A 101,654-nucleotide genomic window follows, 5' to 3' on the forward strand; every position below is an offset into this window, starting at 1 on the left:
GAGCTCAACCACACCAACATTGCCCTTGTCAAAAATGAGAACCCAAACACTGAACAACAATTCAGGCCCATCAATCTAGCCAATGTGTGCTACAAAATCATAGCAAAGATCCTAGCAAACATGCTTAAAAATGTCCTTTAAAACATATCTCACCACATCAAACAGCTTTTCTACTTGGAAGACTTATTTAAGAGAACACAACCCTAGCCCAAGAAGTCTTCCACCATCTCAAAAAAAAAAAAAAAAAAAAAGAGGAAAAACTAGTCTCATGACCATAAATATTGACATGGAGAAGACTTTTGACTACGAGGAGCGGCCATTTATTCTTAATATTTTTCAATCCCTTGGGTTCAACCAAACTTGGACAAATTGGATAAAGGAGCAAATTACCACAGTTACTTTCTCCATCATCATTAATGAAACTCTCACTGATTTGATTCAACTCTCTCGTGGAATTAGACAAGGGGATTCACTATCCCCATTTCTTTTCATAATGGGGAGTGAGGTTCTATCCAGGTTAATTACCAGAGAGGAATTGAACAATAACATTGAAGAGATTAAGATAAACCAAGAGGTCCTTCCCTAACTCACATTCTCTTGCAGATGCTCATTTTTTTTTGGAAAGGCTACCTCTAAGAATGCTTAATCCTTTGCCCGAAGCCTTGAAACATACACAACTTGGTCTGGCCAAAAAATCAACTTAAAAAAATCCTCCATGCATTTCAGCAAAAAATCTCTAACAGTACTAGGGGTGGGCAGCGGGGCCCCGCCCCCGCTGCCCCGCCCGGCTTCCGCCCCGCCCCCGCATGGGCGGGCGGGCTAACCCGCTTCGCCCATGCGGGGGCGGGGTCCCCCACCCCGCATAGAGAGAGCATAGCGGGGGCAGGGGGCGGGATGACCCCAGCGGGGCCCTGCCCCGCCCCCGCCCCCGCCCCACATTAAAAAAAAAAATTTTTATTTATATATATTAAATAAATATATTGTATATAAATATACACAATTTATAAAAGACTTAAAATTATATTCAAGTCATTGGATTGCTTTGGCCTCCTAGGCCAATCTTTATATAGGAGGCCAAGGCAATACAATAGTCATCTTTAAGCAATGTGGGACTTACTACTAAGTCCCACATTGCTTAAAGATGACTATTGTATTGCCTTGGTCTCCTATATAAAGATTGGCCTAGGAGGCCAAATCAATCCAAAATCTAACTCTAATGAGTTTAAATTTTTTTTATATTTATAAATTTTAATTTATTATTTAAATTATATTATAATTTTGGTCTAAAAAAATATTTTTAGACCCCCATCACCCCCTCCCCGCCTCCCCGCCTCCCGGGGGCGGGGTGCGGGGGAAAAACCCCCATCACCCGCATGGTGCGGGGCGGGGGGCGGGGAGGGGGGGCCCCCGCCCCGCACCATGCGGGTAGCACCCCTAAACAGTACAATTAGAGAGAGTAATAACACCTGAACTTCAAAGATAACATCTTTAAATTGAGATATCTTGATTTGCCTCTCTATATAGGTGCTGATAAGAAATCTCTTTGCAAAGAAGTCATGGAAAAATTTGAAAACATATTACAAGGATGGAAAACAAAAATCCTTTCACAAGCTGGCAGAACAACCCTCATTAGAAGTGTAGCCAGCACATTCCCTTCCTATATCATGTCAACATGTGCCATTCCAAGCTCTGCAACAAAACAAATAGACAAATTCTTTTGAAAATTCTGGTGGGGTATTGATGCGCAAAACATTTACAAATTCACTCCAAAATCTTGTCACTCAATCTGCACACCAAAATCCCTAGGGGGTCTAGGCATTAAAAAAAATTGCTGGTTTAACAAAACTCTCATCTCCAAATTCGCATGACACATCATAAATGACACAAACAATCTCTGGAAAAACATTCTCACCACAAAATACCTCAGAAACACTACTTTTTTTTAAGTTAGAGCAAGACCCTCGGATTCATGGTTCTAGAAAAATATTTTGAAACAAAGAGACTTCATCAAAAGCAGTATTTGTGTCCAAATCAACAATGGTGTCTCAACTAGAGCTTGGTCAGATCTTTGGATCTATACTTTGCCCTCTCTTCAACCACAACCAAATCCAACCAACCTCAATATGATCAAAACATGAGGTTCTGAACGCATTTTAGAAGAACCAAGAAGATGGAACTCATTATTATTTCAGACCCTCTTCAACACATAAACTGTTAGTGGCATCCTCAAAATTCCACTCTCAACACATGATTACATTAACAAAGAAGATAAGATCAAATAGGCACATCATAACAGTGGCAAATTCTCAGTCAAATCAACCTATGCCAACCTAACAAATACCCAAAATCCCTTAACAGAAAACCAAAACTCTAAAATTTGGAAAAAAATTTGAAAACTCAAAATGCAAGATAAACTAAAACTCTGGCTCTGAAAAATAATGCATAATATTCTTCCGACCAAATCACTCATCTAAAGAGTAATACCCACCATTCAAGGAGATCAAACCCTTTGCCCCTTTGCAAGACTGAAGAAGAAAATCTCACCCACCTCTTCCTTAACCATTCCTTCTCAAGAATCTTATGGAGACAATCCCAATGACTAATCAACATCTCCACCTTTGCCAATCAACCAATCTCAAATTGAATCAAAATTGTCCTCAATCTTGCCCACCTCATAAAAATCCTAGCAAAGGAAATTCAACCATTCCAACTCTTTGTTACTCTGGCCATGGAAAATCTCTGGTTTCTTAGAAACCAAGCTCTCCATAATAAACAATGCCCAACTCCTGAGTGGTTTGTTTTTAGAGTAAAAAAGCTTCATAAAGAACATAGAAGCCCTAGATCATCAAAGAACACCAAGAGGAATTGAAATGGCAGACTCCCTCAGAAGGTTACCATTCATTAACTTTTGATGTAGTAGTCCGAGATCAAGGCAACATCATAGCTTCAATATGCAGATCAGAAAGTGGAATCCCAATCTTTGTTCAGATAGATTACATTTGCAGCACCAACCCAAACATAGGAGAAGCATCAACAACACTTATGGCTATCCAGCAAGCACTAATCAAGGGTATTAAAAAAATTGTAATAGAAGGAGACTCAAAACAGGTTATACAAGCTATATTAGATCCAAAGGCAGCCACAAATTGGACAATACAAGTCATAATAAGAGAAATTCACTATAGCCTGCACAGATTTGAAGACTAGAAGGTGAAAAAAATATATCGATCTCAGAATCATTGCGCACATAACTTGGCGCAATGGGCAGCTTCCAAACTCAAATTTGGAAGTATACCTCTCATTTCAATCTCGCAATGTCTCCTGGACTTTCATAATGGAAATGACCCTTCCTATTTATTTGTATAATTATTTATTTGTGTAATTATTATTAGACTTTGTATTAGCTTCTATTTCATTAATGAAATTTGCATACAAAAATAAATAAATAAATAAATCTATTTGTAAAGTGGCACCAAACGCAATCAATATGCAAACCCATACTACTTAAGGGCGAGTTCTCTTAATGGATAAGCCAAAGTCAAACTCCACTTATAGTAATATGAGATGATTTTGATTTTGACTATTTCATTCACATCAAATTCCCATATTGGAATAACCATTTTTTCATTATATAATAATAAAATAACATGTGATAAATTTGACTTTTGATTATTTCATTCACATTAAATCTCCACATTGGATATTTCATTTATTCATTATATAGTAATAAAATAATATTTATTTAAAAAATATTTATTTTTTTTATAGCTAAAAAGAAGTTTTATTGATCCACGTAAAGAGACAAAGCCCGAGTATACAGGAAAATGCCTAATTACAAACTACATGCTACTGATACTAGCGTACAAAACATTAAGGCTCGTTCCATCCCATACAATAGAAGAGGCCCAAAGCAACAAAGTATGAAAGAAGAAATCCCTAAAACTGTCTGGATAACGTTCCTTATCCTCAAAGCAGCAACCATTTCTTTCGTTCCACGTGCACCACATTAAACATAAAGGTACCATACTCCATACAGCAGCAATTTGGCGATTGCCACTAATCCCTCACCAACAAGACAAAAGATCTATCACCCTCTTAGGTATGACCCATGCGATACTGAGTCTCAAGAAGATTATATCCCACAATACCTTAACTGCTTTGCACTGAAGAAGAAGGTGATCCACTGATTCACCATTGCGTTTGCACATGTAGCACCGATCTATTCTGCAAAGTCCACGCTTTCTTAATTTGTTGATTGTTAAGATTTTACCATGGGAGGCCAACCAAGCAAAGAAAGTAACCTTGAGAGGAGCATTACTCTTCCAAATGCTCTTCCACGGGAAAGCATTAGGGGAATGGTTCACCAAGGCCTTGTAGTATGAATGAACAAAAAATTTCTTATTCCCTGTGCATGACCAAAGTAAGCTATCCTCCCTCCTGCCCTATTATTCAGCGCATATAAGATTCTGTAGAAATCAGTGATGGCTCCCACCTCCCAATCCTGGACAGCTTTGGTGAATCTCATAGACCAATGAATGGAATCGACGGTTCTGCACATATTATCAGCCACTGAGGAGCCCTGATCAGACGCAATCCTATACAGAGAGGGGAAATTAGTTTTCAAAGCAACATCTCTGCACCATATATCGTGCCAAAACCTGATTCGTGTGCCCCTTACCATCAAGAACCTGTAGTTGACTAGAAAATCATCCCAACTATTCTGGATCAGTTTCCAAACTCCCACTCTATATGCCCCTCTGACTTCCTTAGAGCACCACCCTCCCCAAATGCTCCCATATTTAACATCTAAAATATTCTTCCAAAGAGTGTCCCCCTCATGATGGTAACGCCATAAACATTTCCCGAGAAGTGCCTTGTTAAAAGTTCTCAAATTTCTTAAACCCAGCTCACCGCAATATTAATTTTTATCATATTTTACCATTCTACCTATTTTACCATTCTAATTAAACTCATCTAAAGTTCTATGTAAATGTCTTAATTACAAATCAAATTTCTTCAAAAAGGACTACTGAACTACTAAATTGCACTACTAAACTACACTTGCATAAATCTACACTTAAAAAAAAAAGTCTACTAAACTACTAAATTGCACTTGCATAAATCTTCACTTACATATATTGCACAACACATCCAAGTGAAACCAAAATAAGTGGAAGAGCGAAACCAGAAACAAGAGTAATAGTAAACAAGCCTAATCCAATATAGCGTATTTTCATATCCTATTAGCCATTTGAGTAATTTTATTGGATTTGGCCAAACAGCAGTAACCTACGCCAAAGTCTTGCAAGGAAGCCTCCATCAAATCACCAGAGTGGCAGTATAATCGGAACCCTATGAACCGACCAAACTCAAAACTCAGGTGAGCTCAAGCTCAATCCAACCAAATAACTAATATATAGCAAGACTTTCTCTCTATTGGTAAAGGCACGTACACATGGAATGGGACCTGAACCCCCATGAGTCAGCCTCTAACTTTTTCAAGTGTCCTACTTGGGTGAGATACTGTTGGAGCCAGGACTCATGGAACCAGATAGTAGAAAGAAAACCTATGTGTACGTGCCTTTATCTGAGGTAGGACATTCGAAGCTCAGTTGGCTCGACTCCTACATATACGACCCGGAAAGCACGATGATATGGAAACAATGCCTGAGACTAAAAACAACGAAACACAGAGGCTAGAGTATCAAAGACAACAAATATAAATCGGAAATAACCAAATTGTGCATTCAGGTTACGAGATACAACTCGAATTCCTCATCACTATAACCTTAGTTTAAAAGTATTAAAATCTCATTAAGTAGTACAGAATTCCAAAGTTTTCAGAGCTTTAGTACAAACATAAAAAACGGAGAACACAACGAATCTCTAATCACCAACCATTAGACAGAAAACGACAATTTATTGATAATAGAACTACTTGGATCGCTGCCTCATCTTTCGGCGCTTCCGCTTCAACCTCCTCATGCGCTTCTTCTTCCACTGAAAAGACAAAAAGCAAATCCACAAACGAAATCACAAACAAAAATCGTTTATATATTCGGAAGGAACAAACATTTAAGATCAAGAAACAGCGTATATTGAATGTGATCAAGATCGATCTAACCTTGGCTCTCATGGTGATTGGGTGGCTATGTTTGTTCGCTTCCTTGCTTCCAGAACCCTTGAGTAGTCCGAATAACGCTGCGCAGAGAGCAAATTGTCCTGAGATAGGGCCTTTGAGAGTATTTATATCCCTTAGAGAAACCCTAGTAAATAAGTCGGCGACATTCGGTCTCAGGAGAAGATTGGGCTTATTTTTTATCCGACGAGTAGTCTTAAACATGTGCTGTAATATTGGGCTTCACATCCTTGATATAGCGCGGCCCAATACTTGGGCCGGTGACTATTTCCTCAAACTCAAGGCAACTGACGAATTACTGTATTTTGCATCACACTTTCATCGAATTATACATAATAGTATACTTTCATTTATTTCTTAAAAGAAAAAGTCAAAGATTGATGGGAATTTCATCTCATTGTAGTGATATGTAAGATTTTCATTTCCTGAATCGGGAGCTTCTATGCATATATATATATATATATATTTATTTATATATATTTCTTCAGATATTTCCTTAAAAAAATGCTTACATTTCTTTAACTAGTTTACGGTATAACGTATTTTACTTATAATTACTTGTAAACACGATCAAATATTAATTATTTTTTTCTTTAGTTCGTAATCCACAGTAACATTAATTAGAAAACTAGAAAAAACTGCAACAAAGAAGGATTTTAAACGGAATAGTATTAACAAGGGCACACCAATGTTTCCTTTTCTTTGACTTAGAATAAAACTACACAAAACAACTGCATACTACACAAAAAAAGAGTTATTTTTCTAAGGGACGTATAAGCTGCCTATATATTGACTATTAAGTATTCATGGGAGGAGTTCAAATTTCAATATTCCACTACAATTTGATGGATCACCGAGTCAATTGGAGAGTCAACTCACTAAAGTGTCAGTGGGAATGGCTAAGCATGCATACGGGGATGATATATAGTGCCATCACGAGCGGCCCAAATCCCTCCCATGGCTATGTCATATGTGTTTAATAATGGGTGCTGGCGGAGATCAAGAGCTGGCAAATGTGCAAACACAGCTGATAATTCGGTAGTAATAAATTGAAAACTTTGGAAAGTATAAATATAAGAGCATATATAGTTCTATGATTTTTCTTTATAATCCATAAATATTGTGTTCTTCAATCAGTCAAATGGGTTCCTCCTTCCTTGGATTGGGTTAAACTTAATGTTGATGGCTGTTCGATAGGGAACTAGCCAGGTTCTTCTAGTGCGGGTGGCATAATCCATGATCATAGATGGGAGTTGATCTCTGGTTTTTCTATCTTGACTGCATTCGGTTGAATAGTGTTGCTGAGTTTATGGGTCTTCTTCAAGGTCTTCGACTGGTGAGTTTTTTGGGTTTTAAAAATGTGAAGATTGAGATGGATTCTATGTTGGTGATTAATTGGTTGAGTAAGAAGAGATGTGGCCTCTGGTACTTGGAAGATTCCTAGGGTTTGGGAGGAAGCTTTGAATCTATTGGAGCGTCTTTGTTTTTGGGTTCGACATATTTTCTGGGAAATTAATTCCTTTGCTAATGGTCTTGCTCGTCTTGGTGCTTCAGGGTATGCAAGGTTTGGAATCAACATTCAGAGTTGTCGAGACATCTTCGTGGTCTGTTTTGGTTGGATAAGGGGGGTTGTGCTTTTCTTCGTTTCTAAGATTTAGAGCTAGAGGTCTTTAATTGGTTGTTATTTCTTGAGATGTTTTTTTGTGAAGTTCATAATGTTTTTTATTTGTTACCACGGTTTTTCCTCAGCCTTTATGAGGATGAATAATAATGAGGCCTGACCTCCATCTTTTGAAAAAAATAATTATTGTGTTCTTAAATATTGGTAAAATTTAAAACTTCTATTCTAACAATTTTACAACAAGACCTAATCTGCATGTGACTGACTCTTGTTTGAAAAAAGATGGTGGTTGAGAAAATGATAATTATAATTTCTCTGTGGAGAAGAGAAACCATGCATGGCCAGTATTGACTATAGTCTAACAGTAATTAAACCATTTGAAGTTAATGTATGGTTATTTGTGAAATTTTCACTTGTTCCAAAAACTTAAAATATTGGAAACATGTATATTTTATTATTTAATTTATATCTTCAACACTCCCTTCACATGTAGGCTCAGCACGTAAAATATTTAATTAAATGAAATAGAGTATAGAGTTAATTAGTGTTCAACTCATTATTTTTGCTCTAATACCATATGAAGTTACAACGTGTCCCATCAGCTTAAGCTTAATTAAATATTCTATGTGTTGGACCCACTTATTGAGGGAAAGTCTAGCTGGCCCACATGATGTGAGAATGAGTGTCAAAAATACTATATAAATAATTAAATCTACTTCTTCCTATCAATTTAAACTTTTGAAAGAAGTGAAGATTTTACGTTATCCAAACCCAATTACATACATGAAGGATTTGAATGCATATATATATATATATATATATATATATATATATCAGAGTCAACGAAATGATAACTACACTTTGTATATATTTATCAGCACTGATCCCTCGATCGTACTGTAATAGACAACTTCAAACATGCATTTACTATAAACTGCAATGCATGTTCAAGAAAGATCCAAGTTTTCAAACCTGGAAACTTCAGATAATACTAAATAAGCCTGATTTGGATTAGAAGATCCACACATGTATGGTGCATGTTTCTATACATGTACTTTCATTGGCGACCAAATGCAATAATTGATCATGTTTAATAAAATTAATTCCCTAGCCAAAGTCCTTCATGCTGCATATATAAGCATAAAATGGAGTGCGGATAATATATATAGAAGAGGTGGTTCTAACGAGATCAAGCACACGTACGTTTGTGATCTATCGTTAAAATATAGCTAGATTATAGAGGCGATGAGTTTCATCACCAAAATCGTCCACTCAATGATTCAACACTATATCATGTCACAGACGCATCAATTAAGGTGAACATAACAAATAAAACACGATAAAGTCATCAGATCGAAAAAACAAAAAACAAAAAACAAAACAAAACATGATGAAAAAACAAATCGAGGAACTTGATGCTTATTAATTATGGTCAGATGCATCAGATCAGCAATCTGTTTATTATTATATATATGCACGACGAGTTCTTAGTACTAGCCATCAAAACATCCTATATATCCTAAAATCGCTGCTCAATTAATTGTAGAACAAAGCGCAAGCTAGGACCAGTACTACAATATCTAAAATGCTCACTCAGCTGCTTACAGCATATATGTTGAACAATTTGAAAAATCTTCCCTAGGGCATTTTGAAGCACATGATCATCAGCGCCATCCTTTCCCTAGCAAACCCTCCCAACCCAAGGAACGAAAGTACTCGAAAACCTAACTGTATTTATGGAACCATGAGGAGCAGTACTTGGAAAACAAAAGCTAGGCCTGTCATCATTGTATATCTTAGTTTCCTAAACATCAGTACTTTTCGATGTCTACATATATAGGAAATGCATTTGTAAGGTTTACTTTGAAATTGGTTCCTCTATCTTTAAGCCCTTAATTAACAAACAGTGGTACGTAAGAGGTTCCTTGAAAGTTTCTTACAAACTGATCACGTGAGTAAAGTCGATCGATTGCTTGCGAAACTGTACATGTATCAAATACACCTCACCGAGCAGTGAATTTCATTTCGTGAACAGTTCTAAGAAACAGAATTTCAAGGTGCATGCAGCTCAATGATGCCTTAGAATATGAACTTTTTTTCTTTCCATTTTTCTTTCCATCTAAATTATACAAAAGCATATATAATTAAAGTGTTTAGTTTTATAGGGAGATTAATTGAATTTTGTTTCAAAATAAGCATTCAGAATAAAGAGCTGCAAAAGTAGGGCAAAACCCAAAGGCCTCCAGAAAAATCAACGACGTGCGAGCTTAGAAATAGGATCTAATATGAGTTTCGCAAAAGACTAAAACTAAATAAAAAATAGACTTACAAAAAAATATAATTTTACTGAATAATATGCTCTCTTTAAATGCCAATTAAAGTACATACCCAGCAGCCCTTTAAACTTAGCTAGAACGAAAAATATTCCTATCTGAAAACCTCCATAACTAAAATTTCATTACATCATACAAGCAATCATACATACCTGTGGATCTCTTCCACCCTTATGGAGATCAACGAAACAAGCTAGCCACAGATAGTAAGATAGTTGGCTCTTGATCGCTTGCGGCCCATGGCTTTTTACCGTAGTTAGTTCTCACCCCGCATGCACTTCAATCCCTTGGGCAGTCCTACCATATTCATCTTCAACATCGACATCAATCTCAAATCGAAAGGGGTACTATTATATCCCATCGCCAATAAAACGCAGTTTCAACAAGTACTGTTGCAGAATATTAGTTCCACTAAACTATTAATTTAAAGAGATCCATACTGAATTATAGGAGAAAGTGCAGGAGCAATAACGCCTCGATCGAAAACTAATTGCATGCAAGCCAGTGTGTCTAAACGTTTAATGAAACCGAGCAAAAATATGCAGACCCACCATCGATCAGGACTTAAAAATTATCAAACAAGAAAGGATTATCGTACTCAGGATCACCATAGTCCCAAAGGTTGGGTGCATACACTTCGTCATTCGTCAGCGGCCACACAGATGGAGATCCAGGTCCGACTGCCCCAACCGGATCTGGAGCCACCGGTGCAACCACGGGCTGCTTAGAAAGAGACAAGCTTGAATCCACCGAGCCCACAAGCGAGTTAATATCATTGTACAAATAATTCTGATGTTGCTGCTGATAGCTGTGTTGATGACAAGGGTTTTGATACGAGGTTGTTGTTGCCGCACGGTCAACTCCATCACCAACAGTCCCATCACAAGACTGATGATACTGATACTGTTGGACCATTTGTTGAGGATTTTGTACCATATTGTTAAGGCTCAGTATCGACGGACTACCACTAGGGTAGATCCCATAGGGTACAATACCCGACGAAGACATCGTTGGAAGTGTTGAAGGCGTAGAAGAGAAGGTGAAGCCAAATCCAGAGGGGCGAGGAAGCAGAGGGCGGAGGGTTTGAGTCGAGGACGAAGAAGAACCGCCACGGGTGGATGCGGACGACTGGGATGTGGAGCCCCCCGACGGCTGGAGGTTGAGCTGAGCCCTAGAGCCGTAGAGAATAATGGCGGCGCGATCATAGGCGCGCGCGGCGTCCTCCGCGGTGGCGAAGGTTCCCAGCCACTTGCGGCTTCGCTTGCGTGGCTCTCGGATCTCGGCCACCCATTTTCCCCAACTCCGCTGCCTCACTCCGCGGTACCTGAACTTGTTGTTGTCGGGCCCTCCTTTACCCTTGCACCTCCGACTGGTACTGCTTGAGCTGTTTGTGCAGTTACTGTTATCAGCACTGGTGGTGGTGGTTCCATCACTGCTTTTGGTGTTGTCTGTGATGGATGAAAAGGGGGGGATAGGAGAGTCGGTGTCTTGGGGAAGGTGCAGAGTGGGGGCGGAGTCGTCCATAGGTTGGGCGAGCTTTAAAGGTTAAAACTGTGGTAAACGATGGAGACCGCCTCGTTCAGTGTTCTTGACTAGTCGAAATAGAGGAGTCTGGAGCTTAATTTGAATGTCATCTCTATAAATGGTGGATGAGGGCGGTGCGGTTCTTTTGCGTATTTACGATTTTTGAGAGAGAGAGAGAGAGAAATGAGGATTGCTGCGCAGTGAAGAAACTTTAACAAGACTCCTGCATATGGGTTTGGAATTTGGAATCATTACCCAGTCTATTATGTTCATACATGCATGCATACAGATATACAGATTTTGATAGTTGCAATATTTTTGGCAAAATCCTAGCGAAATTTTAATTGAGCAATGATTCCAAGGATTACAGTCTCCCTTGGATTTATCGCTATCTAGCTGCCTTAATTTAGGGTTTGGACTTAAGATGAGCCATACTATCGTTATTCGTTGCACCATTATAAATTAGAACTTCGCTAACCTTGTGTATCAATCCCAGTATCCTAGCTTAATTGATTAAAAGTGATCATCAGTACAATACGTGTTGACCTAAGCAATATATAATCGGTTGGGATTGATCGAAGTTTTAGTACGTAGTAGTTATAACTTAGATTTGTAATATATATATAGTACTTCGACCGTATTTTAGAATCTAGTAATTAAGTCGATCGTCTTAATCACCATCGATATTTATGTGATCAGTCTGGTCTTAATTTCCCAATGCTTATAATAAACTCATGTACGCAATTTAATTTTATAGTTTTTCTCTCCCCTTCTATGAGTTTAATTAGCTGTTTTTTATATTGAAATTTTCTAAATGGCGAAAATACATCATCCAACTTATTATAAATGGTCCTTTTGACTTTTATTCTTATCAATTTAATTAAGTTTAGATTCATCATAATTAGCATGTCCGTACGCATTAATTCCTAATTTTTTTTTCCATTAATTTATTAGCAGATAACAATTAATATATCTCTCAAGTTTTAAGATATTGATTATAAAAATCGAAATACCATGGTTTTTTTGTATAAAGATATAGAAAAAGTCTATTTGCAACCGGCCACGGGGACCGCATCCCACGTGGCCGGTTGCAAATAGACTTTAACAAGGTAAAAAAAAAACTTAGGAAAATCGGCATGTTACGTCAGGCCATAAAAATAAAAAATAAAAGAGAGGGAGAGGGGGAGAGAGGGAGAGAGAGAGAGAGAAGACGACATAACATAGACGAAACGGGAAGGAAGAAGAATTCAGATTTCAGAAGCCAAAGAAAATCAAAAGAAAAGGAAAACCGTAAATCTCTACGTCATTAATGTGGATTCCAAAACTAGGTAGCCTTAACCTTTTCCATTATATGGACTCGAATCTTGAGAGTAAAGTACACCATTTGGAGAAAGAACACATTGAAGAGAGAGGAAAAAAGGAGCCTGAATCCCATATCATTTGCCCCCAAGCTTGAACTCGTAAAGATGAAGGCTTTCCTCCCTCTCTGTGTAACCGATTGTGCTCTACCTTTCCTCTCTCTCTCTCAAGAATTTCTTCTTCGTCTTATCTGCTGTAAAGACTGGTCCTTGACTCCATCGGTGTGCCTAGTGTGATTGGCTCATTTTTGTTTTGGTGGGTGGTTTTGGGTTCCCTCTTCATATTCTTCTACTTCTTTTCTCTTCATACTAGGCACACCCAGGGAGTAAAAGACTAGTCTTCACAATAGACAAGATGAAGAAGAAATTCTTGAGAGAGAGAGAGAGAGAGAGAAAAGGTAGAGCTCAATCGGTTACACAGAGAGGGAGGAAAACCTTCATTTTTACTAGTTCAAGCTTGGGGGCAAATGATCTGGGATTCAGGCTCCTTTTTTCCTCTCTCTTCGGTGTGTTCTTTCTCCAAATGGTGTACTTTACTCTCAAGATTTGAGTTCATGTAATGAAAAAACTTAAGGTTGTCTAGTTTTGGAATCCACATTTACGACGCAGGGATTTACGGTTTTCCTTTTCTTTTGATTTTCTTTGGCTTTTGAAATCTGAATACTTCTTCCTTTCCCTTTCATCTGTTACCTTTTTTTTTTTTTTTTTTTTTTTTGGGCTGACATTGCATGCCGATTTTCCCACGATTTTGCGGGCCGGTTGCCTATAGGAGAATTGAAAGATATATATAGCTAGTCATTAGGCCGTAGATTTAAATAAATAATCTAATCAGTCTGATATATATTAATTAAGTAAACTAAAATATAGAATCAGGCTCATGGCTTGCTTTGGAAAATCGAATCAGATTATCATGATAAGTACGTACGTGGCTTTAAATTTTCAGCAACAAGGTAAGCAATTCGATCTGGCTCGAGGCGGCAACTACTGTCCATTCCAATTTCCAGCAAGGTTTTAACGTACAGCCTAAGGTACCTGGCCTGTGCATGTATGAAACTTCCCTGCGTGGTAATGTATATATCTTGGGTCTGCGACAACTAGTCGTGAGTAGGATGGATTAATTAGGCCGGCAGATCATAATGGCCCAATAAAGTAACAATGATCGGAAGAATTAAGTTTAGGCTTTCTCAGTTCCTGTCCGCGCAATTAATAATATTGCCCAAGTACCCAGAGGAAAATCACTTCGAACGTTCGCAAAAAGATCATCATGGATCGAGTTGCCTCCGAAGAAAAGAAGGAAACAAGGGGCTCGATTTTTTCTTCGTATATAGTTTTATATTATAGCAATTTATTGGATGCTTGCATGTTGGAAATAAATAAGCAAATCTTCTACTATATATGCATTGGACTCGAACAAGTATCGATCGTTTTCCAACTGAAAATTTTTTCTTTAGTATATTGTCATCGTTAATTATGCTGCCTCGCTCCCATCGATCCTTCTACCTACTTTGATTATAAGACCGAAAAGTCAAAATTAGTTTTCACAACGTACGTATATACATTTATAATGCGAATTTATACGTCTAGAGAGCCTTACTAATTTGGATCATTTAACTGGCATTCACGGCCAAGAGGGGAAGCCACCCCATATATATATAGTTACTCTTTCCCGGTGCACGAAAAGCCAGCTTGTCATATCACGACACGGTAGAGTACCCTAGTATTCATCAAGACGACCATGTGATGAAAGATTAATTACGTGCGTCTTTGAATTTAGATAGTGGAAACTTTGTTAATTCAACTATAACCAACCACGAACATTCGACGTAGATGGTTGTATTATTACCCGTAAAAGAGGGAAGAATATGATCAATGTTGGATTATGGAGATTGGGATTAATTGGGTGTATTAATATATTGCATATATATTCTTTTTGTACATGAGTGTTGTTGTGTTAATACACGCAGTAGTCGTCATCTGGTGAAAGACTACTCTTGGCAATATTAAATTTTTGTTTGTTCTTTACTTGGATATTATTTGACATCCGATTCTATATATAGAACGAGATTCCACTTGAAATTCAACTAGTATGCTGTTATAATTTTACCTTTTCAATATTAATGGACATAGACATTGAGCCACTTTTTTTGACTTGACTAGTATTCGGGCCTATTTTATTGGGATATATGAACTAAAATTAGACCAAATCATGACTAGAATTTGACATCTCTAGCTAATTATGATCACGAAGTCCGTTCGAATCTTTTTTTAACTCCAATTCAAAATACTGTTTTTTTTTTAGGCAAGAACTTCATGTCAAAAAGCAGCTTTTTTATGAGAAAAATTATATTCTCACAAAATTTCATTGTGAGAAGCTCGTGGCGTATAACTCGTTGTAAAAAGTATTATAACTCACGAAAAGTTTAATTTATGGCCAATACTTATATTTTCTCACAACACATCTCGCGGCCAAAGCCGACGAAGCTCGTCTCAAAAGCACATTCATTTTTGTTTATGCTCGTGGAAATATGAGCAATTACCACGGGAGATGTTGGTGGGATTTAGTATTACCCACTAGAACATTTGGTGGAAAAAATTTATTCAAGCAAAAAAAGATATTTGCCGCAAGTTGTCTTCGCAGCAAATGCTAAAAAAATTCAGAAAAAAATAATTGTAAAAGCCAAAAAATATGAGACTAAGCCAAAAATGATTATAAAAAAAAAGGTCTAATATAAGCTAAAAAGTTATATGCTAACCAACACAACCATGAAATGAAATAAACCACCATCCATTAAAATTCAATACATAACAACCAAGAAATGAAATAAAACCACTTTCAACATAGTCTGTCCAACTATTAATATCAATCTACAAATGTTCTTTCAAGCTTTATACACACTAACAACAATCCCAACCAACATATCACTTCAATATTTAGTACCAATTCACACCATTCACACTCCCATATATGTAACTCAAAGAGTTAAATTGTAAGACATATCAACATGTTTGCTGCCCATGTAATCCAATCCAATACAAATGTAGATATGTTATCTATCTAACACTTGAGTTCAACACAATAAATAACATAACTGTATAATCATAAACCAAATTCACATATCACTGGTTTGGTCTGCTAAATAACTAGAGATCTTCCTTTAATCCACAAGACCCAGTTCAAGCCAGCCAGTTCAAGTCAAATGAGTTAGGCCATCAAGCAGACAGGAAAACAAAGTATAGTCTTTTAAAAGGTAAAAACAAAAAAGAAAAGAAAGAGACCAATTTCCATGCATCTAGTCTGGAATTCCTTGTCAGTCTACTAATGCACGCGACAAAACTTGAAGCCATTCCTCCCTACCAAGTCCACGGGGCATTGCACCCAACACATGATTCAACAAATGCTCCCGTGTAAAAATGGCAGCGGCATTTCCATTTTGCCCATCAAAGATCTGAATATCAGAAGAAAGAATATTCAAACTACAGCAAAAACTATAACAGAACCCAAATTGCCTAAATCAAAACAGAACATAATTTTATTCTACATCATCAAGTAGTAGGTTGAACTAATTTCTCTTGTTTCTACCTTTTTAAATACTTTTCTCAAACTCATAAGTCCCTTGAGCATACTCATGATTTTATAAGTCCAAACCATTAGATTCCTCTATGTGATACTCATGCTCATGCTCAGTAATAGTTCCCACTTTAGATGTGATATACACATTGCTTTAGGAGGTTAAAACTACGTCAAGGAGATGGAAATAGTAGTGCAAACAATATAGTGAAAATCATTGAACAGGCAATTTAGTAATGTTTTTAAGAAAAAGTCTACCAGGTTCATAAAGATGGAAAAAATAATTTCATTCCAAGGAGCTAAATCAACTGTACCTAGTTACTTGTTTTGCCTTAATACCTGATAGAATAAGGAGTCCCGTGGAAAAAATTGTTTCTAGATAAATGCTATTGATTACCAAACTCAGAGTAAATTGACTATTACACAACACAACAATAAAGCTCAGAAGAATTGAATGACCGAACATCTTAAAGTGGCATACCAAGTAAGCAAGAATGTACTCCAGTATGACCAGCTCCAAAAGAAAGAAATTCTTCCATTTTGGCTATAAATGCCTCAATCGATACTCCTGAAAATTGCAAACTCAAACAAAACATGCCTAGCTTCCCCAAGATTAACTGCACATCATCGAATCTAGTATAAGCAAAAATTGAACCCTAAATCACAGAAAGTTAGATCATAACTAAAATAAACCCTAATTACAGAAAAAATAAGGAAAAAAAACAAAAAACAAAAGCCATAACAAACCAACCACAATATTTGATCAAAATAATACAGACAAAGGAATTTCGTTTCCTCTACGTCTAATCACGGTATCTATTTGACAAGTGCAGAGTGAAATGAACAAAAAATAAAAAGAGAGGATGGAACAAATGTACCGTCCAGATGTCCGCATGGACGAGGACGATAACAAAGAGGGAGCAAAACAAGGAGTATCCGACGGTGAGCAGCACATAACGAGGGACATCAGGGCCGGCAAGTTCTCGGCTTTTAGGGGGGATGACAGCGCCTAGAGGGAGGGGGAGAGAAGAGACGAAATAAGGGAGTAAATTAGGGTTTTATGTAAGTGATCTTAGCCTTACATTCTAATTTTAATCAAGGGTGGAGATTAGGAATAAGCGGGAAAACGGGATTTTTATTTTATTAACTTTTTGTGACAGGTTGTGATCGCCATTAAAGCTCATAACGTCGCCGCTACAATAAGATAGTGAAAAAAATTCAGATAAGTAAAAATTCATATAAGTTTATTTGTGGCGACTTTATATCGTTGTAAAAAACTAAATATCCTATTGCAAAAACTAATAACTCATGAATTAACTATATTTTTGGCCAAACTATTTGTGACGATAAAAAGTCGCCACAAAAGAAGTTTTCTCGCCGCCAAAAAAGCTTTTATCCCACGAAGTTGTACTTGTCGACCCTATGTTCAGTTTTGGTGTGATTAGGTAATTATTTTCTATGAGTTTATAGCTTGGAAAAAAAATTCATGGTAAAAGATCATATTTCTTGTAATCTCTTTTGAATGTGGTTCGAATCATGCGATTCCTTTAAGAAAAATACTAGTTTGACACTTAAATTTGACACCTCATAATTTTGATACTTTTTAATTTAAATTTAAATTTTTATTTAATAGTTAAGAAAGTAATTATTAATGTATTGATATTTTTTTTATATTTTTTAAAAATATTTTAAAATAATAAAAAAATATAAATAAAAAAATTTAAAAAAAAAAACTAATTTCAACTAACAGTCACTTTAAGCGGTGGAATAAATTAAAAAATTAAAAAAAAAAACTAATTTCAACTAACAGTCACTTTAAGCGGTGGAATAAATTAAAAAATTAAAAAAAAAAAAACAAATTTCAACTAACAGTCACTTTAAGCGGTGGAGTAGCACCGCTCTTCTTTCAAACCCCCTTACGTCTTGATTGCAACACTAATTGGAAGGTTAGTTTGAACACAACGTCTACTCTATGAATAATTTATGTTTAAAACCTGAGTCTAATTTGTTGATCAAGTCTAGTACTTGATGAATATACATGTCGATTGTCAGTTCGGAATATTTATATATTTTTTTAAAATAATTTTACTAATTTATAGTTTTGTAATTTTCCGTAAAGTAATCATTGGAGCATATGGGCGCATGATGAAAATTTAATAACTTTACGATCTGACAATTTATAAAATCAATTTGTAGTTACAATATTTATCTAAACTTTTACCTTGCATAATTAATTTTATTGGTTTATATATATAGTTGTGTCTTTTAACGCATTTATGTTAAGAGCTTTGCTACACAACCTCCACCACACTCCACACTTCACATTTTTTTAAATTTTTTAAATTTTTAATATTTTTAAAAATTTTTTTTTTTGAGTTTATTCTTTTTAAATTATTTTATTCATTATTTATATAATAAATATTTAATAAAAGAAAAAAATAATAAAAATTAAAAATAATGTGGAGTGTGGAGGTTGTATGAATAGTAGGAGGTTGAATAGATTTTTTGTTACGTTAATTCGTTGATTTTCAACAATTTATTGTGCCTGGCTGTAGCACGCTCCCAACAAATGCGAGGAGTTAAATTCAGTTATATACAATGGTTTTCTTTTTGTCTAACACATTAAAAATTATTTATGGCCGAAGAATTCATGACAATAAAAAATAATTAAAAATAATTTATTATATTTTATTTATTAATTTATTATTTAATATCAAATTATAAAATGATGAGAGAATAATATAAAAATAGATGGTGAATAAATTTATTCCGGAAGGGATGGTGTAAAAAGAAATTAAAAGAGGACAACGCAAAGAATAAAGTAAAAAAGGTAAAAAAATAAAAAGAAAAACTGTAGATCTTACGTACGTGGCGTTTGCATGCAAACGCAGAATCTGCCACGTGCAATATGAACATAAGAGTACAAGAACTGTAGGACAAGGATCCGTCGCCTCAACTTAACAGGTAAGAAGCGTGATACACTGATACTTCCTTGTCGGAAGAACGCACCAAGGCCATGTTATTTTCCACCTCATTGTTTCTCTCTCCTATCACAATTTAATGTTTTTTATTTTCTTTAATAACCAAAACGAAGAGGCCAGCAGGCCACTGCGTGTTTATATTCATGATGAAAAACTCTTTATGCATGCCAGTCAGTCATTCATATATAGAGCGCGTCTGAGATGCATTATTTCATGAGAAATTGCATATAAACGAGCCGCGCGTAGCCAGGCAATACTTATGGTCAGCTTGTTCCAGTTCTACCACGGTTATAATGAAGTGTTATACCTACTGCACGTATAGTGACTCCACACCCAATATTATTGTAGGTCCGTGAGGAATTCATTCTTTTGTTTAGCCGATTGCATGAGGAGCTGACGTGTCTGTGTTTAAAAGGAAGTATGAAGCTGCTAGCTAGCATGTGGTGACCAGACAGTGCCTCGGAACTCACAAAGGGTATACGTAGCCAGTAAAAGGCACAAGTTGGAGAGAATTTCTGATACGATGCTCCCTCCATCGTGCGGTATTCGGTGACTTTTGCCCTTCTTTGTCGTTCCTTTTATAATACAAAGCATTGGTTTGGAACTGTAAGGCTGGAGGGGAGCTGTTCCAATCACAGCCACATACTTCTCCATTGTAATGTATTTCAATTTATTTCGCCGACACATATCCAAACAGGGTGAGTAGTACTGCCACCTCCGACGACCCTCGATCTTGTGATCAGATCTCCCCAAGTCCAAATCATTGAACAAATTTTATATCATTATGTTCATTATAAGCATTAAGACACATCATATATCATTGGGTTGATCTGAAAATAAGCACAAACAAAGATCCGTGCCTGCTATGAAAACCAATCTCCAATGGTGGAAAAAATTGCGATCTTAATTGGAATGCCTTGTCAACAAGTTCTTATTTGAAGGACCAGAAATATGTTGCAACTTTTTAAAGGAGAATTCCTTAGAGGTCATCGATCGAAGATGTCCGTACGTCCTGACCAGTAACCTGATCTGTGCGTTCGCCCAAAATTAAATAGAAAAGGTTGTCTTGTTTTTGTGGTCACAGAAAATCACAATGCGAACTGCGAGTCACCATTCCATATTTATTATAGTAACTCAACTCAGACAACAAGTTCACCATGCCCCTTAAAAAAAATAAAAATTGTTCACCATGCCGTATGTATTAATGGCAAAACAAGAGAGGCCACCCGCAGGGATATGCACGATGGCAATTAAGTGGTTCAAACCATATTGTAAACTGGATCTTAGCTTTGGACATTCTGCATTCGGTCCAGTATTATGAGCTAGCTGTAAAACTGAAAATGAAGCCCGAACGGCCTTTCTCAGAAAGGATAAGCCCATACAAATGTGCAAACCATTTAGCTAGATAAATGTACGACGTGGTGTCTTCCGACAGATGGGCCCAACCTAAAATCGAGTGTCTGGGCCATCTGCCCCCTGACCTTAGGCATATCGCTGCCTGTTTAACCGATCTTTTTACTTGCTTAACATGTTGGTACTGCTCACAGAGGTCCAAATTCTGTGGGTGCAAGTAAAGGCATATAGTGGTTTTCTTGTGAAGTAATAGCTTTAAAATTGGAACAGAGGGAGAATATTAAGACGTCAGAAAGAGAAGGACAGAAAGGGAGAGATGCATGCTATGCCAATTCAGTTTGAAAAATGATAAATACACAACACTTTATATAACACTTTGGACAACAATATTTTAAAAGGAGGAGTATTTTTGTAAAATATCATATAAAACTAATATAATTTTATAAAAATACTCTTATTTTATAATATGTGTTGTAAAAAGTGTTGTGTAAAGTGTTATATATTTACCACTATTCGTTCAGTTTTCAATGATGTCATAGGGCTTGAATTGAAAACAGAAAAGCAAGATACGGAATGGATTTTATTGACCAAAGTTGATGATTAAGTAGAGCATTTTTCCATCCCGAGTACTGCTACGGGTCCCGATTCGGGACTCAAAAAATATTTTGAATGGAGTAAATTTTTTATTTTATTATTATGTATTTTTTTAATTATTATAAATATTTAAAAAAAATAAAAAATTCACAATATGATTAAAAAATATTTTTTTAACCATTCTGTAAAAAAAACAAATTCATTTGGGACAATTTTTTAGATCCAATTCGAGACACAAAGCATATCTCATCCCATAATTTTTGAGTCTTGGAGCGTACGAATTGATCATGTTGTTCGCTGCTTGATTTCTAGGCAATAATCTATTATCTGACAATGCTTTTGGGCATCAATTAAAAAAACTGGAGATGCTCTTGAACATTGTACTTGGACAGAGGCAGTTTAATCATAAGAACATGTTGTTGGAGGACAATAACAAAGTAAGTAATATATCAAATTAAACAAGCTGCAATAGGGTTCTTCACAACACTGAAAGGTCAGCCAAAAGGCGCAAATTTAGGATGACCACCACGTTCTTCGAAATGGAAAGAAAAAGTTCATGGAAATATGGAATGGAACTCTACTTCCTTGGACCAGACTTCGGAATCAATTTTATATTCATTTATTAATAAAAGTCAAACTAATCACAGAAGTCAATTGCTAGAAAAAAACAATCCAGTGCTCCTCAAGCGTATGGACTCCTGACCAAATAATTGTACTTGTCAACGGCACTTGTGGGGATTGCCACCATCACCTTCACAGCGTCCTTCTGATCAAGAACTGGCAAAAACAGGCAGTACCTATCACAGCAAATGGGTCCAATATGATGTGGGACTCCCATCCCAAAGTCAACCTTCTCTAACCCTAGCCTTGACCATTGTGAAACAATGAGTACACCCACTGAATCAGGACTCGCTGCAGACTCACTCACAGACGCCGCGACCCTTCTTACGTACTCCGTGTTTACTCTTTCTTTCGCGCTTTTAACCAGAGCGGAGGCATTGCCTAAGCCCTTTTCAATCAGATCTTTAACGCTCGCTTCCGCGCAACCGAGTACAAAAGCATTGCCGTAGTATCCACTGGGTATACTCGGCTTCACTCGCTCACGAACGTTAACACTGAAGAGGATTTTCAAAACTTGATTTGAAGGTAAGTTTAGTGATCTAGCCCAGCTCCGCCAAATATGTGCAGAAAGAACCTCGAATGACGTGTAAGATAACTCGGTGGGTAGACTCGCACAAGTAGCTAAGTTCTTGAGCTCGTTGAGATACCGTTCATTGAACGTGGTTGAAGTAGGGGCGAGCCTTTCGTTCGAGAAGCGAGTCAGGAACCCACAAAGGTCAGGAACTCGGGTGAACTCGAGATGGGTCACCGATATATCATGTGGAGATCTTACAGGCAGTGGGTCCAAGAGGTGGCGCTGCCAGACGGGCATAGGTTTTAATTCGGCAAGTCCGCGTTTCTCAGAAGCCAACTCTGCGAACGAGTTGAGGAACTCAGCGCTACCGATTCCATCACAGAGACAATGGTTGATTCCGACACCCACCGTCGCTGCTCCGTCCTTCAGCCACGTCAGCTGGACAACGAGAGGTGGGGCCCCTTTGAGAACGTCAGCCACGTGGAGGGACAGTAGCTTCCTCCATTGGTTGACAGACTTTGGAGCTCTTTCAAAGTCGCTAATTGTGTATCTATCAGATATGGCCTCAATGAATAACGCACCTTGGGCTCTACAAACCACCTCAAGGCTCGAACCATCGGGCTTAGCTCTGACTCTTCCGGCTAAAGGGTAGTATGGCACCAAGGCTTGTGCTAGCGCAGCCTTGAGACGAGCAGTGGCCAGATGTACATCATGGTCCAAACCGGGGCGAGCCGGCCTGTACACCAAGAGATACTCGATGGTGAAGCGAAGGAAGAGCTGGGAATCAATAGCTGAGAGAGTGAGGACACGAGCTGGAGTTGGCTCACAGGGGATGATCATGACAGCCTCCTTGACATGCACAGAGCTTCCCATTTTCATGTGCTTTTGGTTTGAGGTGCGGAGCTTTTGCGGCCTTTGTTTGGAGTCTTGAACGAAGTGGGCTATTGATTTGTGTGTGTGGATGGTTTTGGGATTCCTTATTAAGGCGCACATTTTTTTTTTTCTCAGAAAGAAAAAGAAAAGAAAAAAAAGAAGACAAAACAAAATGGGGAGTCATACAAGCAACCATTATTATTCTAAACGACCCCATGTGTATCTTTTCTCTGTCCAACTGTGAAAGATTTGTGCCAAGATTCTCCGGGCATTGCTTTATGGAAAAAAATGAATATCAAAACAAAATTTCAACAGCTTGGCAACGCTTTCTGTTTGTTCGGCGGAGTGACAGATCATGATCTCTCTCTCTCTCTCTCTCTCTCTCTCTCTCTCTAAAGAGCATATATATTTGCGTTACTCATGTGTATTATGTACGTCATGTCAAATTATCAAAGAAATTATAATGTGCAGCATCCCCTACCAAATTGTAAATTTTATCATGTTTAATTTTGTGGAAGGCCAGAAATAATATGAACCCGCACTTAATCTGTACGTACGTGTCTAATTCATCCATTCATGTCTGCAGTATCTTTTGCGAAAATGGTGATAAATTATATGTTATATACATGAGCTAGTTGATAATTGTGTGGATCAAGATGGTGAAACCTTTGGTGATCAGGGGTGATCTAGCTATAGCCTATACCTAGCTAGAAACTTGATCGCAATTTCGGGATTTTCTTGGGGACATTTGGTGGACCCAGATGCTGCAGTACTAGTACTGGTTACGTTGTTGATTTGAAACGCTATATGAGGAAGGTTCATATATATAGCTTCTTCATGTATAGATTAAATACCATGTGAAAATGAGCAAGCTGGTTGTCAACCCGTCATTCTAATATATATAATTTATATATTGATCTTTCTAATAATTGAAACTATTTAAATAATAAAAATAAATTATGATTTCAATTAAATTGGTTTCTACTCGAATATTACTGTTTTGCTCCGGTCGTTAATTCGAATTATTGTTGGTTTAAACAAACACGAGATGCCGAAAAACTGTAGTTTGCAATTAGCTACTAATTTAATATTGCTTTGTCATATTCACAACGTATATCTTTTGGGGTTATTGCTAAACGTCTCCACGATTGATTGAAGAGATCAGGATTGGGGGTATTGCTTGAGGGCCCTTGTATAATGGGCAGTTTCATGACCAACGACTTTAATGGCCAGTACTCTAGCTAGCATGATGCATGCAGCCTGCAGCTTGCCCTCATAATAAGCAACCCTAATGAATTGTTTGCATCCAATATAATTAGAGAAATACTCTAGTTATAAAAAAATTACATAAAAATAATTTTTACAAACTGACGTGATAATTAAATATTATTCGTTGGCTTGTAAAAGTTACTTTTTTATAAAATCCATCTAATGAATCACATGACTTGAAAACTTCCCGATTTCTTGAGGAAAGAAGAAAGAGATGTGATATATATAAAGTAATGAGGGGCAAAGGATAAAAGGGAAAGGACCAAATGATTTGGGGACTTCCAAACTTCAACTTCTATTTAAACTTCTTCAATCCCGCAACGTAAACTTTAAAGAGAAGATCTCCATAGAAAATAAATCTCTAATCTATATTGTACAGCGAAGATAAGAGACCATAAGAGCTTGTTAAACAATTAAATTATAGTGAATTCTTTTCTTCCCAAACTATATATAGACGTAAATATTATGTCAAATTACGTAAATTTAAATATCTATATCTCTTTATTTTTTTTTACATTTATTTCTTATTCACTATTATGAATATACCCACAAACACCTTACAGCAGCACTAGACTACGGCCGAAGGCTCCACGCTACACCAGTTGAGGCCATAATATCACAACGAGTCGAGTAGTCCGCTCATTTTGACAGTTAGTTATTTTTATAATTTTTTTATTCATATTTTTTTAATATACTTAAAAAAAAAAAAAAAAAAAATATACATCACTACAGTTAAAATTGCTTCCTTATAAATCAAGTAAAAAAAAAAAAAAATTCAAGCGATCAAGTATCTAGCAGTGCTATTTGAAAAGTAAAGTAGTTTTTTCCATTCCTGAATGACTATCATGGAGATGAGTAGGATTATACCGTACTTAATATCTAGGAGGCGCATCAACTAGCAGTGGTTGCTGAGTCACACTTGTTTCTGTCGGGACGGTGGACCCCATTGTATCAAATTAACGGAGATCAAAAGATCGCATTAAAGCAAGGCTCCCTACCACAAAGGCCCTTTGCCATTTGCTTAATTTCCACTGTCGGTGGTTCGGTATTCTAATCTTCTAACTTATAACCGTTGGGTTTCAACAATTTCAACGTATCCGATCATTTCTCTGACGTACTGCAAAAATGTTATTAAATTACATATAATTTAATTATTGATTTGTTAACCTAGCTAGGAGTCCACAAGAACATGCAATTTTAGTATTGCGTGGGTACTCACGACACCTTCGATAATTCTCTTGTTTGGTTGAAAGAACGTATTAATAATTTGGTTGTAAGATCATCTTCGTGTATATGGCCCTTCCCAGTTTTAACTCTCTCTTTTTTTTGTCGTTTTGTTCCTCACCCAACCTTTTTTTAATCAAATGCATGCATTAGCTTATAACAAGCCAGACGTGTAAAAAAAGTTTTATTTCGTTATTCTGGGAAAAGAGAACTAATTGAAAGTCGACCGGAAGCAGCTTAATTAGACCTTAGGCTAAATGAATCTAGGTACGTATGCTTTTGCATGTACCACTGTACGTTGCTTAGTCGGCTTTTGAGGAACGTATTGTTTTGATGGCTTGTGGCGTGAGTAAATAAAAGCGTTACTATCGGTGTGAGTAAATGAATCTAGGTACGTATGCTTTTGCATGTACTTTATGAATTTCGGCGTAGGCCTTTATGCAGGGAGCCTCCAGTACTATTGCTAACCCTTAAAAGGAGGGCACCCATCGACGGGCGGGCCAATTCCACAAGCTAGCTTCTCTTTTATTAAATCATCCCGAAGATATGGACTACATGTTACAAAAAGGTTTAGTGAAATTATTTTATGATTATTGGTCCACTTATGGTTGATGGGACTGCATTTTGTGCCGAATATGGATCAATTTTCTTCTCTTCCCTTTGCCATGCACCTTTATACCAACGGACTTTAGAGATCATGGTAATTGGAAGGGCACGAATTGAATGCCACCATTCTAGATCTATGTGTGCATGCATACGTACAATTTTAAAACCCGGCCATATAAACTTCAAAAAGTTTCAGAATAAAAACTAACATGGGAAATGATATAATATTATTTAGGATCAAATCCATAAATCTAAAGTTATGGGTTAAGTCGTCGCAATCATCCAATATATGCAAAGATCCCTCGTAGCATTCTCAATGGCTTATATATGTATAATACAAAAAATTTAAATTATTTGAAGAATTCTTCATAAAATGAGTTCTATCCGATTATATAAAAGAACATATAAAATACAAATCATTATAGTAACCCACTATATGTAACGGGTACTATTCATCCTTAAACAATTTTTTTTATTATAAATACTTTATTTACTCTCGCATTTCCTTTTACTTTTACATTTCAATGCAAATTCTTTTTTATTGTTCATCATTTAAAACACCTATATTTTATTTTTTTTCTAAAAAATATCTTAGAAATATTATTTATCCAATTTTTTCATATTTGATTTTATTTTTAATTTTTATTTGGTCAATATATTTTTATTTTGTGTGTATAGGCCGACTGAATTATATTTCGTTGTATATAATAATATGTTGCAAATATAAAAAAAAATATGGATATTACAAATTTATTAGTAGAAAGGAAATGTTTAAAAAGAATAAAAAATATTATTTAAATGATATGAAGGAAAAAAAGATTGATATATGATATATTGTACATAAAAGTCAATATATAAAATAGAAAAAATAAAATTTGATAATGTATTTCAAAAGAAAAGATAAAAATATGCAGTTTCTAGCTATTAATTGGTTACAATTTCAGCTTCATCATTTGCACTCAAAATATAAAGAAAAATGAAAAATATATAACTTCTTTCAATATTTTACATAACAATGTTTTAAAATGAAGGTTATTTTTATAAATTAATTTGTAAAAATAACATTATTATTTTACTAAAATATTCTTATTTTATAATATGTATTATAAAATATATTGTGAAATTTATTTAGTGGATACTTTACTCAAATATAAAAAGGTAAAAATAGAGAAAATGCGAACGTAAAGTTTGTCCACATCAGCATGAAAAATATTTGAATATCCTTTTTCTCGCCGTCTTTGTAAATCGAAAATGCTATACTTACCGATAAGGGCTCCCGCTGGAAATTTTTTTTTTGTTTAGTTTTTTATTTACTTCGTGATTAAATAAATATTTTTAATAATATTATGAATATTTTTTTAAAAAAAAATTAAAAAAAAAAAAAAAAAAAAACACCCAGCGGGAGCCGTGGGCGTAGACCCATCCGTAAAACTGTTGGGTAGACGGGTGTCTAAGATTTAAGTAGGCATCTATACGCAAGACAACGACTATGACAACCAGAGATGCTCTCGTCAAATCCTGACCTACCTCTGCCCTGTTATAGAGCTCCCAAAATATTAGGCAGCACACACGAGAAGCTAGCTTCTTTTGGAGGATAAAAAAAAAATTAGATCGGGATATTTACAATATACTTGTTAGTTTTTAATAAACTAACTTCCCTCGGAGCAGGTTAAAAAAAAAAAAAAAGGAACAGTATTGCCTACGTGGGACTGATCTTGTAATTAATAGGAGGGGGGGTTTAATCAGATGGATAGTGCACATGTCTTGAAAAAGTAAGAAAGATGGAACAAGAGGACAAAAAAAAGAAAAAAAAAAAAAAAAGAGATAAAACAAGTTAGGGATATGATGAGATAAGAACACGGACCATGTCAAAGTCTTGCTTTTGGCTTTGATGGATATGCATACAAGCTTACGCATCTTTTGCTTATTCCCTCTTTCATCCGACTCCTTTTGACAAGCTGGGTTCTGATTGAACTCATCACGTCTTTTCACATAGGAAAAATATCAGACAGGATATGTGCATTTACAAAGACTGAGATTTTGAGTATCTTATGATGAGAATTTTTGTGGAGTCTGATCCGGAATATTATCTGATCAACTTGCCGGTTAGGAAAGGCCACAGTACGTATTTTCCTATATGTATATAGTGCTGATGATGTAGGACAGAGGATAGATCGTGTCAGGGACATTACCTTTTTTATCACATAAGGTTGATAAACTGGCAAAATCTCGTCCGACACTATCACGTCAATCCTAAGAATAAAATATATATTTTTATAAAATAGTAAGAAAATAAGAGTACAATCATTCCCCTTCATTGGGCATTGCTTGAATTTGGTCACCACGGGAAGGGGTTAATTGGCGAGAGCCATGCAGCCCGTATCGGAAGTTACCAAACCAAAGCCACTCTTATTGATCAGCAGTCGTATACGAAGACCGTACGAGTGTGAATCGATCTACCCTTTGGTTGAAGTCCATTAATATACAGAGAAGAAGAAAGAAAGCTGGAAATCTTTTAATACTACATGTCCTCGAATGTTGTTTATAAGGATTGAAGCTTCAAGTCGTCTGGGTATTTTGAACTTTCTGGTCCATGAATGGGTCCAGAAAAGTACGTCAGGCCCGATGGGCATATATACATACGGGCACGGTCCAATATATAGAGCCCATCCGCAGAAAGAACCCATGCATTAATTGCTTGACCAATTACAAATCCCGCAATCCCCTCTCCATTCACACCACTCACGGCCAGTCACCACTACCATTACCGCAGGATTCCACTAGCTCAACAAGCTCGATCGCATCGCGTGGGACAATTGCTTCAACGCCTTCAAAACCTTCAAGTTCATCACTAACAACACGATCATCTAGATAACTTTTTACATATATACGTATGTGGAAATTATAATTGAACGAATTATTGCAATTAGGTTAATTTTGTAGTATCTCTAAATGGAAAAAGTCTATTTGCATCTGGTCAGGAACCGTGGGGGCACCGCGTCCCATGTGGCCAAATTAAAGTTCAGAAATGATTTATGCATTTGCCCTTTTTTCGTCTGCTCCTTCAATTCCATGACAAAGAAATTTTATTTTGTTTGCTCCTTCAGACCAAGATCTCGAGATTTGATTGCAATGAAAAGTATTGGTAAAAATTTTCATCTATTTTTTGTCAGAATATATCATTCTGGCTGCTGGACAATGAACAACGACAATACCACAATTGCTACTTCTTTTTCTTTACCAACCTCGAGATCTTGGTCTTTGTTTTCCCTGTCTTTTTTTTTTTCCCACCGGACCCATTTTCAGATTCTACCTTTGGATCATTTGTCTGCCAATTTTTGTTATAGCTATTCTTTTTTAGTTCTTGGTTTTACTTGTTCTTATTCTTGTTTTCCTTTTTTTTTTTCCTTCATAAAATTCATTCTTTTCTTGCATGAAAGATCCAAGAAATTAATCAAAGATCCAACTAATCTCTTTAACAACCATAACTCCATCAGTACTAATGGTGTATTTGGGTCTGGAAGAAGAGATCACACTGCCTATAGCAGACCAATGATACAGAGGCCGTGAAGAAAGACATGGTTGAAGAAAGACACAATGTTGTGTCATAAAAGACGATGACGACACAATCTTTGCGTCTGCATCTTTGTTTTTGCTATTTAACATGAATTCTTCCCTCCCGTCTGTGTCTTCTTCTTCTTCTTCTTCTTTTTTAATTTTTTTTATGGGCTGATGTGGCATGACGATTCCCCCACGGTTTCGCGGCTCGGTTGCCTCTAGTAGAACTGCTCTAAATGATCAATTAATTAGGGGCGGGATGCTGATATTTTTCTAATTACAAGATTGGGCAAGTAAGCGATTTAATTATGATCTGAATTATCAAAAAGTAAATTTTCAAGTACATCCTCGATCGATCGTTTGGCTGGATATATAGTGCATGCATGTCCTTTATTTCGAATCCATGGAGAAAATGCTTGGGGCTTGGCTAGTTATTGCGTATTGCAGAAAATTAACTTGATCCATCAAAGATTTAAAAAAAAAAAATACAATATACCAATAGTACCCGATCACGGCCTCCTGCTTTTTAACACAAAGTAATAATGGAGAAAATTCCAGTTTATTTTCAATTGTTTTTCTTTATCGAAGATTTCAAAAATAAATCATGTTTTGCATCATCAACAATATTTGATTGACCAGGGTCGTTCCTAAAGGACATGAAATCAGTAGATTGATTTCTATATATCATGATCAAAAGAGTACTGTGCGCAACAAGTAATTATATATGCATGGGGCCGGGCAATATCTAGAGTTTGGATCATACCCTATATATTACCGCACTTTCCAAAACATGATAAAAGAAATTATATATTGATCTTGGTTTGACATTTCACTCAGACTACTAGCTAGTCATGTCATGTGTTAATTAAGGGCCAATTGCGCGCATATATAATCTGAGATGATCAGATCATTTTGGGTTATAAGTACTTCATCTTGTAGCCATGCACCTCTAACCAGGCCGGCCAATATAAAACAATCTATGAAGGCTCTATTAAAGATAAATTAAAGTTATATATATCGGCCACTTGCATTGAACGGTGTGTGCGTACGTACGTAGTTTAATCAAGCAAACTCAACTTTTCATCATTTGATCTATTTATATACAATGCAGAGAGAAGACTCGCAACTCACATGATAATTGCAACGATGAGAGATGAATTACTCGTCAAAGCTAGCTATAAATTATTATTAGAACCATTAAAATCTGTTTAAGTTTATTAGGAATATATGTTGGAAATGACATTAATTACCACTCGTACGTATTTTCTAAACTCAAAAAGTTGAAACCAAATAATCGTACACTTTTTATACGATTATTAATTAGCTTCATATCTTTTTTTCCATCTTTGATTGTTTAGCGTGGTGGGGGTTGCCACTAAATATAGCAAGAGATAGCTTCCATGACAATATAGGAGCTGCCAACTTCTTTTACCTCGAACAAAATATATCTTTACCCCATGCATGTGCATATATATTTAAAAATGCTAAAATCCTCGATGTTCACCAATTGAAGATTACTAGCTACCCATATATATATATATATATATATCAACGTATCATGCGTAGTACAAGCAATGGAAACAACAAAAGAGGAACGAGTGATGACCATTACCTTGTATGCTGGTTCATGAGAATGATATAATACATTTGCTATGGGACAAGTACCTCAAGATCTCACTCAGAATTGTCTCATTCATAAAGTCAGATCCAGAGTACTCGTACCCCTCGAATGAAGTTTCCTACGACCAATATCTCCATCCTTCAACCTGCCAAACTGCTTTGAGGGTGGTGATGAAGACAGTGAAAGAGACAAACTACTAGCAACGTCCTCATCGCCATCCAAAGTACTCATGTTTTCAAATTCATCGTTGCTTGGTGATGCCTTAAGAGCCAAATTCAAATCTAGGCCGAAGTTTGAATCCAAAGCCTTCCTTTTCCAGCTGTTTTGCGCTTCTTCAAAATTTCTCCGGTCTTTATGGCCGGGAAGTTCAGCATTGTGCAAGTAATTGGCTTGGTATGTACACCTCTCTTGAAATTGAATTATGAGGTTTGATTCCACCGAGGTTTGCTTTAGTCGGATTTGCCTTGTTCCCTGTAATGGCTGGAACTCGTCCAGAGATTGATGCCTTGTCCACCAAGTAGCTTTTCCGTTGAAAGAAGAATCGCGAACCTGTAAATTACACTCTTCTGAATTGTACTTATCGTTGCTTCCAATTATTGATCTGCGAGTGTCGACCGAACCAAAGAGTCCAACATTACTAGCGCGACCAAGAGTCCATTTCCAGTACTGTGCCTGATTGTCGTGCCGTCTCAAGGAAGCATCATATCTTGAGTGAAAGACACAGCTGGTTATGATCTTATTGTTTTCGTAATATATAGAAAAAAAAAAACCCTAAATTTCGCACTCGAAAGTTAGTTAAGGATTCGCAAGATCATACCTTAAATTGCCAGAAGAAATCACAGGGCTTTGACTATTGAAACTTTGTAACATGGGAAGTCGGCTAACGTTGTAGATATGGTGATCTCCGCTTTCCATCATGAAAAGCCCTTGCTCTGTCGCAACTGACCACCCGTTAAACCGGGGAAAGGAAGGACACCCAAAATAAAACCCAAAAAAACCCTAGATTTTGCACCAATCGAAGATGCCGAAAAAGCTAACCTCGATTGCTGGAGTCCATCTTCTTGCTCCTATACATCTTACAAAACAAATTAAAACATTAAGTGTTTAAAAAAAATCTTGAATTTGTGAAATTCATCAGTTTACGAAGTTTCCAAATTAAGGGTATTTTTTTGTTATTGAAGTACCTGTAGATGGCTTTTCACATGAGCGATGCTAAGACCCTTGGTTTTCATTAATTGAAGTACCAACTTTGGTGTTGCTTCTGCACCATTGAAATTCCCAATATATTTTGGAACATACGTATATAGTTTTTAGCTATAATCATCAGTACTCAGTGTACTATATATGGCATATGCACGCTTCATTGATTTATTAAATAGAGACAATATCTAAATTAATGCTTACTCTCTGAACCTCCTAGAGTTTCAACTGCGTGAACGAAGCAAAGATGGAGATCAGGAGTCCACCGGAGTCTCGGCATCTTAGAACGTACGTATTGTCTTACAGATCCAGAAGCTTCCTTCTTTTCACTCTCGACTGTGCTATTGTTCGAGTTTCCACCGTTCTGCAGCTTGCCAATTTCATTAACAGTATCCTCAGCCTCTTCCTCATCATCACTGTTCTTGCTCGAAGAACATGTTTTGCAAAATTCAGTATCCTCACTTCCGTTCATTAGAATATTGCAGTTGAGCGCTCGCAGAAATAGGTACCCAACTGGTTGGAAATGGAAACTCTTTCCTTTGACATTTGGAGAAACAAAGGTACCCTCTCTCTCTCTCTTCGTTTTTATTTGTTTTTAAGATACGAGATGAAATGAATAGAAATTAAAATTAAAAAATTAAATAAAATATTGTTAAAATATAATTTTTAATATTATTTTTATTTTAAGATTTAAAAAAATTAAATTATTTATTTTATTTTATATTAAAAATTAAAAAAATTATAATAATGAAATAAAAACAAACTAACCGATTTTAAAACTTTTTTATTCGTGTGTATAACATAAGTTGCATAAGTATGATGCAACACGTACGTGGATGCCTTTATGTATATACATACATCAATATAATAATATTAATTCCTCTCCCACCACCAGCTTTCTCCCAAAAAGATAAATTAGTCCGTATATGGAGGTTATAAATTAGAGGGAAAATGCTAGCATGTCTAGTAATTTTGTCTTGACCAATTCAGTTAATTAATTAAGTGGGTATTAAAATAGAGAAATGATACTTACAGTTGTGAGTGTGTAAGTATCGTATAGTTATTTTAAAAAAAGTAAATAAATATAGAGCCCACATGAAAAGAAATTAATTTTTTATGAGTAGACCCTACTCTTTTTCAAAACGACTGTATAATATTTACGCATTCTACAATTATATATAGTATTATTCGTTAGAACGTATTTAGAAAAAATATTTAGAAAATAATTGAAAAATATATATAGAATTTGTATTAGAAGCACACCCAGCACACACTGAGCAAGCCTAGTAGCTAGCTAGCGGGATCCTATATGTTAAGAAAACAAGGTACGTATCTTCTACGTACTAATGATGCAATATTTGTAATCTAACGGAAATTAAATATTACATGTAATATGTATCGGAAATTGATGGTATAATATTCTTAATTGCCTAATTGATAATTAGGTGGTCGATCCGTACGTAATCTATAAATTCTTAATTTAATTCTGTTATTTATAATCAAGTTATGCTACACAAAATTTTCACATCCCTACATATCATTTACAAGTATATAATTTTACTTTTTTATCTTTATATTTCATATTCGAATTCAATATAAAATATAATTCGAATATGAAATATGAGGGTAAAAAAATAAAATCAAATATTTTTAAGTGGTGTGTAGGGTGTAAAGCTTATGTCTATAATTTTTCTTTATAATCTCACTTATCCCATAAATATTAAGAAAAATTATAGTTACAGTCGTGAGTGTACAAGTGCCGTGTAATTACTTTAAAAAAATAAATAAATATTAAACTTACATAAAAAAAATTAATTTTTTAATAATAGACCTTATTATTTTTTAAAACAACTACATGATATTTATATATTCTATGACTATATATAATCATGATATATATATATATATATATACACACAACAACTTAATAATAAGAATATAATCTAGAAAAAGGATGAGTTTGTCCGGTGCTAGCTGCAGGTGACGTGTGAATGGAAGAATACAAAATGCCATGCACCGGATGCAGGGAGAGAGAGAGAGAGGGAGAGAGAACTTTTTTCTTAGAAATTAAAAAAATAACTACTTCATTTCAAATCTCACATGAAATCCAGTGGGAGAGATACTTTTAGTTAGGATTTTCTGACTTTGGAGATCAGAGAGATCAGTACCAAGCCAAAAGCATGTGTTAAAGCCGAAGGATAATCAGTCACCAAATAGCTAGCTAGCTAGAGATTGGCTCTACCCAAAGATAGGATAATACTCTTTGCTTCTTAAACCTATCTAAATTCATATTAATTTATTATTATAATTTTTAAATAATATTAATATTAAAAAATAATATTTTAATAATATTTTATCATTTCAATTTAATTCAATTTAACATCTAAATGAAGTTATTCTTCATAGAAAAGTCGATTGATATTTTTTTTAATTTTACTTGATTATTAAAGAATTTTTTTTTAAAACGACGTTGAGAATAAGTACAAAAAAAATTTATGGGAAAAAAAAATCAAATGAAGGAGGAGTGGACAGTCTCCAGTCTCCACCCCTGTGGCTGTAGGCTGTAGCATTGTCTCCCGAATATATGCAGCCTGCCACTCACCAACTAATTATTTTATCAAAAATTCTACTTGTACAAGGGAGGGGTACCCTTGCATACACAGGAGTCCATGTGGGATTATTAAAACGGTGCGGTTTTAATAATCCCTTCCGCCTTTCTTCCGTTTGGCTTCTAGAAATATCACAGAAACGCCTTTTGAAATTAGACTTTGGAATCACGAAATAAGACTCCCAGTTCACTTGAACGCGAGTTTCACCTCAGCAAGAAGACCATGGAACCCCAACAAAGACGATTCACGCAGCTTAGCTGGATGAAAAACAGACGCTATGTGACGGAGGCTCACCGAGAGGAGTTGCGACGAGCTGGACGGATGCGGTAGTTACAACGGCAAGGTGAGTGGCTGAGCACTAGTAAGAGAGAGAGGGAGAGAGAGAGACTGAGAGAAAAGGGAGAGAACAGCTTGACGTGGCTTACCGGGAGGGACACGGCGGACCTGGAGCTGCGTGGAGTGACCGTCGAAGTTTTCTGTGCCGGTGGTAACAACGTGGAGGACCTAGCACCGAGAGGTGTCTCCGAACGAGGTGAACCCAGGGCTGTTGATGCTCTGTTTTCGGTGTGAAAAACAGGGTTCTTCACGTCCCAAGACTTATCGGTGGCTGGGCATGGAGGTGCAAGGCAACGTGGTGGCAGCTGTCGATGTTGCACGGTGGCTTTATGGCTAAGGAAAATGGCGACTCCGGTGCTACGCTTGCGCTCACTGGAGAGAACCCGGAAGCACTGGTTGTGAAACACGTGTTTCTCCATGGCATGGCCTCGGCTGAGCTGTAGCGGTAGTGGGATTGTCCAACGGTAGTGTAGCGACTTAGCTGTGGAGGAGCAGTTGTGTATGGTGGTTCAGGAGTTCATGGTGAAGATGGGCTGCGCTGGACTCATCAGGTGTTGTGGCGTGGGTCTTCGTAGGGTTGGGTTTCTTCGGGTGCGGTGGTGAGAAGCCATGCGACATGGGGGCCGATTGTCTATGTGCGGCGTTTTTTAAGGAGCACGAGGTGGCTCCAGTACTCTAAGTATTGTAGAACCGTCATTGGTGACAGGTACGTGTGCTGCTGGCTTGGGGTGTGTAACATTTCGGGTGGCCGGCTGGACGTGCATGTAGGCTAGTGTTTCGTGCAGTGGCTGGTGGCAGCAACATGCCTTGGGCAGTTTCTCTCTATGTGCGTGTATGGAGAGAAATCAATTTGGCGCTCTGAAATCTGAAATTTCTGGGTTTCAAGTGGGTTTCTAGTTTGTTTTTGTTCTGATTTCTGATTTCTGAAATCAGAAATCAATTTGGCGCTCTGAAATCGGCTCATTTTCCTTTTTTTTCTCTAATATAATATAAAACTGACGTGGCTAATGCCACGTCAGCGATTCCGCAACAGGCAGGTACCCAAGGACGGGTACCTGTAGCAGAATTGTTATTTTATATGCCACATTGCCAATACTATTTTTCCATTGAGAATCACAGCGCGAAGTACTCTTCTAGACTCTCCCTCCCACACTTTTACGATATTTTAACTCAATTAATCTGGTTTTATTTAATTATTATAATTTTTAAATTAACATATAAAATATAATAAATAATTTAATTTTTTTAAATTTTAAAATAAAATAATATTTTAATTATTTTTTAACTTTCATATCATCTCAACTTACTATCTAAATCTCCATCAGCCTACTTTCGAACCTCACCATATATGCGTACATACGATGCAAAAAAAATAATTAAAAAATACTAACTAGGTCTTGTTTGGATAGTGAGATGAGATGAGATGAGATGAGGTGAGTTGAATAAAATTGTTTATTATATTTTATATGAAGATTTGAAAAAATCGTAATAATAAGATGGGTTGAGAGTGTTTCTGCATCCAAACGAGTCTTAATTGATTAGTTCATACATGCATGGGAGTCATAATTAACTATATATATATAAATATATATATACTAATAATACCCACACAATATATTTCACAATACATGTTAAAAAATAAGGATATTTTAGTAAAATGATGTTAGTTTTATAAAATACTTTACAAAAATTGTTTTATAAAGTACTTTACAAAAATATTTCTCATTTTAAAACATTATTGTGTACAGTGTTGTAAAAAGTGATATGTATTTATCATTTATCATTCTTAATTAACCGAGAGTTTAGACACGGTGTCAGAAATACGCTATTGTTTGGATTCATAAATGAGTTGAGATAAGTTGAGATTGTTTGTGAATAACAGAATAAAAGTTGAATTGTTTATTATATTTTATGTAAAAATTTAAAAAATTTATAATGATGAAATAATAATAGTTGACTTGAGATTTGAATTCAAACGAAGTTATTCGAGGAAAATAAAATTTCAAAATGATTATTAAATGGGTAGACGTAATTCCCAACGCAATCTAAAAGAAAAATAAGGCACGAATAGGTCTTACTTAGGGATATGTAGTGCTCGTTTTATAGATAAAAAAACTTAAGGTAGAATATTATTGAATTGTTCTCCTTGGTTTTGATCTAACTAATCTATTCGTTTTTCTTTTTGTTTTGATCTGACTCATCAATCCAACTTTAACACTTTTTTATGATGGTTTTTTTTTTTTTTTTATAAATTTTTCAAAGATTTTTTTTTTTTTTTTTTTTTTTGGAAAGAAACCAAAATATTTGTGTGGTTTCACTTGGTGTAGATCATGCTGCTTATGGCTTGATCTGGGAGTTTTCATTTGCATCTTAAACTATTATATATACGGTATAAGGACCAAATGTAGGATGGACCAGTACAACTAGCATGCATGTTTAATTAGAAATTTAGAAAATTATCGTCTCCTGAGCATCTGAGATTAAAAAGACACTGACAAAGGCATGAATCCACGGGAATCAGTATAATAATTAAGCATGCTATCACGTCTCCCAGTTGGTTGAAATGTCATGGTCCATGAAAAATAAAACGCATACTCGGCCTTAAAAAAGAATACAGCCACTTTCAGTTTTTCCCGAGTGTCAAAGCCAAAAATAAAGTTGGTTTACAGGTAAATTCAAGGAAGCTAATTTAAGTATATTAATTAGAATTAAGTACTTCCTGATTGTTTTTATTTAGTGCTCCAAAACGAGAGAGAAGATCGAAGATCATCATGATCCAGTAGTACTTCATGAGCGTCAGTGGCGACAGCTAGCTGACATGCATGCCAATTGGTGAATTCACATTAATCTCATCCCTAAATTAGGCGCAAGAATGATCAGAAAGGTATCAGAAATTCAGTCAGCGAAGCCCTTGTACTACGTACCTTTCTCGCATCATCACCATATATAGCTAGCCCTATATAACCAAGCATGCATGCAAGTCCTATGATCCCAAGCATACTAATATTATAGATCCACTGAAAAAGTTTCATTATTGCTTTAAGCCCCATGGCATCACGTGTATCATGATTATCGACCTTTGTGGTCTCTATCAAGCCGTTCTAAACATATATAGCATCATGAATCCCGTAGTCTACACGACAGTTGACATTTGATGGATTTTAGTAAATATTTTCGCCGGCCTGCATGCATGAATCTTAATTAATATTCCACCCACATCCATGTACTTCAGATGCAGTTATAGACTCCACGGCAACCTTGTTCGTGCGCCATGATGCATAACCACTAAAGGTAGGTTAATTAACTAAAAAGGCTCCAGCCCACAATGCATATATCACGAGCATCTTGAGAGTAATCACAGCCGTCCAAGAAATGCTATGTTTGGAAAGGTCTTCGTTGATAGATAGTATGCTGTATACCCCTGGAAAGGCTTGTGGAGAAAACAAATTAATGCTTATATCCCAAGGAGAAACATGCATACGGACAATATATACTCCATAAAGTTCTATATGTATATATATAATAATAATAATTAATCTCAAAATCTGTATCCTTTGGCCGCAATAACTTATCTCTTCAATCGGGTATTACCCTGTCCCTGAATGGCCAAAACCAGTATGAACGGTTGAATAAAGCATCGAAAACCCTAATTTCTAAATAGTTTCCGTTCTCCTTCTCATATATATTTAAGATAACAAGATGGCATAAGTCCCAATAAAAATGATAGATAACTAAGAGTGTTGGTGTGATTGATGGTTGTCAAAATCGAAGTATTTGTGGTAAAACAATGCGTGGCAGCAAGCATTTTTTAACGATGGCAAAGCTTGCTTTGCCTGTGAAGACTATTATAATACAGGATGGTCTGAAAGATTCGGCCTCAAGCTCCCCAAGAATCCCAACCTGAGAGATAAACTCCCAACAGTACCTGTGTTTTATCTTCTGTACGTGTTCTTATCTTATTTTTTATGTACATGAGAATTCGTGAGCCTATTAATGCGGATCTACATCCATTGATAACGAGGATGTCTGTCTTTTTCACACGTGTACCCCTAACTATTACTACTTCATCATTTATGCATGCAACCATGATATATATGATGGCATGGCATGCGTTGACGGCATCATGCATTTCCGTTGCTCACCCTCCATTGATTGATTTGCGGGCTGAATTATTTATAATTAAGCGAAATATATATATAGTTTGGATGAATTACAAGAGTCACAACTACTGCCATAAATTTTCAAATATGATGTACCAAAAGATCATGAGTTGTCTGATACAATACTCACGCGTTTTGAGACCAACCAAATTTCCGCAACTAACGACCCATGCAATAAGATCTTGAGTCGATCGAGGTGGATAGGTTATATAAATTTCCTCTCAGAAAATATATGGTTGAGTGCGTACTCAGGGAATTAGTATTGGTCTGATTAAATTTATTTTTAAATTTTGATAAAAAGTACATATTTTTTATATATCTAAAATTTTATATTAAATTAATTATTAAATTCATCAAAATAATAATATAATATAATTTTTTTAATAATAATATTTTATTTTTTTTATATTTTATAATTACATTAATTATATATTAATTAATAATTTAATTTGATTCTTACCTTATTATTACAAGATAGTTAGAAATTAAACGTGAATAAAAAATATCATTAGAGATTAAAAGTGAATAAAAAATAGATTTGATGAGTAAATAGTAACCCTTTAAATTTAAAGAAACCTATACATTTACTGTAACTCAAAATTTCACATTTATCTCTTTGATTAATCTAATACAGCTTTCTTTTTATAAAATTCATTATATTTTATATTTGACTAGACTTTTGACTAATGTCAATACTCTTATAAATTCATGAGCGTAAAGGTATATTGCCCATGCGTTTGATAAATATTATTTTAAATAACTATATATAGATCATGGAGTAGTACTATTCATTGATCAATTCAGCATAAATTACATACGAATTTGCATGCATCTGGTTACATGACGCAAAGCTGAATGCTGGGTGGGTGGTCTCGCTTGCTCCGAGCCTCTTCAATTTTCAAGCAATTTGGGTGCCCCGCAATAGTAACGTACGTGTTACCTGTCCCATCCATATATATCGATCGCCTCGATTTAAGAACGGGTCGAATTACACGAAGTTTCTGTTGCTGGCCTATTAAACAAAGACTATGGCCAGTTCTCAGAACACACGACCGGTGGGGACACAAGACTTTGCGTAACTCATGGTTGAATCATGAATTGAATGACGGTACTATAAGGACAAGAACAAAGGAAAACACGAAAATATACCCATGAATTTAATTAGCGTTTATTTAAATTCTTCTATTCCCTTTCCACTTCAATAATTGTTGTTGAGACAAATTTCAGGTCTGCCCTATTCTTCACCGATCAAGCTTGAATTTCGATGAGATTAGTAGTATTTGGTTTTCAATTTTCTGAAAAGTTTTGAAAAAAATTTGTCTACAATTCAAATATATATCTTTTAAATACTCTTGTTTTATTTTGCAAGAAATCTCTCCATCTATTTTTTTAATATTATTTTTATTTTAAAATTTAAAAAAATTGAATTTTTTATTTTATTTTGTATGAAATTTTGAAAAAGTTGTAATGATTGAATGAGATGAGATAACTGATGAGAGAAGTTGAGAGGAGTTGTGAAAACAAACGAGACAAGGGCAACAAATCTATGCCAATACTGAAACACATTTCCCTCAATTTCAGTAAACATCATGCTTACTAAACTTCCAGTCTGAATATCAGAGTGCAGATAACATTCCCTTGTCCATACTGACAGTGTTGAGAACAATCTAATTAATTTTTTAAAAAATACTCGTGTATAACCTGAACGCTTCCAAATATCAATCATCAGGGAAAAAAATTCAGACTCTATGATGGAGAAGAAAAGTTAAACCGAAAGCCAGTCTTGCCGCGGTCATGATCATCTTGCTTGAGCATGTAGTAGAAGTTGCCCTGACAACAACATCAAGCCTTGTTAGTTTAGAAATTATACGAACCATGCTTGCTAATATGAGCAGCCAAATAGAAGCGCAGGAACCAGAGAAAGAGAAAGTGGTGGAGGGACTGAGGAAGGGGGAATAAACCATTCCATCACACCCAATGGTATCACATCCCAGTTACAATTACAAAGGAACCAATGCCTGTTTCATAACCCATTAATATAAGTGATAAGAAATTTCCTGAAACAACTACAGAGTAGAGGAAGTGTATTGGGAAAACTTCAACGAATGATTACTACCACCACCTTTTATCTATTTTTTGGTAACATTTATGAACATGGCATGAAGGTTTAAAGGTGAGGGAGCATCAGGGAAAACTTCAAGGACACAGAAAGCACACAGGCGCAGACACACATACACAGATAAATCGTGTCATTTTAAAGAAAGCATTACTCTCTATCGAATGCTATTATGTTCCCTAATAAAATCAGCTTTTAAGCAATTCCAGATATTCACTTCATATAAGGGAAATGTTGTAAAACAGAAATCTTAAGAGACAATGTGCTTATTTCCTTCCTCATTCATACAACACAGACCATCACTCAGAGTGTGTACTCTAATATAAAGAAAACCAGGACATATAGCTTACCTCTAGGCGGAAAAGTTTAGTGGGAACAACAATCCCAACTCCTACAGAGCTTCGGAATGACTCTAAGAACTGGCGAAAAGAGAAATTTCGGAACTCATTCTCTGTTAGTTTAGCGAGGTTCCCAGCACCAGCAAAAATGTGTCCATAGACTCCACGTTCTCTTAACAACTTAATTGGAAGATCAAAAGAAAGGTCTGCAAAAGCAGTAACAGCAAGGTCTCCTCCAAGAAAATCCCTTCCAGGAAAACCAGAATTCTCATCATTACTTTTTTCTCTAATTTGTCTTAGTGGCTCTGCAGGTCTCAGTCCCCTTGTCTTAAATCCCCAAATGGTCGTTGGGCCACCCAAAGTGCAAATTGGAGAGAAATCAATCCCCAAGAAGAATCTCTCAGGCAAGGGAGAGGGCTTGTTCAAGAATCCACAGCCCCATGGAAATATAACACCACCGGAGATCCCAAAATTGAGTGCGGCATGATAAAAGCCAAAAGGGACTGCATACCGAAGATCTAACTCCTGATTAAGAGAGAAATTCCATAAGCAATGATATATATATATATATATATATATATATATAATATAGAACATGACTAAAGTGGAGTTATATCAACTTCCAGGTTAAAATCCATGAAGCTACCACAATAATAACTCCATAAATCGGAATCCCTTAGCATAGGTAAGACGCAACAAAAACCAATGATTAATAAAATATCCTCTGAGCAGGTAGGCAGCTTCAATATGGTATAGAGTAACAGAGTTTATGAAAAGTGGGAGTCAAAAACCAAGGCACGCCGATCATTTTGTACATTAAGGCCTCGTTTGTTTTCACAACTCCTCTCCATTTATTTCATCTCATCTAATCATTACAATTTTTTCAAATTTTCACACAAAATAAAATAAACAATTCAACTTTTTCAAATCTCAAAACAAAAATAATATTAAAAAAATATATTCTAAGAATATCTTATTTAACTTTTAAATTTAATCTCAACTCATCTTATCTCATCTGCAAAAACAAACGAGACCTAAGTCATTTTTATATCATAAGAGCACAACTGTGATACCCCATATGATAAAGATAATAGTAGGTGGTGTATGAGATCTGATATTGTTTGAGAAGGGGAATTTCTTGCTCTCTATAAGGTTCTAATGGGGCTCCAATTGTATCATTGACTAGTCATTTTGGAGTATAGGCCACGTGATTTGGGCCTTCCATTGGGGCGGTATAAATGGTATCAGAGCCTATGCCAACTAGAAATGTGGGACTTGAGTCATGCCACCTACGATTGACTAGCCTAATGAAGAAGTCGGGAATTTAAGAGGGGGAGATTGTGATATTTCATATGATATATGATAAGGATAAGAGTAAGTGATGTATAGGATCCACATTGCTTGGATAGGAGGAGTTCTTGTTTTTTATAAGGTTCTAATGGGGTTCCAATTGTATCATTAACTAATCATTTTGGAGTATAGGTCATATGGTTTGTACTTTCCATTGATGCGTTACAACAATCATGCATACAAATAGCATTGTTCATTAGGCCTGAAGCAAAGAATCTCTTTATACAAGGATTCACTTCACAATTTGACCTGTAGTTAATCATTTGAAAATTAAGGTGCCACCACCTTTGTGTGTGCATTATCACAGACACAGCTCTACACTTGATATACCAGTTACACACACGAGGAAATAAATAATTATTTCACACAACAATAGGCTTCGAGACAATTGAAAAGTTACGATGAAAACCAAAAGGAAAAGCAAATAACTAATAAACCTGGCGCAAAAATCTCAAGCTTCTGTGATCTGGTGAGAGGCCGCCTACTTGAGTAGTAGAAACAAAAGCATATCCTTTGATAGGCCTCGCGGGTGAATTCCTCCTGTCAATCTTAAATGTGTACTTCAAAGATGAAAGCAAACCATGTCCAAGCTGCCTCCTTACTGACCTGGATGACATTATTGATGGATCCATTAGGGTACGCCATCCAAGATTATATACTAAGTCATGGTGCCTGGTGGAAAACAAGCAAAGAGAAAGACCCAGCAATCCTTCTTTGTAAGAAGAGAACTCTTGCCAATCTTGGGAAAGCAGGGATGCTCGTAGCAGCACAGGAGTTAACAATCCTTTGAATCTGGGCAAAAACACACCAGCACTAACCTCTGATGTTTGGTTGGGAGCATAGCCCACCGACCCATCCCACACATCCCCGTAACCGAAGCAATTTTTATACTTGAGAGAACCGTCGAAGATGGCAGATCTAGCCTACGAAACCATTGTAAAATTTCAAAAATCAAGAGATGCAGCAATCATACACCCACTTGCTCCAAAAGTTAATAGCATAGCATATTGACCAGCTGAGATTATATATATTAGCCAGCATAAACATTACAATACTTTCCACCTTGATTGTGCCTACTACTTGACGCAGACATCAAAGTGTGAAACTGAAAATCCATCCCCTTACACATTTGGCCACATGAAAGTGTACATGCTAATAGAGGCCTCTGTAAATGAGGCATGAGAAATATACTGCATAAGCAGCAAAAGAGCATGCGTCAACCTTATTGGTCAAGGCCAAAGAAAAAAAGTAGTCACGCCCAATCCTGTTAAAACTATATAAACACAGGATATAAATGTAGCGCTCCCTCAACAGTCACCACCAATATAACACGTAAGCTTAGATCAATTGAGAAATGACGACTTAAGAAGATCCAGAAACGAAGTGAAGGGCTCACACCTAGACCATATTACAGAAAAATTTCACCCTCTTCCCATTTACAATCCTCGAGATGATAAATCAGTCAAAAGTATTTACCACTCCCTAATGCCCTTCTACGTTCTTAGCCCACAACTAACCTCTACCTTAGATGACCAACCCCCCCAACCCCAAATGCAGAGGAAGAGAAAGAGACAGACAGTAAAACAGATACATTTTTTTTTAATAGGTAAAACAGATACATTTTTCTCAATGGAACAACTACTTGCAGCATTCGAGTCCCTTTTTTTAATAGGTAATTCGATTCGTATAACTTCAAAGATATGGCATGTCTAGCCAGATTGCAGACATAAGGCCCAAGCTACCCCATAATTGGCCTGATTTGGCAACTTCAATACACATGACTATGATGTTCAAGTCTCCATAAATAGTCACAAGTGCCAACGAGTATGTGTAAGTTTTTAAATGCCAATGTAATTGTGTTATCGTTACATACATACATGCATACAAACTCAATTTTCCAGCAACCAAACACAAAAAAAGAGAAACGGTACCAATATCATAATCCCAAAAAGCAGAGAAAAAGACATCGTACCGCGGTATTCATGTACACGCCGCACTCTCCGGTGATAGGGCTGCTAGTCTCCACAACCTCGACTATGACACTTGCAGTCCCGGGTAGCTCCGGCGGGCCCAAATCGAGCGTGATTCTAACGGAATCGAAAATATCGAGCTGCTGAAGCCTCGCATTAGCAATCCCGGCCGCCTCGAGCAGCCCCTGTAACGTGGTGGCACTCTTCACGTCCTCCAGCTCGGCCTCGATGAGCCACTCCTTGGTCTTGGCGTTACCCTTGATCAACACGTCGTGGACTCGGAGATGGACCGTCTCGGTCTGCATTCGACGGAAGAGGTAGTCGATCTTCGACTTGTGCGCGCGTAGTTGTGCCTCTCGGGATAGGGGATTCGATGGCAATTCTTGCTCTTCATCTTCATCTTCATCTTCGTCCTCTTCGTCTTCATGGTCGGAGTTAGGTTTTGGTGGGGTTTGTGCTTGTTTTTCTTCGACTGAGTTTGACATCCCGGGCGATTAGAGAGGAGAGAGAAGAGAGAGTTGGGAGCGGCGGTGGTGACAGTTGGGGATGGTGCCATGGACACTAAAAAAGTGCGGTCTGCGATTGCCTTTTTCTTTTCGTTTTGCTTTGTGTATTTTAATTGTCTTTATCTGTAAAGGCGAAGTTTACCTATGTTACGTCACCTGTTCGCGTCAATAGATATAACTGCGTTAGAGCATTTACACTAAGTGTTCATAAAATTTTCTATAATTTAGTTAAAAATATATTTTTTTAAATTATACATATTTTTTTAAAAATCTTCTATATCTTATTTTCTATTCTTTTAAAATAATATTTTTATATTTTTTTTATTATTATTTTTTCTCATTTTCATTTACAAATTTAACTACTCAATATTTTTTATTATGTTTTGAACTATTACTCCAGTGAATATTTTAAATAAAAATGTAAATTATTTAAATTATTTTTAATTATTTTTATATTTTTATAGTTATTTAAATTATTTTTAAAACTATAACAAATATGAGTATGAGAGAAAATGTAGATGATTAGAAGAAGAATTAATTTAATTGAAATAAATAAAATATTGATAAAAATAATTTAGGGGATGAATAGTAATTCTTCAAATTCATCCCCTAAATATTTTTTTCTAAAATAAGGATTCGAATGGATGGAAGTTTTGAGAATATTTCTTAAATTTTTTCTCAAATTATAAAGAAAAAGAGTTTAGGAGAATCCAATAAGAATGTTCTTTACAATAAATATTTGGTTTATACATCTCTTTGAACTAATTGTGCTCTTGGAATATTATGCATCCCCGAAATTAAAACATATCCCGAGACGGAACATCCCTAGCTATATATCATTAATACATTGATTTGAGGGTCTTCCTTAGCGTATTGGGAGTGGAGGGATGCTAATCATCATATATTACACATTTTATATATTTTAAATTTTAAATTTTATTTTATTTTTATTAAACTAATTAATTTGTTTTACTTACTGTTGATACACTACATATTTATTATGATAAAAAAAATAGATATAATGTGTGATGTATTGAATGATGAATAAAATTTTTCTTATTTAAAATGGAGTTTGAAAGCATCTTCGTGAGTTCTGCAAGAATATGAGACGGAGAAATGACTTGTATGTGTTTAAAATAGACAAATTTTATACAAGACCTTGTAAAAAAATAATTTTTCCTTAAAAATGTAAAATAATAATAATAATTTTTTATTAGTGAAATTTATTATTTTTTATAAATAATTTGGATGAGATTTGTCTATTTAAGACTTATATCTAATAATTTTATAATAAATATATGTAAATTTATAAATTTATTTTTATAAAATGTTAGTGAGCACGGTTTAGTTTATTCAAGAAGCAGTAGTGTGATATGCTTCAGGCTCTTTGGCGTGCTATGCAGTTGTGTGCAGAGTTAAACTTATCGAAAGTGGTCTTTGAAGGGGATGCTCTGAGTGTGATTAAAGCAGTGAATGGTACTGAAGCAAGCTGGGAATAGCATAGTTAACTGGTTGAAGACACTAAAGGGGTTTTGAAGAATAGATCTAACTGGACAGCCATATATACATATAGGAAATGTAACTGTGTAGCTAACTTTTTAGCAAAAACTTCTTTACTTGTACATGAGGAAAGAATTTGGATAGAAGAAAGCCCTATAGGTATACAATACTATGTTTAAAAGGATAAAGATGTAACAGTTGAAGAAGAATGAATACAAGTTTCAATGTTTTTGATTAAAAAAAAGAAGCAGTACAAATGCCTTGTATTTTCACAAAGAAATACCATTAAATAATTAATCCATAAAACCACGAAGCAAAACGGCGAGCTCAAGAAGTACTTCAACTGAGAGTTGACCCCACGTACAGGCAGAAAAAGAAATAATCGGAAGAAAATAATAATTAATAAAGGTAATTGGTAATAAATAGAAATGATTTAGACGTGAGATGGGAGAGGGCAATGATCAGGCCAGAATGCCAAGGGCCCTGCAGCGTAGATGACGGCTTCATAGTTGCTTCCTAATAATTTCTTGGTCTCGTAACGAAGGGTGGAGCCATAGAGACCGTAGTTAACATTGGTGAGGTGGTTGCAGTTTTGAAGAGGGGAAGAGACGGGCTTAACATGGCAAGCTTGGAGTGGATGTTCCAATAGACATTGACTCATTTTGAAGCCTTTGAACTGTGCGTAGAAGTAGCCGTTCCCATCTGTTTCGAAGACCTTGTAATAACTGACTTGGTCCTGGTGGTTCTTGCAAACGACACTGACCTTGGCAGCAGGGATTGGCTTTGCCCCCAACAAAGACCATGTTCCAGCTTGCTCACAGCTCTGGCAGTACACCATGCCTTCCACCACCACATCGATCTTCTTCTCTTGCTCAGCAGCCGTAATGCTAGGGAAAGCCAACTGGAGGAGCATGAACAATGATAAGAGGATTAAGAGCTGGCTGCTTGCCATTTTCTTGAAATGGGTGATTTGGGTGGGGGAGTGGGGGGCTTGGAGAGTGATCTAGAAAGAAACTGGAAGGTGCTTTGGGGCGAATAGATATGGGATAGAGTAGGATTTATAATTCGTTAGCGTATGACAATTTGGGGTTTCTTGTTATGCTTTTTTTAATGTATGATCTATTTTATAATAAAAATATATTTATAACTTAAACGTATTACATCAAACTATTTCAATTTATAGATTTATTTTTATAAAATATTTTTGTGACTAAAATAATTTTTCTATAATAATAGAAAGAAAACCGTATCTTCAAATTTTTTTTTTTAATTTTATATAATGGATTGGAGGAAAGATGCTTCAAATTTTAGGACCCAAAACCCCACAAAGGTCAGGGACGTACACATGGACATGAAAGCTGCGGTTGGGCTCTATTAGACAGACCTCATCGTGGTATATTATAAGGCTATGTTTGGGTATCAAAAGTTTCTCAACACTTTCTAAATATTCTCGTACTTTTGAAAATATTTCACATGCCAAACAACTTAAAATACTTTCAATGGGTCTCACAAACCCACTTCAATCTCTACTCATAATTATTCACAAACATTCTATAATACTTATCACTATTACATATAAATAAAAAATAAAATCACTATAATATTTATCACTATTAAATATAAATAAAATAAAATCACTATAATATATAAATAAAAAATAAAATCATTATAATATTTATCACTATTAAATATAAATAAAAAATAAAATCATTATAATATATAAATAAAAATAAAATCACTATAATATATAAATAAAAAATAAAATCACTATTATATATAAATAAAAAATAAAATCACTAAAATATATAAATAAAAAATAAAATCACTAAAATATATAAATAAAAAATAAAATTACTATAATATATAAATAAAAAATATTTATCACAATTATATATAAATAAAAAATATTTATCACAATTATATATAAATAAAAAATAAAATCACTATAATATATAAATAAAAAATAAAATCACTATAATATATAATAAATAAAAAATAAAATTACTATAATATTTATCACTATTAAATATAAATAAAAACTAAAATCATTATAATATATAAATAAAAAATAAAATCACTATAATATATAAATAAAAAATAAAATCACTATAATATTTATCACTATTAAATATAAATAAAAAATAAAATCATTATAATATATAAATAAAAAATAAAATCACTATAATATATAAATAAAAAATAAAATCATTATAATATTTACTAATATATAAATAAAAAATAAAATCACTATAATATATAAATAAAAAATAAAATCACTATAATATTTATCACTATTATATAAATAAAAAATAAAATCACTATAATATATAAATAAAAAATATTTATCACTATTATATATAAATAAAAAATAAAATCACTATAATATATAAATAAAAAATAAAATCACTATAATATATAATAAATAAAAAATAAAATTACTATAATATTTATCACTATTAAATATAAATAAAAAATAAAATCATTATAATATATAAATAAAAAATAAAATCACTATAATATATAAATAAAAAATAAAATCATTATAATATTTATCTCTATTATATATAAATAAAAAATAAAAACACTAAAATATATAAATAAAAATAAAATCACTATTATATATAAATAAAAAATAAAATACTATAATATTTATCACTATTATATATAAATTAAAAATAGAATCACTATAATATATAAATAAAAAATAACATTACTATAATATTTATCACTATTATATATATATAAATAAAATCATTATAATATTTATCACTATTATATATAAATTAAAAATAAAATCATTATAATATTTATCATTATTATATATAAATTAAAAATAAAATCATTATAATATTTATCATTATTATATATAAAAGTAAAATAAAATCACTACAATATTTATTAATATTAAAAAATCACTATAATAAAATCATTATAATATTTATTATTAAAAATCAAATCACTATAATATTTATGGGACCCACACATTTTTCAACTACCTACTCAAAAGTCAACAACTCAACATACTTCACACATCCAAACAACTCAAAATACTCTCAATGGGACCCACAAACTCACTACAATCTCTACTCATAACTATTCACAAACATTCTCAACACTTCTTAACACTTTTCAACATCCAAACGTACCCTAAAGACAGCAACCTTCCTTTGTTTTGAGGTCTGTGTGCGTTCCATAAATTATGGCAATGCCTTGGTGCACAAAGATGTCTGAAAGATGTTCAAGGTTGGATTGACTCCTTTGATGACTGATATCAACCTTTTCTACTTTTGAATCATTTTTATTTATTTTCTTATTTTTTTTTGGGGGGTGGCTGCTGGTTCTATTATACATGCCAGGGAAATCTCTTGAAATAGCCATAAGAAAGGTTGACTACGGGAAAGAAAAAGAAAAAAAGAAAAACCAATTAGATGGTATTATGATAGAAAACTAAAATATAAAAAAGAAAAAGAGATGGAGAAGAGAGAAAGAAGGATAGAGAGGAAGAGATTTTGAAGACTACCTCTTTACTTCCTCAATTGTTACTTAATACAAAACATACATTTCTATTTATAACAAAATTACATTGAGATAAGATAAAATAAATATCTAAATCAAATCAAGATAATATTAAATCTAATTATTGATTTAATATTATTTTCAACATCCTCTCAAATTCAAGATAGAGAATTTTGAAATCTTGGATTTAAAAGTAACCTTCATATTTATTAATTGATCGCCGATGAGATGATAGTGTTGACGATAAAGTGGCTGGCAATTGGAACATCAAATCTGGAGTTGTGGTCATGAGCTATATATGGCTTTGGTCAACTATTGAGCCAAAATCAAAGGGCCAAAATTGGATTTGAGGTTTCAAACAGAAACAATACTCACTACAAATCAAAACTTAATAAAAAATGTCTCGTAGCTAATAGAGATACTCCAAATGCATTGATTTGAAACGATACAGAATTGAACGACGATGAAAATTTTGTGAGGTAAAGCTAGTGGAGAAGGGCTCTGATACCTAACTTTAAAAAGAAAAAAAAAAACTTTGAGTGCTACATCTTTACTTCCTCAATTATTACTGAATACAAGACATATATTTATATTTATAGAAAAATTACATTAATATAAGATAAAGTAAATATCCTAAATATTATGAAAATTAAATCAAGATAATATCAAATCAAAGTAATTTGATAATTATAAAAATCAAATTAATTATCTTCAACATATTCTCGGCATTGGCCTATGACATTTGCGAGGATAAAAATTTTGATGTCATTACTTATTTAACGATGTGCGAATTCTATTGCGCCATGAACAATTTCAAACAACTTGTATGGAAGCATCCACTGATAAAAATACCAGTGTTTGTTGGAGTTTCATATTGGAAAGGATCCACCAGTATAATATGTAATGAAGTTCAGACTTTAAGTATGTATTGCTGTCTTTTGTTTCAATGAAGAAGACCATTTGCCGTAGAGAGATAGATACGCGATTGTCACAACCGGAGCACAATTTGCAGGATTTGGATAGATACGCTTTCAACTTTAACTAAACAGAAATGCTTGGATCCCGAGAGTACCTACAACACCTTTCTTTCTTTCTTTTCTTTTCTCTCTCTTTTTTTTTTTTTCTTTTTTAGTGATCAAGTAAGTAATCTTTTTTATAAAAAAAAATGTTTAAAGATAAAAAAAAATATATATGAAAAAATCAAAAAGGCATTTGGGGGAGAATTTGTCGTGGCGACGCCCGACTCTTAACTAAAACATTACCAGGTCTTTTTTATGTCAGCCACTGGCTGGATATACACCAAAGACATGCAGGAGAGAAGGGCCAACCAGATTGGGGGTCAAGGGGACAGCAAAACATTGATTGGCTGCGGCAACTCTTTGAAAACAGAAGGTTTTAATCAGCTTGACTTGCATGCTTTTGTGTGCTTATTGCTTCCATAGTTTCACAACCAAATATAAACAAAAAACATCACAGTGAAAAAGATTTGCCAGATTTCCCTATACACGAGTTCTGTACAAGTAATTCCTACTACTCTGGGAGATACAAGCTATGTCAACGTACAAGCAACATTTCTTTAGCGCCTCACCTTCTATGAACTCCCAATTTGAAGTTCAATTTCAAGTTGTATACTTTAGCTAGCTTGCATCTGCAGACGCAATCTCAAGTTCTGCCCACCAAAGGGGAGAAAGTTTTGGATTCGCTGCTTCAGGCGTTATTCCAGTTATGGCGCTCAATCTTACACAGACTTCTCTCATTGACGGTCTGTGTTTAGAATCAGGGTGGACACAAGATTTTAGCACTTCACCTATTAGCTCCAGTTGCTCCTCTTGGAAGGATGTCAAAGTTGGGTCAACCATTTCTCTAAGCGGTTCCTCCCCACTTAAATAAGCAGATGCCCAGTCTTCAAGTGAGGCATTGTTCACGGAGTAAGGGAGCCTACCAGTAGCAATTTCAAACAATATCACACCAAAGCTATAAACATTACTTTCCGGGCATGCTGATGGTGTATGCAAATTGTTTAATCCAGATGATTCTATCTCAGCTGCAACTATCTCATTCGAGAAAGTAAACTCCGAGATCTTGGCCGCATAATCCTCAGTGAGACTGATAGCTGACGAGTTCAAGTTGTTGTGGGCTATAGGTGGGTTCAGCTGGTGCATATGCTCGAGACAGTAGGCCATTCCCATTGCAATTCTCAATCGCATTCCCCAGTCCAAGTGTTCGGCCTCTTTTACTGCAGGACCCATGAAAATTACATATGTTAAACAATAATATAAGTAGCTGAAAGACAAAAGCACCTCCAAATAACTGAGCAAATAAACTTTATACACACTAATTTTTTTATTAGTAACATTATAGACACTAATTTCAAAGATGGCGTATAATCTACCATTGCTTCACTAGAGTATAAATTTCCAACAGCCTAATGATGTAGCAGCCTTAGTCATTCATTTAATGGCCAGGACTAGATACAAAACAAACAACATCTCTTCTAAACATTTATCCTATTTTTCTGTTCTAATTTGAGAGGTTGCCTCATCATTGGCACAAGAAGATCACTTCATGGCAGTTTTTTTTCCCTGACTAAGATACAGAGAATTTATACACGAGTCTGTAAGAGTAATTGAGGACAAGGTCAAATGCACGACCCAACATTTGCCTCCAAGTTTATATGCAAAATAAGTATCTCTTCATTTCTTGTAAGAGAAGGTTCATATCAGCTTTAACAGAAATAAATTAGACTGCCAAAGTCACTTTGGGACTAATATGAATGGACCACTGTTACAATACTATGGCGCTCTAGGACATCTAAAGTTAATGATGTAGAAATAAATTTATTTGTTTTCTGTGATAAGTTGCATCAAGATAAATGTCTTATTAGTTAAAATATCTGTGATGACTCGGAGAGTGAGGCTGAAGCAACTGCTACTTAGAATATCATAATCAGTGAATTAAGAACCTTGCAACCACTACATTCTCTCTCTCTCTCTCTCTCAAGATCATAAATTATTTAATCAGTAACAAAAGTATCTTCTCAAGTCCACCTTGTGCTTCTTTGCAAAACATAAATTATTTATTCAGTAGCAAAAGTATCTTCTCAAGTCCACCTAGTACTTCTTTCCAAAAACATTAATTGGTGAACAACTCAAGGAAAAGTAGTTCACCATTACTTTAGATAATTCATCATGTATCTATGGTCTGTCCATAAGAATACCAATAATGAAAGCAAGGTACTCACTGTGTAAATGCTCAAAAAGTGTTCCATTTGGAGCATATTCGAATACCATCATTCTGGTGAAAGGTTTGTCTTCCTGACAATATCCAAGAAGGTTGACAAAATTTTTGTGGTTGACTTTTGATAATGTGTCAATCTGAAACCATAGCCACAGAAACAATTAGGGACTCTTGGACCACATAAAATTCACACACGGCCAAAGGCAATATGTTTTGTCAATCTAATGTAATTTGTTTCTGAAATACCTTCTTTCTAAACTGTGCTTCTAAACTGTTTAACCAACCCTTGGCAGATGGCGCTGCCACAGAGGCCACAGCAATTTCGACTCCGCTAGAGAGTGTCCCTTTGTACAATGTACCAATTGGCGAAGAACCTATTACGTTACTGAAATCTTCACAAGCTGCTTCAAGCTCTGATCTCTTGATCTTTGACACACCTGCAATACAAATTTCCAATCATACATCGGATAATCACAATCATCCAGGACAGATTTTGGATCATTTGAATTGAATGATTTGTTGCCAATGAAGGGTTTTTATAGCTTGTAACTTGTGCATTCATGTCTACTCTAAAATTAGCTTTGCACGGTCATGTTAACAATTACAATGAGATGGCAAACTAAATGACATAAAGATGTCTAAAAAAACTTTCTTTTGTTTGGTTTTTTCCCATTCTTCTCAGAGAGAGAGAGAGAGAGAGAGAGAGAGAGAGAGGATTTACCAGTTACAAATGCTTTCTGAAGCTGTCCGCTTAATCCTGGGGCCCAAGGTTTAACAGTAGCTACCTTATTGATTATACATAGATATACACCAATGACTAAAATTAGAATGGTGCCCCCTATTCCTCCAGCCAATATTGCAACTCTGCGACGATTTGAAGAGGAGCTTCTCGGCAATAACGGGGTGCTTTCTCTGGGCGGAGGCGCTAGCGAAGGGTAGGAAGATGGAGGTGGAGCACTTTTTTTAGAAGATGAACGTTGTCCAGCAGGAGGCTGCTTTTCTGGCCTTGGCGTAGGTGATGGGGATGGGGATGGTGAGGGGGGAGGTGGTGATTTGGTTTTGTTTTTGTTTTCCGACAGTCTCCTGCGAACTGTCCCTTCAGTTTGGTCTACATTCCTGGCAAAGATAAAAAAGCAAACTTTGGATAAATGAAGCAGAATAGATACCAGTTCTGGAACCCAGACTGAAATACATCGAAAAAAATAGAAGTTCCAAAAACATAAAATGCATGGAATGGACATGAAAGAGGTACTGTGGCAAAAGGGGGTAAATCCACAGTTTCTAGCATTAATAACTGCAATTTTTTTAAGTTTTTAAATATGTGGATGCAGAAATAAACCCAAACACTTTATATTCAAGTTTTATTGTAGAATTGGATTTCAAAAAAAAAAAAAAAAAGTTTTATTGTAGAATTAAAGTAATTCCATGTCAGAACCAGCAAAAGGTTACTTAAAACCAGGCACACCCTCCAACTTATGGGGGATTACCCATGGTCTACCAGGTTGATGTACGATATTAACCCAAACCTATAAACCACTACAAGAAATAGAACTATACCTCCACAAGGCAAGAAAATTCCTTTGCAGAGAGTCTATAAAACAATGAAGTTCTAACATGAACCAAAACCCTCATTTGATTGATTGACAAGAGAACCGAGGAAAAAAAAAACAGAGAATGGAACTTAAACTCATATTTCATTTTGTATTGTAAACTTGTGTGTAGAGACGTTTGGATTCGAAGATGATTTGAGATGAGCTGAGATGAGTTGAGATGGATTGTGAATAGTAATGAGATGAGTTGTGAATAGTAGTGAGATTTATGAGTTAAAGTTGCTGAATAGTAGTGAGATGAGTTGAGATGAGCTGAGATGAGTTGAGATGAGCTGAGGTCACTTACGAATCCAAACGAGTCCTAAATAAACCTTTTCTTTTCCTAGCTCTTCTCAGCAACCAAACGGAAGATAGAGTAATAAAATTCTTTAAAAAAAAAAAAAAGACTCACAAGACCACAACTTTTCCATCTGAGCATGCAACCCCAAACCACGAACATGGATCAACATCTACATCTTCCTCTTTCCAATTTGATAACGCGCCAAGCGGATCACTCACTACTCTCTCTCTAAACCTCAGCAGAGCCAAACCTGCGCAAAAAATATCCCATTCATCATTTCTTCCTTCCCTTTCCGAGGAGACCGAAAAATAAAAAGAACAAGAAAAACCCAGATCCTATATCCCGTACCTTCGTCGTTGAGACACCAACTCCAATGGAAACTCTGACACAAGAAGTACATCACCACGACAACTACGAAAAGGCCCAGTTTCCAGTTCTGCTCCATTCTTAAGTCTCATCCAATCACGAACACGACCTTTCCAAACGACTCTTTTGCACGAGTGATCATAAACCGAGTTTAATCGCATCAAAATGGAGCTCACAACTTGTTGAAGAGACCGTAACAAAAAATTGTGTAAAAAATACAATTTGAGAGGATATCTATCAGAACCAAAACCATGTTCGCGTGGTTGCAAGCTAATTTAGGCCCACTAAAAAGTTCGAAAACGCGTACACTGGAAGTGTGATTTCGTTATTTTTGTTTTCTTTTTATTTGACTACCTTTTTTTTTTTTTTTTATATAGTCTTTCTGGAAAAAAAGAAAACGCTGCAAGAAGTGTCTACACTACTGGTATGGTCATATGGTGTGGGATCGAAGTGGACTAGGTCCAACTTCTTCTAGGGACCAAAGCTTTGGGCAGAGAGCGTCACCTATCGAAAGTGACAACGTACGTTCTTCGTGGTTGGCGAATTAACGCAGATAAGTGAGTTAGATATTAATAAATTCGGGTCGAATTGATTTGTTAATACATAATTTATTAATGGGATAATTCATTTAATACAGAATTAATCTATTTTAATTCGATTAGATTTTATTTTAAAATTAAAATCTTATTATTGTTAAGTTATAATATTAATATTTATCAATATTTTTATGTTTTTATTATTGAGATTATAATTTTAAATCTATGTTCATATTTGTTATTACATGGTTTGTAATATTAGTTTTATTATATATATGTTAAAATTTGAAAAATATTAATATATATTTTTAAAGATATTATGGCTACTAATAAATATAAATTTTAATTTTTATGTAAAATTATATTAATTAGGTCAAATAAATTATGCGTAATAGTTCATCCATTTACATAAAACGAGTTTAAATTGATGGTGTAGTGTTAATTTATTTCTAATTAATTATTAAACGGGTTAAAACAAATAGCACGACACGACCAGTTATCTAATTATAAAACACGTTTAGTTAAAAAAATAGAATTCAGATTAATCTATATAATCGAATATTTATAATTTAACACGATACAAATACGATTTTAAAACACGATTCGTCACCCTTAATTTAGAGATATGGACGGTGGAGACCGACTTTTTGAAATGACACCCAACAGACAAAATTTTTGTTTCTTTGTTGTATGTGTGTTTGCTATCATTTTGAATTGTGGGCATATATTTTGTTTGCAATCAAAAGTTATCCTTGCGTTGTCCTCAATGTTCAGACGAAGACCCGGTAAAACGCATACCTTTATCATCGGACAAGTGAGGAGCTGAGCTTCCTGGAAGTTTACACTTTACGGTACCCGGAATCATTTACTTTTCTAAAACAAAAGACTACAGAGAATTTTAATTTTTAGCTATAAACATCATATCAAAATGGCCTTTACTCCCTTTCATTGATAGAAAATTCCTCTCCTTTCTTTATTTTTTGGCTGAGCAATAGAAAATTCCAACTTGGTATGGCTGGATGGTAAGAAACTGTCATGATTCTGAGTTGTGACTGATAAACATTCAAGTAGACTTGCAAGTCATCCCCAAAAATTAGAAAAAAAAAAAAAAAAAAAAAAGAAAAATTCAGACTTGCTAGTTTCGTGTCTTGCGCGAAACTTTCACGGGATGATCACAGGTATGCGACAGTTTTTCAGATTTCTCATGTTTATTGCGGCGATTTTAAGCAACCAACTAATTATAACATCATAGGAATTATAAAAATTATAAAAGAATGAGTAAAAGGTAGAAAGGTAACAATTAACATATCTCAATGCTTAAATTTTGTTTTTGATTAAGAAAGAATAATAGATGTCATGGAATATATGTTTTTGATTTGTACTTGTGTATATAGTTTTGTTTATTTAATTTATTGGATGGTGTGACTATTATTTATTGGTTATTTAAAAGTAATTTTCAATGCCACCAACATAATTAAATTCGGTGGTGGCCTGGGATCACTAATATCCCGACCAACATGATCATTTTTGTTTGGTTAGAAACTAATTAGAAGTTGATTTATGCACCTGTCGTTTTATTTACTTCAACTTCAAGAAGAAAAATCAATCAATTAATTCTGTCAAGTTGATTGCAGTTTAAAGCGACGGCGTAGAGTTTAGTCAGGATAATTTGCAGAGAAATTTAAGACATTTTTGAGATTTTAATCGAATTTTAACATTTTAAATAGAAGAAATTAGACATGTACATGGAAAAAAAATAGATATAAGTATACGAGTAAATTTTTAAAATAACATATATAAAATCATCAATATATATATATATATATAGATGAGATTCATTTTTTGCAATAAATCAAGGATTTGTATTAATTCTAAGGGGTCGAGGGCTCTCTAAGGACTGGTCGATCACAAGTTTAATTGGCCCCAGGATCTAAAAATTCCAAGTATCTGAAAATGATTGATTGCATAGTTTTTGAAGCTGTTCTTAGAATTTTCTCACGGGATTTTTAATTCATTTTAAGTGGCCAAAGTGCTCAACTGACACGTCACCCTTCCCTGTACATAGTACATACTGGCAAACTGCGCCTTTGCCTAATTGATACGGAAATTCTGTTTGATTGTTACTTAATTTGTGCTAATTTGATAAGAATAAAATTAGAAAATAAATAATAAACGTAATTCTATCTGTTTCTCCAGCTTGGAGGATTACGTCTTGTGCACGTGCCCGTCCTCTCTAATTTTATATCCTTGTCATCATAATAATGGGGGCTGGCGTTGTTTTGACAAAAAGGTCAATTATTACTTTTAGGATGCGTTTGGAACTTAAACCACTTTCAACTCATCTCAACTCATCATTACAATTTTTTCAAATCCCAACACAAAATATAATAAATAATTCAACTTTTTCAAATTTTAAAATAATAATAATATTAAAAAATAATATTCTAACAATATTTTATCATCTCAACTCAACTCAACTCAACTCACTTCAACATCCAAACACAACCTTAAACTACGTATAAAGACCCTTTTTTAGAGCTAAACTTGCCGGTTTTTAGGGGTGTAATCGGTCCGGTCCGGTCCGGTTTTGGATAAAATCTAAGACCGAACCGGTATGTACCGGTTTTATATTTTTCAAAACCGATTACGCACTGGTTACCCTCCTAAACCGGTACTTCCGGTTTTACCGGTTTCCGGTCCGGTTTTCTGATTTTTTAAAAATATAAATTTCACAATTTGTCATTAAAAATTTGTTTATAAAAAAAAAAAATTGATTTAAAAAAAATTGTTTTATACTTTTATTAATATATTAGACTATATAATAGTATTAATATTAGACTATTGGTATAGTTATAAGTTATATATTAGTATTAGTTATAAACTTTTAGTGATTTAGTATTAACATTTTATGTAATAATTTATAAATTATAATAAGAAATTATTTCATATATGAATATATATGTTATATATAAAATTTCACATAAAAATTTATAATTATACATTATATATAAAACTTATATATATTAATATTTAATATATATAAAATATTTTGTATAAAACTTATATATAAAAATATTATTTTTTATTTTTTTTAATCAACCGGTCCGGTCGGTCCGGTCCAAAAAATTCCGGAACCGGAACCGGCCGGTTTTTACGTTTTAAAAACCGGTTCCGGACCGGACCGGTTCAAAACCGGTAAAACCGGTCCGGTTCGGTCCGGTCCAGTTTTCCGGTTTGAGTTTACACCCCTACTGGTTTTTAAGAAAGAAAACTTAATTAATATTTATAAGATTTATGCCCCGTTTCAATATAAAAATAATTTTATCTCATCTTATCTAAATTTTATAATTTTTTTAAATTTTTATACAAAATATAATAAAATATTAAAACCATCTCATTTTATTCAATTTTTTATTTTTATTTAAAATTATTTCATTTCATTTTACTATCCAAACATGATCTTAGAGTTTTATGTTGCATAGTGTTTTTTTATTTATTATTGTTTTGAAAATATGGTAATCAAATGTTTTGAAGGATAATTCCAATGATACAGAATTTCTTAGATGGTCTTTTGGTGAGTCCCTTGCTCACATGGGTAACAATATTAATTCCACTGGTTTGCCCACCTTATCGGCTTGCCAGCCACACACGTTCATCCTGACTTAGTCATAATATATTATATATAATATATTGATTACCTTCACGATGGGGCATACTGATCACTTACTACTTTTGTTGACACATTCACGATACGGCATACCCACCAATTATTCATATCCGGCGCTTTAAATATCACTTTTGTTTGTTTGTTTTTAGAGCCAAGTCAAGTTCGTCTAGATGGAGTGTTTGTGACTCCCAATTGTCAGCAGAACCTTTTAACCCATGCAACACGATATTTTATATATATATATATATATATATATATATATAATAAGAAAAATGATTACTCGTGACTAGTTATTTATGACAAAAAGACTTATATGCAATGAAAATATACTAATTTTAATAAGGTTTTGGATCACCGACGGACCGATTCTCCAACTATTTCGACCAGTTCCGGTCGGTTCCGCCGGTTACTCTTCACCCCTAGTTTGAACCATTTGATTCAAATTGTGAAACGGGATTGCACATGGCATGGTTGTTACACTCGGTCGAGTACTTAAGTAGGCCCAATTTGGGCCCAAGGACCGCAGAAAACCCGTACACAATGCCTCCAACAAGATTACAAGTTCCCCCATTTTCTCTCTAAGCCTTTTTCTAGAGCCCTGATAGGATGTATTTTACGGAATTTGCACGCAGATTAGCAAAGTTTTTACTGTGTACGTTACCGTTAAGTACATCTATTTCCCTTTTTATTCCGTGGACTGACCGTCATTTATTACATTTGATTTGAAGAGAGATGTTTGTGCATTAAGTTTACGTAATTAATTTTCGCCTTATCCAGAGTGTGCTGCTCCTAAATTCCCAATGCGCACAAAAAGCAACTTCTTTAATATGGTAGTACAGTACTTGAACTATAGAGACGTTTATGCCAATCTCCCAAGATCATCCTGCTGTCCAAGCACAATCTTGGTTAAATAATATGGATCACACATTGACAGTTAATACTATATATATATATATGATTCTCAACAAAATATATACTACATATATAAATAAATATATATATATATTTTCTCTATTTGGTTGTACCATTCCGAATCCAAATTAAATCTTCTAATTCAATGAATTATGAATGAACCAGTTCTTATTAAAAAATCAATTCATCCAAATTAAATCTTCTAATTCAATGAATTATGAATGAACCAGTTCTTATTAAAAAATCAATTCGATTCCAGTTTTCCTACTCCAATAATAATGAATCTCTGTTGGTGGGTTAATAGGGATTCCTGGCGAAGAAGAACATGACAAGTACTACTTCCAACAGGACATACATACTATTACTAACACGTTGTGCCTGCACTTGCAATACGATAAGAGAGTCTTGATGTAAATAACATATTCAATGTGGCAAAAAGAGCGGTCCATTAATAACAATTTAGATACAGATAGCTCTCTCATGAACTGTACTCCTTAAAATGGACAAAAAGAAACCTTATTTTGAGGGGTTTTCCTACGTTATTATTTGGTGAGGCTGCGGTGGAGCACGAAAGAACAAGAACACCTGATCAGACCGTTCACATTGCAAACGGTGCAGCTTCTGAACCCGATTTTCTCCACGAACACTTTGTGGCTCCCATCACACAGATCACATAAAATGAATCTGAGCCCTCCGCAGAGATCACATGCGCCCGGGTCCACCACTGGCAACCCTGCGATCAATTTGTTTAATTCCCCACTCTCGTGGAGCCGTCCGATCTCCTCGGCCCCGCCAATATATCTCCCCCCAATGAAAACCATCGGTAGGCTCAATTTCGTACAACCTATGATCCCCTGCAGCTCGTCTAAAAACTGGGCGTCCATCGACACATCTCGTTCGTCGATCGAGACGCGGAAGCCTCGGAGAATCGACCTGACGACCCTGCAGTCATTGAAGGTCTTGCGCACGACGCGGAGGCTCGTGAAATAGAGCACGATGCGTTGATCGGCACCGGGGAATGTGATGCATGGTTGTGGTGCATTACGGTGAACCCAGGCACGGAGTAGTGAAGTGGAGATCCGGACACGGCGGAAAATGGAGGGAGACTTGGGGGATGCGGGTTGGGGGTTGGATTCTTCTCCACAGAGGCTTTGTATGTCTTTGAAGGATGAGCAAGAGAAGTTAGGTGAGGTTCGTTTTGATGTGGTGCGGACCCTGCTTGGTGATCTCAACCATGGTGCCCACATTGACTGTTTAGAGAGGGAGGTCCGGGGTTGGGTTTTTTAGGAGGCTGGAAGGTGAGAGGAAAGAGTTAAAGAGGGGGGTGCAGTTTTCAGTGGTTGGTGAGGCTATAACCTGTTTAAGTGGTGAGGCTACAACTTAAAAATGAAAAAGAGCTCATTATGGTAAGGGCTAGAAATAAAATAAATAAAAAAAAGCCTCAAATAATAAAAATAAAAATCATAAATGAAACCGTAATTAAGCAAGTGATGTCATCCAGTATTCACTATTCTTCTAGGCGGGAACAAAATGTGTTTAAAACAATATTAAATGAAAGCTAATCATTTTTTAAAGAAATGATAATTATTAGTCCAAGATGGGAATCTCTTTGTAAAAATTGATATTATCCTCTTGGCTTTTAAAAAGTTTTAGTATGTAATTGTGCGTAAGTAATGCCATACATATAAAGAAACAAAAATTTATAGGTATTTATTTTTATATTTTATTAATATGATTGATCGCATAAATTTTTAAAACTACCAAAAGTGTACTGCAAAAGTTCAAAACTTCTGGATTATCCCGTCCATATCCTTATGGTCAAAGCACGCACACGGCGCGCACACTTGAGGAATCATCATAACTAAAATATTAATTACATGTGGGATTATGAGTTGTTCTTCGCTACAAAACAAGGTGCCAGCCCAAACTTTTGTGCGCGTGGTGATTTCCAGCCGTTACTCCCGTGTTTTATGCGCCCGCGGTGATTTCCAGCCGTTGCTCGCGGTTTTGGTCCTTTGTAGTCCACTTCTGGCCACTTAAAAAAAAGAAAAACCCTTCGCCTAGAAACAATATACTCTTATAAAACGAAGAATCCTCTCGATTTGGTTTTTTTTTAATTAATTTTATCTACCATTTCTTTTTATTATTATCTTTCCACTGTATCATTATGTGATATTAAATAATAGAAGATTATTCGTCACATTCAGTTTGTGGGCTAATTATATAATGCCACCTCATAGAATGAAATATTAAAAAGAGGATGACGAAAAAAATGATAAATAGAATTTTTTGTTTTTTTTTTATCAGTTTTAATTGTCACGACGGGCCATTTATTTCAATTTAATGGAGGGACTAATCTGCAGTGTTTGGAAGAACATGCTTGGAAGTTGGAACTAGTTACCCAACAACATCCAGAGCTATAAATGAACTGTTGGGGAAAATGATAAGAGTGCTAAATTATTGCTAGTATAGGATGTATCAGATAAATGATAAATCACGAAAGTATATAGTATTTCAACCATAAAGAAACAGGGGAGAACCCCCCTTTACTAATCCTGGGGTCTACACAAGCTCTTCGATTCCTGTATTTATCAGTGCAACATAAGCTGCGACGGCAAAAAACAAAACAAAATGTTCTCATAGTAAACCCGATGTCCTAAACCAGTAAGGGAAATACACCATCACAGAAAAACTATGAATTTAAGGTACTTACATCTGTCACATCTTTGCCCCTCTAGAGATGAGGATGTCCCCGAAAGGCACCGTTTGCTCTACTCTCAGGATATCTCGAGAAGCCAGAACTACACATCAAAAACCCAGTTACGTTAGTTGCTTCTTAGTTGAAAAACTTCGGACGTTGCGATCTGATTTTAACAGTCAAAGTTAGCAGTGTAGTGCTATAGTAGGCTGGGGAAGTAAACATGGATGGGATCATTGGGATGTGTACCGCAAGTCTGATAAAAGAGCAAGGCGGCTCCTTTTCTACTCATTCCAATTGCTAGGTTGTTCAGGGATTCTACTTGAGGGGCTCCCGGTGTGTCAAAATGCGCTTTCATCTGCCTACAGGCATGTCAAAGGAACATGCTTGATTTAGTTATAAATTCAAAATCACTTCTGGATTGGAGAATTCAACAGATGTAAAAAGGGAATTATACATTCGAATAGAATCAGTCATCTTGTCAACGGGAGGGTTGATGCTTTCATGTTGTGTTTGAGTCACTCCAGTTTCCACAAACAGATCTGCAAAAATGTTTGATAAGGTGAGGTACAATGCTCAACTATATAGAGAAACTACTCCTAAAGGCTAAAGCTATGCTCGATGCACCAATTGAGAAGGATTGCCAAGTCATATACCTTGATCAGGTGTCGGGCCATTTTCAGACAACCTTGTTAACTTAAAATTGGGGTCAGAATGCTTCCACGGATTCTCCTCAGCCACTGGTTCAAGGCCACCACTGCTGTGTCTAGATGACGAATAAGGCCTTTTCCTGTTGGACACGTGGAAACTTGGTACTTCAACAGTCAAAATCCATCACACAGTTTTGGAATGAAGCACATTACATTTGTAGCCTTGTAGGCCCTAACATGTGCAATATAGTTGTCACTACTTGAAGACCGAATGGCAATTCACGAAATATAACTACTGACCTTCCTGAATTGACTTCGGAATTATGTGAGAGAACACCATGTCCAGACGCTGAGCTAGGAATGGATCTTGCTTCGTCAACTATAATTTACATCATGCAAAAAATTGAAGTAGAATATCCTCATAAACATTGGATAACGTCAAGAGTTTCCCCAGAAAAGTGAGAAATACAATCTATTCAAAGAAGATAGATCATTATACCAGAATTCCCAGGTGTGACCATCGGATTGGCTTCAGCTACCCTCACCCGATTGTTCATAAGGTTGGCCCGTAGTTCATCCATGAGGAATTCAGTTGGGATTTCATGGTTGAAGACATTTGTCCGTTGCTTCTCTATGGAAACTCCCAATGACTGGGAGCCAGCTCCACTATGAAATTCTTCAAAAGGCTTCGCATTTATAAATGGTCAGATATATACCGGGGAGTTCTTTTCCTGGAAGATATTAAAGTAAAGCAACAGATTGGTGGAGCGGCTTACAAATCCTATTGACTCTTGGTAATGTGCTCTTTCTGGTGGTGAAAATGATGTTGGTTCTGGTGGCAGGGGTGGAGAGGTCCTTTCTGCATGCAAAAGCACTGTTTATCACTCTATCCTCTAGTTCTTTTCAAGAGGAAATTCTCAAAAGAAATGTGTATTACAACCAGAAGCTGAGCCATGGGGAGGTTGGATGCTTTTCATCCATAGCTCGAGAAGAGGTGGTGGATAATGGACTGCTTTACTTCCATTTATAAATAAACCACCAATTAGTACAACCGGCGGCAATTCCATGAGGTTAGCTATCTTCATAGTAGACATGATCTCCATGTGCTGCAACAAAAAGTACAAATACTTTTATTGTAACCCAGGAATACTGAGATAATTGCTTTCTCTATACTACGCAAAATTTTACTCTTTGTAAACCAATCTTTAAAAAATCCATGTTTCAGAATAATGTCCGAGATCTTTCCCAACTCAATATGAGTCTAAGATATGATATAACCAGTTCAATTTTCCTTTGCATTTTAGCTAGTCAAGTAAAAAGTTCGCTTTAATCATGGCACAACTTTAGTGGTCAAACAAAATCTCTGTGTTAGTGCTATATAGAATCGAATAAATTGAAGCCGGGACAAACCTTTCTCTTTCTTCCCCTTCTTGAGACAATATCTGAGGCATTTTGAAGCCAAGACTGGTATATAGGACCGGGGATCACGGTTTGTTCATAATCCATGAGAGAGGCTGTTGGTCTTCTAGTTTTTCTTCTTTTTACTCCCTGCCTTTCTTGATCCTGCTTCACCAAACTTTCTTGGTTAAGTTTGTATGGTTTCTTTTCTTATATTCTTCACACTTAGTTCTGGGGTTACACGATGTTAAATTATGCTACCTGTCTAGCTTCCTTGCATTCGTCAGATGTCCGATTGACCTGGTGATCTGGATGTTGGTATTGAAATTCATCAGCTGCAGAAGGGCTTAGAGGTTAGCGCACACAGCTTTATAGATTTCTTTTTGACGGTGAGAAATTCAGATAAACGTCCACATGTTCAACTAAGAATCTGATAATTTCTATCTCAGTTAGACAGATACTAATACATTTAATCAATGGAACTAAGAAAACCCAGTAATTAGTTCATTGCAATTATCCAAGGTAACATCGTATAAAGCTTGCTAGGTTTTCCAAATCGAAAACACCATCTCAAAAAAACCTGCAATCTGTGCTTCTCTTTCTTTGCTATTCAACCTACTATATCAGATGCTTTTTGCAAGCGACATTCAAGAGAAGTATCCTGAGTTTTTCTCGCGGGGGGGAATATAGGCGTGAAAATGAAGCAAATAAACGAAGAGGAGTGTAGTGCATGCTTAGGCGTCTCTGGAATCGAACTAATTAAGAAGACAAGTGAAAGTTTCGCATTATTTAAGCCGAGTTGAAAGCTTTAAAAAGCATCATTGTTCTTACCTCTTAGAGGATTATCGTGTCTATGAGGGGAGGGTAGGAGGGTCGTTGGGATTTCCGTGTGCTCTCCTGAATTGAAGTTCAGCTGCGTCTCATCATCCCCTTCAATATCAAATCTGCGTCCGATGAACGAAGAATTGTATAAGAACTTCAATCAACACCGAGGATTATCAAGATCCATTTCAGATCTGCAAATGTGGGATCGTTTCATTCAAATTTTTTGAATTCTTAACCATTGATATTCCAAGTTTTATTATGCATATGGTCATACTTGTAAAAAACGCGGTGGCCTAAAATACTTTACCATGGAGTAAAAAAAGGTAAGAAAAAGGAATTGCACGCTGCCTAACATTTAAAATACCCATTCCAATGGATTTAACCTTTCAAAGCGATTGAACATATCTGCGTTGGCTTGGTATGAATCAAAACGTTCAAATAAGGTGATGTTATCCGCATCGGCTGATTTGACAGAGTAGCAGATATTAGCAACATATATGGTCCAAATTAAAAATAGGAAGGAGGCTGATATTAGGAATAAAAAAAATTAACCTTGATGAAAGTTTTGGCACGGATCTTCCTCCCTTGCATTATCATTAGTGTAAGGTTCATCCATCGTGTCCAGTCGCTGCAAACACAAAAAGTTCACTCTGAATAATTTTGGAGGATATTTCATCAACTCTATTTCTGGTTCTATTACAGTATGTCTGGACCATTACCACCTTTGATAATTTTCTGAAGAAATTTCACAAATAGAAAGACATCTCACGCCCAGCTTAAGTGGAGGAAAGGGATAGTTTCACAAGAAGAGACATTGTGATACATTTGTAATGACTATCAAAAGTTGAAAAACACGAAAACTGCGTTTTGTGCATTCTGCATGGATATGACAGTTTTTTTATTATATTCTTAACACTAATTTGGGTGTGGGTTAGACTTTCTTTTAATGCGTGGATACATTCCGTTAAATATTTAATTAAATAAGATAAAGAGCATAGAAATAAGATTCAAACTCAAAATTTTTATTTTTATATAAAGAAAATCATCACTTATCTCAAAAATTTAAACTAATAGAAAGAAGTAAATTTAATTATTTATATTATATTTTAATATAAGCCAACAAAAGTATTTACCTGGGGGCCTATTTTGTTCAGACATATTTTAAGGATAGATTTGGATATAGAGTTCAGATGAGATATGATAGTTTGTTGAAAGTTGAATAAAATATTATTAAATATAATTTTTTAGTATTATTTTTATTTGAGAATTTAAAAAAATTAAATTATTTATTATATTTTTGTATGAAATTTTAAAAAAATTATAATATGATAGATGAGATCATATGAGATAGTCATAGACCCACCCTAACTAATTGGGATGAGTGTGAGTTAACATATTACTGTGGAAGGAGTTGCAATATGTATGCATGTATATGCACCCAGCAACGAAGAGGATTATGCGAAAAAGAAAGAAGACCTTCACGATTGATGGGTGACTGTGTAAATGCGTCAAACACATCAGTCAGAGTGAAAATGATTCGCTGTTGATTGATTTTAGCATGTGATTGTGCAGAAGACACGCTGGTATATTTCTTCTCTTCCACCTTATGCCTCCACTATATTTTTTTCCAAAGACATGATTGACCTAACGGGACTTCATAAAATTTGATGATGATGCATGATCATAATAAGTTTCGGTCTTTAGGTAATGTAGGGTGTCTCCTTTACATTACCATGGCAAAATAGGCGGTCTGTTGGAAGCCCCGGGTATTGGAAAAATTGAGGGACTGTTCAATATCTCCAACATCTGTCTCTTCGTTCTCAGGTAATGTCACTGCTTCTTTCCTGCAAACAAGGCGAGTCAAACCAAATTACCATAACTAAATAGATATAAATTTAACTTCTTACTCTTCCACCATGCCTTGCTCGCTTGGCAATAGGCGGAATATACAATATGGTATTATAGTAATATACTTTAATGCGTAGTTTCTGAAAGGAAAATGCGTATTGGTCGATTCTAACCGACGTTAAACTGCGCCGTTTAATTTGCTTGTGAATAGATAAATTAATGCCACAATAGACCATTTTCCAAATTAGCTAACTACTTACAAATGCGTCGAAGTGTGGATGAATGTAAAAACCAAAGAGAAACTGTGACTGACTTGGCTTGGGATTTTCCTTTCGGGAGGACAGTGGGGTCTGGAGCAGCTTTCACCTTCCATGCTTCATTTATTTCAACCTGAGAACACCAAAATTGAAAGGAAAAAAAATCATAAAACAAAAGTGCAATGGAGACTTGAGAAGTTCACGTAAGTACGTACCAGAAGACGGGTAACATCATCTGTGAAGCAAATCAGAGTTACCCACGCATGAGATATATAAAATAAATACTGAATTTGAGGTTTGAAATTAAATTAGTGCGCGACTAGAAAACAAATATACCGTAGAGGATTTTGACTTTTCGCTCGTAGACAATCACAACCCCACCTGAGAACGACGCGGAGTCTTTGTGAGTGCACGAAAACAGAGATTTGCATGGAAGAAAAATGAGGGAGAGAGGCAGAGAGGTAGTGAACGATTACCCATGAGAATCCCGGAGAGTCTGAGGGCCATAGGAACTGAAGGATTCAAAATCTCTTCACTGTACATGCGCGCGAGCGCGCGTGGTATATATGAAAAAATTGGAAAAGTAAGCCCGAGAGTAAGTAGAAGGCCTTTGAAGTAGAAGAAACCTCAATGGAAATATTAGTAATCACGACAATTAATTAATAAAAAAATAACCAGATCTTGATGATGTTGAGCTTGTCGAGCTTTCTCCGATTGATCTTTGCATGCATAGTCGCAGCCATCCTTCATCAAAGAGAGAGAGAGAGAAATTAGACATCCAAATGAACAGGCAATGTGAACGCTGCAGAGATTTCATCGACAGAGTTACATAAATCCAATTCATGTAATATATGGGGCAAAAAAAAAAAAAGTAACTCAGAAAAACTACAACCTATTTTCAAATTCAATCTCTAGATCAGAGCTTGAGCTTTCAGAAGTTACGACTCGTGTATTCGAGTTCAAGTAGACTGAGAGAAGTTACATAAAAACTATGATTCACAGGCTTCCATAATCCAGAGACAGTAAATTCGTGGAAATATTTCAAAACACGAATAGATAGAATTTACGGGAATTATAATGAAAATAAAAAAGACACGGTTAAGATGATTGGGTTTACTTGGAGAAGATGTGCTAGAAAACAGAGACAGAACAAACAAAAAATAGAGGGTGAGTCAAAATGTTTCTGTATTCTAAGAAATTTTTAGCATACAGAAATAGGACGTTCGAATTCAATACATAATCAGTATCCATTAATGCAAGAATCAAAAGCTAGACATCATTGGAAATGAATGGCAATGATGAGTACCAAATCTGCCCCATCGGGGCTTTGCGAGCCAGAAGCTGGTGCGAGTAGAACATTTTACAGTGAGTATACGGAACTAGAACCAGAGAGTTAGAGAGGGGAGGAGGAAGAAGAACAGGGGGGAAATCGCAGTGACAGAGGGAGAGAGCTGAGAATAAGAGTGGTGTGTTTTTTATTCTCCGAAACAACTAATTACCCGCTATGACAGAGTGAGGAGGTGTAGGGGATACAGTGGCGCGAGCCGCATGGAACTCTTGGCGCTATCAGGAGAGGCAACGGTTAGGAGCAAGCCCGATTCATGATTGTGCGATAAAGCAGATGATTGCTACCATGGGTAACGATAGCGAACCTGTGGACTCGGCCGTTTTTGAGCTTTTGCCTTTTCGGGCCCCACAGGATCACCGGTTTTCCACTGCCATTCTTCGGTTCGTGTCTAGTTTGTTAGGCAATTTGAGTAAGGCCGGTATTTTATCTTATTTTATTATTATAATTTTTTTAAATTTTTATATAAAATGTAATAAATAATTTAAAATTTTTAAATAATAATAATATTAAAAAATAATATTTTATTCAACTTTCACCTTAATTAATTTTATCTCAACTTAATATTTAAATAATACCTAAGAATCGTGCTACACTCACCGATGGTGTAGACCGATAATAGGTTTCGATAAGGACATTTAGTTTTTTTATTGTATTTTTTTTATTTTTTTTTATATCCTTAAACATTGTTTTTAAAAAAAATACAACATTATTAAAAATTAATTTCTTAATTACTAAGTTAAAAAAAAAAAAAAAAAGTATAGGACCCATCATCGGTGACTTTAGTTTTTTCCTTTGAGTAATGGGTGATCACGAACGGCCAAAAAGTATTTTTTTCAAAACTTTTTTTAAACACTATTTCTAAAAAATTACAAAAAAATCATACATTTATTAAAAAATACTTTCTTAACCATTAATTAAAAAAACGTTGAATCGGTATAAAAAAATCGGTGACACTACCATGTGAGAGTAGTGTTTTCCGTTGAGTAAATTAGACTATAATTTAATATTTTAATGTGATTATTTAATACCTCAAGTGGTTAGCTCCACCAAAAAAAAAAAAAAAAACAGGAGTTAATCATAAATGAACATTAACTAAGTTTTCCTTAATTTTACAAAAACATTTTAATACATGATATTTGTAAGCATGATTTGGCATTGACACAGAGAATATTGACGTGGCATGCCACATTAGTTTGATGGTATGCCAAAAACTATCATATCATAAACATGTCGACATTAGATAAAGTTGGTTTTTCTTATAAATGAATTGCAATTCATAGGAATCATATATATGGGATGAACTTAGCTAGTTTAAATGAATTGAACTTGTCTCCAAGCCGGCGGTGATACAAAGGTACTCTCATAACCTACTTAAAAAAAAAAAAAAAAGAGTACTTTCAAACCATGGTTTGCCAGAAGTCGGGGTGTGCGATAGGGTTTGATTAAGGAAAGTTAGCGAAAGAAAATAAATCTTAATTAAACACTCCCTGTATTACAAGATTTCCTTGTGAAGAGATGACTCTTTGAAAGAGAGTTGGGACTTGTAAATCTTCAACTATATACTTTAAAAGACAATAATTATACCTATATATATTATACAAAAATAATTTTTTTTAATATTTTTGATGAAGTGATGTTATTACAATGCCTGGTTGTAAAATAATTGCATGAATATTATTCTTCTTTCTATTATAAAAAGATAAAAGTTTTTTTTTTTTATGATCTTTTGTTAATATAAGTCTCGTTAAATTTAAATTATGAAACGCAGTTTTCTTTAAAAAAATACCATAGACATAAAAAAGTCTAACAAATGAATTTCACATACTGATGTGGCATATTACTAAGAAAAATTCTATTCCTAAACTTCATACACCACACACCATCTTTTTTATGATTTTTTTAATTTTATTCTCTTACCAAATATATGGTATATGTATTATGAGTAGAATAATTCAATTATTTTAAGAATAATAAAACCAAAAAAAACTTTAAAAAAATTTTAAAAAAATAAAAAAAATTTGGTGTGTGGTGTATGGGCTTATGAATAGCAATGCTCTATTACTAATGTGTCATCTCTCTCTCTCTCTCTCTCTCTCTCGGTATCTGCCACCCCTGCCCTCTTCCCGTGCCTTCTCTTTGAGCCCGCCATGGCTCGAGCAGCACCGCCAATGTGGAGCTCACGATAGTGTTGTGAACTTGTCGTACACATTGGTGCACATTCCGCGCACTATGTGCGTGGTCAACGACTCCGTTAGTTGGCCGGGATGGTAAAATCCACCCTTGAGTCGACAAAAGTTTTCGCCGGTTCAAGTAGCGACCGCCAGAGGAGACATAGAGCTCATGGTAGTGCTGTGAGCTTGCCGTGAACATTGGTGCATGTTTCATGCACGACTTGCATAGTCGACAGTCTTCATCTATTGGCTATGGTGGTCAGGAACTACGCTGCGGGTAGACAACGCCGACGAAGAGGGAAAGAGGGAGGGGAAAAGGAAAGGGAGAGAGGAAAAATAAAAATAATGGAGGGAGATGTGGCAACGTGCCACATTAGTGTGTTGGTAAGGCCACATTAGTGCGTTGGACCCTTTGTGGTATCTATTTGTATTTCTAGCATATCTTTTTTTTTTTTTTTAATTTACTTTTTTTTTTTTGTTTGATTGTGACCATTTGTAAATTAGTATATAATAATGAGGAGCAGTTTCTTCCCTCCAAAAATAGAAAAAATAAATAAAACCTGAATTTACATTCTATATTTTTTAAAATTAAGCAAAAAACATGATTTATACATACCACGATTAATACAATAGTATTCCCCTATTATTATTTATTTATCTTTAAAATATTTTTATCAAATAGTCTCATTCAATCGAACACTTAACATAAAAACATTATAGAAAACATAAATAATTTTACAAGATGCCTAAGAACAAATTAAACAAGGGAATTTCATATTTCTATGAGTCCTATTAGAATTATAGTCCTTATCATAAAAACATTACAAGATGATTCATACTTTTAGAGATCACGGTTTTATAAAATATAGATGCCGAGAGGAAATGTTATTTCACAAACCAAACTCTATTATAATGTGTTGAAAAAAAAATTAAATATGGTCCAAAACGACAATGTTTGAAACAAGCTGTTTCAATTTCAAAAAAAGAAAAAGAAAAGAAACAAGCTGTTTCAGTGACTCTATTGTCACATGGCATGCAAATCATGCGTCTAGTATGGATTTCACAAACGACAAACGTAGATACAAAACGGGGAGGGTGATTAATTGAAGAGCCCCCACGGAATCACGGGCTCTCGTTAAAGGGAAGGCATGCGGTTATCATCTCCAACACGAACACTCCCCTCTTTCTAGAAATGGAAAGACTAGTGGAAGTGTCAGAGCCAGAGGTGCGCCTAGACTTCGCACTGAACTGCAAATGCCGGGCTAACGTGCGCCTGCGGTCACTCTGCGCCACCACCCCCATAGCCTTCAAAGTCCAAACCTCCTCGCCCAACAAATTCCTGGTCAATCCACCGTGTGGACTTATTCCTCCCTTATCTTACGCCACATTTCAAATCATCCTCAAACCCCAAATCCAACTCCCACCCACCTTTCCTCGCTCACCATCCGATCGTTTCCTCATAAAAACCGCCAAGTTTGTTTCTAGCTCTGTCGAGTCGACTCGCCAGGACTCCATCAACTCCTGGTTTTCCACCATCCCTTACGTGTCAACTCAGGACCTCAAGCTCAAGGTCGCCTTTGTGGGTCCCATCCTTCTTCTCCATGCTGTTAGGTGTGGAGACTTGGACGCCGTCCGGAGCTTAATCAAGCGGCAGAAGTCTGTTCTCTCCGAGTTGTCACCGAGGGAAGCAGAGTCGCTCCTCCGAGTCGCTACTGAGCTGGTCACCTCGGAGGAGATGGTTAACTTGCTCGTTGAAGCCGGGTTGAAGATAGAAACCCGTGTGAAATTGGATAATGCGAGTTTTCCGGCGGACTCATCCAAGGGATGGAGTGAGGTACACGTGGCGGTGGCGTTTGATCGGAAGGATGAGATGTTGAGTTTAATAAGGATGAGGGGGTATGTTTCGCTGGATTCCAGTGACAAAGAGGGTCGTACAATTTTGCATTTGGCTGCCAGCAAGGGAAGTATTAAGTGTGCGAAGGTGTTGCTAGAATCGGGTGCAGATGCAAACGCGAGGAGTAAGGACGGTCGCACCGCGCTTTATAGGGCAGCGGCTAATGGGGACCGGCGCATGGTTGGGATGCTGATCGAATCGGGTGCGGACCCAACAATCCCCAATGATCGTGGGCGATCCCCGCTCGACGTTGCTCGTGACAAGGGACATGTAAGTCTCGAGTTAAGAACAAAAAGAGCAGTTATTAAAATGAAGATAGGTTTTATAAAATATTTTCTAAAAATGATATCAATTTATAAAAATATTATTATTTAAAAATATATATTGCGAAACACTTATTTTTTTTCATAAAAACCGCTTAATAAGAGAAATGAGGTAACTATTTATAAAATCTAGAATGAGTTTATTCTTAAGCCGTATGAGACTTCTTAACAAGCCCTTCACGTGTGGGTCAGTATTTCTAATACAATCATCGTGAATAGGTCGCAAGAGCCTATCATCAGTCATAGGTTAATCTGATCTGATACCATATAGAAACAACTATTTCTCCATACAAGACCTAATAGAAAGAGTGAGATAACTTCTTATAAGATTCATGATGAGTTTGTTCCTATACCGTGTAGCACTTCTCAACAACTATTCTTAATTATTTATTGCTAGTCGGTTTGTAATCTATGTTTGAAAAGATCCTTCAAAGTTCTTTTTATGTTTCTTAACAGAATCGTAATTAGGCTAATTAATTTTCTTATTAGAAATGAAAGTCGTGCCAGAATCCAAATTAGTCGGACTCATATTATTGACAAAATCATCTAATCTACAAATTATTAGTAATTAAAAATTGATGTTAGGGGAAGGAATGGCTATATCATGCATCGTTGATTCGTTATGCATAATCAAAAGATTGAATGATGTTGCAGAAAAAGGTTGTGGAGACTCTGGAGCGAGGAGAAGCAGTGCTAATGGCTGCAATGCGCGGAGAGTTGGAGCGCCTTGAGACGCTGCTGCGCAAGGGTGCGGACATCAGCTACCGTGATCAATACGGGTTGACAGCCCTCCATGCAGCAGCAATGAAAGGGCACAGGGACGCAACTCTCATGCTTGTCGCATACGGGGTAGACTTGGACTGCCAGGACAACGAAGGCCATGCTCCGCTTCATTTGGCTGTACACAGTGGCAGTATGGAGACAATTGAGGTATTGGTGGACAAGGGAGCTGATGTTAATGCCAAGAGCGCCAAAGGTACTACCAGTCTCTACATAGCTGGGGCCTTGGGCTATGATGACATCTCGCAGTTCCTCATAAGCAGGGGCGCCCACTCTTCTGATGTTACTTGTTAATTTCCATCTTCCTTCTCCTGAACCCCGTTACTGTATATCTCAAGTTACCGAAACTGGTACAAAAGTTGGAATGCCAAGAAAACAAGCATTTTTTTTCTAAAAAAAAAAAAACTTGTATGGAGCATTTTAGTTCGAATGTGTGTACACCTTTGATTTGAGTTCCATTACATTCAAGAAGGTTCATCATACCTCCTCGCATACGCGTACAGACAGAAACTTAATGATATTTTTAGTGAATCAGCAATCAGCTCGTTAAATGCATACAGGTCGCAACCAGTATTGTACATAGCAAACTCACGTTACGCCATTCCTATCATCCAAAGCCAGAATCATGCACTATTCCTTTGATACTTGATTGCCCTGTTATATTCACCATTCTAATTTCGTTTGATTATTTAATTCCTCTCAATTCATCTCAACTCATCATTACAATTTTTTCAAATTCTAATATAAAATATAATAAACAATTCAATTTTTTCAAATCTCAAAATAATAATAATATTAAAAAATAATATTCCAATAATATTTTATCATCTCAACTTAATTCATTTTAACATCCAACCACAACCTAAGTTTAAATATCTCAAATCCAACACCATCAATTCCATTTTTTTGGTAACTGAAACGCAATCATTCACCAACTGCAGAAGATCATTCGTACACACTCCTAATCCTCGAAGCTTCCTAAAAAGGCTTTGTATGGGCAAAAGGAAAATAAAACAATAGAGAAAAATTAAACAATAGTGAACTATTTTTTCCCACTTTAACAAAAAAAAAAAAAAAAATGTCCATCTTCCTGTTTCTGCTGCTGTTCTTCATTGTTCCTGTCTCACCCTTCTCCTCCCCAGATCGCTACACCAAATCCCACGTCTCATCCCACCATCAAGAATACTTGGAGCTCGCGCATCCCCTACCGTCCGATTTCCTAATCCCATCATGTACCCACCAGATCCTCCGCCACTCCTTCGCCAACACAATCAACTCCCCTCCCTTCTCCACAAGCTACTCCCCGCCTTCCGAATGCCTTCCCCCATGGTCCTACGTCTCCCTCGAACTCCGCGCCGAATGCAGAGGCGAACAATACGATCGAATCGCCGGATTGTGGCTAGGCGGCGCAGAGCTACTTCGCACCAGCACAGCCGAACCGACCAAGTGCGGAATCTTCTGGAAAGTTCGAAAGGACATCACCAGGTATTCCTCTCTCCTCTCACGCTCTGACCTCAACGTCACCATGATGCTTGAAAACATCGTCAACAACGTCTACACCGGCGTTTACCACGTTGCCGTTACGTTCCTGTATTACAAGGAGAACGCCGACGAGGATCAGTCACTGGTTTACCATCAAAACTTCGGGTTTCTTAGGGATAAACAACAGAAGGGTGGGGTTCGTTCCTGGCAAGGTCTAGCGGGATTATATGAAACACCTGCCGATTTTATAATCCCGATATCCGATCGGGGCAACAGGGGATCTTGGTTCAGAATCGAGAGCGAATCGGATGTGTATTCCCAGAGAATTCGAATTCCGCGGAATACTTACCGAGCCGTGTTGGAACTGTACGTGTCCTTTCACGGAAACGACGAGTTTTGGTACTCGAACCCGCCAAATTCGTACATCGAAACGAACAACTTGACCACTGGACGAGGTAACGGATCTTACAGAGAGGTTTTTGTGATAGTCGACGGAAAGTTTGCCGGGTCGGAGGCTCCGTTTCCGGTCATGTTTACGGGTGGGGTGAACCCGTTGTTTTGGGAACCGGTTGTGGGGATTGGAGCGTTCAACCTTCCTAGCTATGACTTCGATTTGACACCGTTTCTAGGCCGGCTTTTGGATGGCAAGGTTCATAGCTATGGATTTGGAGTGAGCGGAGGCATTTCGTATTGGCTCGTGAATGCGAACTTGCACCTTTGGGTGGATCACAAATCATCGAAGAGGCTCGAAGCTCGATCTGTTGTTTATAATAGTCCTCGACTAAAGATCAAACGTCGAGAAGATTTCAAGCTTCTTGATGGGTCATTCAAGGTACAGGCAGAAAGGAAAGCTCAGTTCGGGGGTTGGGTTAAGTCCAGCGCAGGAAACTTGACCACGGTGTTCTCGCAAGATTACAGGTTGAAGAGCTCGGTAAATTTCGTGAAGAATGGAGCTTATAAATTGGTAAAGCAGAAGGCAAAGGCGTGGAGAGAGGTGTTGGTGAGGAACGAAGGAGGTACAGCGGTTAATCGTTTAAGCGTTAGGAGGACATACCCTCTGAGTGTCATTACCTCAATGCAACCGGGACCGCAGAGGAAGAAGGATACGTATTTGCTTGTCACGAATGTTAGTCGTACATTGAGTGAGAGGTATTCGCATGGGGACTTTTCGAGCCTTGTTTACAATTCGCAGGATAGTAGAGGGTGGATGGAGGTGAGGGATCATTCGGTACTCTCCGGTTCGGCACTTACTCGACAGAGGTTTAGTTACAGGGATTTGTTTAAGTGCTATTCGCGCTCTGTGGAAGCGGCCGATGGTAAGCTCATTGGAAGCAATACCACCACTGATTGCATTTCTTCCTTCTAAACTTCCGCTGCACATGAATTCTTCTTCAATAACTCACCGAATAATAATAATAATGGTTGCGATCCGTGTGATGATTGCGGGTCACATCTTTGTCAATCTACTTACTTGTCTATGTCATTTTGTATCATAATGTAAACTAATTGGAACTGCTGGTTTTGTTTTCTACTTGCATTTGAAATTTTGTCGATTTTTCTTCTTGCCTTCTATTTCTGTGCGTTTGGAATTTTTAGCTTTCCTAGCTTGATGAACGGTATGGTATGGTATGGTATGCAGAAGATGTAATCAATGTAAAGAGCTCATCTCAATAGAAAATCTCAATTCACTTGATCGAATCAAATCTTTTTTGTGCTGTAAAACATAAATGTCGAATGTATAGAATTCTCACCTTGACAAGAATCGAGGAAGTGAATGTTTTTAATTGCTATATATTTTTCTTTCTTATATCAATCGATAGAACCTACAATGCGAGGAGTCTGATAGTGTAGAGGTAAGAGAAAAAATTGCTTTTATCACATTGCAAATCAAAGCTTATATTGTTTCCTTCGAAATACATCCCTCAATTTCTTTTGCAATTTGCAGAATTAAAATGGATTTTCTAAACATTCTAAGATAACGCGGAGCTTTATATATCATATAGTATTACGATTTGGAGTTACAGCTACACCCACGCCGCGGATTGTTTGGTATTTGTGGGAATTTGGCAAATCTCAACCAAGTTTTGTTTGTTTGGCCACACCTTTAACCCGATATAGCCAACCCTGCTACTCCTAATTAATAACCCATCGGAAAAAAGATATGGACATGCTCTGACGGGGAACTTGAATCACCGCCTCACCACTCGCCTTCACTTCTGTTACTCTGTGTACATGGAACAAAAATACCTGCTTCAACCAGATTTTTAGTCTTCAGTTTTAATTAAATGCTGGCCAATCTGAATGTTAATATCCAATAGGCCGGTTCATCATTTTACAGTAAAAAAATCTACACATGTTAACTCATTTTTTATTTAAGAAAATACTTATGCTAGTATATAGAACATCAAAGAAAAAGAATAATACCATCTCAATATAGCCTACTTTGAAATTGGTTGTATAGAATAATAAAAAGAGCTACTTTTAAAGAAAAGAAAAACAAAAATATCAAAGAAAAAGAAGTAGCTCTCTATGCTGTTTCAGTCTGTTATGCCAGAACCTCCGTTCACATCAACTTCTCCCATTCCCGTGTCTTCCTCTTCCTCGCTATCCTCATCGCCACTAATCTCTTCATTATCCTGCCGTAGCTTCGCCATGTGCTCAGCAAGTAGTTTATCATCTCTTTCACTCACCTAAATTAATGCACCATATATATCAGACCCGAAAAGAAAAATGGCAAGTTGCTATGCTAAGTGAAAATCTATTTAGACAAAGATACGCCAAGTTACGAGGTTTCTCCATAAGAAGATGCCAACTGAATTCAAAATCCAGTGGATGACAAAAACACCATGATTGAAGTTAAAAGTAACACTCACAGCTCTGGGCTCTTCCTTCACTACGAGTTTCCCCTTCTGCTTTTCTATTGCTTCAGTGCAAGCTGTAATGGCTCTGTTGAGAACTGCTATTCCTTGCTCCTGCACAATCCAGAAAAAATAAGTTAATTTGGAAGCTACCAGAGGAATGGTAGCTTCCATTATTTGGCTGGTTAAGAGTGTCCCATATTTTGCTTCCTATTGTATAGGTTACTGTAAAAAACAAATTTTCAAAAAAGCGCTGGTGAGAGCTTGCATAAACCTTGTCAAGAGTCTGAGTGGTAAGAACATAAAGTGGAGGAGCAACCAATTTAATTTTTACAGGACAGTCGTCATTGCCAGCAGCCTCAGCTTTTTGCATGGCATTCTGCAAAGTCAAGAGATTAAAACATCCTGCACTCTGTAACTGAAGCATAGCTTAAAACAATAGAACGCGAGTTTTTAAAAGTAAACACCCATCAAACAGCAAACAAAAAATAAAACCTTTATGTAAAGAATGCCGTCAAACTGGAAGCATTTCATTTCAATGTCAGCCCGAATCTTCAAAGGTTGTGGGGTCATTCTTCTCCTAATATTATTTTACAGAGCTTCTTTCACTTCCTCTGACATAGCAGGAACCACCTTAGTAATCAACAAAAAGAATGTGCAATAACATGCGCAATAAAGTGTTCTTTATCTTCAAAGCATTGTTAAAAAAAACTGCTTGCTCAAAATGTTCTAAGTAATACCATTCTTCAAGTTTGAAAACATGTGTTTGAAAAGTGAAGGCTTTGTGCATAAGGTTAAGCAATGATAGTCTTCTTTTCAGTTCCATGGTAACCCCTCATACATCCTAGCTTGTAAGTTAACTTTGAAAAATGACCTTAAACTTTAGAATTCACAATCTTTTGGAGATATAGGGGAGTGAAAAAAATTCATGGTGGAGGAGTTACAACAGTTTGAACAGATACTAGATGCTAGAGCCCTTTTATCGGAAGAGCTACTGCGCAAGTCAGAGTTGGTTGCAGAATTAGAAAGAATACTATCTCTAGAGGAGATTTCTTAGTACCAGAAGTCGAGAGTTTTGTGGCTGAAAGAAGGGGATCGGAGTACTAAGTTCTTCCATAGAGTTGCTAACTCTCATAGAAGAACTAATATCATCGAAATGTTGAACATTAATGGTATGGAATATAAGGAGGCCCTTTGATTCGTGACCATGTGGTGGATTTCTATGAACAACTGCTAACAGAACGTGAGAGATGGAGGCCAAAGCTGAATGATCTTGTTTTTGACACTATTGAGCCTCAGGAAGCCTCTTGGTTGGAGAGGCCTTTTGAGGAGGAAGTGTATGATGTAGTCAGACGCATGGGTAAAGATAAAGCTCCAGGCCCAGATGGTTTCTCGATGGGTTTTTTCCAATCTTGCTGGGTGGTGGTGAAAGTGGCTTTATGAATGTGTTTCAGGGAAGTATCCTTGGTTGGAAAGTTTGAGAAATGCCTAAATGCTACTTTTATTGCATTGATTCCAAAAAAGACTTGAACGGTGAAGGTTAAGGATTTTCGGCCCATTAGCCTTGTGAATGAGGTTTATAAAATTATATCCAAGGTTCTTGCTAACAGACTGGGGGCGGTTTTGGGCAAGATCATTTCGAAACCACAAAATACATTTGTTAGGGGGCGACAAATTTTGGATTCAGTCCTTATAGCAAACGAGGGCTGGATGGCGGATTAAATATTAGCTCCACAGATATTATTTGCAAGTTAGATATGAAGAAGGCATATGACCATGTAAATTGAGATTTCCTCTTGTATTTGTTGGGGAGATGTGGCTTTGGGCCCAGGTGGCGTACTTGGATTAGTTGGTGCATCTCTACAGCCAGATTCTCAGTATTGATTAATGGCTGTCCTACCGGCTTCTTCAACAGCTCTCGAGGTCTAAGGCAAGGGGATCCTTTGTCCCTAATTCTCTTTGTTATCATTATGGAGGCTTTGAGTAGGATGACATCGGCAGCGGTTACGCATAGGTTTGTGACTGGATTTCTGATTAGTGATCCCAATAAGGGCATTATTACTTTGTCTCATTTCCTTTTTGCAATTGATACGCTCATATTTTGTGAGGCAGATTGAAACCAATTGAGGGCATTGAAGGTTTTGTTATTATGCTTCAAAACAGCGTCGGGCCTAAAAGTTAATTTTGACAAGTCAGAGTTAGTACCAGTGGGGAACATAAGTAATACTAGGCATCTAGCTAGTATTCTTGGGTGCAAGGTAGCCTCTCTTCTTATTACCTACCTGGGATTGCCGTTGGGGCTGCAGCAAGGGCCTCATCTATATGGGATTCAATCATAGAGAAGATAGGAAGGAAATTGGTAGGGTAGAAAAGATTGTATTTGTTGAAAGGTGGCCGTTTGACTCTTATCAAAAGTACCATTTCTAACTTACCTACATACTTCCTATCTTTGTTCCAATTGCCTGTCAGGGTAGCAGCTCGGATTGATAAACTGTATCGTGATTTACTATGGGGTGGGATGGGGGATGAATTCAAAATTTCACCTGGTCAACTGAGATAAGGTGTGTAGACCACTCTCGTCAAATGATTTGGGTATAAAAAATCTGAGAATTTTCAATCGGACCCTACTTGGGAAGTGGCTATGGAGGTATAATAAGGAGACAGCCCTATGGAAGCTGGTGATTGATTGTAAATATGGAAGCATGTGAGGGGGGCTGGTGTACTGAAGAGGTGTACGGGGCTAGAGGTGTGGGAGTTTGGAAACACATTAAGAGGGAGTGGGGGGATTTTAATAGCCATTATAAATTGGTGTTGGGGAGGGGTTCTCGCATTAAATTTTGGAGGGACATATGGTGTGGGAGTGAGCCCTTAAAGGATACATTTCCAGCTATTTTTTAATTGGCATGCAACTAGGAAGCTTCAATAGAGGACCTTATGCTACTAACAGGAGACCAAGTGCAGTGGAACGTCACATTCAGTAGAGCGACACAAGACTGAGAAGTGGACATCTTTGAGGATTTTTTCAGCCTTCTTTATTCTGTGAAGCCGAGTAGACAGCAAGTCGATAGGATGTGGTGGACTCCTGCGGGTAAAGGCATTTTCTCAGTTCGATCCTTTTATAAGGCCCTTTTCCAAGCTGAAAATATCATGTTCCCATGGAGGAGAATATGGAAAAATAAGATGCCTCCGAAAACGATCTTCTTTACTTGGACAACAGTGTTGGGGAAAATTCTGACTACTGACAATCTGAGGAAGCGCCGGTTAGTTATACTAGACTGGTGTATCATGTGCAAAAGATCTGGCGAGACAATGGAACACCTCTTGCTACATTGAGAGACTACTAGGGCCTTGTGTGGGTCGAAGTCTTTAGCCGGACAGAGTTAGCCTTTGTTATGCCTGCAATGGTGGTAGATCTATTGGCCAGCTAGACACTTCCAAGAGGAGTTCAACAAATCAAGGCGGTGTGGAATATGATCCCGATCTGCATTATATGGTGTATATGGCAAGAGCGCAACAATCGGACTTTTGAAAACAAAGAGCGGTCTCCGGAGGAACTTAGAACGTTATTTTTCCATACTTTATTTCTATGGACCACTGCTTTAGATTTTAAGGGCCTGAATCTTCATAACTTTCTAGTTTCCCTTACTTCAACCTAGATAAGTTTTATATCTTGTAAACCATCTTGTGTACTTGGGTTTTGCCTATTTTCTATTAATATATCTTTGATTACTTTTAAAAAATAAATAAATAAATAACACCTTACATAGAAAAAACTTACCTCCTGTCCATCAGGGCCAATTTCTTTGACTTCCCGAGTGAGAGAAGTCAGAACAGAATCAGGATCAGTCACTATTATTTTGAATGCCTGCACATGAGAGGTTAGATTTCCAAATGCAAATTCAGAACATAAACAATCACTTCTAAAAGGTAGTGAACACTCTCACCTCAAAAGCATGACCATATTTCCGGTACAAAGGCCAGCCAACATGGATATACAGATCCTGAAACAAGTAGCTTCCATTCAGTAATACCCATGAAAAGAATGAAAACAAAATGTAAGGACCAACATCGGTCAAGATTTTGGTGAGGGATGCAATGGAAAGGGACTTGAGTGCCAAATCAGAAAAAGATACAAGGCAAAGTGGAGCTGAAAGGGACTCGGCAGCTACTATGAATTATGAGGAAGAGTACACAGCGTAGCGGTAAAATTAAAAAAGGGCGGAACAAGATCTCATGCTTGTCTATAAAAACGCTATTCGGCTCATCCAAAATATAAAGTACCCACACTTGTGTGCATACACACACACCAACAGGATATCCTAAATGAAATTTACAGCTTAAAACCCAAACTGGATAACTTCTGTGCACATAATGGCAGGTCCAACCCAATGGGGTCAACCAGCAATTAACTTCCCATGTTCAATGGTATATGGGAATGAATCCTTGGAAATAATTGCAAGTTTTTTATTTTGATAATTAATAAGAATTTTATTATCACGAAGAAGCATAACTCAAGTAAACATGAAGTATACAAAAGAAATACCTACTACATTCTAGAAAACAAGAAAACAAGAAAACTAAAACAGAAACAGATTCAGTACATTCTCATCATTCCTTACAAAGATCTTAGCCCACAAATGCAAAGTAGAAAAGAAAAAGTCTCGAAGATCTTCAAAAGAGCGCTCCTTGTCTTCAAAACATCTCTCATTTATTTCTAGCCATAGACACTACATTAAACACAAATGAATCATTCTCCACCTGGCAGCAACATCTTTCCTCACCTCACAACCACGCCAACATGCAAGAATCTCCACTACTTCCTTAGGCATCAAAATAAATCTGTCCGACCAATAACTTCATACCACAAAGAGTTTGCCACCTCACAATGTAAAAACAGATGATTTACAGATTCTCCATCCTTCTTGCACATGACACATCAATCGGCTATACACAAACCACGTTTTCTAAGATTATCCATAATCAATACTTTCCCTAGAGCAACCACCCAACTGAAGAACGCCACCTTAGTAGGTACCTTCACCTTCCAAATACTTTTCCATGGAAATACACAGCTAGAATGACAATTAAGAACCTTATAATAAGAACTGACTGAAAACCTGAAATTTCCAGCATAGTCCCACAATAAGCCTATCCTCTCTTCCCTGCATCACTTTTGAATTATTCCCAACAAATCTGAAACAACATTAACTTCCCAGTCATTTGGATTTCTAATAAATTCAACATTCCATAAAATATTATTATCCGTACATTGAGATAATCTGCCATAGCAACATTTTGATCCCTTGCTAGCCTATAGAGAGAAGGAAATTATAATTTAAGAGCTGATTCCCCACACCAAATGTCATGCCAAAAGAGAATCCTCTTCCCTTCCCCCACCTTAAATTTAGTATGTTTAAAAAACTCCTCCCAACCTTTCCTAATAAACTTCCATAAACTCATCCTATACGCTCCTCTAGCTTCTTTAGAACACCAATCCCCCCAACCACTCTCATATTTAACAGCAACAACATTCTTCCATAAAGCATCTCTCTCTTCATGATATCTCCAGAGTCATTTCCCAAGGAGTGCTTGATTAAACAACCTCAAATTTCAAACCCCCAATCCTCCACAAGAAACTGGTTGATAAACTTTGTTCCAACTAACGAAATGAAACTTTTTTTTCCTCTCCTTTTCCTCCCCATAAAAAATTAAGATAAATATTCTCAATTCTCCTAGCAACGGTAGCCGAAAATAATTGCAAGTTGCCAATAGAAACCGTTTAAAATAGCTACTAGAATGATTTGCCTGTTAAAATGATTCTAAATCATGCTACGTGCCAACCTCCTGATGCAATATTGATGCCGTATTATATTACATTTTTCAAGCTACCAATTAAGCAAGTGATGCAACAATGAAACCGCTTGATCCAGCAGAAGAAAATGGTAACTGAACTAGAATTCTTCTAAGAGTACCAATTTAATTTGCCCTGCATCTAAAAATCAAAATCCGTGACACAGCAAACGCACTAATAGCAAAAACAAACGGGTAAAAAAAGCGTAAAGCCCTAGTAATCAAAATACCCCCGGAATAGGAACAACGTTTAATAAACCAATGATCTCGAAAAAATGTATTAAAAGAATAATGGTAAAACCTCCAAATCTACGCCCATAGTCTCGGTGACGTGGCGCATAATCAAGTGGACGAGCTTGCTCTTATTGTATCTCTCTTCGCAGGCCTGGATATCCTCCTCAGAAACTCGCCTCTTGCTGAGGTCGATGTAGCCCTTCTCCTTGTCGACTCGGAGCACCATGACGGGCTCAATCCGACCCACCTTGATAAGACTACTCACACTACGAATCCGACGACGGGAGAGCTCCGAGAACAGGATCATGCCCTCAATATTATTGTACTCGAGCAAGGAGACGTACGCACCCATATCGACGATATTTTTCACTTGAATCATAACCGCCATGTCCACTTCTGGATATTTGGCTTCGTACATTCTGCACTCGACGTTCTGAGTATGTGATACCATCGTATAGAAAATGAAATAAACCTGGGAGATGAAAGTCTAGAGAGAAATGAAGGTTAGGTCTCTCTTGTTCTTCTTTTTATCTGAAATACAAAGAGAGATGAGGATTAGGGGCTTGTTCTCACAGAGAGAGAGAGAGAGAGAGTCTCAGAGAGAGGGAGGGGTTTAACCGTTTAAGAGCAGTGTCATGTTTTTGCTAAGCAAATGCACCGTCGGATTCGAACTACGATTTAAACCCTTACGCCAAACGGACGGATCCGATCGAGACAGACAACTTAGAGTCCTTGGATCGCTTTCCTTGTACATATATATGTACGGTAATGGTTATGACGTCGCTCTGAGTATGTTACAATTTACATACAGTCTACATAAATAAATGGAGATATTGTTAGAAGAATTGCAGGTCATATTTCTTCTTTGTTCTAAGATATATGTTTTCCTCGCACAGAAGAAAATGTAAACATATTGGTCCTATAGGTAAATTCTATGCCAAGTGAATGGCTTGAAATCCACATTATTCATTAATTATCTTTTCAACTCTTTAGACTAATATATTATAGAGTTTTTATACTCATCATTCCACACACCACAAACCACACATCACACTTATTTTTTTTTTATTCTTGTTAAATTAATTGATTTATTTTACTCACATCCCTACACCACATACTTGCTAAGGAAAAAAAATAAAAAATAACGTGTGGTGTATAGTGTATAGTATAAGAATAATGGATAGCATTTTTTCTATATTATATATTGCAATTAATTTTGTGAAAGAGATTCCCCCAAGCCCATGGGATGGGCCCATACAGGACCGCAAGGGGCCTAATCTAGCCTAGGCCCCATTCCCTAAAGGAGGGCCCATACAAGACCGCAAGGGGCCCAATCTAGCCCAAGCCTCATTCCCTAAATGAGGGCCTAAGAGCTGCTTCAGATGCTCGACCTGCAAATTGCCTTAGCCTGAGAGGCAAGCTCCATGCAAGAAAAGATAGTTGACAAGGACAGCTAGGAACGTTGCCCCTAGACCCCCAGTGACACCTTGCACTCGAAGACATGCACCGACAGATGAGCAAGAAACGCGAATGGCCCTTGATTCCCTGACAGAAGATATGGGGAAATACGATGCTGATCATCTACTGATAAGGCGCCACTGGGGGAGCCATGCCATATTAAGTGGCACCATCCACCAGCCTTCACGCCGCATTAATTGCACCACCTTAGGCTCTCTGCCACATTAAAGGGTGATGACCGGGCTATAGTATGAATGACTAAACTCTCTGACATAGGGTACAAGGTGTCCCCTCAACAACCTCGTATAAAAGTTGACCCCCAGGTATCAACTTTCTTTGAACTCTCGCACTCTTACATAACTTACTAAGAAGATTAATTAACTTAGGCATCAGAGGCTCTCTGGACAATCCCAAGCTCAGTTTCTCTTTGTGTTTGCTGGTGATGGTCCCGACTTGAGTTGCTAAGAGCCTTGTCCAAGTGTACAAAACACGACATTAACAAGTTTATAATGAAAATTACTTTCTATAAGAAGTATATTATAATTTGGTGTATAAACCCTTTAAAAGTAATATACTAGAACTTGATCAAATAAAGAAAGAAGCATACATAATAATATAGGAAAATTCTCCAAATTATATTGTCATCCCACTATATAAGACGTGACATATTTATCACCATTAGATGATTATTTAGTGGATGATTATTTATCATCTAATGGTAATAAATATATTACATCTTACATAGTAAGATAAAAATGAAATAAAAGTGTTGTGTATATCATTACTCATTTATATAAGAGAGCTGCTCCCAACCGGTTGGGTATGAACCTAGTTTTAACACCACCCAATAAAAGTTTGCCATGTAGGACATGCAACAAATTTTCATCTACACTCACATGCACTAAATTCCTTCCTTATTTTCCATCTCTTCCCCTCTTCTCTCTCTTTCTCCCCCACCTTGCTGCAACTTTCCATCTTGTTCTCTCTCTCTCTCTCTCTAAAATACACTCTCATCGCTCTCCTCTGCAGGCCGCCCAGCTCTTTGTGAAAGCAATAAAAGTTTGTTGCTTTGTTTTTTTTTTTTTTTATACTTAGCAACAACTTTGTTTTTTTTTATATATAATACCTAGATTTTCATTGTCATTTTGTTGTTGTGGGTATCTTTTGGGCTGGTTTGACATGTGCAAAAAGATGATAAATAATTTAATACGATTATTAATTCATAGACAATGACCTACAGAGAAAAGTGTATTTGAGAGAGAGAGAATGTATTTTAGAGAGAGAGAGAGAGGAGGAAGTTGCAGCGGGGTGGGGAGACATAGAAAATAAAGAAAGAATCTAATACATATGAATGTAGATCGAGATTTGTTGCATGTTCTACGTGGCAAAATCCTATTAACCGATGTTAAAACTTGGTTTGCACCTGACCGGCTAGGAGGTTTTTCCTTTATATCTTTATATATATAAAGTGGCTATCTGATGAAAATTTTTGTTTTAACAGATTTTGTTGTTTTTCTGTTTAAGTTAACGTCGTCAGTAACATCTGTGTATTGTGAATCCAACGGTTACTAAAAAAATATTGTAGCTTCATTGAATACTGTATCATGATTGCATTTTCATTGATATTTCCAAAATAATTATTTATCTGCTTTTACAATTCTCTAATTATTAATTGGACATTACAATTTCGTAATTGATAATTACACTGTAAATGTAATGGTTACAAAAAAAACACTGCAGCTTGCATTTTGATTGATAATTTCAAATAATTATTTATTGATTGTTACAATTCTTCATTTACATATTAAAAAAAATACAAATGAATAACATTTAAACAATAATCCACACAAATGCATCACCAAAGAAATCCCTATATTTCTTCTAATACTACATTTTCATTGATAATTTTAAAACAATTATTTATTGACTGTTACAATTTTCCAATTATTTATTGGACGTTGCAATTCTGCAATTGACATTTCACTACAGTTTCATTAAATACTGCATTTTAATTAATAATTTCAAAACAATTATTTATTGACTGTTACAATTTACCTATTACATATTAAAAAACCAAATACAAATGAACAAAAATTAAAAATTAACCCACACAAACGCATCCGAAGAAATCCCCTCCATTTCTTCTTGAGTTTCTATTCATCTTTGTTTTGTTGGAAGTTGCTAGGGATTTACTCAGGTATTGATCTATATTAATCAACATTTTTTAATTATTCAAATATATGATTTATGTTTATCTTCTCTTCTAAATCCCAAAATCAAAATTCCTTTCAGATTGTTTTGATCTTTCTGCTGTTGAGAGGTATTGAAATTTTGGTTGGTTTAAGGTAATTGTCTATTTCTTTATTAATCTGTTTTATGTTAACTATTAGTGAAAAAGAAATAATCATGTTTTTCCTTCAAAATTTGCATATTTCACACCAGTTTTTAATAAGTTACTAAAAATTAATAAAGAAATCTAAGTAAACATCTGATGCATATAACTAACATTTCATAATTTTGAAATGAATAATCTAAAACCCATAAGCTTTTTTATTTTAAAATATCATAAACTACCATATGCTTACTATGCTATGTTCTTTATGCTATTGTAAACTTATTTTTGTAGGTATAGGGAGCTTTTGAGTTGAATGAGTATAAAATTATATACAATCAAACCATAAATGAACAAATCAAGGCATGAAACCACAGCAAAACAAAGAAATAGAATACTTAATAAATCATATAGTTACAAAGTTGAAAACTCAATTCAGAAAATTTATTCCTGCAACTGCATATTCAGTTTATCTTATTTTATTTTTTTCAATTTTTTCTAAGCGTTGTTTCTCTCAAATCAGGTGTGTGGAAGCAGTACAGTGGTCCTAAGATTTTAAGGAGCATTGAAAAGGTCAGTCTAAATGATTTTTTGTGTTTATAGTATATATATAGCCTATCTATATTTTGTGTGTTTATATTGGAGAAGTGTCAAACGGAAAATGTTGTCGATGGGCTCAATAATGTACCGGTACTTTTCTGACCCCGCATAATGGGCCAGCCTATCGAGATAATAAAACCCATCTTTATATAACTTGCTGGCCCCGCATAAGAGATTAAACTAGGCTCACGAGAGGTCTATTTTCCATGTAGCCCATGCACAACTTCCAATATCATCGTAGGGTTTAAGGGACTCCCCTCTAACTTCTCTCTGCGCCAGGGCAAGCAGCGGAGGCTCGGCCACATCTGCTGTGATCTTCGAGCTCACACGACCAAAATGGTTCCTTCCCCTTTCTTAACCTTCTGCATTCTCTAACTGATCTTCTTGAGCTTTTTTTAATTGAATTCTCTCTGCGAGTATATCATTGTTGAATATATTTCTTTGGATATTTGGGGTGTTATTTCCGTTTAGGAGTCAGACAATTATTAAAATTTTATTCACACGTCAATCCTGCATACGTTTGTGTAATTGATTTTGAAATACCACAATCAATTTGTTGATATTTACTTCGTTTGGTTCAGTCATTATCAACTGATTATGTTTAAAGTTGCATGGGAAATATAGAAAACCATGAGAGAGAATGGACACAATTACTCAGATGACTTTGCATAATGCATATCATATATATATACAGTGATCTTATGGTTAACTTTATGCTTATGGCTATAACAGGCTAGAGGATTGAAGAAGCATTTGAAGAGGCTCAATGCTCCAAAGCATTGGATGCTTGATAAACTTGGCGGTGCATTTGTAAGTTAACTTTCGAGTTATTGCCTTCCCTCCATAATAATGCTTTGCTTGGTACAGCTGTTTAGATATGTTCTGACTTCTTTTGTCCTTTTTTTTGTTTCTTTTCTTTTTTATTTCTCCGTGAAGGCTCCCAAGCCTTCATCTGGACCTCACAAATCCAGGGAATGCCTTCCATTGATTCTCATCTTACGAAACAGGTTGAAATATGCGCTCACATACCGTGAGGTCATTTCCATTTTGATGCAACGCCATGTTGCGGTTGATGGGAAGGTCAGGACTGATAAAACATATCCTGCAGGCTTCATGGGTATGAACATCAAACTCTTCTTACTTGAGCTGTTGCTTAATTTTCTGATACTTGTTTGCGTTTGTGTTAGTATGATGTGATGTATTTTTATGAGAACTTCTCGTATAGAAGTGGGTATCAAGTCAAGATCCTTGTATTTTAAGACACCGTTAAGGAGAGTTACCAGTAAATAGATGTTTAGGGGCATGCTGAGCAGAAGCTTGCATGATGATATGATAGGGCAGATAATTTTATCTATAGATAATGTCTCAACTGCTGTAGGGAAAGTGTGTGGAAATTACACATGCTCCTTTACCTGAATTACAATATTCTGTGGCTTGGAGTAGACAATATTAGGATTACTTGGTGGGATCAGTTTGTGGCCACATCAAGATCTGATTCCTTTCATTATAGTTGCTGAGTATTTATTGTTCTCTCTCTCTCTCTCTCTCTCTCTCTCTATATATATATATATATACAGTGATCTTATGGTGGGTATGTATTTTTTATATAATGATGCCTCGGTTTGACAGATGTTGTATCAATCCCCAAGACAAATGAGAACTTCCGTCTTCTTTATGACACAAAGGGTCGGTTCCGTCTCCACTCAATCAGAGATGAAGAGGCAAAGGTAATGTTGTGCAATCCTCTCAAGTATATATTTAGTCCTCTCTCTGTTGCAAGGATATATAAGTGCCAGGCTCCATATGGCCATATGTGGAGAGATGCCATATTATGGTCGTTAGGTGAAATTAGTATAAAATATAGCTTCACTGTTATTCACAAGAACAAATTGTAGGGAATTGTTAGCATTTCAACCTGTGGAGTTTCGCTTTTATTTCTTTAGTTATGTCTCATCTAATTCCTATATAAGTTTCTAAACACATTGGAGGCTAAACATTTTATACTACGGAGTCATCCAAAATTTCAAAATTATAATAGATTAGTTAAAAGAACAAATGGCTTTATTCTGATATTTTAATTGTTCACTTTTGCAGTTTAAGCTCTGCAAAGTTCGCTCTGTGCAGTTTGGGCAAAAAGGTATCCCGTACCTAAATACCTATGATGGACGCACCATCCGCTACCCAGATCCTCTTATCAAGGCCAATGACACAATCAAGCTAGACCTGGAGAGCAACAAGATCACTGAATTCATCAAGTTTGATGTTGGGAACGTAGTCATGGTGACAGGTGGAAGGAACAGAGGACGAGTTGGAGTCGTCAAGAACAGGGAGAAGCATAAAGGGACCTTTGAGACTATCCATATTCAGGATGCCACCGGGCATGAGTTTGCAACTCGATTGGGCAATGTGTTCATCATTGGCAAGGGGACAAAGCAATGGGTATCCCTTCCCAAGGGTAAGGGTATTAAGCTATCTATCATTGAAGAGGCCAGGAAGAGGCTTGGAGCCCAAGCAGTATCCACGGCGTAAAAATCATGTTAAAAAGTGGTTTTCAAAAGTTTTGATGGCTCTATTGTCGTCTGATTCGGGATTTTTGCTGACTTTTGTTCTCTTTATTATGCCTCAAATTTTGAAAAGCTGGTCACTTGTCCACAAAAAAATTTTGCTGTTCTAAACTATTGTTATTTATTATTATTATTATTATTGTTATTTATTATTATTATTATTTTAAGTCGGCTGTCTTGGTTGCATTCAGATATTAAGTTGAATTGAAGTGAAATGAATTTTTTATGAATAGTAATGAGTTGAAATGGTATAATAAGTTATGTGAAATCTATCTAAGATGAATTTAGATGTTAAAATAAATTTAGATATATTTATGAAAAGTTAAAAAGAGTTATGAGTCTCACCTGTAAAGAAATGTTGAATTGAAAAAGATTATGGGTCTTACGTGTAAAGAAATTTTGAGTTGAGATGAATTTAGTGATTTGATAGTTGTATATTTGGATGTTAGAAGATGTATAAATTTGAATCGAGCTGAGTTCGGTTAAGGAACCAAATTTATTTGAGTTGAGTTCGGTCAAGGAACCAAACACTGCGTTTGAATGTTAAGCTGAGTTGAACTGAGTTAAATTCTCTATGAATAGTAGTGAATTGAAATGGTGAAATAAATTATATAGAGCCCACCTAAGATTAATTTAGATGTGTTTGGATGTTAAGATGAATTTAGATATATTTATGAATTTAATGTATAAAGAGGTATTGAGTTAAAAAAAATTATAGATTCCACGTGTAAAGAAATTTTAAGGGCAGGTTTGAAAAATAAGATGCGAATTTTGTATTTTATTTTAGTGTTTGAAATATTATGTTTTAATATTATTATTATTATTATTTTGAGATTTGAAAAAATTACATTAGAATTTTAAAAAATTAAATTGTTTATTATATTTTATATGAGAATTTGAAAAATGTGTAATGATGAGATGAGATGAAAATTTTGTGTCTCATCCCATCTTCCAAACCTACCCTAAGTTGAAATGAATTTAGTGACTTGAGCGTCAAGTATTTAGATATTAGAAAATGTCTAAATCTAAACCAAACTGAACTAAATTGAATGCAATCAAAGAATCAAACGAGCCCATAGTACTTATCTTTTTGGGCCATATATTTGATGGTTTACCTGCATTATTCCGTGTACCGCATTCATATAACATGATTTGATTTAAAAGAAAAATTATAAAATTTAAATCTTATAAATCAAATCTTAAAAAATCAAATATTATCAAATGATGTAGACAATGTGTTATATACATTAATTGCAAATAAAAGAGCTCTTATTTTGAGCCTTCCAAGATCTGTACAGCAACGTACAGAGGAGTTGCTCGAAAAGAAAAGAGTGAAATTGACTGTAGCCTGAAATTTAAAAAGGCCAATATCCTTCACTAAAATAGAAAAAGTAGAAGCCATCACCCAGTGACCAACTTGGAGATGGAGCGAGTAAGACCCTGTAACCAATTGAGTCCAACCAACCAAGATTTGCTTTATAAGGACGCTGCTAACATCTGTCCTCATTTTATCAAGGACCCCGTGAAAGGGAAGCAGGAACTCAGCGACCTATGAATACGACTCGTAAAACCTTTCCAACCTTGAACTTTGGAAACGCACGCTTTCCCTCTTCCAAACGGTCGAGAACTAGTGCAGAGTACAGACAAACCAAGACCAAGAAAAAAGGCCAAGCCATCGAATGGTAATCCTGGTCTTATTTGTGGCCTCACAAAGGGACTAAGAGAGTGATACCTTGGATGAACTTACAATTCAAATTTCTAACCTCACAGAAGGATATGGTGGGGACAGCAACTGTACCCTTAACAAATCAAGATGCCCGTAGGGCAATCCCCACATCGGAAATTGCTAATACCAACACTCAAGTACCTGGGAATGGGATTCGGTGGGCAACCCCAACCAACTGGTCCCAGGGATTGAAGCCAACAGCCCAGAAATCTATAGATTCGATACCACTCTTGGAACGTTTCCAGCCCTTTTACTTGTACACTTCCCTTCCCTTCTTCCGAAGGGTAAAAATATTAAGTGCATGGTAAACGATATAATAAGAGCAATATTAAAGGGTCACTCCATTGTCATCCTAATACTCTGAAAGACATGTATATCCAACTTTCATTAAAAATAATTCAAGCAAGTAGAAGCATATCTTTTTGCATTACGATCCATACCATGAAGGTATGCTGGCATCCATGCAATTGTAAATTTTCATTTGAGATTACTGAAATAAGTCCATCTCCATGATTCAATTTTATTCTCTTTTCACAAAATTCTAACCAAACTCGGCGTCTCCAAGAGTTGTTTATGAAAGACTTCGCATAAAATTTCTCCAAAACAGTAGACATGAAAGAAACAAAAAGATTAAACCTCAAACTATTGCATCAACCGCTCCCTCCTCATGGAGCAACATCTGATCGAAGTGCCAGACACCTGAAAATCCACAGATCAGCCATTTCAGAAACCAGCAAGTTGATAAGAGAAGAAAAATGCAATTTAAGTTATACGATGGTGAAAGGAAGACTTGGTGTGAAATAAATAACAATGAGAAGTGCACTCAGGAATCCATACCATGTCCTTTGCCCACTCTTCTTAACTGAGCAACATATTCAGAAATTTTCTTGATGGCTTCAACCTGGAAAGGAAACAACCATCATGAATGCAACAACCGTTCCCTTAGACTGTGAAGAACAAATTTCATACAGAGAAAAATTTTGTTTACCTGCTCACTTAAAAACTCGCTTTCAACAAAATCTATCAACTGAACATCGTTTTTCAGTGAAGCCACCTATGCATCAAAGTTAAAAAAGCATAAATTAAACGAATGCATACAAAATAAAACAAAGCTCGTAAAAACTCAAACTAAGCAAACGAGTAGGAAGAAATGTATTACTCTGTGTAAGTTCAGGAGTTTTTCATTTGTAAGCTTCTCTAGAGACAATGCAAGCTCCATGGCTGAATCAAGAAAATAGACAAAATTAGTGCTTGAAAACAACTCATTACCATAAGAATTTAAAACCTTAGATGCATGTAAGTCCTATCTACAATTAGTACTACAATTTCATTCAAGAAACTATCAACAATATTTTTGTAAGTCAAAATTATAACAAGTGCAGAGGGACAAATTTTACCCTAATCTTCCATATGTCGGTAATATGTGTACCTATTTTAAAGTTTAGATGCCGTTGGATATTATCCTTGGCTTCCTTTGTAGTAATGTGCATGCAAACTTGGCATCTAATGATATTATCTGTCTATTTCATTTAAGCCAATGTAATTTATAATGATATTATTTGTCTATTTTCTTTTAGCCAATGTAGTTTTTAGCATCTAATGAGATATTATTTGTCTATTTTCTTTAAGCCAATGTAATTTACAATTGTATGCACATTACTACAAATGAAGCCGAAGATAATATTCCATGGCAACTGATCTAAACTTTAAAAGAGGTACGCATATTACAGACATATGGAAGATTAGGGTAAAAGTTGTCCCTTTGCACTTGTAATAATCTTGACTTGCAAAAATAGTGTACATAGTTTCTTCAATGGATTGTAGTATTAGTTGTTCAACACCAAGGGTAAAATGCACAAGGATGAGAAAAATCTAAGTCCAATTGATCTCTTCAAATCTTAATCATTATGTTTAATGAAATAACTCAGAGTTTACCACCTTGACATTTCTCGCTTTAGTAGTCTTTAATTTTTTCTTACTTTCTATTCTGTGCAATAACTTCAGGCATTAGATTGTGTAATTAAAAGGAGGGGGGGAACAAATCGGATCCTCTCAATTTTAGTATTTCACTTCGAAATGGATTATATATCCCTTTAGGGTTTTTCTATCATTGTGTTTATAATATTAATTATAAAGGACAAAAATATCTAACATTAAATAACCTCTCCTGCAGAAAATGGATGAATGATTAATTATAAAGGACAAAAATATCTAACATTAAATAACCTCTCCTGCAGAAAATGGATGAATGAAGAAATCTTTAGACCTGATGATAGTTGGCATCACCATAAAATAGGGGCCCATGAAACTCACCATATAACGCATCTCCCTTCTCCGCATGATCGTACTCAGAGAGAGGCATCACTATATGTTGCAGCTTCACTCTTCCACCACGTTTGTTCTGAGCATTTCCCAAAATAAACAAAACCCACGAGTCAGATTAACAAAAATAAAAACGCAAAAGAAATCAAATCTCAACTCATCTCAACTCATCATTACAACTTTTTCAACTCATCTTAACTCATCTCAACTCATCTCAACTCATCATTACAACTTTTTCAAATCTCAATACAAAATATAATAAACAATTCAATTTTTTCAAATCCCAAAATAATAATAATATTAAAAAATAATATTCTAATAATATTTTATCATCTCAACTCAACTCAACTCAACTCACTCCAACATCCAAACACAACCTAAAAGGTATCAATAGCAATATAAAGTTAAGAGCAGTGCTACGGATCAGCCACTCCACTATTCACGGCTGATCCGTAGCACACGTTAAGTGTCTACTCCTCTTTTTTTTTTTGAAAAATGCTATGCATCAGCCCCACACCAGCACACACTTCACATCACTTTTTTTTTTTTTTTACACTCAATAGGTTGAGTGTGTGCTGGTGTGGGACTGATGCAAATATTTTTCTTTTTTTTTTCCAAAACGCACCAGACCTTCTACCCTTTCTCTCTCTCATCTTGGCTCTCTCTCTCCTCGACTCTCTCTCTCATCGTCCATCAGTTGTCACTCGGATCCGTCTCACTCTCAACTCACTCAATGAAACGGTGCGTTTGCTGCCACGTCAGGTGTGCGCCGGATGTAGCGAAACAGTGAACTTATCCCAAAAAAAAAAGTGATGTGAAGTGTGTGCTGGTGTGGGGCTGATGCATAGCATTTCCCGCTATGCATCAGCACACACTTAACCTATTGAGTGTAAAAAAAAAAAAATGATGTGAAGTGTGTGCTGGTGTGGGACTGATGTATATTTCCCTTTCTAAAGTTAATGTTAGCACCTGATATTCCATCAATTTCTCCGCATGTTCCCTTTCTTCTTCACTCGATTCCTTGAAAAACCTATTCACAAAATATCGCATGACTCAGATTTGAAAAAACTTTGAAACAGAAAACTGCAAATGAGCTAGAGTGTGTAAAAACAACAATTAAAAGAAAGAAAATTAAAATTACCTGGCAAGACCCTTCAGCGCAACGTTGTCCCTATCGAAGTAGGCGTACATGGCATGATAAACATACGAGACATTGTATTCCACACTTCCATCACAACAAATAAAAAGATTGCAAATCAGAATTAGAAAGAACCACTACCGGGTTAAACAAAAGCAACCAGTGAATCCACAAACATATAACAAGATTAAGCGACGGAAATTACTTGATCTGCTCGTTAACCGCGGACTCGCACTCGTCCAAGTACTTCTGTCGAGCGAGAGAGACCTGTGGGACGGTGGGGACGAGATCGAGCTCCTTCTTGACCTCTTCGAAGGGCTCGAATACGACACCGGTGAGCGGCCTATTGTTCGCACCCTTTGAAGCCGCGCAAACGGAAAAGCCGTTGTGTTTCTTGGCAGTAGAAAAGCGGAGGCTCGAGGCCAGAGAAGCGGAATATTTGAGAGGAGAAAAAGAATTCGAAGACTGAGATGAAACAGAGGAAGGCAGAGGACCCAGAGCTTCTCCATGAGGAGAGTTCAAGACAGAGAAGTCAGGGGCAGCCCTGAGCATCATGGTGTAGAGGAGCAGAAACAGAGAGAATTCAGGTACCGTGCGAGCGAGTGACGAATTTGGAAGGAAAGACGGAAATGAGAGAGTGTGTGTGGTGGTGGTGAGTCACGAGGGAAGAATGGAGGCTGTTATACGAATGACGCCTGGCGGATGAGACTGAAATGCGGAAGCGGGCGCGTGGCCTGCTCGTGGTCTAACCTGGTTTTATGGACCTCTAGGAATCCGAAGAAAATTTATCTGGACTTTTGCGTCCGGGTAGGGTGGTTGAAAATTAGGACGGTTGATTGTGAAGTGAAATTAAATGAGTTAAAATTATCTGTGAATAATAAAATTTATAAATAAAATTATTTATAAATAATAGTAAAATTTATGAATTAAAATTTATAAATAATATTTAGATATCTCTCATTTCAAATAGGTTCTTGTTCTATCTAATTATTTAATCTATATTTTGTTCTTTTTATAAATATATATAAAAACTATTAATAGTATTAAGATTCTATATATTTTAAGTTATTTAATATGAGAGTAGTACTATTTGAATATTTTTATATCATATATTAATATGATTTAATTTATAAGATTTAATTTTTTAAATTTATCATTTAAATTAAACGACACTATAATATTTTTTTTTAAAGCGCTATAACATCCTATTTGATAGAAGAGAAATGTTATAAAGAGACTTTATTCTGCACATTTTTATTTATTAATATGTAATTTATTATTTTTATTATTTTATCTTAATATTTAAATATGTATGTATTTAAATAAAATAATAATAAATAATAAATTAAATATTAGATAAAATTATGTAATGTAAGATTTATATATCGAATTTTTTCTATATGGAATGATTATTTTTAAGATAAAATATATTTACAATCGTAAATTATATAATTATTATAAAAAAATCAATAAAATAAAAAAATTATAGAAAATAAATTATTTTTTTAAAAATAATTATGTAATATTTACGTATGTAGAATTATTCCTATTTTAATTAATTATATGATGTAAAATGGACGGGTGCTGATGCCAGGCAAGTTTGTGTGGCCCACCTGTCCGGCCCACCACACTAATTGACACCGCCACCAACTGATGTGGGCCTGAATTATAGATATTGTCAGCCATAGAAAAAATTGTCTGGAAGTTTGTAGAAGTGATGTATTTGATGTATTAATAAAAAATAATTTGTGAATAAAATATTTCAAAATTTAATACAAGTTTAATAGGAGAGTAACTATAATGAATAATAATAGGTTTACTGTCATCTAATCACTTTTTTTATTATTTTATAGTGTATTTAAATTTTTATTTATTTTTAAAATAATATTATATACAATTATGAAGTATAGAAATACTGTGCAATTGTTATAAAAAAGAGTAAAGTTTTCTATTAACAAATTATTATTTTTATATAAATATCGTATTTATTTATTTTTTTAAAAGTAGTTGTGCAGTACTTGTGTATTCACAACTGCAACTATCATTTCTTTTTTTTATTATTTTCTTTTAAGTATTTTTTTAATATCCTTAATCATTAAAAAAAAATTAAAAATATATATATAACTTTACTAATAGTTCATTTCTTAATCATTAAATAACAAAATTTGAAAAGAAATAAAAAAAATAGTAAATAGATAGTAAGAAGGAATAAGCTTGTCATTACCCAACTATAATTCCAGAAAGAGGATTGAACTATAATTTTTTAAATTTCGTTCTGATTCGGCCATTTAGTGTAATATCTGATACACTATATTTTCTCGTTTTATTTCGCTTCAAATCCTAGCTCGTTTCGGCTATTTCAGTTAAATTTTGATCATTTTAGGTCTTATTCTATTTCGAATTATTTTTATAATTTTTTTTTGTGCTTGAATGATATTTTGTAAATTTTAAATTTATATAATATTTAATTAATTTTGTAATATAAAATGTATTTATATAATTTAAATTTTTTTATAATTTTAAATATATCTTCTCATTCTCTTTTTTAAATATGATTATTTTTAATAATTTTTTTTTCTTTGTTTTTATGTATCAACTCAAACGTCTATTCATTTTATAATGTATATAAATTGGAATTAACATTCGACCAATTGTCTGAGAAGAAAAAACTTTCCACGTGTAGTCTTACGAGTTAGTGGTACAACCTTTTCAATCGGAATAGAGATCAGATGAAAAGAAAAACAATGCTTCAATAATATATCAGTAAATAAAAAAATAAAAAATAATCAAGTGGGTGGGGCCAAACACTTGAAAAAGGCATTTTGTTCCAATCCACTTTTACAGGTGTCCCTAAAAGTATAAACATATCAATTAGTCATATCATACAATCCAAAATTTGTCACATTCTTCGGAGAAGCAATCCTGAAACTGC

At 35.7% G+C, this 101,654-nt stretch overlaps 12 protein-coding genes, 1 long non-coding RNA gene and 1 pseudogene across 14 annotated transcripts; 3 read left to right on the forward strand and 11 right to left on the reverse strand.

The window, feature by feature from the left end:
* Window positions 1-5,699: 5,699 nt before the first annotated feature.
* On the reverse strand, window positions 5,700-6,277 carry LOC108991753. The gene is made up of 2 exons (XR_001996197.2): window positions 6,125-6,277; window positions 5,700-6,000 (listed from the first exon to the last, which is right to left on the reverse strand). It is a non-coding gene; the product is annotated as an uncharacterized LOC108991753 (long non-coding RNA).
* A 3,812-nt stretch (window positions 6,278-10,089) lies between these two features.
* Window positions 10,090-11,797, reverse strand: LOC108991752 (ethylene-responsive transcription factor ABI4). Its single transcript, XM_018966138.2, has one exon. It carries the CDS (start codon window positions 11,615-11,617, stop codon window positions 10,658-10,660), a length of 960 nt encoding a protein of 319 aa, XP_018821683.1. The 5' UTR covers window positions 11,618-11,797; the 3' UTR covers window positions 10,090-10,657.
* A 10,099-nt stretch (window positions 11,798-21,896) lies between these two features.
* On the reverse strand, window positions 21,897-23,579 carry LOC108991764 (taxadien-5-alpha-ol O-acetyltransferase). The gene has a single exon (XM_018966149.2). The coding sequence runs from the start codon at window positions 23,483-23,485 to the stop codon at window positions 22,154-22,156; it is 1,332 nt and encodes a 443-aa protein (XP_018821694.1). The 5' UTR covers window positions 23,486-23,579; the 3' UTR covers window positions 21,897-22,153.
* An 8,109-nt stretch (window positions 23,580-31,688) lies between these two features.
* On the reverse strand, window positions 31,689-33,487 carry LOC108991786. Of its 2 annotated transcripts, none has more exons than XM_035692513.1 (5): window positions 33,162-33,487; window positions 32,942-33,018; window positions 32,796-32,832; window positions 32,575-32,689; window positions 31,689-32,463 (listed from the first exon to the last, which is right to left on the reverse strand). In XM_035692513.1, the coding sequence occupies exons 1-5, from the start codon at window positions 33,427-33,429 to the stop codon at window positions 31,830-31,832; spliced, it is 1,131 nt and encodes a 376-aa protein (XP_035548406.1). In that variant the 5' UTR covers window positions 33,430-33,487; the 3' UTR covers window positions 31,689-31,829. The 2 variants fall into 2 exon arrangements, with proteins under 2 accessions (XP_035548406.1, XP_018821715.1); XM_018966170.2 differs by having other exon boundaries at window positions 32,575-32,698.
* Window positions 33,488-41,607: 8,120 nt separating this feature from the next.
* LOC108991937 (sorting and assembly machinery component 50 homolog B-like) lies at window positions 41,608-46,404 on the reverse strand. The gene is made up of 4 exons (XM_018966364.2): window positions 45,839-46,404; window positions 44,304-44,789; window positions 42,529-43,041; window positions 41,608-41,892 (listed from the first exon to the last, which is right to left on the reverse strand). The coding sequence occupies exons 1-4, from the start codon at window positions 46,319-46,321 to the stop codon at window positions 41,809-41,811; spliced, it is 1,566 nt and encodes a 521-aa protein (XP_018821909.1). The 5' UTR covers window positions 46,322-46,404; the 3' UTR covers window positions 41,608-41,808.
* Window positions 46,405-48,275: 1,871 nt separating this feature from the next.
* LOC108991795 (non-classical arabinogalactan protein 30) lies at window positions 48,276-48,794 on the reverse strand. Its single transcript, XM_018966176.1, has one exon. It carries the CDS (start codon window positions 48,792-48,794, stop codon window positions 48,276-48,278), a length of 519 nt encoding a protein of 172 aa, XP_018821721.1.
* A 3,952-nt stretch (window positions 48,795-52,746) lies between these two features.
* LOC108991876 (inactive receptor-like serine/threonine-protein kinase At2g40270) lies at window positions 52,747-57,162 on the reverse strand. The gene is made up of 6 exons (XM_018966276.2): window positions 56,834-57,162; window positions 56,597-56,735; window positions 55,317-55,711; window positions 54,842-55,032; window positions 54,600-54,732; window positions 52,747-53,594 (listed from the first exon to the last, which is right to left on the reverse strand). The coding sequence occupies exons 1-6, from the start codon at window positions 56,928-56,930 to the stop codon at window positions 52,996-52,998; spliced, it is 1,554 nt and encodes a 517-aa protein (XP_018821821.1). The 5' UTR covers window positions 56,931-57,162; the 3' UTR covers window positions 52,747-52,995.
* A 5,233-nt stretch (window positions 57,163-62,395) lies between these two features.
* LOC108991798 (uncharacterized protein At5g39865-like) lies at window positions 62,396-63,339 on the reverse strand. Its single transcript, XM_018966181.1, has one exon. It carries the CDS (start codon window positions 63,211-63,213, stop codon window positions 62,509-62,511), a length of 705 nt encoding a protein of 234 aa, XP_018821726.1. The 5' UTR covers window positions 63,214-63,339; the 3' UTR covers window positions 62,396-62,508.
* A 1,074-nt stretch (window positions 63,340-64,413) lies between these two features.
* Window positions 64,414-71,001, reverse strand: LOC108991858 (sister chromatid cohesion 1 protein 1). Its single transcript, XM_018966253.1, has 21 exons — window positions 70,949-71,001; window positions 70,318-70,386; window positions 70,119-70,177; window positions 69,979-70,023; window positions 69,858-69,877; window positions 69,699-69,775; window positions 69,270-69,381; window positions 68,090-68,165; window positions 67,921-67,999; window positions 67,544-67,656; window positions 66,974-67,047; window positions 66,725-66,877; window positions 66,255-66,420; window positions 66,091-66,173; window positions 65,814-66,000; window positions 65,615-65,693; window positions 65,321-65,454; window positions 65,122-65,206; window positions 64,914-65,026; window positions 64,680-64,767; window positions 64,414-64,572 (listed from the first exon to the last, which is right to left on the reverse strand). Exons 1-20 carry the CDS (start codon window positions 70,999-71,001, stop codon window positions 64,685-64,687), a joined length of 1,860 nt encoding a protein of 619 aa, XP_018821798.1. The 3' UTR covers window positions 64,414-64,572; window positions 64,680-64,684.
* A 3,192-nt stretch (window positions 71,002-74,193) lies between these two features.
* Window positions 74,194-76,645, forward strand: LOC108991796 (protein VAPYRIN-like). The gene is made up of 2 exons (XM_035691695.1): window positions 74,194-75,325; window positions 76,033-76,645. The coding sequence occupies exons 1-2, from the start codon at window positions 74,354-74,356 to the stop codon at window positions 76,450-76,452; spliced, it is 1,392 nt and encodes a 463-aa protein (XP_035547588.1). The 5' UTR covers window positions 74,194-74,353; the 3' UTR covers window positions 76,453-76,645.
* Window positions 76,646-77,098: 453 nt separating this feature from the next.
* On the forward strand, window positions 77,099-79,212 carry LOC108991857 (peptide-N4-(N-acetyl-beta-glucosaminyl)asparagine amidase A). Its single transcript, XM_018966252.2, has one exon. The coding sequence runs from the start codon at window positions 77,237-77,239 to the stop codon at window positions 79,004-79,006; it is 1,770 nt and encodes a 589-aa protein (XP_018821797.1). The 5' UTR covers window positions 77,099-77,236; the 3' UTR covers window positions 79,007-79,212.
* Window positions 79,213-80,177: 965 nt separating this feature from the next.
* Window positions 80,178-87,033, reverse strand: LOC108991860 (annotated as a pseudogene).
* Window positions 87,034-91,173: 4,140 nt separating this feature from the next.
* Window positions 91,174-93,700, forward strand: LOC108991861 (40S ribosomal protein S4-1). Its single transcript, XM_018966254.2, has 5 exons — window positions 91,174-91,311; window positions 91,705-91,782; window positions 91,909-92,089; window positions 92,602-92,699; window positions 93,067-93,700. Exons 1-5 carry the CDS (start codon window positions 91,309-91,311, stop codon window positions 93,499-93,501), a joined length of 795 nt encoding a protein of 264 aa, XP_018821799.1. The 5' UTR covers window positions 91,174-91,308; the 3' UTR covers window positions 93,502-93,700.
* A 1,963-nt stretch (window positions 93,701-95,663) lies between these two features.
* On the reverse strand, window positions 95,664-99,459 carry LOC108991900 (ferritin-3, chloroplastic). The gene is made up of 8 exons (XM_018966313.2): window positions 98,928-99,459; window positions 98,726-98,809; window positions 98,554-98,614; window positions 97,576-97,663; window positions 96,422-96,483; window positions 96,251-96,316; window positions 96,100-96,163; window positions 95,664-95,961 (listed from the first exon to the last, which is right to left on the reverse strand). The coding sequence occupies exons 1-8, from the start codon at window positions 99,275-99,277 to the stop codon at window positions 95,900-95,902; spliced, it is 837 nt and encodes a 278-aa protein (XP_018821858.1). The 5' UTR covers window positions 99,278-99,459; the 3' UTR covers window positions 95,664-95,899.
* Between the last annotated feature and the right edge of the window lie 2,195 nt (window positions 99,460-101,654).

The sequence above is a fragment of the Juglans regia genome, chromosome 7 (genome assembly GCF_001411555.2).
Source record: "Juglans regia cultivar Chandler chromosome 7, Walnut 2.0, whole genome shotgun sequence".
Lineage (NCBI taxonomy): Eukaryota > Viridiplantae > Streptophyta > Magnoliopsida > Fagales > Juglandaceae > Juglans > Juglans regia.

Coding starts and splice junctions, on each gene's coding strand:
- LOC108991752 (XM_018966138.2), bottom strand. CDS start 11,617: ATGGACGACTCCGCCCCCACTCTGCACCTTCCCCAAGACACCGACTCT.
- LOC108991764 (XM_018966149.2), bottom strand. CDS start 23,485: ATGAAAATGGGAAGCTCTGTGCATGTCAAGGAGGCTGTCATGATCATC.
- LOC108991786 (XM_018966170.2), bottom strand. CDS start 33,429: ATGAACGGAAGTGAGGATACTGAATTTTGCAAAACATGTTCTTCGAGC. Junction 32,833..32,941: donor ATGTGAAAAGCCATCTACAG/GTACTTCAATAA, acceptor TTGTTTTGTAAG/ATGTATAGGAGCAAGAAGAT. Junction 32,699..32,795: donor GATGGACTCCAGCAATCGAG/GTTAGCTTTTTC, acceptor ACGGGTGGTCAG/TTGCGACAGAGCAAGGGCTT.
- LOC108991937 (XM_018966364.2), bottom strand. CDS start 46,321: ATGTCAAACTCAGTCGAAGAAAAACAAGCACAAACCCCACCAAAACCT. Junction 44,790..45,838: donor GCGTGTACATGAATACCGCG/GTACGATGTCTT, acceptor ATGGTTTCGTAG/GCTAGATCTGCCATCTTCGA. Junction 43,042..44,303: donor GCTTGAGATTTTTGCGCCAG/GTTTATTAGTTA, acceptor TCTCTTAATCAG/GAGTTAGATCTTCGGTATGC.
- LOC108991795 (XM_018966176.1), bottom strand. CDS start 48,794: ATGGCAAGCAGCCAGCTCTTAATCCTCTTATCATTGTTCATGCTCCTC.
- LOC108991876 (XM_018966276.2), bottom strand. CDS start 56,930: ATGGAGCAGAACTGGAAACTGGGCCTTTTCGTAGTTGTCGTGGTGATG. Junction 55,712..56,596: donor GATGGAAAAGTTGTGGTCTT/GTGAGTCTTTTT, acceptor TATCTTTGCCAG/GAATGTAGACCAAACTGAAG. Junction 53,595..54,599: donor ACTTTTTGAGCATTTACACA/GTGAGTACCTTG, acceptor TGGGTCCTGCAG/TAAAAGAGGCCGAACACTTG.
- LOC108991798 (XM_018966181.1), bottom strand. CDS start 63,213: ATGTGGGCACCATGGTTGAGATCACCAAGCAGGGTCCGCACCACATCA.
- LOC108991858 (XM_018966253.1), bottom strand. CDS start 71,001: ATGTTCTACTCGCACCAGCTTCTGGCTCGCAAAGCCCCGATGGGGCAG. Junction 66,001..66,090: donor ACCAAGAGTCAATAGGATTT/GTAAGCCGCTCC, acceptor ATAAATGCGAAG/CCTTTTGAAGAATTTCATAG. Junction 65,207..65,320: donor TGGCCCGACACCTGATCAAG/GTATATGACTTG, acceptor ACATTTTTGCAG/ATCTGTTTGTGGAAACTGGA.
- LOC108991796 (XM_035691695.1), top strand. CDS start 74,354: ATGGAAAGACTAGTGGAAGTGTCAGAGCCAGAGGTGCGCCTAGACTTC. Junction 75,326..76,032: donor TTGCTCGTGACAAGGGACAT/GTAAGTCTCGAG, acceptor ATGATGTTGCAG/AAAAAGGTTGTGGAGACTCT.
- LOC108991857 (XM_018966252.2), top strand. CDS start 77,237: ATGTCCATCTTCCTGTTTCTGCTGCTGTTCTTCATTGTTCCTGTCTCA.
- LOC108991861 (XM_018966254.2), top strand. Junction 92,090..92,601: donor ATATCCTGCAGGCTTCATGG/GTATGAACATCA, acceptor TCGGTTTGACAG/ATGTTGTATCAATCCCCAAG. Junction 92,700..93,066: donor TCAGAGATGAAGAGGCAAAG/GTAATGTTGTGC, acceptor TCACTTTTGCAG/TTTAAGCTCTGCAAAGTTCG.
- LOC108991900 (XM_018966313.2), bottom strand. CDS start 99,277: ATGATGCTCAGGGCTGCCCCTGACTTCTCTGTCTTGAACTCTCCTCAT. Junction 97,664..98,553: donor AGAAATTGATGGAATATCAG/GTGCTAACATTA, acceptor GGAAATGCTCAG/AACAAACGTGGTGGAAGAGT. Junction 95,962..96,099: donor AAGAGTGGGCAAAGGACATG/GTATGGATTCCT, acceptor GTGGATTTTCAG/GTGTCTGGCACTTCGATCAG.